This window comes from Silurus meridionalis, chromosome 6 (assembly GCF_014805685.1).
Source record: "Silurus meridionalis isolate SWU-2019-XX chromosome 6, ASM1480568v1, whole genome shotgun sequence".
Classification (NCBI taxonomy): domain Eukaryota; kingdom Metazoa; phylum Chordata; class Actinopteri; order Siluriformes; family Siluridae; genus Silurus; species Silurus meridionalis.
Window position 1 is genome coordinate 14,898,253 of NC_060889.1, and position 144,179 is coordinate 15,042,431.

At 37.6% G+C, this 144,179-nt stretch overlaps 2 protein-coding genes and 1 long non-coding RNA gene across 5 annotated transcripts in view; 1 reads left to right on the plus strand and 2 right to left on the minus strand.

Moving 5' to 3' along the window:
- Positions 1–21,227: 21,227 nt before the first annotated feature.
- Positions 21,228–97,442, minus strand: dysf (dysferlin, limb girdle muscular dystrophy 2B (autosomal recessive)). Its single transcript, XM_046850951.1, has 58 exons — positions 97,106–97,442; positions 93,934–93,989; positions 93,691–93,782; positions 88,372–88,477; positions 86,486–86,600; positions 84,785–85,002; positions 83,364–83,492; positions 83,119–83,181; positions 81,229–81,279; positions 80,999–81,029; positions 80,705–80,820; positions 80,487–80,610; positions 80,279–80,382; positions 79,644–79,712; positions 79,508–79,551; positions 79,348–79,430; positions 77,963–77,995; positions 77,628–77,743; positions 77,238–77,351; positions 76,905–77,082; positions 72,866–72,990; positions 72,034–72,140; positions 71,253–71,448; positions 70,325–70,471; positions 70,101–70,232; positions 68,729–68,895; positions 68,360–68,474; positions 68,076–68,181; positions 67,744–67,886; positions 66,739–66,912; positions 64,365–64,455; positions 64,204–64,281; positions 59,081–59,262; positions 58,189–58,329; positions 56,650–56,679; positions 55,290–55,325; positions 55,092–55,133; positions 53,607–53,708; positions 53,367–53,528; positions 52,293–52,458; positions 52,128–52,201; positions 45,663–45,722; positions 39,800–39,811; positions 39,593–39,691; positions 37,660–37,791; positions 37,240–37,395; positions 34,575–34,666; positions 33,981–34,151; positions 32,240–32,382; positions 30,653–30,795; positions 29,788–29,876; positions 29,601–29,696; positions 29,200–29,341; positions 26,110–26,209; positions 25,286–25,458; positions 23,823–23,932; positions 23,488–23,635; positions 21,228–22,957 (listed from the first exon to the last, which is right to left on the minus strand). The coding sequence occupies exons 1-58, from the start codon at positions 97,197–97,199 to the stop codon at positions 22,898–22,900; spliced, it is 6,378 nt and encodes a 2,125-aa protein (XP_046706907.1). The 5' UTR covers positions 97,200–97,442; the 3' UTR covers positions 21,228–22,897.
- Positions 97,443–128,085: 30,643 nt separating this feature from the next.
- LOC124387298 lies at positions 128,086–135,674 on the minus strand. Of its 3 annotated transcripts, none has more exons than XR_006926135.1 (4): positions 130,162–130,717; positions 128,708–128,751; positions 128,499–128,569; positions 128,086–128,416 (listed from the first exon to the last, which is right to left on the minus strand). It is a non-coding gene; the product is annotated as an uncharacterized LOC124387298 (long non-coding RNA). The 3 variants fall into 3 exon arrangements; XR_006926134.1 differs by lacking the exon at positions 130,162–130,717 and adding an exon at positions 129,229–129,260; XR_006926136.1 differs by lacking the exons at positions 128,708–128,751; positions 130,162–130,717 and adding an exon at positions 135,515–135,674.
- Positions 129,384–144,179, plus strand: part of si:ch73-211e3.1 (mastermind-like domain-containing protein 1) — a 71,510-nt gene continuing 56,714 nt past the window's right edge. The window contains exon 1 of the mRNA XM_046851545.1: positions 129,384–129,778. Within this exon, the coding sequence (XP_046707501.1) occupies positions 129,731–129,778 (48 nt within the window). The 5' untranslated portion in view covers positions 129,384–129,730. The remainder of the gene's footprint in view (positions 129,779–144,179) is intronic.

Consider the following 144,179-nt stretch of genomic DNA (forward strand, 5'->3'; position numbering starts at 1 on the left):
TGTGGTGTCCTATTAGTTTTGTGTTTTTGAATCATGTTCATTTATGTTCATTTATTTAGCGCATTATTCCACCTTGTTTTTTTTTTTCACTGTGTGCTGTACTGTATATCCCTGTAATGACAATAAAAGCCATTTGACCTGACGACTTGGTCAGATTGTCCAATTGTCCAACCTGTCTATGATAATTACCTACTACAGCTGGTCAGGCCCACACAAATAAACTTGCTTAAGGTGCATAGGCACACTCTTAATTTGTAAGTATTATTGTATGTGTACATCAGTACTTCTTATTTGCTGATTTATTTTCTTTGGTAATAAGAAAATAATCTAATGAACAAGCAGAGATTTATGGCATTTTCAAAGGGAAGTTGGGGACAAAGCCACCCAGACCAAAATCACCAGACCAAGGGGTTCTATTGCAGAAGCACGCAATGTCACAGAACATTTACAGAGGCAGCAAGAAATGAAAGCCACATCTGAAGCTTTTTGTAGGGTCTTTTGGAGGATTCTGGACTCACACCACTACGTGGTCTGGAAAAGTAACCAGCGCAAACCATAGCTCGTCGAAGCAGTGGAAGAAAGAGGGATGGAGGGAAAGAAAGAGAGAGAAAAGGAAAAGTAATAAATTGCCCTCACTGGGGCAGAGTCTGCGGTTCAAAAGTGACAGGAGGCAGTAATTTATCAGACATTTTATAGCAAGATGATGGACTGGTGGAGAGTGAAAAGTTTTAATGGAGGATTTTGCTTTGGATACACTCTGGTTGCAGTTTCAACCTGTACACATGGCACAGTCAAACAGACTGTACTCTTCAGCACAAAAGAGGTCATTACAGTAAGTCTACACAAAACTGTTTTTTTTTTCTTTTTATAAGAAGTGATTTTTTTTATTCACTAGATTCCCAGCCCTTTAAAGTGACACATGAATAGAGAATGAAAGAAATCTTAACCATTTTATGATTTACGGAATTTTGCTCGGTAGGCTCTTAAACAGACAGCAACATTTTCCAATTCAGATGTTCAGTGAGCTAATGACTCTTTAAAACACACACACACACACACACACACACACACACACACACACACACACACACACACACACACACAGCATGCCAGCACAATCAACTAATTATCTTAAACACACTGTTTAAGTTACATTGTGTCTAGTGTTGAAGGCTCTGTAAATTTTATATATTTTGAATAGTGTACATCTCTGTTTCTCTCTCTCTCTCTCTCTCTCTCTCTCTCTTTCTCACTCATACATGAACAAACACTACATAAAACAAGCTCTTTATTTGGTGTCAACTCTGCTTGACAGAATAAAAGAGTGACATTGTTAAAACAGGGTGGATCCTCTTTTGCTCTTGTTTATGAATGAAAAGAAAGAGACACACTTGACACATTTAATGGTAATAATAAATCAAAAAAGAAAGTAATGGCTGGAGACAGTGCTGTTTGTGGGTGATGCTTGTCATTGGTCTGGTAATCCAGCCAGGCGTGTCTTGGGAACATAAAAAGAGAACAGAGTTAATGATGATGTAAGACTGGTGACCTATGGAAAGCATGCCATGTGTGGGTGATAATGCTGTTTGGAACTTAATCACTTACCGCACTGGAGGGTGGGAAAGCAAAAATGTTTATTCCAACAACTTGTGTGTTTGTGTATGCATATATATGTGGATGACAAATAGAAATCAAAGGAAGACAAAAACCAATAATCAAGACACTTTGACAACCCTTTGCCTCATGCTCCTTCTCCTCTATTACCAAAATAAAGTGGCACTCATATAACATAACCTAAGAGTCAAAGTTAGAGGGAAATGGGGCAGCGGTGGCAGTAGAATCAGCAGGCACACATGGAGGAAAATAAGTGTTGATTAGAATCATTCCCTTATAAGCCACTACATTCAGCTTATAACCCAAAGTTCCAAAAGGGAACAGAATACCAAAGAAAACAGTAAAAAAGAAATAACACTGAGAATAATTGTGCCCTTTGGGCAGTCGAGCCACACAGTCAGAGTGTGGGAGAATGATTACAACAGCTATTGGTTTGGTATGGAAAAGGTCAATTTATACTACCAAGCCACTGTTCATGGAGTCTTCTGGAAAAATCTAGTGGCAAACCTGGAGATTACCTTTTGAACTTTTCCATTCTGGTCCTAACCATGCATAATAGGCCTTAAAGTCAGTATAATACTGATTCACACATGGAAGACAAAGCAATCCTAAAAATTCTCATTCTGAAATGTTGACACAGACCTGGTTTATAGAGTCTAATCATACATTTGAAATAATGTTGAATCCCCCGCTTCACCGCGGTTCGTATCTTGTGCCCCCGGTTTATCACGGAATTGCATTTGCAACATAACAAATTTATTTTGCTGATTTACCCGGTCTCTCACGGACAGCACCATAGACCAAAAAACTTATCGGAATTGTTTTTATGGAGTTTTATGTTGAAATAATGCAATTTAGAAAAAAATATATAATCATTAATTATAAAATGATGTAAAATGTTAATACTTTTCAGTACTGTATACATAAAACTGCACTTTTGAGGTGGCGTCCGTCTATCGCGTTTTTAAACATAACCACAGTGATAAACGGGGGATTATTGTATAATGATGATATTGTTTTATTAGTTCGTTTTTACTTCTCCTTTCCTATATGATTAAAGATCAAAATGATCTTTCAGTTGCACAAGTGAAAATGAAATTGTTATGCATGACCAAAAAAAAGGCTTTTCTGTGTGCTAGTCCTGCCTTTGATTCTTTCCACTTGGTCCTCTGTAAAGCAAACAGTCTGCAGCCTGAAGAAAGAGGGACTTGTTCTACAGAGCGTGGGTGGCTAACATTTACTCCCACACCCCACTTGCCATTGCTCCATCACAAAATATAAAAAATAATAAGAATCATTTTGGGCTTTGGAGAAATGCTTAAAAGTAAGCATGTCTGGAGTATGTGTGTGTGTCAGAGAGGCAGGAGACACTGTAAGTTACAGCATCAGGAGGAGTTTGGGCTCCACACCTAAGCAAACTAGCAAGGAAAGGGCATGTTTTCTTCACCTTTATGCTCCATTTCTAAAAAGAGAATGAAAGCATGTCTGAAAAACAGAGTGCAAGAATTCTAGTGAGTGACTCGTACGTTAATGAATGAAACCTACATTGATTAATTGAGCTTGTGCTAATGTGATCATTAAAACAAATCTTTTTAAACACATTATCCCACTTTGCAGCATGTCATGTTTTCACTGTTGAAATGGCTCCTTTTTAAAAAAATAAAAACAACAACAAAAAAAAGTATTATTCACATAAAATAGTTCTGTATTAATAAAAAAGAAATAACCTTTTCTTTGAGGTTTTCTAAACAGGCTATATTTGCTGCATTAGTTTACAAACCACGCACTTCTGTATTACTGTCTAATATTTATTTTAACCACAAAAAGAAGTAGACTGCATTTAAATTTATTTAACTGGGTGTCACATACTTAAATGCTTGTTCATATTGTCACCGTGGGCATAATGTGATTTAAAAGCTCACAATCAAGTGATAAATTAGGAGTTATTAGTAGCATGTGGAGTGGTTCCATCTTTGAGTTCCAGGTTCCCCATTTTAATCCTATGCACAAATTACTGTCTGAAAACTCTCCCCATGGATCTGCTACCAGGAACAAATATGTTTGTGAATGTATGCGTGCAAGGAGCTCTTAGTCGTTAGGACTGGCATCCCACCCAGAATGTATTCCTGCCTCACATCCAGTGTTCCTGGGAAGGGTTCCAGATCCATGGCCAATTTTACCAGGATAACTCTCTTACTGGGAAAATAAATTGATAAAAAAAAAAAGAATAATACTAATGTTAGTTAATTTGTTAATGTTAACTTATTTGTGGTGTATTTAAGCTGAAGTTCATGATTTGTTTATTTAATATAATGTGTTTAGGGAAAATGAGAGGTAAAGCGTAACCATAATAAGATTAAAAAATACTGAATATAAACTATTTTTTATGAATATGGTGAGTAATGTCTTGCACTTGTTCTGACCTCAGAAAGCCAAGGCCAAACACACAGTAAGGAAAATAGTACTTCATTTCCCAGACTCTATCCTAAGAGTCGCATCGCTCACTGCAGGTTCAATCAATCTCCTGAGTTTTTGGCAAGAGACGCTTTCTCACTACACACTGACAAGACACACGCATGCAAACATGCATGACCACACACACTGTACTCACATAATGTCTACGCATATGGTTACTGATGTTTTCCATACAAATCCCTGCTATCTTTTTTACACATATGTACAGTGAGAGAGAGAGAGAGAGAGAGAGAGAGAGAGAGAGAGAGAGTAATGCCTCAGCACTGATTACTCTCCTGAGACCCAACCTTTATAAGTGGAATAGAAAACAAAGACCGTGCTTATGTGCACACTCTTGTCCAAGTTTCACATGTGATTTATTGTGATAACAGCAAAAACGGCTCCACTGGCAGACACCCTTTACTTTTTTACAAAGATGATTTTTTCTTCTGCTGTTTGTGTTGGTCGCAAGCTAATAGAAGGGCCTCTGACAAGGGTGCTTTGAATTTCCAGCTACTGAGAACATTTGTGTATTCAGGTATTTTTCTACTAGTACTGCATTATATCATATAAATTATTATTTTTATGGGCATTGTAAGCATTTAATCACATATTTTAACTTCGCTTGGCATGACTTTTTACACACTTTTTAAGTATTTATCAAAGATGCAAAATACCCTTAAATCTTCAAGATCAAACAAAGCCAAGTTTTCTACTGCCATAATTGTTGGACTTGAGGTTAGAGCAAAAAATAGTTTGGTGACTTTTTGCTGATATCTATGTAGAAATTATAGCATGCTTTGAAATGTGAGCACCATGAATGTTGACAACATTACAACATGTAGTAGGAATTCCGGAAAGTTTTGTGGTGTCATTATAAAATATTTCAGGCTTGCTATTATTTCAGAAATTCAAAGAAATATGCGAGGGATGACAAAATGTGTGAGGTCCTGAACATCACTTTTCTTTTTATGATGAATGAGATGGCAGAGATGGGGTAGTTAATTTGTTTAATTGAGAAAATGGGCAAATCCAACATAAGTATGCAGGGATATCAAATTGCCAACTTCCATGTCCACCCAATGCCAGGCTGGTGTGTTTTTTATTGATATAAACCCACTTAATAATTCTCAGAGATAGTTATAATAACTAATAAAATAAATTACAGTAACATGTTACCATTTTAAGACAACCTGTAGAAATCAAAAAAGTTCTGGGAAAAGAATCATATATACAGCCTTCCAACAACATATATTTGACAAGATTTTTTAAGTACTGTACACTCATGCTTGCTGGATGTTTATTATGCAGAGTCACCTACAATCAGTCAGTCATAACTGTTAGCTACAGTAACACTGCACGTTCCCTAAACATTCTTTTCAACAGCAAAGCTAATTTGAATTTTTGTAAATGAACTTGTACTTTGGAATTAAACATGTATTGTTCAAAATGGTATGAGATGTCTAAATGTAGGCAGCTTACAAATAAAAGGAAAAAGCAGCATACATTGTCTTAAAAAGTGTTGGAACAGATCAGCTGCCAGAAGTGTTTCGGCTGTGCCTTGGCATGGAGGCTGTACGTTTCTAGGTTTTCTTTAAACATTTCTGAAAAACGTTTATTCTGGATTGTTTTCTTAAAAATATTAAAATGCATTTCCTTAATTTGTGTTTTGCTGTGGCTGGTGGAGAGTGCTCTCTAACACATTACTTAAAAATATCCTGCAGGTGCTCAATTGTGTTGTGAACTAGTGATTGTGAAGGCCAAAGCATATTATTTTCAAACCTTTGCAAGTCAATAAATGTTTAAAAGTCGACTGATTTGTGGCTTTAAATGCAAAGCTTAGGAGAGAAAAAACCTTTAGTTGTAGACTTTTCACCACAAGAGAAGATAGATCACTAGTTTTAGGGCACTATGAGTACATATTCATACTGTATGGCCTGGATAATGTCCCTTCCATGTTTTAGTTCTTTATATATGATTTACTCAGAGATATGGCATTTTATTTACATTCCCTTTACATTTCTGAGGCCAAAGCGAAAATGTTTTCCTGCATTTGAAAACTTGATGAGAAACCAGCCTATGAAACAAGTAGGCTTCCTACATAGTATACATAGTAGCCCTGAAAAACTTTTTATTTGGTCCATACTAGCTTTTGTGGACTTTCCTAGTCAAGTACTTAGATTATCTCAACTCTCTGCTATTTTCCCACTGGGTTTCTAAACCCTACTCTCCCATTCCACAAAGCACTAAAGTGCAGTCTCATATTTTGTTGCATTATGATCATCAGGCAATCTTCTCAGACTTGTTCCCCTGTGCAAGTTTTATATGGAAACAGCAGAACATTTTTTTTATTGAGGTGTTCAGACAGTTTGGCCTGCCTGGGGATATCTGATCAAAGTGTAGTTCACATGACATTTGGATGACATTTGGACACATCAGAGTCTCTCTTCATGTTATTACCTACAGTCCAAAAGTCAGTTTGACTACCTCAAACACAAAAAAACAGGCCCCTTAAGAGCTTATTGTGCTCAAATCCAGAATAAGTGGAGTGCTGCCATGGGAGAATATGTTTCCAACTCCTGCATTCAAATGATGAGTTTGTCCCTGTCCCAGTGCATGCTGGCTTAACAGCTCCTACCTCCCAGGCATATCTACTATCTTCTGCAAATTGACCAATTTAAATTAATGATACAAATAATACATGTTTTATGTTACTTGCAGTTATATTAGTCATGTGTTAAAGCATACATTAGATATATTTTCATGTCTTTTCTCTTGCTTGGCACACTATCCTTGGAACCTCCTTTTGTTGCTAGCTGTTTAAGATAAACTTAACCATAGTGTCCAGGATCTGCTTGACACAACACATCTGGCCATATGGATATTTTGTATGATTGGCTGAGAGCAGTTATGTAAAAGCATTAAAACCGTAATTACATTTTTGTGACACTTATTATTAAATAAGGGATTATTTAAAAAAAAAAAAAACATTTTAATAATGTTAATCTTACAAGGATTACTTTGAAATCTTGCTTCTGAAAACATTGTATGGCCATGTAAAGTATTTATCATACTTTGTAATTGAGTTTGTTAAAATGTTAACATTTTTACCAAACTAATGTTTTACATAACCAGGAAATTGCATTGTATTATAAAATCATTATACTTTCCTAACATAATAAATGTCATTGTTCTGACATCGACAAATGGTGGCTGAATCAAGAACTAGCAAATTGTAAATCATTAAAGAATCCCTAAATCTTGCATTGCAACCTAGCAGGAAAAAATTTCTGGCTTTGAACATAATGTTCAACTTCCATCGGTTGACCTCTGAACTCTACCTCTAAAACGACAATTTCTGCATGTTAAGCCCCTTTTTTTTCATTTCTGTCTGTAAGAAAAGCTTTGGGAGATACAGAAAAAAACTGTTGAAAGGCTATTAGGCCCACTTTGCAACTGGGTGGTGCTAACCATGCAAAGGCTTCCTGAAAACAGAAAAGCAGATAATGCAGTGGAATAATTTCACTGGTGTTATTCAGAGACATTTTCCACCCCTGAGAGGACTAATCTTAATACTCTATTACTGAATCTCATTTCTTGGTTGAAAGAGTGTCCAGCATTTACTCATTGGCTCTAGAAGCTAGTTTCACCCCTTATTTTCCAGCAGTCATGTATAAGAGTATGCAAATGGTGTCACTGTAATCACATAGAAAAATGAAAGGGAATACTAGTATGTTGTAGTGACTTTTAGAATATGAACAAGACAGTTGAGCAGTGCTGAGCTCAGATATGAGAATGTGGCATCAGCCTGGGAGAGGAGCATGCATATTAAAGATGCCTGAGTTTTTACAGATGAGTAGACTTCAGATGAACAAAAAACACTTTCTACTGCATGCCGTCATTCATCTCTGGGATTATACATCAACAGATTTTGTTCAATGTCCAAATTTCCCATGTGTCTCTATTTTGAATTTTAGGAAGTCAATGTTAAATCTCTAAAAATCTACTTTTGTGTGAATACATTTTTTTTTGTAGTCTCAAAATGTAATACGGTCAATCAGAGGTAGGGACACTATCTCAGAGATCTGAACCTAGTTTAATCATAGCAAACATTAAAACCACACTAACTGTCTAATACCTGGTTGCATCTGCATGCCATATTAAATATTGCTGTTCAAAAGCTTGCAAAATTTTGCAAGCAAAATATAACTTCTTCATACAGTGAATATCATGCTTTGATCAAGTCTTTGGATAGCCATATGCCATCAATTCAGCAGTGAAAAAAGTGTTTATACATTTTGTAGCTTATATATTGTTTTAATTCAAAATGTAATTATACTCTTTAATATTGTTTTACCAATAAGTTTGTTTGCCTATAAATATTTCCTGCTTTGAATGTGGAAGTGCATGTTCTTGCTGCAGTCTGTCGCCTAAGGATTGTACAAAACCAGGTTTCTTTATTTACTTTAGTGATTAACTTTCAGAGAAGGCCTTTCTGTAAAATAGTGGGTACTTTTTAATTTAATTTAATTAAATCAATCAATTTTGTTTACATTTGATATGAAATAACTGATGGTTGTTTACCATGGAATGAATGCAGTCTGGAGGTTATCGAATAAATGATTATATGAAGTCATAAATTTTTTTTTATAATTTAAATTAATTGTTTTATTTCATATTAAATGTAAATGAAGACATTAAAAATTACTTAGATTTGACAACCTACTGGTTGTCAACTTAACTGGTGTTAACATTTGTATAAAGACTCCTCTGGCACCACACCCAGTGCATGCTTTATGTTTTAAATTTCAGGTTAGAGTGATTGTGTTATGCACCATTTGCATGTTGTTTAGGTGGGATTTGTGTGTGTGTGTGTGTGTGTGTGTGTGTGTGTGTGTGTGTGTGTGTGTGTGTTTTTTAACATTTTTCACTTCAAATTAAAATATGCACTTGTATCTGTCTACACTGTATTATATAATTGTTGCCTTTCAGTGGAGTTGTTATGGACTGTTTGGGTGCAGTTTTTCCTAATGTCACTTCTGGAAGATATAAATATACATATATAAATATATCTTCCAGAAGTGCTAATAAATGTTTGTTTAGCTAAAATACATTCAGGAGTAAATTACTTCAGTTTGCTTTATATAAAAAAATAGATGATTTGAGTAGAATTTTGAAACAAAAAAAAAATTCAGTATTTGAAAGATTAGCCCAGGCCACCACACAGTATGGTTAAGATTTCCATCATAGTTTCAGGTGAGCCATTGCACTTGAAAAAAAATGGTTTACATCTATTATGTGGCCATTCTGATGGCACAAAGCAGGGCAAAACACAGTGCTTGAAGTGGCACTGTAATTGCTCCTAAGTTGTCTTTTTTTAGGTATAATAGACATGGCCAATTACAAGGTGCTTTATTAATTTTTAAAGCATATATGACTTAGCATACATTAAACAAGCAGCTGCATGTGGTAATTATAACATGGAAACCTATGCTACAAAAAGCCAATTAATGTTTGACAATTGAGCTGAACTGAGAGGCAATAAAATATCTTGGAACACACAGAGACTGTGGTGTAGTTTAGTGTTGTACACACATTCCATTTGTTGCAGTCCAGAGGGGGTCTCACAGAATCTGTGTGGCACCATTATCCAAACAATTCACTGCAGACTCCAGGAAGAAAATGTAGAATGAAATGTGGGATCATATATAGTTCTATTCTATAGCGTGTTGTGTTTCCACATGACATTGGTCCATGGAGCATACAGTATGGTTTCATGTGCTGTGATGTTTTTGGTTACTAATAATGCTGGATAAAGATGTTGGATGAATTCATGAGTGGTGCAGGGCAAACAGGGCTCCAGGTTGAAAATTAGTCATTATATTATGGTCTAAGCAGAAAACAATTAGTACTCAACAGAATTATTAATAGTCAGCTACTACAATAGGGCAAAACAAAGACCATTTAGATCAAAAACACCCAGATGGTTTTTGACCTGCATGAACCAGGTATAAAAAAACATTACCTAGAAATGATATCATTAGGTTTTATTAGGGACAAAAACAGAATGTTTCACATGTATGAAACAGTTGGAGGATTGGCAGGAACTGGACCCAAACATTAAAGCATTAGAACTGCACAGTGACTTGCAGTTTTCAGGGTACAATATCGAAATTTTATAACAAGCAGCTGGGCATTGCAAGAAAGAAGCCATTTCTGAGAGCATATTACAATATGCAACATCTGTATGTCACACACTATCATTAAAATTGCCACTGGGGTCATGTATGTTGTGGTCAAATGAGACTACAATGAAACATCATGGTCATGCAGAACTTCAGCATGTTTCAGCACCATTTAAAAGCAACAAACAAACTGGCAAATATTTATTGGTGGATCAGTGATGTTTTGTGGCTGATGATTCAGGGTGATTAAAATGTGACTATTTTAAGTAAGATAAGCCAACGCTACTTAGTGTTAAATAAAAACAACTGAAAAAACAAATAAAAACAAAAGCTTGTTTTATGATGAATATATCAGTCTCTCAATTTGAACCATAACTTATATAGTTATTCATTCTCTCATGAGTAGGCATCACAAGATATTAATTGTAAAGATCGTTATCATAACCAGTGTATTTTAAATTAATAGTGTATTGTAAGTGTGCTGTACAGTGCAACTCTTGTATGCTTGAGTTTTTTTCCAAATCTATTTTTTGTCACAATCACAACCATAGAGTACAACGTACAGTGAAAGGAATTTTGTATTGCACTGTATAAAAAAGTAATTTTTTTAAGATACTGTTGGCAAAATATTATATTTATAATCCATGCAGAGAAATTTTTCAACACATGGAAAATGAGAGTTTCATATAATGCATATATTATTTAGGTGGAAAGACAAAAATAACTTAAGTCTGTGATTTAATGCGTTTTGACAGAGTAGGTGTTGCTCTCCTCATTATGGAAATTTCTGTTCAGGGAAAATTCGTTGTTCATGTTTCAAAAGAATTGTGAGTAGCTCAACAATTCTGACAGATTTTTTTTACTTTTATTATGAAATATACACATTCATTTCAATCATCCATTTCCTGTTCCATGGCTTGAATATGTTCTTTGAAAGGTAACAAAAACAAAAAGTCACTTTGCAATCTCACAAGTCATCATTGAATGGGGGCTACTAAATGTATTTTGAAAACACTATAGTACAGTATAAAGTAATACACAAGAAAGTCCTTCTGCAAAAGAAGAGGTGAGAAGTAACAAAGTATTAAAGTTATTGTACTTAAGTAGATGTTTACTTCACTATTTATTTTTCGCACAACTTTTTACTTTCATTCGTTATATTATTTACACAAATATCTTTACTTCTTAGATTTTCAAACCAGGCTTGTTACTTTAGTTTTAATAAATTGGGTGAAATGTCAATATCTTTTCTTCTCATTGCAGACATTTTCAGGCCATCAACCTATTTATTGTCATTGTGCAGCTTTTTCAATCTGCCACTGGTGTATAATTTCCTGCCTCTCATACACCACTAGATTACAAAGCTAACAACGAATAAGGCAGAAGGCAACAAAAAGTATGGGGTTAACGTGGATGAGACAGATGGAGTTAGCGATGTAAACATGACTGAGACATTCCTGATCACCTGATTATTATCATTATCATCATTGTCATCATCATCTTTTCTCTGCTTGTGTTATATACGGTGGTTGTTCATCCTTTGGGTAGAAATGATTTAAATTAATTTTGTTTTAGTATATTAGTATGATGTGAGGTCTGGTTACCAGTGACACTAAAACAGCTAGTAGTAATGGATACTTTGACTTAAGTACCTGTCAGAGCCCAAATTTCTTTACTTTACCTTGAGTGAAAAAGTATAAGTTGCATAGGTCGTAAGTCGACGACTACCTGTAGGTGAAATGTTGCCATTTTTATTATATGCAAAAGAGAATTTTATATTACAGTTCCAACAGTAATATGCCAAACAAAAAATGGCAACATTTCACCTACAGGTAGTCGTCGACTTACGACTTATGCAACTTACGGACATTTCGACTTTACGACCACAATCGCTAGCCGCGGCATACGACAGTGCATACCAGCTTCCGGCATAATTTCACAGTACTGTACATATAGCCTACTCTACTTATGACTAAATCGTTTTACGACAGTGCGTACTAGCTTCCGGCATCATTTCACAGTACTGTACATATAGCCTACTCTACTTATGACCGTGGACGTAAGTCGATGACTACCTGTACTGTACTGTACATCACACATACATTGGTATTTCTTTTAATCGATAATTTTATTGGTAATTGGTAACACTATTACACCTTCATAGAAACAGAGAGCATTGTTTTTATTATTATTTTAGCACGATGTTAACCTCAGTTTCCTGGAAACTTCCTCATTTCTCACACTTTTGTGTATGATCAAAACAATTATTGATAATATAAATAGCCAAAAGTTTTGATAGGAATTCAATGGAACAAGATGTGAGTTTTTAAAGGGCAAGAGACCTGCTTAATCCAGTGAGGAATGAAAATGAGAAAGTGAGAAAGAATTTATACTGAAAGTTGCCTCTCTATCTCCAATACAATGTGAAGAGTGTTGTTTTTTTCTTTGATAAATATTAAGGGTAGCTTTAAACTTTAGTGGATAAAATTTTTCCATTTTCCCAAAGAGTCCAATCAAGCAATTGCAAGTCAGTGGTCATATATAAAACTTATGGGGGTCAGATAGGTTTCACAGATAAGGTTTAGTTTTAGTACTGAGTGGGTTGAATAAAATTGCTTTGGTTTAAGAGGGATTCTTGACCTTGAATATGATAAGGGCTTTAATGTTTAGTATGTTTTTAAATTTTGCATCTAGATTTAGCACTTCTATGGCAAAATGCCTTACTGGTAACAGAAAGCAGGTAAATGTGTTTAAAGGTACATGAAACTAAACTAGAGTTCTAGGATCTTTGTCCTCTGTTGGTGTAGTTGTGAGGATCTGGTGTGACAGGAGTGTTTTCAATAAAGTTTTGGGAATTCAATTCATTACAGCTAAGAAGCGTATGTTCACTTGCCGTACACAAAATAGCCTAAACCTAGATATGTTCTTTTCCCTCTCTTGTAATGTAGAACCCATCAGTTAATAGATTTCCCTATCAGAGGAAGTTCCAAAATGCCAACCTTTAGCTGTAACTCAATTTTTTATGAAGTTCAAGTGCACATTTTGTGCAATTAAAAATGTGATGGTATCATGTTAATATTTAACTGACATATAAAAGTTTTGTATGTCTAGACCTAATTCCGCTGAACTCTAATATTTCTGTGAAAGGTAGAGAAGACGGTGACCACCTTACTGCTTGATGAAAATATTTTTCATTTATTGTTCCAAGTCTGGCATCTATGGTTCAACAGATTAGTAAAAAGAATGACTGAAATGTCTTCCATATGACTGGGAAAAACATCACTACTAAGCACCACTCAAGTCCCGAATGGCTTTCTTTTGGAATAAAACCTGGGGTTTGGTTTTCCTTTGCTGAAGGACAATTCCTGGGAACATGCTGTACTGGCTGTGGTGAAATTACAGTGACCAAATCGACCTCAGGCCAGGTGTAATAAGCCAAAGCCTCATCATAGCAGTCAAAACATTCCTGGAATTCATATTGAGACACATGTCTTCCTCATCATGGAGAGAACTTTGACGGTAAATATAATAAAATCATGTGATCTTGTTATTTTTAGTAGCAGAACTGGCATACCACAATGAGATTCAAATTGTGGTGATATCTCACCAGATTGTAAGCTTGAAAATTCCTTCATGAACAGTACATTGTTGACTTTTACTGCTCATTGAGAACTGATAATAAGTAATGTGTCTGCCATTCAGGCATTTTCTTGATTGCAATGAAAAATGTCATTCATGTAATGGAAATGTATCTGATTTAATTGCCCATGCAAATGAGAACCTCTTTTTTTTAGCTTGGCATATTTCAGCATCCTGCTTTGCAATGGCCTTTAGGGTAAAGGAAAAGGCTGTGGGCACAATAGAGGAGGCCAAAAGAATGAAGTGGTAAAACTGAATGCCACTGGGGATGACAATGTAGCCGCCCACAACAAAAGGACATATTGTGCAAACCCAGTTCTTGGGCTAAAAAAATAATGAGTTGAAAGAGGCAATGCCCAAAAAGGAAGGGCAACACTTAAGATCCCACAATGTCAGATCAAAGAATTGGGCATTTTGTCAGTTCCTACAAGTTGACCTCTAATGTTTCCTCTTGATGTAATGAGAGGAAATAGATGGTGTCTGAGTAAAGTTTAGTTCCCAGACCTCCCCACATGAGCCTTATACCTCAACTGAGAAACCACAGGTCAAACACTTGTCTTCCATAACAGAAGGTCCTGTAGGGTCATGTTTCCAATGATCACCTTTTTTATTAGCTTGATCTTTTTCAGTCAACAAATGGAACCTAATTCAAAATTTAAATATTAATATGATCTTATTATTATTTTATTGAGATATTACCACTTTTATTAACATACTAATAAATTCTTACACCTGTATTTTTTCCTCAAATAAATGTTCTTTCTCCTATAACTCTAAAACACCACATATCTTACTTGTTTTACTTTTCAGGCTCTATTTGTCTCCCAGGCTCTGTGGTAGGTCGAAGTACCAGACAGAGCCTTAGCAGGAGCGTCTTACTGTCAGGGTGGCAAACTCAGGAGACCACAAAACCACGGCATTCACAAAAGTATGCTTAGAGTTTTTTTGTGTGATGGATTTTATGTGGTGTGTGTGCATGTGTGTGTTTGTGTGTGGATGCCACCCCACTGCTTGCAGAATGCATAAAACAGGCAAACAATTACATTCACAGTGCCATAAAACCACTCCTTGGGTAGCATTCTCATAATGGGCTTTTAGAGAGCATCGCATGGACCAGAACAGCATTTAAAGAGCAATGCAGGGCGACCTGTTCTTTTAAAAGCAAAACGATCTTGGATTTAATCCAAGATATGGCTTTTCCTTTGCACAGGGACCTCACAATTTCAGTTTCAGTACCTAAGATCTATTAAAATCACAGATCAATACTATTGCGAAACAGTATTTTAGTGTAAAATGAAGTACATTTATACACTTTTCATTGTTATCTGTGTCTAGATAATAAAAAATACTTTATCAGAACAAGCCAATTTATTTTAGAAAACAAAATGTCTAAACACATGAAAAAAACATGGTTGTGTGGCTCATAAAATTATATAGCTTTTTCCATTTCAGAGTGAAAAATTCCTCCTTGTTCTTTTATAAATCTCTCTGTTCTCTTTCTGTTGATAATTATGTGTAAAAAAAAAAAAAAAAAAAAAAAGTTAATACGTATGTATATGATTGCTAAATTGACTTTAAAAGGCCACTTATTGAAGCTATTAAGCAGTTAGCTGCAAAACCAGAGATGGTTAATGGATGGTCTGTGTATATATATCCCAAATCACCCACTTCTCTGTTGACATCTCTGTTGTTTTGAGAACTATTAATCTGTTAATTCAATTTGCCTGATAATGGTCTTTTTAGTCTACAACGACTGGGGGTTGATTGCCCAAGGATTGGAATTGCCAAGTTAGCAGTCAATGCAGATGTTGTTTAATAGGAAAAACTATTTGATGTCTGAATTTTTCCATGATCTCATTTTAGAGACAGTAAAACATTTTTAAACGTTGAGAATCAAAAATGCCTCACCTTTGTAATTACAAGATGAGCAATAGGCCAGCTACATAGGTAATACAATTTAAGCATAGCTTAAAAAAAACCTCAGCAAAGCATGATAATATGAACCCCAGGAAGTAATTTAAATGTGCAGAGTAGAGCTCAACATCTCCAGTTTGGTAAATGTATAGTCAAATCTATTCGTCTACTTACTAACTAACTCGTTTTTCTTGTATATTGTTAGAATTATAAGAGTTGAGGTTAGAAATGGCTCTTGCCTCCCACCCACATACTCAGTGGACAATGGTCAAGGAGCACAGGAAGTTCACCAAGGCTGAAATAACATAGCCAAGCTTTAACACAAGGAACACACACACACACATTACCTACACAAACTAAAAAATAGGGAGAGAAAAGCTTAAAGCATGAGAGAGAGAGAGAAAGAGAGAAAAAGAGACGGAAAGGTAGCAATTAAGGAAAACTCAAAGGCCATCAAAATACAATTATATAGAGACATATGCTGACTGGAGAAGTTCTAAAATTTAAAATAGTTTAGTGCATGAGGCCATCTCTCATTCTCGATTTCTTTTTAAATACAGCCTCCTATGGCTGAGCTAGCTCTGACCAATCCAAATCAATTTTCCATTGAAAATGCATCCTTTGATAAAATTGTACCATAAGGAATCATTCCTTCTGAGGGATCATTTTTTTATTAAAACCTTTTCACCAGGAAATTATTCCTCCAAGAATGCCCTATAAGACTGGTGAAAAGATCTGAGAGTTTTTAAACCCATGGAAACACAAAGCTGAGTTTTGGCCAAGCAAATCAGTTTGGAATTGATTTAAGATGACTCTTTAAAATTTCATGCTTTCTATCATGCATTCTGTGTTGTACAGTAGTTGGACAGAGTGTTCTGAGAATCGCAAAGAACATGATGCCCTCAAAACACTGGATAATCCTAATACAATTTAAACAGAAATATTTGGTATGCTTTTTTTTTATTTTGCAGAATGTCATTGTAGTTTGTACAGATGATTAATCTTAAGCATACTCTAATCTTTCAATTCATTGTGGAAAAATAGCCAGTTACATCATAAAACGTGCATACATATACTGTACACCCCACCTTTCTACATATAGCACTTTTCCACTGTATATATCAAATCATCCAAACAGGGTTTCATTTCACGGACAGTAAACCCACAATTATGACTTTTTAGTGCAGACCGGTGGGCTATATTTGAATTGTTGGACAGCAGTAACTTTGTATAACAGGCTGCCAAAATGTGGTGCAATCTAAGCAAAGGCTAGTAGGTGCAGATTATATCACTGTGTTACTGGGTGCACTGGGAGCTGTAATATGAACGTTTCCCTCCATTGTAACCAGGTTACAGTGAGTCAGAGACTGAGTGTTGTGGCCTGCCGGTATTGAGTCACATTCAGCACCATGATTTATTATGTAGTAATATTTCCTCCACAAACTACAAAGACATATTTACAAGAGTCATATTGAAGCACACACCAGTCTATGTAACACCAGTGTAATTAAGGCTTTCAACAAGTTTTGTGTTAAAATCATTGTAAATAACAGAGTGCTTTATCTGTTTTGATAAACATTAAGTTGTAAAAGTAAATGACTAACAAGGAGTTATTATTACTGCATTACATTTTGATCTTCCATAAAGGATCATGGATCAAGGTCATGGTGTATCTGGAACCTTTCTCAGGAGCACTAAGCAAGAGGCAGGATACACCTGTGATGTTCATGACAGAAACAAATGCACACAAACAGTCATACATTCAATTTACAACCCCTTTACAAATATGTGGTTTTAAGTTGTGAAGAAACTGGAGAACTTAGAGGAACCCCAGATACAGACACAGAGAAGTCTATGCAGACAGTAACATGAGCTCTGGATTGAACCAAAAACAAAGATACCCACTGCACTACCTTACCAAATATCATTCCACCAAATTTTAGATATTGTAAATTAGTTATTGGCTCAGATGTTTTAGTTTCCTCTTCTAGGTCCTACTAGGTATATTTGGTTTAATAATGAATGTAAGTAGACAATCATGATAATGAAGCTACTTATTCACTGTTAATCACAAATACTTCAAAATACACTGGATGTTGATAGGAATTCCAGGATACGCCCCCTTATTGCAAATAACCTAATTTATAGAAGATGCAGATTAACTTGCTAACATATTTCTTTAAAATAACAGATGTTTAATCACCTGGAGGCCAAAGGTCAGTGCTAACACTCAGCAATAGTCCTGGTCACCCACTCTTCACTTTTATATAACTTTTACATTCACACTCTGGGCTTTGTTTCATGATAATTGTAGAAGTGCAAAAAAGGAATAGGAGTGTTATTTATTCCTACTTTTCATTGTGTTGATCTTTGTCAAGTCTGGCAAAGAGTGGAACAATTATAAAAAGACAACAAATTTTGGAGAATCATTTAGAGATTTTACATGGTGTTGTGACGTTCAACATACACATTTCCTTGAAAAACTGAATCTGCAGGTTTTTCCCTGCTGCGTCAATGATTAATGCTTGCATCACTTACAGCAGCTTTGTTGTATATTTTCTTGTGCACTTATGTGCCGACACGTCTAAATCCTCTCCTCTAAAATATAACGTTTATATCCACTAAATCCCATAAGCCAGACATTTGCTAAGTGTATAATTTATGTTTTTTTATGTTATGTTATGTTTTGTTTTGTTTTGTTTTTTTGTTACATTTTGTAAATGTATTATTTAATTATTTATTGTTGCCTTATCATGATTATTTACAGTACTCATTTTTATTTTTTCAACCACAACTGAGCTGCTTCTTTTTATGTTATGGATCAGCAGTAGTTTGGTTTAAGTATTGAGCTCGCGTTACTGAACATTAATAAAATACATCAAATCTATGTAAAAGACGTGTAATTAACAATGTAATTAACAATTAACAATGTCCTGAATTGCTTTTGTCTAACGTTAGAAAATAAACAAATAAACTACCTGCATCATACCAGCTCATTTTGCATAATTTCTCAGTTAACTTGTCATTTACCCAAGGTGCTTAAGATAATTCTTAAGATAAGTTTTTCCAATGTAGAAATAGATCACATGTTAATAAGAATAAGCTTTCATTTTATTTTTTCAATCTTGATCTCTCTCTCTCTCTCTCTCTCTTCTCTCAGTTTTACAGGGCAATGATTCACACTTGATTAAATTCCTGTTTTATTTCAAGGCAGGCCAGCTCATTTAAAGCGTCAGCAAGGCGACGGCAGTGAGACGAGGTCTGGTGGAGGTCCATTCCACATGGCAAACACTGAAACACTCAAACACTGTGTTCATGTGCCATAGCTTTTCAAAGTTCCTGTTGGTTAATGTGTTTTTATAAGGCTAACACCAACTACACACTCCAGGACTACACTACTTAGTGAGATAATAGGACTAGGTAACTGTGATGTGGCTCAGTTGCTACTAGCTGGGCAAACTACAATGTCTCTTGTCTGTTATCTTATGAAAGAATTAAAACCTATGAATCGAATTTAAATTCACCGTTTATATAAAATAACACAGATGTGCCCATAAAAGAATCTTTGATTATATGCAGTGCATTCTGAAAGAACTCAAGGCCCTCTTCTCTTTTTACAATTTTGTTATGTTGCAGCCTAATAATACAATAATTCTAATTAATTTTTTTTCCTCATTAATCTACACACAGTACCCAATAATGACAACGTGAAAACAAATTTATAGAAATGTCTTTAAATTATATATTATATATATATAAAACCCTGAAATATCACATAAGAATTCAGACCCTTTACATCAACACTTGTAAATGAGCTCATGTGCCTTCCTATTTTCATGACTGTTGCTGAGATGTTTCTACACCTTGATTAGAGATCACCTGTGAAACGGTTTATTGAATGGACATGATTTGTAAAGACACACACCTCTCTATAGAAGGTCTTGGAAAAAAACAAGCCATGAGGTCAAAGGAACTGCCTGCAGAGCTCAGAGACAGGATTGTTGCAAGGCACAGACCTGAGGATGACTACAAAAAAACATTGTGCTGCACTAAAGATTCCCAAAAACAGTGGGCTCCATAATTATCAAATAGAAAAAGTGTGGCACAACCAGGACTCTTTCAAGAGCTGTTTGTATAGTCAAACTTCAAATTGTGGACAAAAAGCCTAAGTAAGAAAAGTGACCAACAAACCGATGGTCACTCAGACTGAGCTCCGAAGGTTCTGTGTGGAGATGGGACAAAGTTGGTCAGGGTTAAGGGGAAGCTGAATGGAGCAAGCGATATCCTCAAAAAACATCTCTGTAGAGATCTGTGTGTCTGTGGACCGAAGGTCCCTATCCAGGTGTGCAAAGCTTGTGTCATACCCAAAATGACTCAAGGCTGTACTTGCTGCCAAAGGTCTGAATAAAGGGTCTGGTAAAGGGTCTAAATACTTATGCACCTGTAGTATTTCAGTTGACTTTATTTGAAAACATTTACAGATATTTCCAGAATTCTGTTTTTACCTTGTAATTATTGGGTTCTGAGTGTAGATTAATGAGAAATAAAATCAATTTGAACAATTGTAGTATCAGGCTGCAACAAAATAAAAGTGAAGGGGATCTTAATCTCTCTCTCTTATATGTATGTGTATATATATATATATATATATATATATATATATATATATATATATATATATATATATATATATATACAGTACAGACCAAAAGTTTGGACACACCTTCTCATTCAAAGAGTTTTCTTTATTTTTATGACTATGAAAATTGTAGAGTCACACTGAAGGCATCAAGGGCTATTTGACCAAGAAGGAGAGTGATGGGGTGCTGCGCCAGATGACCTGGCCTCCACAGTCACCGGACCTGAACCCAATCGAGATGGTTTAGGGGTGAGCTGGACCACAGAGTGAAGGCAAAAGGCCAACAAGTGCCAAGCATCTCTCGGGGAACTCCTTCAAGACTGTTGGAAGACCATTTCAGGTGACTACCTCTTTCAAACTTTTGGTCTGTACTGTATATATATAATATATATATATATATATATATATATATATATATATATATATATATATATATATATATATATATATATATATACACACACACACACACACACTCATGAAGCACTCAGCACTGAAGGATGATCACATAAACTCGAACCCACAGTCATGCTACATCAATGCAGCTTGGTTTAGAAAACCCTGAATATGCAGAATGTGTTTCATGCATACACCATTTTAAAATAAAATGTAATGTTGGTCTTGATGCAACAAAAGACAATACTACTGTTCAAGGCATATATTTTGTTGCTGGAATATTGCTATGTTCTAACCATTTATTGTCTGAAAATGGATGCTCATACAATTTTAAGCACAGTGAATTAAAGCCAACATATTTCCAACACACAAAGTACTCGATTAAAGATAGTGCAGCATGTTTTATTCAAAGTAACAGCAGTGTTGTATTCACAGAAATAGTAACAGGCAGGATTGTCATGTTTGTAACTTTAACAAGGCATATCGTTGACATAATAGCTAGTCAAAGTTGGAGTGAAATGTAAATCCTCAATTACTTTGGATGAACAGGCTCAGCCTATGTATATCAACAAAATGCAAAATAGAGCTATTTCAAATATTTTGTGACAGACTGTCCAGCATTAGTACAAGTAAACAATAGATTTACTCAATTTGATTACAGTGCAAAATCATACAAACCAAAAAAATAAAATAATCAAACACCTCAATCGTTTTTTAATTCTTGATATTCTTCCTCAAATTCTATTCTTTCTTAGTTTATAATTTTAAAAACAGTCTCACATTGAAATCATTAGAACAAATCAAGGGTTTTTTCTACACTTTTGGGCCAATACATGCACACTCCAGGAAATCAGAGAACAATTGCTCAGATTAACCTAGTCCTCTTGATCTGTGCTGTTCAGGATGGCACGCTGTAGCCCAAGATGTAAGATAAGCACACTGCTAAGACTTAAAAGCACACAAAGGTCAGTCTTATGTAATAGATGTAGCATTGTGAAGTAGTTATACACTTACATCCGTCTGACCATATATTAGTGGCTGTGCTTTAACCCCTGAGCTTGTGTTTCACTCAACACAGTAGGGAACATAACACATAACCTACTTCTGTCAGTATGTTTTATCATGCTGATTGCATTTTTATGAGTCGCTTTAAGTAGCCCTGACCTTTACCAGATGCATGATTCTAAACTCATTCAAATCACAACCTCCACATTATTTTACTGTTTAACATCCTTTACACACCCGCTCACACTCCTTTTTCTCAATACAGTCTGTCTTCATGCACACAAATATTAAAACACACACATAACTAGCACATAGCTGACAACAGGGACTTTTAGTGAGGGACTTCTATGGAGGCTTTGATAGTTAGACAAACATTGGGCCACTGACAGCTGGAGCTTTCCTAACAAGCAGGTTGCCTCAGACCATACAAGTTCACAGGATAAATCCAAGGCTTAACCTAAAGCATTAATGCACACTGAAAGCAAAAGGGGTCGGTTTTGAGGAATGAAGGCACAGGAGGAGGCAAAAGGCAATTCTGTCACTTTTTCTCTATGTTAAGGCATAAAAAAGGCCCTGGCTGACTTTAAGAAGGGCAGAGTTTTACAGAGAGCATGAAGAAGGGTTTAAATCAAAAAGAAAGATAAAAGTATATGTAGGGAGCCAAACAGAATTCAGAGGGAGCAATGAGTTCAGCATTAGGTCATAAACGAGGCCAATGGGCTCAAAGTTAACAAGCAAGACACAGGTCATTTGTACATGCATAGTTGTCAATCAGAGGCCCATACACATATCATTGTACAAGCTTATCTCTGTGTAACATCAGTTTAGACTTCAGTCCTTAAGAAGCTTGTTTTCTATTCAAGAAATTAGTAGGAGCAGCATGGATTTCTGTGTACACATACACAATAGCCCAGGTGCTATGGCTTGATTATACCACAGGAACCCAGTAACAGAGATGGAGGTGTTTGGCATGTAGTCGGCATAACAGTAGAAGGTGCTCTGATGAATGCTGAGCCCATCCTTCATTCTGAGTCTTCTGGAATTCCTCTGCTTATTGTTTCCCATTTCCTATTCCACTGAAGGGGCCCACGAGCCTCATAGCAAAATAGTTCTGCACGAATGGAAAAATTACATCAGGTCATTCAAATCGAAGCTCTGAAAAATGATGCAAATTCAAATGAGCGTGGTTATGTGCTTATGTGAATTTCACCTAGTGCTTTTCGAATTAATACTGTAAGGAAATTTATGAATACGTACCCTGTCTATGATCTTAACCCCAACATTCGTAACTTTTCATATAAACTGAGTCATGTGAATACTTTACGAGTTTCCAGGCATCAGACCATGTTGGGTGATTCACAAGAAAGAGACATAACCTAATTCTAATGGTAAAATCAGTAATTGAAACATTTTCCAGAACTGCCTAAGGAATAAATAAAATCAGGGCTTTCTAACTGAATCAATGTGTGACTATAGTGCACTTATCATCATTGAGCATGTGTGTGTGAGCAAGAGAAATATTTGATCCAGGTGCAATATTAAATAATGGTCCCCACATTCTTGAAATATGATCAGAGCGATACAAGCATTTCACACTCTACATCTATCCTTTGATCTATAAAATTACCATCCAGAACTTACAGGGAAAGCATACAGAAAGACTCCCAGGAAGAGCAGGATGAAGAAAAGAATGATCAGTAACAGTATGAGCCATTTAAATCTCCTCCATACTATGAACCTTAGAGTTTTATACGGAGAGGAGAACCACAGGAAGGAGGTTTCTGGACGTCTGCACAGAGATAACGAGAATTGTCAATGTCATAAATGTCAGTTATAAGCCTGTATTCACTTGTCTTCAGATTTCAACAAAAAAGAATGAATAAACACAACAATCTATGGTAATTCAGTTTAAATGTTCTTAATGGTTTATATTGTGTTTGGGGAAGTAACAAGAAAGGTTAAAAGAATTGACTCACTGTGGCTCTTCCAACCGAGGGTTCATGTTAGGCTCTTCTCTGCCCAGACCCGCAGGCCTTTCTTCCTGTTCCTGCTCTGACACAATCTCCAGTGTCATCTCAACCTTACCCTGAGGGACAAATTTCACACATTTACACATTTCCTGTACTAAGAAAGGAACAAAACTCAAAACATAGTCTAAAAAAAGGAAATTTGTTGATTTAAAAAAAAAAAATAAAAAGCAAGGCAGCAAGTGTTTCCTTGGGGACAAATGCCATGTATTTATGTTTTGGTTTCTGTTTTGATCCAGTCTCTGCCTTTCCATCCTGTTATTGGTTTGTTACCTGATTGTGTGCACCTGTTCTGTGTTACATCTTGATTTGTTTGTCTTTTTTTTATCCTCTTCTGTTTATTTGTAGTGTTGTAGAAGTTTCATTGCGCTATTAGTAAGTTAATATCTTAATATCTTAGCCCTGCATCTAAGTTCTGTGTTTCATTGTACTTCCTGCTTTTGACCCTTGCTGCTTTCCCTTGTTTCTGATTATGGATCTTTATTTATATTTACCTGACTGTGTTTACCTCCATGCTATTGACATGAGATCACATTCCTTGCATTTGCTAAATGAAGCTCAAATACACTTTAAACACGTGTATACTCATTCACCATATTACATGAGATTCAAATGTAAATTAAAGTCTTTCCTTCTGCTATCCAACTGTTAAACACTAGAGCAATACAGGAAATGGTATATATTGTGTTATTTACACTTTCTTAAAGGGTTTGTGATTTAAATGCCCAATCAAAAAGAGACTACTTTGCTAACAGATATACAGAATAAGAACTGAAAATAGTACCTATATAGAAATGATGAACAATACATATTTAAACAAACAAAAAAAAATCATACATTTTACAAACATATAAAACTTTCTTTCGGCTTCTCCCATTAGGCGTCGCCACAGCTGATCATCTGCATGTTTGATTTGGCACGTTTTTACGCTGGATGCCCTTCCTAACGCAACCCCCCCCATTTATCCGAGCTTGGGACCTGGACTAAGAGTGGCTGGGGTTGGTTCCCTTACCGGGGGTCAAACCCGGGCTGCAGCGGTGAGAGCGCCGCATCCTAACCACTAGACCACCAGGGACCCTCATTTTACAAACATATATTGCTTATAAATATATTCCAATAAAGGTGGAGCAGATGGTACAGCTGATTCAGCTCTGTGCTCAGGCTTAGATACTAAACAACCCTGAGTTTTTACTAAAAATGAATGAATAAATGAAAATAAATGTTTACTGCACCCCAACCACTGCCCATAGATGTCCATTGTGACTGAGTTTTGAGTAAACAGGCTTTCTTCTGTTCAAAGGAAGGATGTTGGAAGCCCTGTTCATGGTAATTTGTCATACACAACAAACACAGTACATGTGCATATTTTGTGTATAGCTACAAGATGTTTGTGTGTATTAGATGTCACTCACTGCTAAGATCTTCTCTCCTTGTCTGTCACACACACAAGGCCACCAGCCCTTGACGGTCTTTTGTTCAAAGAGAGACACCAGCTTGTCCTGGGGCTGAGAGAGCAGCTCTAGACCACATTTCTCAGGAGACTTCGCTGGCTTCAGCATGTGATTCAAATCCATTTCCAAACAACCTGACAGATTCAAAGACCAAAAGAAAAAATGCTATTTTTCTGTTTATCATTTATTTTTTTCTTGTCATTCTCTATTTAGGAAATGTTTTTGGCAGTTTTATACTTTGCCACCCAAAGTCTGTGTGAATGTAAATTTAACACAGTGACTGTATGATATATTGTTTAAACATACATGTACAGTACATACTCCATAACTCAATGTACATCATTCTTTTGGGAGTCATGTTCCTAAGACTATAACTCTTATCGTCCCTGAATGTGCTGATTTGCTGGAAATAAGTTTAATAAATGCAATAATAACAGTGGTCATGAAAAAGAATGATGGATTTTTGTACGGGTCCACTGTGTGTGGTGTAGCTTCAGGGACAAAGGCTACAAGTTACATAGGTTCAACCTGAGGACCAGACATAAGTAACAAACTAATAAAGAAATGTATACAGACATATGCACCGCAATACACACGTGCATATAGAATATGCTTAAACATAAGGATTCTATCAACATGGTCCTATTTCATGCAGTGTTTTCACTTCTTGTACTGCTGTCATGTCAAGGCTGAGAAATGGGGCAGTCAAACAGTTTTGTGGTTTGGGAAAGTTTAACACCACTGAACTTGCTGAGTTGGAGGTCTGGCTACTTGTGTGTTCGTACCAAGGTAATCGTCAAAGGAGAACTTGTCATTGTCCCAGATCTGAATGGTGAGTTTAGGAGGAATCTTTGTTTCAGCCTTATCCAAACTCCAGAAATGCTCCTGCAGACAAAGAGAATATTTTTACAGTAAAAATATGTATGAATAATGCTTAATTATTACAGTAATCAATGTGCTTACATGCATTTAATAATTAAAATTTTAATATTAATCTACATGAGTCAATCAATAATTAGATTTCTTTTAGTTGCAATACTGCAAGTAGTAAAATTATAATTAAAGCTTCTGGGATAAGGGGAAATTGTTGTTCTTAAAGAAAGAATAAATGATTAGTATTGACCATTTTTAATAAATAAAAACTATTAAAAAAAAAGTCTTAACCAAGAAAATAATGACAGGCTCTCCAGAATGGAAAAAGCCATGCATTTAATAGGACATTTTTCTTTACATGCTTTACATACAACACGTTTAAAAGAACAAGCAGCAAATAATAAGACAATAACAAGCAGTAAATATTATGTGCAAAAAGATAATAGTAACTTAAGATAATAAAGGCAGAGCTGTAAAATCAAACACACTAAGGTTCTGATCTATAAATGTTTAATCACCTACAAGGTCTATGACAAATTGCATGTTTTACATAAGCAAAATAGCAAGTTTCCCTCAATAAATATAAGGTGATTAATATTTACAATTTATTACACTTACATAATTTTAGTAATTCATTCATTTTACATTCTTAAAATACAATTAAATGTAATTAATAAATTTACATAAATTAATGAAGAATGAAATCTATGGATTTTGAGACAATAAATCAAGATTGTATTAGAATCTAAAAGTGAATTAATACTACTTTAGTATTATAGATTTATAGTCAAAAATCTTCTCGTATTTGCACCTTATATAATAATCATTATGCAATCAATATTACCCAAAGTATTTAAAGTTCTTATGTATTCCTACATATACAGTACACTGTATGGAAAAAGTATTGGGACACCTGATTTCTCCAGCCATATATGATCCTCAAACAGTTATAACAAAAATTGAGTCATATGATTACATATAATGTCTTTGGATGTAGTGGTATTACATTTTTCTTTGAACTAAAAGACCAAACACAGGTTTAGCATGGCAATGCCCCTGTGCACTCTATGAAGGTGCTGTTTGGTTCACATGGTTTGGAGCAGAAAATCTTAAGTAGTCTGCTATAGAGTTTTGCCCTCAACCCTACTGAACACCTTGAACTCTGACAACCCCCCAAACCTCATCACCCTACATCACTGCTTGATTTTACTAACACTCTTGCAGCTGAATGAACACAAATTTCCACAACCACACTTCAAAATCTAGTAAAACATCTTCCCAGAATAGTGGAGGTTATTATAACAGCAAATCGGGTCCACAAACTGTCCATATAGTGCATTTTGTTAACAAAATAAACGTTCATGACTGCAGTATTTTTAATCATTTGAACAGTGGTTCATTACATCCTGTGCATTTTACTTGGTAAGCAATTATGCATATGTAATGGAAAATTCAGTTTACTCTCCTGGGCAATCTTTTTGAAACCATCAGCTTTCACTGAACACTGATCATTTGCAAAAGCCTCATTTACATACATGTGATGTCATTTAAACAACTCTGCATACAAATCTGTGCTCTTTATTTAAATCTTAAAAATCTTTAAAATAATTAAATGTGTTTTGGCATGACCTGAATTAATATATTCTTATTATGTTGACATGAAATATAAAACCTCTCTAATTAACCTACTCAATGTGAACATCTTGTCATCCTGTTTCTCAGCATTTTAATCACTTTACCTATTAAACATTTAATTAGTAGATTAATGGGAGATTTGTAGAGACATTTTACTTTTTTTTCTGATTGTTATGTTATTTTTTCCATCCAAATACATGGGATAGGGTTGTTTTTTTTTTATTCTTGGGCACAAGTGCAGAAAAAAGTAATTATGTAATGAATAACCTTATCATGGGGCTTAAGGGGCAGGTGTCTTTAAATAAATAAGTGTAATTGTAGTGAGAAAGGAAAATTATTTAAGTAAAAATACCAATGAGAGGCAGATGTAAACTGATAGACCTTGAGAGTGACTGAGAAAGCCTGAGTGAGAAAATGATGGAGAGAATGTGAGGGGGAAAGAATTAGACAGTAAGTGAGAGACAGAGTTAGAGTGTGAGCAGAAGAGAATATAACATGACAAGCTTTGCTAGGAGAGAGTGTCACTACAACCCCACTTCTACACCTGGCAGCCAGACAGGATGCCATCAGCGTGACAGCACAAGCGTCGTACAGTAGCAGTAGTTGATGTGAGCAGCAGCACTGTAGGGATAATGAAGTCACGCCCTGAACCCGTAAACAAGACTTGTCTGTCTGCCTGACAACCATGCAATGCTCCAACCAAAACAAACTCTCACACCGAATCTATCACTCTCCTTTTAATGCACACAAATGTCTTCGTAATGTATCGCTTCAATTGGAGCATACTCCAGAAAACCCTGAGCCAAAAGTGGATCTATCTACTGACAGCTGACATAATTGCCCACTCTGGGTGTAATGGGTGCAACCGCTATCTTAAATCTTACCATAACTGATCTCTTGCTTGCCAAAACCTCATGCTAAGTACCCTGTCCATCACAGCTGTTTTCCCTGAACCAGGTTTGGCTGGGATGAAGGGTAAACATGCTTTGACGAGATTTCTTGTACCTTGTTACGGTATGAACAAAGCAGCCGGCCAATTTCTTCAATCGGAGACGATTTGTTCTCTTGTATGTCTCTGCTCTGAGAATTTCCATAACAAGAGCTTTCTGCGGCAGCTCTAAAGATCACTTAGGCCTTGTGCATTTACCCAGAGAGCCTCGACTAAAACTGTATGACCTGATCAGGCCTTTAGATTACCTTTGAGTACTACTTTCACCACAGGCTGATTTAAACAATTATTTTTGCCTGTATCATGATGGCCATTTAGCGCTAAAAATCTTGTGCCAAATGTAACACAAGAAATAATGATGAATTTGAGCTTGTTTTGTACTGTAGTATATTTTCACCTTCATACAGGCGGAAATTACCTTTTTGTCAATAGTGCAGAGTTGTTCAGCAGGTAAGTAATGGAAGGGAAAGAGGAGCCTCCAGTTAAAGTTACCCTCACCACCCAGCGAGCGATAATGTACATCAGTTTTCTGCTTGTTCCCATCATGTCCATGCATCCATCTGAAAGTGCAAAACAAAATCTAGTTACCCAACATGACATCTTCACTAAGACAATGGCAGCGGGTTTGACAGATTGCTCCTGTTGCCCTGCAACTGTGTTTGTTTACACGGTTCACTCTCTTTTAGCATCTTACTGCTACTATTAGTCACATAGGCAACAGACAAACAAGGAAATGTGTGACAAAGGAAACAATAACCAAGCAAAATCACACATCTTCACAGGCTTAACAACTTCATTAGAACATCATGCTGGACATACCCTTTTACATAAATGTCACTCATCCTCTCGCCTGTAACACTGACATCATCGAGTATCACATCGCTTGTGTTCCATATTATGCAGCGTAGAAAGAACCTGTAAAAGAATACGGTGCAAAAATGTTGAAAAGAAAAAAAACATTTATTTTGTACTGTAAAAAAGTGTAAGTTATTTTTGAAAATCCTACTTCTTTGCTTTGCGTGGGGTGATGTTGAAAGGTGGTCCTGGAGGACCCATAGATTTAGGGAAGAGATCCACCCATAACTGTAACCGCCCCTGAATACAAGCATTAAAAAGTGTTAGTCAGAAGATAATATACAAATACACAATGTTCCAAAATGAGAGGTACATATACTCTGATCAGGTATAATATTATGACATTATAACATCATTAACAGTGGGTGAATAAGACTGATTATCTCTTCATCATGGCACCTGTTAGTGGGTGGGATATATTAGGCAGCAAAGGAATGTTTTATCCTCAAAGTTGATGTGTTAAAAGCAGGAAAAATGGGCAAGCATAAGGATTTGAGCTGAGTTTGACAATGGCCAAATTGTGAACTGGATCATCTCCAAAACTGCAGTTCTTGTGGTCTGTTCCTGGTCTGCAGTGGTCACTATCTATCAAAAGTGGTCCAAGGAAGGAACAGTGGTGAACCGGCGACAGGGTCATGGGCAACCAATGTTCATAGACGCACATGGGGAGCGAAGGCTGACCTGTGTGGTCCGATCCAAAAGACCAACTATTTAGGACAGTCAGGACTGTTTTGGCAGCAAAAGTGGGACCAACACAATATTATGCAGGTGGTCATAATGTTCTAATGCCATTAAGGCCATAAAGTTATACCTGGTCAGTGTATATGAAAATAAATAACTCTCCATATTTGTATTTTTTATACCTTTAAGCAAACCTAGTTGTAAAATGTTAATTTTACATTTATTCATTCATGTTTGCTACAAAAATAAAAATCACATGGGCCTTTATTGTTTACTATTTTCAGGTGCTGCACTGCTGCCCTAGTATTTCACAAAGAAAACAAAACAAGTGTGACCTGTTCTATGTCGGGTTGCATTGGGCTGTATAGAGCCCTAGTCTCCACGTGTTCAGGCACAAGGCCTTGTCTCCTCAGCACCAGCAGAGCCAGCCGCTCCTGCAGTGGCCCGAGGTGAGGATTTGCTGGCTTTGCCTCATCTACTGAAGAAATGAAGTGACAGACAGATCAATCATCATTGCATTAATATTATGGTGTATATGTGTAATGAACGCATGCATGTAAGTGATTTCCGGAATGTTCACTATGTGTATTTGTTCAGCATACCAGGAAATAGCTTCAGCCAAATGTCTTTTTCTTTTTTCTTTTAACTTAATATTGTAAAAGTGATGTGCAGTAAGCATAATATTCACCGCAATATTGTTTTTGTGTAAAAAATATCAGGACTTGACCCTCCAATTCAAGCTGAAGTAGGCAATTGAAACACATCTTTATAAAGTCATCAATGAAATGTTGGGAGAAAGGGGTGGGGTGTGTGTGGGGGTGGACGGACTGTAAAGTAAATTCATGAAGCATTCCATTTCTATGGTCTGAAGAGTTCATCCTTCTCAGTTCTCTGGATGACCCAATGATTACTGTGTTGCTCTAAGAGAAACTTTTTCCTCTTCCAAGACAGAGAGAGAGAGAGAGAGAGAGAGAGAGAGAGAGAGAGAGAGAGAGAGAGAGAGAGAGAGAGAGAAACAGAGAAACAGAGAACGCAGTTTCCTCTTTTGAGTTAATGGACTCAAACCCTGTGTCACATCCCTGAGGGAAACATGGTCAGGGTGTAGAGAGGATAAAAACATGAGAGTAATAGAAGCACACAGTCAACCATGAAAAAGGTGGAAGCCCAAAAAGGCCACCTGACAATCACTTTAGCATGGGTCACTATGGTTACGTGGAGGGGAAACAAAGCGGGTTAGTATTCCTTGGTGGTGAGACGAGAACTGGAGGATGGAGAGAGCTGGAGAAGCCCACCGCAGTGTTGACCTTGGCTAGGTTAAATGAGCGCACTAGCGCATTGTAAATTTGGAGCTGACCTTGGAACGATGGCTGCTTAGTCTCCCTTGCTGTGTGCAGTGCCTCAATAGTAAAATGGAGAAAACCTTTGTTTGGCTTTATTTGTCAGTTATCATGCTTGGAGTTTTGAACAGAGGAAACGAGACAAGTCGGGACACAGTAGGGGATAGTAAGTAGGGGAAATAAGCAGAACACTAATTGCAACCTTTTCTGAGGAGTGTTTCAGCAATGAGGGATATGGGATAACTATGCCACTGGTGTTGAATGTTTACATGGGATTTAGCAATGCTATGTGCATAATGTGCAAGCATTTATTCTGCTGATATAGGCCAAGCAGGGAAGTGTGTCTTTATCTCCTCTGCAATGCCACACACACACACACACACACACACACACACACACACACACAGATACATGGCACAAATAATGATGATTGCATGCATGCTTTTTGTCATATTTAGAACATATTTAGAAGCTGCAAAGAAAATACTTACACCTTCATTTCTCACTCTCCTACTATGTACACGATAAATAACATTTACATTAAACACGTGATACAGACATATTATGGTACGAGGCATGACTGACCCAAGTCCGCAGTGGTATACTCGTGGCCTCTAAAAATCACTCTGTCGTGCATGTAGACAGGCAGCTTGTAGTTTCTCCTCTGACTAAAACGATGGAGCAGCTGAGTGGGTTTCATTTGATCTCTCCACTGGTTCACTCCAGACCTGTGTTGAGTGTCAGGGACAGGAACATTACACTGATTAGATGTTACATTAATAGATAAACATATACTAAAATTATACCTTTGTACATATGTACATGCTACATGTTTTATGTTTCTATATACACAGTACATGCCTCACATTTCAGCTACCACTTAAATATATAGAAATACTAATATTACTATAGAAATTAAACTTGGATATATTTTAAGGTGTTAATGTGCAGTTTGTATATCAGTACAGATTTACTGTCCACTGTAAACAACTCAACATACACATCCATTATTGTCTAAATAACTGGCAACAAAAGTAAGTACACCCTAAGTGATAACAGCTGTACGTCATGTAACCATGCAAAGCCACATGTCCTATTCATTATGTTCACGTTTTTGTCTGTGTATCTTGTATTAGAGTAGTTAAAAAGTGGTGCTTTGAGAACAATTCTCTCTTACTGACCACTGGATGTTGCAACATGGCACCTCATGGCAAACCACTCTCTGAGGATTTGAGAATCAGAATTGTTGCTCCCCACAAAGATGGCCGAGGCTATAAGAAGATCGGTAACACCCTAAAACCGAGTTACAGTACAGTGACCAGGGTCATGCAGAGATTTTCCAAGACAGGTTCAGGTACAGAAGCTGGCTTCAAAAAACAGACGATGGGTGCTGCCAGCATTGCTTTAGAGGTTGCAGAAGAGAAAGGTCCACTTGTCAGTGCTCAGACCATACACCACACACTGCAACAAGTCTGAAGTTTGCTCACAAGAAAGTCCGGCAACAATTTGCTGAAGAAAAACCTGTCCAAGAGCATGAATTACTGAAGCCATGTCCTGTGGTCTGATGAGATTAAGATAAACTTGTTTGACTTAGATGTTGTCCAGCATGTGGCTGTGCCCTGGTGAGGAGTAGCACAAAAATTGTCTCTTGCCTACAGTCAAGCATAGTGGTAGTACCATCATGGTCTGGGGCTGCGAGTGCTGCTGGTACTGGGGAGCTGCGGTTCATTGAGGAAAATATGGATTCCAACATGTACTGTGACATTCTGAAGCAGAACATTATGCACTCTGTTCAGAAACTGGGAGGAACATCAGTTTTCCAACATTAAAATGATACCAAACACACCACCAAGATGACAACTGCCTTGCTTAAGCTGAAGGTTATGGTGATGGGGTGGCCAATTATGTCTCCAGACCTGACCCCTATTGAATAGTGGGCTATCCTCAAGTGGAAGGTGGAGAAGCGCCATGTGTCTAACATCCAACAGCTCTGTGATGTCATTATGGAGGAGTAGAAGAGGATCCCAGAACAAACTGTGCAGTTTTGATGAATTTCATGCACAGAAGGATTAAGGCAGTGCTAAATGGTGCTCACAGAAAATATTGGGGCAATACTAATACATAGCATTGTCAAGAGACAATACTATAGAAATAAACTTATATATTTTAGTCTTCAATATGCAGCATTGTGAAAAACCAAAAGTGTTCCTTCTGAGTATGGTGTTTAGGGTAGCATAGTATCCAGTAGCGGTATAAAAAAAATCTGTGTGTGTGTGTATGTGTGTGTGTGTGTGTGTGTGTGTGTGTGTGTGTGTATACTCCTTACACACAATAGGACTCGGGAAGGCCACAGCGGGCACTGTAACGGGACAGGAAGCGGTTCTCCAGGTCAATAACGGTCTCGCCAATCTTTTCATCTTTAGACATCATGTCATAATCATACAGTGTGATCCTAAGGTCTTTCTCCAAAGGCAGGGAGCATGTCAGTTCATACATCCTGAGAAAAAATATGTGTAAAATTGTGAGAAAAAAGGTAAAAAGCTAATTATGTTATGATGCATTTTTTAGGTTAAGAATACCCTTGTGTTGACCATTTTCTGGTTTGTATCAATATGGGAATTAAATTATCAAAGAGTAATGAATCACGTATTCTTGAAATAGTGAAGTGACTATTGGTAAGAGTATAGCGACTCCTGCTGGTGCACTATTTCAGTCCCATCTGATATTACAGATAATTTGCCTGCATGTACATGATGAGAGGCAAAAAGAGAATAGAAAAAAGGGAGAAAGTGTGTGTGTGTGTGTGTGTGTGTGTGTGTGTGTGTGTGTGTGTGTGTGTGTGTGTGTGTGTGTGAGTGAGAGAAAGAGAGAGAGAGAGAGAGAGAGAGAGAGAAAGAGAGTGAGAGTGAGAGTCACTTACTTTCCAAAAACTGGGTCCAAGGTACAGGGTATGTAGTTATCATGATCGTTTACTGATTTCTTTCCTAATGTAATCTTGACGTATGGGTCACACTGTGTGTAGAGAGAGTAAGATAAAGAAAAGTGATCTATTAAATCATTTGCAATAATGCGCACACAGACACACACATTTAGGCACACCGCAGCATATCCATCAGTGTCCAGCAAATGCAGCAGCAAAACCTCTCTAGACTCAGACCAACCCCACTCTCACTAGTAGTGTGGGGAAAAAACATCCAAACTTGACGATAATTATAGGGTTCAGTGGAGGCTAGTGTGTGTGAAATGTTCCATATCATAACTCTTGACCTGAGTAGGTAATGACAAAAAAATCATCAGAGTGTGTACAAAGCTAATAACTCACAGGAGAGAGCATCTGTGGCCCATCAATAAAAAGAGTGCATTCTTCTTGCTTTTTCTTCTAGGAAAAGCTGGCTTTTTTTTGTATACCTCACTAGTCTTCTTGTGATTTTATTCACCATGATGATCCTTACACACTGCTATAAATTTACAGAGGAACCTAAAAAATATTTAACCTGTTACATTACATGCAATCTTTTTTTAAATAACATTCTACTCTTAAACCACCAGATTTTTCAGCACGTATTACCCAAATGTATAATTGGAAGAAGAATTTGATCGAAATTTCACACAAGATGAATCATTTAGCATCCCGCAGACTGATTAATTTGGCAAGTGGCAGTTTTTCTTTAATTAATCATTTATGGAAAAGTCTATTACTGATGTTTCCAGCTGTTTTAAAGTACAGTAAATAATATTGATGCATGTGTATAAAACACTGTGCAGCTTCATATCCAGAATACATTTGATCAGACAATGCCAAGAACCACAGTGCCTGTCAAAAGTTTGGAAACACCTACAGTAGCTTTTTATTGCTTTTGAGACACATGCATGTTCTTTTTGTTTATGTGCAACAAACTAGGTAAAAGGCAAAAACTGTGAAGAATTGGACAGTGAATGACTGGAAGAAAGTTTTGTGGACAGATAATTCCCAATTTGACATTTTGCAGCAGGGAAGTTTGGAGACTTATTCTGGGTGAAAGGAATAGGGCTATGATTGAATAATTCAACACTTTGTAATTTCGCCTGGACTGCAGGTAAAATTTAAACATACAACAAGACAATTACCTAAAGCAAACATCTAAGCTCAATAAGCGTAAATTAGACAGCAAACATTTGGCTTGAGTGTAATCTATCATGAAATGGCCTGCCCAGTCACTGGACCTAAATCCTATTGAACTGCTTTGATCACAAGGTCAGAAAGCAATATCAAACTAGCAAAGGACACCTTTCAGAAGTCTCACAAGATGCATGACAAAGTATATCAGCAAAATGTTTGAAGAAACTAACTCTCCATGTTCTATGAGTGGGAAAAGCAGTTATTCATTATGAGCGAGGATCTTTAAATTAAATTAAAGTTTAACAATAGTTCATTTCTACATTTGTTTCATCATATCTTCATACTGTTAAATTACCAAGTTTGTTTAATATAAATAAAAGAAACATACAGTACATTTGTCTCTTAAAATCCATTAAAGACTAGCTGTTTCTGAACTATACAATGAACTGAAAAATGTAAATATTTATAGTTTACAGTTTATACAGTTTACTGTATACAGTTTATAACTGTAAGGGTGTTTAGAACTGTACAGATGATCTGTGTTTTGTGCTAGGTTATTGTGGTGCTATGTTTCCAAGATGGATTTTTGAAAATGTATTGTTCACAGAGCCTCATGTGGAATGTTTTTAAATCTGGACATGACAACTAATTTAAGGGCTAAGTTTGGTTAGCCGAAAACCTATTTAAATATCCTCTTTAAGAAGATAACAAAAGACCAAAAAATGAACATAACTACTGAGTCATATATTTTTTTAATGTTCGCATAAACTGTGTCAAAATTTATCCAAGTGGTCCGTGCTGCCCAATGTGACATTGTCTGTAGGCAATGTGTTACTGCTACTGAATATACACAGAGAAACAAGAACTTTTCTTCTATTCATGTATAAATGTTCTAACACTGATAACGCAAATAAAAGCAAACTTACATGTTTTAGAAATGTATGGTAAATGGAAAAATATGGTAAATGGATAAAAAAATTAGTTTTTTAATGAATAATAATCATAATTACGGTTAAACTGCTTGTGAGTACTGTTAAGGTGTCCTGTTGTAGAAAAATATTCATCTTCAGACTAGTAATCACCCTCCACTTCAGGTGGTGCCTTCCTTATTTATATTACTATGCTCTTATAGCGTAGTATTAACAACATATATCATCCTTATATAATATATAACAAATTCTTATATATTATAATAAAACATCCTTATAAAACTGTTAGGAAACACTACATGCTGTATACCTTTTCTAACATTACTTGAAACCCATATGTCAGCTTAATGAATGGGAGTCAAAATTACTACACACAGGAAAAAAATTTTGAATATTCAGAATAACAATTTAGAAAATATGTATGCAATGTTTAGGAATGTGTTATGATTCAGCTAATGTAGGAAACCTTCAAATAACAAGGTGTACTCGTAATGGGTACATGTATATGTATAGTAGGTAAATTGCAAGTAACATGCCAGTGACAGTGTAGCACCCACCTTGCCATTGGGATCTTTGGGCTGCAGACCATAAGCCTGAATAATATATACCCGGACTAAGCAATCTTCTATGCCGTTAGGAGGAAGAAGACAGAACTGGCGTGGGGGCAAAGAGGCAGATGGGCTTTCAGGTAATGGGTAGATCTTGAACATTCCCTGTATGACAAAATAATAGAGGTTTGATTAAAGCATATTCTACATATAAAAAAGAATCATTTTACATACTGTACTGTACGAGGTCTTGTAGAAAGCCTGATCATCCCTCACACTACACATTTGGCTCTATGTTAGAGTTATTAGATTTTTTTACTCACTCTAAAAGCAGGAAAGGATACAAGCAAAAGCAATTATAGCATTTGGGAAGCATTAGGTCAATGCTTGACAAGGAGTAATGACATAGATAGGTATTTAGGGATTCACCTTGAACTCTCCGACTATAGAAGGATCATCATTTTTACTCTCCTGTGTGCGTCCGCGATAAAGCTTGAACGTCTGACAGAAATCTGCCAGCCCCTCAAAGCCGTCAATTTTTTCCAGTTCAGTGTCATACACCTGCAGAGACAATAAAATTAAGTGAGTAAGAGAAAGGGAGCAAAATGTGACCAATAGAAAGAAAAGTTGAAGATGGAATTCACAAAAGTCCAGTCTGCTTGATTTAACAGTTGGAGGCTTTCGAAATGACCTAAATGAATATAAACTCTCACAAAAATTGAGAGAGTAGTTATAAATGAAGATATCAGTCATGGAAAGCATTGCAAATACACTTACATAATGGTTATGGTCCATTGAGGCAATACACCACATGTTATTGTATCTATTGCCAAGATCGCTTTTAGGCCATGGACCTTAAATGTGGGACTAAAACTTCAAACTGTATGAAACACCCTTAAATGTGGTTATAATTATAAATGCAATTGTATTAAAGAATTAGCTTTTAACAAGGACATGACTGATGCACTGAAGAGACAGTGTTCACTACTGTAATATCAACATGCCACAAATTCAGCTACCTAAAAAGGAATTGAAAAGGCCACCCAGGAGACAATTTATTGATGAGAGCAGGAGTGAATATCTATAAATAGCCTATGTTGTTTCAAATGAGTCACTCTGTGTCCTGGTCTCATCCCTACAACCAGTGTGTGACATTGCACGCATCACACAAAGTTGCTCTCCTTCTCCGTCTCACTCTCTCTCCCTGAGGCGCCATTCGTTTAAAATAACAGCTGATCACAGCAGTTCTTAGAGAAAGTCAGTGTCAGTGTGACTCCTCCCTGCTTAGAAGTAAAGCCCAACCTCACTTTAGTGTTTCCACCAAACTTTCCACACAGGAGCAAGGTAAACCCTGAGAAACAAAGGATGACTGGAGGCCGGTCAGACTCCGCTTCTGGGACTAGAAAGGATGGAAAACCTGGCTATGACAGAGAGATTGTGGTGGCAGGGAGAATGTGGTGTGGAACAAGTGGGAATGAATTGATGATGTCAGTAGCTGAGCCCCTGTCTGCTCCCAGTTATCCCCCTGCGGCATCCCCGACATGAATTCATCGGAAAAGTTGTCAGCTGAGGGCTGCTTTCTAAACAGACAAGCTCGTGGGAAGTGGGCTGGAGTGGACTAGAGGGAAGCGAGCACTTGAAAGACGGCACGTGCTGTCCCCAATGGCTCAAACATTTGAAGTCATGCTGCAAAGCTAATGTTTCTGCGCCATTAGACAATGTTCCCATTGCTCTTTTTTCTGTTTTCTTTGGTTTTGCTTGGCAGTTAATAAAACCGATGTGATTTCAGTTGAGCAGTCTATTAAAATGATTTAATATTAAAAGCCATTCAATGATGATGTTTTCTTTATTTCTCAGGTTCTTATTGTCATCAGGTTGTTAGAATCCGAACACCAGTGGTCCAAAGTGCTTTCAAATACTACACTATAATACAATTTATATTATACACTATGTACTTAAATACTGTATGGAGTGCCTAATTTTTCTAGGGTAATACATTAAAAATTAAACAGCAATGATTTCAATAAATCCACAAAAACCTATAAGACCTTAATGAATTTAATAGCGTGAACATGATAGTCAGGCTAGAAGAACGTGAAGCTGAAATTTGCAATGCAACTGACTTGTCATTGCATTCTAGGTTGAAGGAAAGGCCTTCTATAAAGTGATGCTACACACATGCATCTGTTCTGTAATGCATACTGAAGTCTAAGAAATATGTCACGTTACATGATTTAAAAAGTTTTGGAACTTAGCATTCACTGTCTCAGGTTGATAGCAGTCATGCCACGTGGCAAATCAGAAAAACCGGTAAGGATTAAATCCTGAGTATTCCCACCTGCTGTTAGTTAGCAATAGGTACCTGTAGCATGTCAAGGCCTTTCTCCAGATAGGTTCCACACTTCTTTCTCTCTCCTGTCGAGGCATAGAACTTACTCCACCAATCCATAAATTCATCCTCCTAGAACAAGAAAAGAAAAAGAAAAGAACAAAAAAAGACACTTAAAGTAAGATGATGATTGATTGTGTATATTTGATTATGGCTGTCTTTGTAATAAACCTCACTTACCCAAAGCATCATCTAAGTCCAGCAGGGAAAAAAGATTCAAATTAAGTAAAAAATGTATGAAAAAAAAAAAAAGATTTAAGGAACTGTGCCTTACACAACTAGACTTTTCATGCACATGCAAGACTGACTGTGGCAATGTCCACAAAAGGCCTCAAGGGTGGAGAAGTAATGAGTGGAAAGAACTTTTCCCAAACTTTCCGTTCTTTCCACAGTAAACTAAACCGAATGACAAATCCCTTACAGGTGATGAAACTAGGCTTTTAGGATGTAATCTAAAATCTTTCAGTAAACAAGATCTTGGCCTGTAAGGTCTGTAATAGGAATTCACTGTGATTTGTGCCAATGTTAAATTTGTTCATTTCCACTGATAAAAGTGGCCACCTCAAGGCCTTGATTGTGTGATGTGAGGGATGTGGAAAGAGTTTGGTGGGAAACTTTCAAAAGGTGGCAAGAAACGGGCATGTTACATTTGGGCCAGCAACACGTTTCCCACCAAACAGAGGACAAAGCAGTGCTTTTTACACAAGGCTACGCCCTCTGCCAGTGTCACTGCCACTAAACAAGAAACAAAAAGTGGAGTTCAACTTCAAAGTTAGCAAGGGGACTCATTGTCCAGCGCTATGGGCTCTAGTTAACTCAGCACATTATCCAATTGCTGTTGACTTTCAACAGAGACAGTGCTGAAATAAACATACTGTGTGTGTGTGTGTGTGTGTGTGTGTGTGTGTGTGTGTGTGTGTGTGTATGACTGACAAGCCAGCAGTATATATGGTGTGTGTTTATGCACATTTCCAGTTTAGAGAAAGATTCAGTGTATGTGAGATCTCAGCTCTTGCTCAGCTCTCACACACTGTGTCCACCCACACACAGACACACAGACACACACACACACACACACACACACACACACACACACTCACACTCACACTCACACTCACACACACACTCTGTCTGTTCCAGAAGCATGACTCTGGCGTATACTGCAGTGGGTCGCTGAATCCAACATTCTTTTCCCTGCTATTTTTCAACTGCGTCAAGGGAGTGAAAAAGCAGTAGTGGGAGAGGAATGACAATTTACTTCTTTTTTCCCTCTCAGTGCGGTCGGGGCACATGTCAGCACAGCATGTTTCATGGTGGCCCGGCACGACGTGTCTAAGTGGTGCCAGTGAGTGTGTGTTTGTGTGTACACGCGTGCCTGGGTGTGTGAAAAGAGGCCTAGCATTATGGATTGTAAACGCACTCTGTTTTTAAGTGTGTGTATAAGTATGTATGTGCCTATAAAACTGTGATCTAGAACATGTCTACATGTTTATTTTAAAGTAACTAAGAGGCTACAACTCATGTCAAGGTTAATAAATTGTTAGGACAGGAAACATTTGATGCCACTGATAGCAGATTTCAGAACTGGAGCACAGTGAACTGGACATCTGCGACAGACAGACAGACAGACAGACAGACAGACAGACAGACAGACAGACAGACAGACAGACAGACAGACAGACAGACAGACAGACAGATAGATAGATAGATAGATAGATAGATAGATATAGTTATCACTGGCGAAAACCACAAAAACTGACAGCACAGTAATAGGGGCTCTTCAGGGCGAGATATTTTTGGGGATTCCCGTGTCAGGCAGCACATTTACGCAGAAGGGACATGAATAAGGCGGGTGATTAAGATTGGCTGTGTGGTGCACAATTGCCATTGGAGCCAGTTTGGCTATAGAGCAAGCTCTCTAGAGACTAAATAGTGCCTTTCATAATGTGTGTGTGTGTGTGTGTGTGTGTGTGTGTGTGTGTGTGTGTGTGAGAGAGAGATGTTTCCTTTACATTAACCTACATTTACCATTGGAATATTACTTAGTGCAGGCAGTCATGCTTCCATCATTGTGTGTGTGTGTGTGTGTGTGTGTGTGTGTGTGTAAGTACTTTAAGCACTTTTATGATTGTATAGGTGTAGATGTGTATAATGAGGGGCCATGTGTCTGGGGCTTAGTGCTTTTATTATGAATGTTATTGCACCACAGAGGAGAAGACGGGTGTGTATGTGGTGCACTTAATAAAACCTATCAACGAGCCCTTCCGCTGAGGGCTTCACTGTAGCTATGGCTAAATGCCACAATCATTTTACGCCAGCTTGCCAGAAATTGTAAAGGAATAATACAAAACAGGACAGCAGAGCCAGGCTTTGTGTGCTAGCCGCACGTTGCCAAGGTCCCTTCATAAGTGGGCATGCTGCCTAATGTTGATACAAGGTGGTCGAAACAGTCAGAGTGGAAACAGGGCACTCTGTCACCTTTCCAAAAATTAATTCGTGTAAAACTTGTAAGTGGCTGAAACTATTCTCCATTCCAGAGTTAAAGGTTATAGCTAGTTAAAAAAAAAAAAAAGAGCAGAAGGAGCATGTAGGTTAGCAGTAAATGGATTTAAGGTAAATCCTCAGATTTGAATGTGTAGAATGTTTTGAATATACTGTACTGGAAATCCAGATGTTTGGCCTGAAAGGTTAGATATTTTGACTGAGAAAAAAGTACATTTACAAAAATGGCCTTAAGAATTTGCCACAGGGCTCGGTGAAAAATTAGTCAGAGCTCTGGTGCAGGTTGAATTCCAGACATGAAACTTTACCTTTCTGCCTCTTTTTAAATGCAACCTGATATTTTTTATTTAAGAGCATAGGAGACGGTACAGGAATTTTTAAACCTGTATATATTTTTAGGCCTAAGATTAAAAAAAAATTGGAGGGCAAGTATAAAAAAGTAAAGAAAGGCATAAAAAAAATATACTCTGACCCAGGTTACAACTCAACACTAGAAGCACTTTTCATCAGCATCAAGGGGACCCTTTAAATAACCTTTAATATATTTGGACACACAAAAGAAAAATTTGCAATGAACTGACATTCAGTTTTTATGAGTGACCATAATTTTGGCTTACCCCCCTCTTCCCCTAAAACTTCTAAAGTTGTTTTGGATGTCAACTATAAAAAAATGGAAAAATCATCAAAATGCTTTTAACACTTTGGAATGTCTGGAGGCTTTGGCATGTGACGTGTCAGCAGCGTTCCATGTTCACAATGACTGCATCTTGGTGAAGCTGGCCTCTGTTTGACAGTCATCATAAAAAGTAACAAGTGATTGTGATGTCTGTTGACATTGGAAGTAAGGAAGTTCAATTAGCCAGTCAGATATAAAGAACAGGCTTATTTTGTGACTGTTACCGCACTGCTTAGTCATTTAGGGTCAGTATATTTTGGAAAATTCGGTATTCCACAAACATGCAAGATATGTTTAAAAGCGTCACAATTATTAAATATTGTGAAATGCTTTAATATAAAAAGACAACAATGCAAACTTTGTCGGATATTTGTACACCTAATTGTCATATTAAACATTACTAAAATTAAATCACTAAAAAGGCAAGAATTTATGCATTTTCTTATTAAACTACATATTAATTTAATTCCATTGTGTCTAAATGAGCAGGTAGTAAGTGACCTTCAAGAAAAAAACATATTGCACAGTTTATAGACAGTATTTACTACTCATACATGACTGAAATAGTCCCAATTTATTTGAGCTTTATTTAACTGCTTTTGCTAAGTAGCAACATTATGCAGTGCTCGTTTTGTGGTTAAGACCTTGAACTTCTCATCAGAAGGTTGCAATTTCTAATCTTAGCACCACAAAGCTGCCACTGCTGAACTCTCAAGCATGGCATTTTAACTCTCAACTGCCCAGTTGTATACATCGTATAATTGTGAGTCGCTCTGGATAATGACGTCAGCCAAATGACATAACTGTAAATGTAATATTGCATTGCTTCTCTCTCTGCAGGTAAGCTAACTGCATTCCTGACAAATTAACAAGCATTTTAATAACTTTGCAGTCAGGATAAGGTTTTTTTTTGTTTAAATAGACACTAAATATTTTAAACACATAAGCTCAGTAGCTATAGTGTAGCTAATTCTTTTTTGTGATAAAGCTTCATATTTACGACTCCAGAATTCCACTAAATTGTTGCAGATTTAGGAGCTGTTTCAGCTTTAAATCGTCTTTGGGAAAAGTTCTGACTGGAAAAAACTAAAGTCTTGACATTAAGATATGCTAGCAAACGAAGAGTTACCCCACAATCATGCACTTAGCAGGCTCAAGTTTGTCTTTTTTGTGAATGTGGCACAAGTTGTTAAATTTAATAATTTAAAATCAGCCTCAAGTTCTATCTTATACAAGGTTTCTTTTTGTTTTTAACGTGAGATTGTACATAAATTTTAACACAATGCTAAAGCACAGAACAACTGCTGTATCATAAGCCACTAGGTTTACCCAGGTTTAGGCCAACAAGGCACAGCAAGAGTGGTGTCCTTGGTCTCATGTAAAGTCTACATGCAAATTTCATTAGTGGAAAAGTGACTGAAAAGCACCCCTGCCCCTTTATCTGCTTTGGCTTTTGGGGGACATGCTTTGGGAATCTTTTAACAGCTCTATTTACGTTGGCTCTACCAAGAGAGAAATTTCAGGTTTTTGATCATCTGGTTTGAATGTTTTCTAATAAAATAAATATCTTTGCAGAAAGAGAAACCTCTATGTCTTGGCTTGCATAGTCAGTGAGTGCTACATTTGGTGTGTGATATAAACATGCATTTGTATGGAAAAGGTCTGTGTAATGTAGGACTGCCTGACTCACAAAACAGTTCTGAACACTAACCAAACCTCCAATGATATTGAAACTGGGTCATATATCGGCAATATCTTTTACCATACCATCAGGCCATCTTTTGCTTGCACATAATCTTTTTTCGTCACATACAGATATACGCTGTCTTATATGCACATAATCCATAGCTCTTTCATACAAAATAGAGAGAAAAATTTTGTCCAGTGTTGAAATCTTTTGGCTTCCTCTGCCTCCAGTTGAATGTATCAACAAATTGTGATTACTAAGGGTATAATGTAACCAATCAGGGACATCTGCAGCTGTGAGTTTGCCCCTAAACAAATGTATTAAAAACTACTTTACACTACAGGCTCTTTAAGCGGTAAAAGAGTAGTCATTTATCTTTATATGCGACGCTTAATGCTCACCTATTGCTAATTTGATATAGTGAGGAGTTTGATAAAGTTACATTTTGAACTTTTGCTGTTTTTGTCTGACAAATGATAAGGAGTCATCTTTCTAACCTCATGAATCTCTGAATTGCTGCCTTTTATGAATAACACCCACATACTGTAAATGCATCAATACAGCATACAGGAAACACCCCAAAACAACCTTTAAACTTTAGACATTGGATTAAAAAGAAAATTATAAAAAAAAAAAAAAAAAAAAACTTTTTTACATAATTAGTACAATTTATGACTGGTGGAGACAGCAGTACTTGGGGCACTATTTTTTAGACATATTTATTTAGCTATATTTATGATTATGTGGCCACAGCTACCTTGAAGTGGTATAGTAATTGGGAAAATGTTTCTGTTTTTCATACTCCCCTCCACAAACAAATAATCAGCTCAAACCAAAGTATTTCATTATTGTCCCACATAAAAATTACACAGCCTAAGAGCAGGGTTTTTATTCTTTTAACATTGTTTAAAATTATTCGATTAAAGCTGTTTTTTTACTTTTGCATGCATTGTTCGTGATTATATGACCAAATCAAAACTATATACTCAATAAAATAAGTGCATATATTGTAAATTGATTTTTTTAAATATCAGCCTCAAATAAAGAACTTAACTAAAGAGTAAATTACAGACAAGCACATCATTGAACATGCACATCCATGCAAGGTCCAGCAGTAACAAACATTTACACAAGACATTGAGAGGTGTGGCCACAACATTTAGATTATACATACGTACATGGAGGCTGGAGCGAGAAGGCGAAATGTTAATGATAGCAGAACTGGTGCCATCTGCAAGCTACAAACCAGAAGCATGGTAGTTAGCAGGTTAAAACAATGCACATTGTTAAAGTTGCAAGGAAAAGCACAGTTCCTTGCATTATAAACTAGAAAATAAAAATTATATAGTTAAGAATAAAATCAAAAAATCATTTTACACAAAAACACACACACATACAGTGTATGCGCATACATGTGTGTGTGTGTGTGTGTGTGTGTGTGTGTGTGTGTGTGTGTGTCAGATATGGTAAGATAATAGATACATTTTGTTAAATGCTTTCACATTCACATACTATATTGTATATATAGAGCTATTTTCTCTCACAAATGTAAATATATACATAGCTGGGGTGTAACAATACACGTATCCGTACCGAAATATTTTGAACCTAGATAAAACTTAAATATACAGCGAGAACATGCACAATTGTGAGACTGCAACACTAGCCACTGTAGTCACCATTAGTTGTTTATAAAATTAAGTTTGGAATTCCAATTCATAATCTCACTTTCTCTGCTTTAAATAAATGTATTTCTGGCATATAAAGTTTTAGTATTTCAGACAACATTCAGTTTTTACCATATGCAAGTCATTACGAATGCTGGACCTTTAATTGATGAAGAAAGACGCAAGTCATTTTTCCATGATAGAGCTTAAGAATCCGGGTTCCCCAGTAATAACTCCAGCAGACTGTGCAGACTCCAGGAGCAAAAATGTGCAAATCTAATGTGCAAATTTGACAGATGATATCACATCATAATACCCTTTAGCACTTAATCACGCTATTGTTGTCTTTGGGAGTGCATTTATGTAAAAGTACTAAGCTCATGATAAAGTAGCAGATATCCATCTTCTGAAATAAACAGTGGGTGAATAATGAGCTCCTGAAAAGCATAGGGAATCATAGAAATCAGTAGTGGAAATTACAACAGTAGGGTTGCGCATGACAAGATTTAAAAGCAAATTATTAATTTCAAGTTATATAATCTGCATAATCTTAACAAACAACTTGCCAAAGTTATACAATACAGAATACAATACAATTCAGGACCGTAAAAAATTTAGGTGTATGTGCAATTAAATATCAAAATTTGGGACTTGGGTGAAGGTTTATATAATTTGACATTTAGGTCATGAGAGAGATACTGTAGCTCCAAATGATCCTCAGGGATGTATATGTGCCAATAAACACCAGCCAAGCATAACCATTCCAGATCAATTAGACTGCTTGATATGCCCTGGAAGCTAACCAGGCTGACAGAAATATTTGCTCATACACTCATTCAAAACCATCATCATAACCATTTCAGACTTAAAACCAGATGGGTGTGGAGGGGGGAAAAACATCGTTACAACTGTGGAGTTTTGCCAAAAGACGTGTCATTTCATGTGCCAACAGAGAATGTTGAAAACAGAAACTTTGTCAAATTAAGCTACCCTTATATCACAAAAGTTAAACATGAGGTTTGTGTGCTGACATCAAGAAGTGTCTAAAGGGACTGATCTTACACATACGTCAGAACCCACATTTAAGTTTAAACAAGCAACGACTTCTTAGATCACACAGAGACAACCCAGCACTTGACTCTGCATTAAGATTCTAAATCAGCAACAAGCTACTCAGGTAGTCAAGCCAAACCAAGTTCATCCTTCACCAAGGTTTCAGCCTTGTTCTTGTGTGGTGCTTCAGACAAGACCCTGGTTACAGAGGTCTGTCAGCAAGTGCTCCCTTTTCCTTAGAAGCGACCCTAAGCAATAGGCTTTAGGAGGAGGACAGAGGCCGGGCGAGGAGGGACGTTCCTGTGGCGCCTGTGGTGAGCAGGCAGGAGCGGGAGAACGCAGTTGCCTACGACAACGACTCACCACATCAGAGGCAGGCCTGAACCCTAGCAGCGCCTTCTGAAGCCTAGTGCCAGGACATTATGTATACAATAACAGAGGCAGCTTTACAAGGTACTCAAAGGAACAGCTAATTAGGAACAGGGCCATTCGTTTGCTGTTGTCCTCTAATGTGAGGCAGTTGCATTACAGCACATTACAAAAGTACACTTGGAAAGCATCAGTAGACTGAACAGGCTAAATCAACTCTCCCCAGGCACCCTCTCTAGCTGTAACCATTGCAGCAAATCCACCAACCTATGGCAAAGCTGACTACTAGAATGTCCTGTAGAGTGAGTTTAGTAAGTCCCATTCCAAAAACCTCCTCAAAGCCTCTCTACATTGGGAATCCAATTTTAGCATCATCTTTCCACAGTTTGTTCTTTAACCTAAGAGTAAGGAGCCAAAAAGCATCTAAAGCCACTAAGGGTGTGTTAATTTTCACTAAAAGACGTTGCCTTTGTCCTTTATCAAAACCTGCACTAAGTGACAAACATGTTTCTTTTTTACCAGAGAGCATTTTTTAAGGAATACAAGCTCCTAGTTCAGGGTACTATCTGGAGCCAAAGTGTCTTTGGGGAAATGATGGGAGCTCAAGTTTCACTTAATGCACTGGGGAGTGTAGCCCAGCTTTCTTCCCCCACAGCATAAAACACAAGGAATTCACAGATGTGGAAATAATTCAGAGCACCGAGAGTTTTTGGACCACTGTAATGGTGTATGCCTGGTATAACTTTGTACATCTAAATTGGTTATATACATGGACTTGGACATGACCCACTAGTCATCAAGATCAACAAAATAGTCTACTTTTTAATATATTGTGACAGGCTCGAGGGCCCAACTATTTCATGAAATGTCAATACAAAGATAAAAATAAAAATGCCCAAAACCTAAATCAAATATAGAGCTAGCAAACAAGTACTACTCATCTAAAATATATGACAAAGTACAGGCTATGAGATGAGAAGTGGATATAGGTACTAACAAAGCCAAATAGCAAGATCTTTACCTTCCTTTGAAGCCTTACAAAGACTGCAGAGTGGCACAAGATCGGATCATAATTTCGTTTTGTAACTTCCTCTGTGTTTCTGTGGTGCTTGCATTCAGGTCTAGAATCCCATTAAGGCGCCAAGTGTCAAGTCAACTAAATAAATATCCTAGGATTTATTATTATGTTTGCTTAGGGTCATTTATTGGACTGACCTGTTGAAAGGAAAAGCCCAGCTGCTGTGTGAAAACTTTAGTTCAAAACACAAATAGTGAGAGACTCTGGATTGACATGCATATAGCCACATATAAACTAGCAGTCACATGTATACAACAATGCACATACTGTAATAATAATCATCAAAATATTATTATTATTACTATGATGATGATTATAAATTGCGTAAAAGACCAGGAGCTGTCTTATGAAGCACCGCAAGTAATGGCTTAAGATATAGCATGTATCATTAAGCTAAATCTGCAGAACATGCATCGTAAAGAACACCCCCAACCCCAGCATCTGTCTCTTTACTGCTCCCAGAACTTTTCTGATGGACAGAGATCAGAATCATGAGGGTATTTTCACATGGATAGCTGTGGTTGTGGTTCCCGTTTTATTTATTCTGACCCGAACAAGCCATTTGATGGCGGTCCTTTGACAAGCTAAGCCAGAAAACAAATGAGAGAAAAATGTTCCCTTGTACAAATGCAAAGATCTAAATAACCCATTGTGCTGTCATTGCAAGACAGCTAAATTCATAGGGGTATATAGAAGTATTTACTCTAAACTTACCAAAACGCTTACATAGTCAAAATTATGTCTATTTTATATTTAGAAGACTATATTTCAATAAGAAACTGGTGTCTCAAATGATTGCGATATTATACCAGAAAAAAAACCAAGCAAGAAGATCAATAATGTAAATAAACTGCAGTCTATAACTGCAAAACATTGCGAGGAGGAACAAGTCATCCAATCAGTCCAAAATTCATTTTTTATTCACTTATTCATTCCACTGTCTAAACAAGCAAAAGGTTGAAAGGTCAGAACCGAAAAATGGAAACTATTTTCCAATTTTCATAACTTCTCTTGATCATTTTTATGATGTTATGTTTTGGTGTATGGGGGGATGTTTTCACTCTACAATCATGGCAGACAGTTTAAAAAACATTATAGGAGACTTTATTAAAAGCATATCTCTCTTTGAATAATCTGGTAGAGGCTCTAATAAAAGTTGTGGATCTGGATTCTACAAAGCATTTTTGGTTATCAATAAGCAATCATCCCCTATTAAACATTAATAAGGGCACCACAATAAAAAATATTATCTCTGTAGTACCACTGGTCTCCACCACAAAGGAGTTATTTGGGGCAAAGGTAAAGGGGTAAGGACAAATAGGGCACACCTGAGCCCTGTTGTCCCATGTATAGTTATTTAATTTTTTTTTCTTTCTCTTTCTCTCTCTCATTCTCTCCCTCCCTCCTTCTGAGCAGTGAACCGAGTGTGTTTGTGTGTGGCCATGAGCAGAGCAAAGTTTTATGTTACCGTCTGACTGCGGTGCCAAGGCACGAACCCAAATTAAGAAAAGCTTACATGTGCTCTAAGACCCCTGGTCTGATTTATTTTCTGAGTGGCATGCTGCTGCGATTGTTAGACTAGTGCCAAAACCCAGGAGCTGTTCCCAGACTGAGACAGAGAGTCTCTTCACCCTAGTGGCCCAGGAGGATGCAGGAGTGGTGCCTGTGTAGCAACATCAGGTTTTCCTTTATGTGGAACTGCAGCATCAAGAGATTTTCCACCAAATCCTCTAAATAGATTCACACCTTCATCCAGATGTTTCTCAGCTCAGTGAGACCTGATTTACAGCAGCCAGAGAAGATAGGCAAAAGTTTGGTTTTGGGGCAGTTTGTCATTTGACTTCCAGAAGTTACCTCTGAGAAGAGAAAGTGTCACAGATCAAACACACTAGCTGAAACCATTAAACTGCTTCTACCACAGCATTGCACTGGACCCTACAGAGCACGTCATTTTTGGAAAGTGACAAAGAATACTTAAGGAGGCATAAACCTGGTCTAATAGACCAAAGCCATTATTCAAAACAAGACATCAAAAAGTAGCTGGAAACTGAAGCTAAATTAAATTCACCATGATCTGTGCACAGATCAATTTATGACACTGAATGCATAGAATACAGAGGCCATAAACATACTGCAAAGGTGGCAGTTAGTCCCCACCTTTTCCACTCAGACTTACACTACTGCTACTCAGCAGTTTTTCTAAATTGTGGAGAGGGGTATTCCTTGTTGCTGTGGTTACAGAGAGAGATGAGTTGTGGCAATGGTGTTCAAAAACACAAATCCCACTCCAATCCCTCTTGGAGACAATCTCTCATAGTTCCACCTGCATATGTTGCCAAGCTTCAAGCAGAATTTTCTGTCTAGGCCTTATTGTTTGCCTAAAGAAAAATATTTAAGGATAATTTGAAGTGGATGCTATAGTTGAGAGTAGTAAAAGAGTCGCACAGTGACTGGAACTATTCCAATGTGCTTGTGCGAAAAGTGTATAGGGTGATCAGTATTAAGCGCAATACACATTAAAAATGTAATTGTCATTGCACACAAAGTAAATTGTTTTTTTTTTTTTTTTTTTTTACAAAAAGTAATACCTATAGCTTTTCAAAATCCATGTGTACAGTTTCAACTGTCATACTTCAACTTGAATGTAAAACAAAAAAGAATGTTCTATAAATAATTAATTTTAGAAACTACAACTATTCTAACAGTAATATTATGTTTATATGCTAGATTTTTATTAGATGTTCCATTGAATACTTGCCATCCTATCATGTATATATGATCATATACATTTTTAACTCCTTTGATTTTAACTTGGTGTTAAATTTTTTTATGTAACATTACATTACAATTGAAGGAACACACACAGTCTGCATCTTCTGTTCATTTTTTTAACTGTGAATCTGCCACCCTGAAAATGAACTTAAGCACCTGTATAATGTGACTGAAAATGAAATGTTGCTCATGTCAATGAAATGCTTAAACTTAAGTCACCAACTTCATTTGCAAACTCTAAATACTTCCTTTTCTCAGTCATGCCAGGGTAAAAGACTGGCCAGTGATCAAAACACGTTTCTTTTTTAGGCAGGGTGCGGCCAATGTTAGCAATGAGGCATAGGTTCCGTTGTTAAGAAATTACCCCTAGACTCTGTGTTTAAGGGTGTGTTCTGTATATAACATCTCATAAGATCATACCTCACTTACTGTAAGTGTCCAAAGGGAACCTAGAGTAACCCAAGCTATATGACCCCAGAACCACCAAATAGCAGCCAAAGAAATTACACTCATAAAAAAGACTTACGTAATCAAACAAATCATATATGATTCTGTCACACTTATGTAAGCCTTAAGGTTAATGCTTTCTTTAGAATAACGCAAGACCGAATAAGCGATATGACGGTTTTAGCCATACACCCAGGACTTGTTTATGGTAAGATATGTTATTGAAAATGCAAACAGACATATATGAAAAAAAATACCTGTCCAGGAATAAGAGGTTCATTGTCATCAATGTCAATCAGTATGTCATCTCTTGGTGTGTGAGGAATGGGTTCTGAAAATCAGAAAATTGGTAGGGTAATTTTCCATTAAATTATGCTAACTTTATGTATCCTTTAGAATAAAATGTTTCTTTCTGTCCTCACCCAGCTCATCTTCTGTAGGTTCTTCATCCTGGTTCTTAGGCAGGCAGCGGAAATCCTCCAGAGAACGAATGGTACATTGTCCCACCACGGGCTTCCTCCCAAACTGCCGATTGTCAATCACCTTGATCACCAGTGGAGGCATGTAGAGTTCCTCTCTGGGCAGCCGCTAGGTATGCAAAAGGTCACAGAATGTAACATGGCAAGACAAAGCTCAAGTAGTAAGTCCTTTATAATCTGCCTTACAGCTAACTGGATTCATTAGTTCTGAAACCCATTGGACAGACTGACATGTGAAATAAAAGGTGGGAAAAAGGCCATCAAGCGTTTGACAAAGAAAAAAAAAAGATAAATGCCTCTGCCAGTCCTGACTGCGGTGAACTGCATGTTCTTTTGAGTATAGTATTGTTGTTTTCTCCATTTCACATGTGATTAAAGAAAGGCTCATCTCAATGCCACAACACTTGGTGGAACTAACCAAAGGAATGATGACATGGTGAGCGTCTGTCTCATGCTTGGCATAGAGCTGTCTCTAGCTGACAGTGAACTGTCAACATTTCCAGCCAGCATTCGTTCCACACAAAGCCTTTCACCGTAAGATGAGACTCTAGGCAAGCTCCAGACCGTTTAGAGTTAGGTAATTACAGGTTGGATTTGCCCGATGCAGTGGATTGTTGCTATGGCAGTCATTGCAGCAATGAGGTCCAAAAAATAATGCGTGCAGACTGAACCCATGTCAAGGCTAATGATATTGCTGATCCATACTGCCAAAGCTGCACATTTAAAAAATAGACAAGCAGAGTTTCAAAGTTTCTGCCAAAATAATGACAAGGAATTAAAGTGCTTTTTAGTTATTTTTGTTTAGTTATTAGGACTGTAATATAGTGTTATTACTATACAATTAAATCATGCAATTTTATTTTTTTTGGAATCCAAAATGAATAAAGTCTCATAACAGTATTATGGCAAAGTCCCGAAGGGAGTTGGTTACAAATGAAATAGATTAAAAGGACTACTGGATGTGCAAGAACGAGTTCATTCAACTGAGTTGCGAATAAGCTTAAGCCTAATATGTACCATGTCAACAAAGAGTGTGTTAACTTCAAAGTTGGGATTCTTCTTAGTGTTGCGAATGACACAGGACTGCACCATACAACCTCCACACTCGACCTGCAAGCTAGGGGAGGTCACACTGGACAGCTGGAAGCTCTTCAGGTTACGTAATCCCCATGCCAGGATCTAAAATCATACACAGAAAGTAAGATTTTTTGTGATGGTGCTATGCTGGTCAGTCTTTAATGCCTGTATTGGATTTACCTCAATAGCGGTCCGCTCTAGAACAGGTTTGATGCCATGTGGCACCATGAAGATATTTTGCTCTCTCTGGGGAGGCGGCAATGGCAAATCTGAGTCTTCTGGCTACCAATCGGAAGACAAAAACAGGTCTTAATAGACATTATACTGACATGATGTCTGTGAACCTTAATATTGCACCTTATTCATATATGATATCATATAAGAAACAATGTAGCTATGTGATTTACTTACAGTGACTAAAACTACACCATGCATGCACATTTGGAGATGGGTGTCAGAATACACATGTTTTAGCTCCAGATTGCAGGGGAATTTGGTCAAACACTGTTATGTTAAATATTAGTTGTGGTTAGCCAACATGGCAAAAAAAAAAAAAAAAAAACGAAACCTTGATTGCTAGCAGAATTGCATTTCTGCCTTTGGGAGCAATGTTACATCCAATGTCACTCTTAAATAAAATGGCATGCCATTTTAAAACACTGCTATATTTATCACGTCTTTTAATAGTATATCATGTAATGTTTATGTCATTATTTCTGAAGTTCAAAGGGCTGCCCTTTTAATTTTTTCCCAACTATTAAAAAGAAAAATGGCTTTCCAGCACAGATACTAAATTCCTTCCAAGAACAGAACAGAGGCTTTAGTTAGTTAACTTAGAAGTATGTTGTAAGCAAGTGTCATAGTAGATGACGGATCTCAAAATGGTAAGGAACCTAATCATTGTCTAGAAACTAATTTAAATTGTTAACAATCCCATGGCTTGTTCCGATGTTAAACCAAGTAAACTCCTATTTAAATGAAGAGACAAAAATGTTGTAGCAGCATAGATTATTATAAAAAAAATAATAAAAAAAAATATATAGTATAGAGTATACTGCCCTAATCCACTATAAAACCACATTTGTGAAAATTGTGTATATATATATATATATATATATATATATATATATATATATATATATATATATACACACACACACACACACACACACTACATCTAGTGTATATCTTCTACACTATTTTAACACAATTTTTATAAATTTGGTTTTATAGTGAATTGGATACTACCTGCACAACAGTGCTTTTGGCCTATGGTACCTATTTGTCCCCTAGCTAATAAAAAAGTTTCCACAGGTTTAGAATTCAGAGTCACTTTGTAAATCGCTCTAAATGAAGGTGTCTACCAAATATCATAAATTTCAATGTAAAATTGAAACCCAAAAATTAGCAGAGAACACGCTGCATTTTTGTTTAACTCCAATATAATCAGTTTAGAACTTTTGCACTTCAAACTGAACATCTTTCCCTCATGGTTGGAGTGCTTTGCCATTGTGGTTTGAGGCAATGAGCTTAAGAACAAAATTCAAGAAGAATGTACTGCATGATCTCTGCTGTATGAATGTTGTAAAATCCATTGTACTAAAAGTTTGTGGTGGTTTACCAACAATTCTGTGTGAGTTTTATGAATGTGTATAAATACTTTACCCATTGCTGCAAAGTCTCAGGGAAGGCCGCCGAAAAAATAAGCTTGATGACAAAGCAAAACAAGAGAAGGAACAGAAAAATATAAAAAAAAAAGAAAAGAAGGAATGAGATACATTTAAAAATTTAAAAACAATATTAAAAGTGAACTAGCAAACCATCTATTGGTCACTTTTTATATTCAGATTGAACATAGCCTACCTCATCCATGATATGAGAATGGTATAGAATTTCAGCCTGGGAATAAAAAAAAATAAAAAAAATTAATTATACAATCATTTCAAATAAATTATACAAAAAACGGTGTTGAAAGAATCAACTGCCTGTGTGTACACGGATATATTTTAAACCGAGCTGTTTCTTTATATGAATGCTACAGTAAATTGATTAGGCCCCTTAGACCACCAATAGATTTATAAAAAAAAATTAAAAATACACTTCATTGAACAAAACATCATTGTGCAAAAATTTATCACTTTATGTATTGGGCAGTCTCTGGGCCCCTCTTGTGGTATAAAAATAGTAGAAAAGTCAATTTACATAATTATAGTAATTAATAATAATAATACAGTATTAGCGGTAATGATACTATAATAACTATTGTCAGAAAATCACGGAAAAGCAGTAATGACATCTTTTAGGCATGGAAAAAACGAAAAGAAATAGCAGTGTAGGGAAGTAAACCCAACACCCAGGTTAAAAAAGTTAATATATTTGTTTATATATTTGTATATTTTCTCTTTTTTTCTTAGTTTTATGCATATAATGCATTTGCTTAGAAATGTCATATTGTTTTTTTATATGCTCAACACTTTGGAAAAATAGGAAAGAATTGCCCAAAGTGCTTTTTGTTATATTATTAAAATAGTCCTTCTGTCCTACATGATAATTCTGTTCCTTTATACACCCAATGTACAAGTATGTTTAATGTCCCCTTGTATAGACATTAGACTTACAAAAAATCGTTTAATACAAAAGCTGAAAGAGCCAAATAATTTTATTTTGATCACTGAGATTAATGTTACAGTAAGACTTAAGTGCAAACACAACATTAATTGGTGGCATTAATAAATATGTCAATGGACGTATTGTGTATGTGTGTGTGCGTGCTTGGGTGGCCTGGCCTTTAAGCATGCATAGTAATTCAATTTCCCTCTGATTATGCTGTCGTAACTGGTGCCAGGTGGGCATGCTGGGTGGAGCCTCTGGCACACTTAACCACACAATAGTATCTATAGTCATTCTCATGGCAATCTACATTACACAGACATGGTCCTTTGGCTGATCCAGGAGCAAAGGAAAAAAAAACACAAATCTATGACAGTCTGTTAAACACATCCAAGACTGATACAAGGCCAAATAAATGGGTCCAGGTACAGTGGTGTTCTTACCACTTAGGAGCAGCCCTATCCAATTATTCTGTCATGCTTGCCCTTAAGAACAGTCAGGGTCTGTGTTCAAGAATAGAGATGAAATGGTTGTAGTGTGTGTGTGTGTGTGTGTGTGTGTGTGTGTGTGTGTGTGTGTGACCATGTGCAGAAAATGACTAAACAAAACTAACCTCTTGACCAGGGATATGATGAACTGCAGGCTGCAAATAGATAGATAGATAGATAGATAGATAGATAGATAGATAGATAGATAGATAGATAGATAGATAGATAGATAGATAGATAGATAGATAGATAGATAGACAGACAGACAGACAGACAGACAGACAGACAGACAGACAAAGACAGAATTAACAGCAGACCACACATTTAATAATTCTCAAATGAAAGAGTGACATCATGGGACATTATTAAATTAGCCTGTGGCTATTGGGAATGCAGCCTGTTCACATGTGAACAAGCACTCATCAAAACGAACACAATATTCTCCTGGGATCCAGTCGCCCTCGTTACACACTCGCACGCACACACACACTAACACACACACACATACACACACACACACACACACTCACACACACACACACACACACACACACACACACACAGATATATACAAACAATTCCCTAACGTGGACACAATGCAGTATTCAGAGCAAAACCACAATGTAAAAAAAAAAGACTTCCCCTAAATGAATTGAAGGTTAATGTCCAGAGCAATATTAAAACACAAAACAGTACACATATGAACAAGTGCTTATACTGTATTTATAGTCCCACTTTTGCTCCTCCTGTTTTTTTTATTGACATTTTTGTGGGTTTGTTTTTGTTTTTTTCTTTCTTTTTGGTGAGTAGAATTTGTTCTTTGACTTACAGTTTGAGCACATTTTATAATACTTTTTTTGTATTACACATCACATGACAGACGACTCTATGCTCCAAACTGTCTCCACCTCACAGGTGAAGTGTTTAAATCAAATCATACAGCACTTGAAATGCAACTGCATTTCCTAGCCAAACATTAGAAAGGTTGCCCAAATCCAAGAAAATATCTACATCAAACCTGAACGATTCTGAACTTTTCAACTTAAGAGTGGGTAGTCATGCATATTACTGAGGTTTTTGTACTAACTAATACTAAATGCTATGCCGAGTAAAAAAAAAAAAGATGCTGGAAGTTAACAAATGAATTCTGTGCATTTTGTAAAGTAATGCTTCCTAGCAAATGTAACAGATAAACCTAACTGCTAAACCACTAAAAAGAGCAGCACTGCATGTTTCATAATTAGGATATTCAACTTAATCTCTACAACTCAAAGACCTCTAGTCCATTCAAATCCCTGATAAGTAATTTTTAATGAATGACTTACATTTTCTAATAATATGCATAATGTAAGTGATTTTTCTTCATAGCAAAGTTGCAATACTGTTAATGTGACTGCTACTGATTTGCTATCCCTCCATCCCAGAAAGTACCAACAATTTTACTCGCTTTTTAATTGTCTCACCATAAAGATTTATCCTGAATGTAAACCTACATGAAAAAATTTACACTCATCTAACAACTAAAGCACCACCACTTTTCTGTTGTTCCACTTTGAAATCAAGCTTGTAAGACTATTTTGAAGTTCTATTTTGGTCTATGGCACACTAATTATCAATAATGAAGACTGAACATGAAAAATATAGAAAAACATGGTAGGGTTTACCTTATCTCTGCGGATCAGCTCAAATGCAGCAAGTAGTTCACCAGCTGCTTTGTCACCTTTTAGGATGGGATACCATGCCAGACGTGGAGAGGAGACCACAGAGGGCTGGCATATACTGCGCCCCATAAACTCATCTGCCCCTGTATAAAAAAGTCAAAGGTAAACTGGTATCATAATAAAAATTATTATTTCTTGTTATTATCTGTCCTATATTACAAATAAACCATAGGGTTCTTCATCTAGTAATTAGGATCCTTAACCATTCTCATACCATCAATCACATGATATTGGTTGAACTCTACAGTGTAGCACCTGTTAATCCATCAGGTGCTAATATAGTTTTGAAATATATATCCAGAAATGTGAACTGACTATTTAATTCAATTCAATTCATTTTCATTTATATAGCGCTTTTAACAATGAACATTGTCTTAAAGCAGCTTTACACAGATAATGTTGTGATAAAGAATGAATAAGATGTTCTTTAAGATTGTAAGTCTGTCCCTAATAAGCGGCTGTGGCGGCTCTGGCAAGGAAAAACATCCCGAGACGGCATAAGGAAGAAAACATAAGAGGAACCAGACTCAAGAGGGAACCCGTCCTCATTTGGATTGCACTGAATGTTCATTTATTACAGATAAACAATGTTGAGGTGTGCAGTGATGGTGATCAGGTGCAAACTGTAGTCCTGAGTCAGTGTAGCAGACTGTTGACATTAACTACAGTCAAAATCCAAATCCTCACAGTTCCTGTACTGTCTCCGTAATTTCATGGACTATGTAAACAATGGTTTAATTTCTGAAGCATCCATTTGCACCAATATGCATTAATACATTTACAGGAATATTGTCGTTTGCACAAACTTATTTGCACACAAAAATTGTAAACTCACATAAGTGTCTTGATCGTAGAGCTCCACCACAATGTTTGGTGGACTTTTATCTGTCACGTTAGGATCTCCGAAGATCTCCACCTCATAGAAGATAAGAGTCTGATCCCAAGTGGGGTTAAGTGTGTTCCTCAAGGTCACTGTCTTCTGGCTCTGGTGCAGGAATGACACAATGGCGAAGGGATCTGCCAAGAAATGTCAAATTCAGCATCAGAGCAGAACAAAGCAGAACATTCAGGCAAAGATATTGCGCTTCGTAGTAACACGTAGTGAAATATGTCCTTGAATCCTGGAGAGGTTAAGATGAGAACCTATGATCTCTGAAAACAAAGCATTGCAAATCAGATTAAACTGTCAAATTATACCATAACAACCTTTCGGCAGTAAATTCCATTACGTTGTAATAACATCCAATGGATTCCTTTTGTAATTTAATAATGGTGATTTTGCTATGTGCCACAGTGATAGACAAATAAAATGGAAAGAAACAGTTGCCAGTATTAGGATGTGCAACCGCAAAAAAACGAGAGGCCTGGTTGTCATTAAAACTGAGGCAGTGATTTAGTAGTTAATGAAAGTTCTTCTTTCAAGGCCTCTAATGCATCACTGAGCGTAATAAACTGTGGTGTTTCTGTCTTTGATAATATAATAAGGGCAATGAAGTCAGGAATACAGTGCCAACTGAAGTGGTGAAAATAGCCAGATAGACCCAGAGATCTGCTGCAACGAAACTGTTTAAACAATGGTCAACCAAATACAAGACTATTCAAGCGTGCATGTGAGTGTAAGTGTGCGTGTGCGTGTGGTGTGCGCGCCTGTGTGCACCAAAGAGTACCAAAGAGTGACCCACAATAAAACTGAATGACATAACTTGCTTAGGAATGTCGGAAAGTGAAGGGACAGTCTCAGTTTATTATTACAATCCACCTAATCCATTCTCAATGAGACAATTTCACTCGAGAGGGAAAACGGACCTGCTTTTTCCCAGCTCCGATTAACACATACACACAAACTTATACCCCTTCCCACAAAACATTATGGCTCAAATAAACAGAGGCATAAGTAATTCAAGCATGCACCATCACCCAGGAGTCAATGGGAAATAAATACAGGCAAGGGCTAATCGGGTTGCACAGAGTAAATAAACACTCCTCCTAAGGGGATTGTGGGACTGGACAGCGGCGCAGAAATGGCCGCCCACGTGTATGACTCAACCATGCAAGCCTCTAAAGAGTACTGCTGTGCAGTCAGACAACCGAGGAGGCACTGCCAATATGCATTGTTTGCAATCTGTCAACAGTATAGTGTTGGCTTGGTCAAGTGCAGTGTATCATTTTTATATTCTTAAAAATGTATCAGGATGCCTGGAAAAAATAAAAACAGCACCCACAAGCAGGTCATAAATAAATGCATTTTGTAGCTGACCACAAGACACCATGTTGAATATTGGGTGGAATCGCTCATAGTTGGCACATTTTTATGGCATTATCGAGACCAAATATTTAAGAGCAGATATTGTTCTTCAATATTGTATCCTAGAGTCAAAGTCTGTGGGTTATAATTATATTATTATATGAATTTATTTATTTTCCAATTTTAATTCCATTTCAAATAGTCAAGGTCAGATTCCACAGCAGGGGCCCAAACACTGGCAGATGTGGTCACTGCAAGAAAATCCACAGACTCATAGAAAATCATATTCATTTAGTAAAACTAAAACGATATTTGGTTGGATGGAGCCCCTACAGGTTCCACATAGAATCTTACAATAGTGGGTATCTCTTTTAGAAAAGGTTCCAAATAAATAACCCTGAAAAGACTTTTACAATGAGGTGTGAGTTTTTGTTGTCAGATTTTCTCAGCAAAATGCATTATTATGGTATGTGTTGTGTATCTTGCAAGAATATATTTCCCTTATACCACAGCACTGTTGAATTTTCAAATCTGAATGCTCAATAGTGGTTGGTTAATAGTAAACATTGATAATATTGTAGAATGAAGTTGCTTTTTTTGTTTTTATTTAACAGAAAATGACTATAGTCATCCTGGATACAATTAATGTTCCAGTAATGGTAGTGCAGTGTCGCTTGGTAATGCAACATGGTGGAACAGAAAAAAGGATTGCTCCCTTGCAACTTTGAGATTCAATTCTGAGCTTTACCTTATTGTCTATGTGGAGCTTCTGGCAATGCTCTCCACATGTGAGTGTTTCCTTCATTTCCCAAACATGACAGAGGATACACTGATTAACACTCATTGTATGACTATGTGTATGCACAGTGCCTTCGAAAGACTGACATCCCATCCAGGGTGTATTCTTGTTTCCTGCTCTGTATTCCTGAGAAAAGCTACAGATCCACTGTCACCACACCCAGGAAAGAATAGTTACTGAAAGTGAGTGAATAATTGAGTTTGGACATGGAATGTCTACCCATGGCTTTCTGCAGTTTGGTCACTATAACAGAGGATAAAATTTTGGCTGGAGGTCATATTTACATCATTTTATTTTATACAGATCCATCTCAGCCACCCAGGACAAGTGATTCGAGTCCTGCCCTGAGTTATACCTTTTTTTTTTCCAGATTTCTGAAAATGTACTACTATTCTGGTAACTGACCCTAAAGTTTCCTAAAGGTTTGTAGTCAGAACGGCAGGTAATTTATGCTGGCTTCATATTTTCTTAAAAGATCTGCCTTTTTTTCATCATGGTCTGTGGGCTTGAAATGAAGTCCCAAGCACACAAGCTGTCTAACTCAATTTCCATTATCCCATCAAAAACTAACAGAAAAATAATACATGCAATATCCACACCTCTCTAATGCACCAATTTATCTGTTTTTAAAGAACAGTTAAGTGTTTTTTCCCTCAAATCATAGGAGATTTAAGATGGATTTATAGCTCTATAGTGAGTGATAACCATGGACTATGAAAAGTGATAACAGTGCTTTAATGACACAGCACACACAGTGGCTTATGGATCCTTCTGTGACAGATTTATGCACAATAAATACTTTAAGGTTAAATCACATCGGTTTATTTGGTGTTGGTCTGTTCTAGCCTTGTCTCACTTATGGCTAGAAGTGGGGCAAAGACTTCTGCATACTGTATGTATTACCTAAAAACTATTTGATTAGCTTTATTATTAGTCTAGAATATAATAACAGGGCCAGCCTTATCAAACCAATTAGTAGTAGTTTACATATGTTATATTTTTCTGCCTTGACTTTACTGGCAGTGTGTTAAACGTTGACAGACAAATGTTGTTTTTACTGATTAAGACTCCTTTAAAACCCATTTATTTATTAGCAGTATTGGAGTAGGGGAGTGGTAGCTCAGTGGTTAAGGTGCTGGGTGTCTGATCGGAAGTTTGGGTGTTCAAGGTATCGCCAAGCTGTGCCCATGAGCAGGGTACTTAACCCTCTGTGCTCCAGGGGTGCTGCATCATGGATGACCCTGCACTCTGACCCCAGCTTCCAAGTAAGCTGGGATATACGTAGAAAGAATTTCACTGTGCTGTAGTGTATATTTGACAAATAATGTCTATTTAAGCTATTGCCAATTCTACCATTCTTTAGTGGTCAAGAAAAATTATTATGTCTTTTCTTATTTCATCGCTTTCATAGAACCCACATGAAAAAATTTAAAAAATACATAAACGCAGCAAAGTCTTTGTTCATTAGGTAGCCAAAATGATTACAGTAAAACAGTAGCTCTGACTGCTCTCTCTCAACATCTGGAGCCCCACTCATGGATCGCAGACAAGAATTTTCCTCATGATAAGCATGGTTTGAGTGTTTATATCAACGCTAGTATCTAGTGAGCTAACCACAGTCATAATGCCAAATCCCTTTTCACCAAAACACGAATATACGTCATGGTATGAGGGTAATCCTCATGTCTGTGCACATGTACTTGCACACAAGTAAAGACACACACACACACACACACACACGCTTTAGTATCACTTGCTTTGGTACTCGTTTCCAAGGATACAAGGTATGACAAGCCAAACCACGACACCGCTAAAATGAGACGTTTGCACCGCTGTTAGCTATCTTCAATAACCCATAACTACATGACCTCATAGGAGCTTGCCTGTACCTAATGAACAACAAATTTGAAATATTTACTTCTAGGTTCTTTGAAATAAATGTTGATGTTTACTTGCTGTCACTTGTTGGTGTTACTTTTACGGTATTAGTCCACAAATGACTCCGATATTTGCACTGATTCAGTTTCCGTTCATCTTAAAGCAGAAAAATCAGATCTGAAGCAGAATATGTCTTCTATTAAGTGCATCATGGCTAGATCAAAAAACAAAAAGGCTATTCAAGAGCAACATTTTGTTTCATTACTACAATGCATTCTGTTGTGTCCACAGCAGTAAATCATCTGTGCTTCTCTACACTCAGGGCTAAGCTCTACCAAAACTGCTTTATCCTCGTCTTTGCCAAGCAGCATATTTCACTCTCTCTGACGTAAACTCAGCCATGGGTACGGTAACTTTGAGTCTCACAAGACTTCACTTTTATGATTTTGTTATTTATAAAACCCTTCTATTATACTGAGCAATGTTGACCTTTTTGTTTTTTAAAACACTATTACATACCGCCTTCAATGTGCATCATATTAGGCTTACCAGTGGATCCCATCTATGTAGCAGTATGAGCATGCTTGGTAAGCAAATGCAAACCATAGCCTACATTTAACCTGGCATCACAACCTAGCACAGAGCTCATGTGGTACAGCATTATTAGCCAATGGTCTGGATATTTGGTACAGTGCAACAGTGGCTCACATTAACAAAGTGTTATTTAGCCACCCTGGAGACTAAGAAATAACAAAGGGATACAGGGTTAAAAGGTCAGAGCCGGGGTGTGGCACAGCCTACACTCATGGCATTTTGACAAACAAATACAGATGCTTATAATAAATGGCAGACTTGCACAAGAGCAGCTCCTGCAAAACACATCTGCACTTGGCTCCCACAAAGCACATCTGCTTCAAAACTAAAAGCTCTTTTTTAACACTAAAAATCAATGTTTTTCGGGTTTTTTTTTTAAAATACCAAGTTTTTAGAGGTAATTTTCGTACATAACTTACAGTGACGTATGATTTTGACCCACCTGAGAAACTGTCTTTATCCATAGCCAGCAGGTCTCTAGCCTGATACAGATAGCAGCGCAAATGGTAGCGTGTTCCACCTGGAACACAATGCAGGAATGAGTGCTTTACTAAGTGTTGTATTTCAATACTTAAGGATTGTTAAAAAAAACTGGCTACTTACTATCAAAGAAGCATGAGATATTGGGACGATTGACACCAAAGGTTGCTGTGAGAGACTTATCATCGTTTTTGTCATCAGTCACGTTGCTCTGCTAATGGACAGAAAAAGAAATGTTAGACTGAAACACTGAGCCAATTATCCAGTCATATGTTCCCTGAATGTAAACAAGACTTGCATGTTTTGGCTGTTTGAGCAGAACAAAGAGTTATTATGCTGGATCAGATATCTCACAATTCCAACCATGAGTGTAATGGAGAATGTGTTAATGATCTGCATGCTGCCAGTTAGTAAGAGGGCAACTCCATCTGCACCACAAACCACTGGCACTAAACAATCATACGTCACCACCTCGTGGTGCTGGAATTTCAAATAAAGTAGCCAGAGAGAAAAATCATTAAAAGAAGAAAGGCGTCTAATTGTGTGTCTAATTTAAGGGGGAAAGTGCTGTGTCATCTGAGGTGCTGCTGACTTGCATGACTTATTGCCTTATTTGTAAGGGGAATAAAAGGTTGTTCCTTAAAACAATAAACTGAGTTTAAACCAGTCACGGCTAAAAAAAAGGATATGACAAATAAAATACACAAAACTACAGCAGACCAAATTGCATCAAAGCCAGTTTAATGCTGGAATCCACCAAATTCATCTGTGGAATTGGCTCATATAACAGCATCATTCCAGTGGTCACAGAAACAGTCCAGTTTTATGTGCCATCCACAGCTCGAAAATCATGGAACAGTAACAGATCTTATATGCTTCAAATGCCTATAGTAGATAAGAATTTGTACTGTAGGCAGCAAGAGTGGTACTGCCACATGCAGAGAGAAATGACAAAACTGGTTGAAATAACGGAAACAAGGCTGTGCCACAGTGAGGAACCAGCTCTCCAAGCTCTAAACCACTGCTTAACCACTAGCGTGTGCCCAGCATCAGCTCATGCCAATCCAACATAGTTTGCTTGTTGGCTTCAGAGCATAGAGACATCAGAAGTAAATAGAGCACTGATGCTTAAGAGTTTTGCCATGTTAATCATAATCTAGAAAATTCCACCTAACAACACAACAGAAAAATGCAACACAGAATCCTTTGACCTTTAAACTTTCAAAAGAGTTTAATCCAGACTTTCAGTCCGTACTCTTATAATGCATAGATCTGCTAAATTATGAACAGAAAGATCTGAAAGATTAAGGAGGTGCAATTTGACTTCCTCTAACCTGATTACCAAAGTACAATATATATACTGAATAAAAAATGCAGCATTATAATGTTTTAATAATATATATGGTAACATACTCTACAGAACATACTTCCTAAGGCTCAAGGTTCTCTAGATTTCCTGTTTGTGTGCACACAAAAGTGAGTGTAAATAAAATCGGCAAATGTAGCACAGAGTCAATGAACTTTTTTTCGGTTTCATATTACAAACACAATTTTCCTCCCACTTTCATTTCACCACGTGAGCCACAGCGCCATTTCTAAATGGGTTTTCCTGATTAAAGAAAGTCATCCAAGTACATGAATTTTCAAGTATTCTTCCATCTTGAAATGTTTCATTTGGAAAAATATTTTTCCAATTTCAGTTGGAATTTCAAAAAGATCATTTGAACCCTCAAAAAAGAAAAACATAAGTGACTATGATCATCACTTGGGTGGGCAATGACCTTGAAACCAGACTCTTAACGTAATTATTAGTGCCCAATGTACAGAGAGATGATGAGTACAGGAGCTGCCGGGGGATCCCCCGACCCACAGCTGGTTGCATTAACAGGGACTTTCAATAACCGACCCGACTCCTTTCAGAGTGATCGGATCCAGCCAAGCCCACATCACAGCCCACGCCAGAGCAGCCTGGAATGAATGTGACACAACGGACCCAGTAGAATGGGAGCCTGAGAAACAAGTGAACATACTGTACTGTACACACACATTTTCCGTTGCACACACATACACATACACAGATCTGTCTTTATTTAGTGGTAATTAGTCTCCCATAGTGGCCTTATTTCACCATTGGTTGCCCTGTCACTCTCAGCAGTTCAGGACCATCCAATCCCAAAGTAATTTATGCCCATTTTTTTCTCAACGTCTCCAAATCAAACTTTAACCTTAACGTTCCTGCTTCAGACCGGAGAATGTTAGTGCAAAATTCTAGATGTTGATGATTCAAATAAGTGTTTATTTTCTCTTATAAGCACACAAACCTTTCATCCCATTCATGCATTTGCCAGACCTTTGTAAAAAATCTTGCAACTTACAAGAATCTATTCAATGTCAACATTCTTGTTCTTTTTTTTTTATTGTCTATGAACTACTTCTGGTCAGTTTGGCTTTGTCCAACTTTTTGCTGTGTGAATTGCAAATCGTTCACTCTCATTACCAGTGAGCACTCTAGGGCAAAGATGGCCGCAGGTCCAGTCTTCTCCAGAGGCTCCATGCGGCAACGCCAGCGGCGACGGCGGAACGAATCTGTCTTCCTTTGCTTAAGGTGGAACTTCCAGCCAAAGAGAGAGGCATACTCCCAACCCTCCCGTTCAGACTCATCTGGACACTGCTGTTAGAGGTCACACACACACACACGTATTGAGCAGCATTAAACCAACAGCTCTGGGATTAAAAAGATTCTTTAGATCTGTGCTCTCAGAGCACCACCATGAGGAGAGCATAGGAAATGTAATGAATAAAGACTATATTCATTATTTTTCTCTCTCTCTCTCTCTCTCAGCCTGACTCATCCTGTAGCGGTTTCCAGTGTACCTCTTTATCCCTCAGCTTCTTTGTCTCATCCATCATCGAAAAGATAATCTCAACAATACAACATTGTTAAAAATACACGTGTGCTTTAGCTATGGGGGTTTCAGGATACACACAGATTTTTGAAAAGAGAATCTCTTTCTCTGTCCTTTGCATGTGCACACACACACACACACACACACACACACACTCACTTACTTTTCCACAGATGATTAACATTAGGCATATTTGTGGTAAGATGCTAAATTTGGATGAGCCGCAGATTTCTTGCCAAAGCAGAATAAGACTCATAGATTAGAGACATGGGATCGATTTCAGATTAGTGTCAGATGGTGTGATTGATTAGGTGTCCTCTCAACCTCCATCTACAACCCAGCAGAACCCCACTTTCATCTGCCAAATTCTCTACAGAACTCCACTCACCATCCCACCACACTGACATTTCCCAGAATCCCCCTGAACTTAGACAGCATGTATGGAGCATCAAACTGAGAGTAAAGAGCAGTGATGAAGTGTTTTTTTTTTTTTTAAATCTAGCTCCCTAAATAAGTGAGGAAAAGTTATTTTATTGCACTTATGAAATCCATATGACCAGGATTCTACCAAGAATGGAAATATAGCAATGTGGTACCTTTCTGAGTGCTTCCATTTTCTGCAGGTCTCGGCGACGAAGGCGGATCCAGCGACGCCGGCGATTGGTGTGGTACATTTTCTCAGCCGGAACCCAAGATTTAGGTCGACGGTCAGGAGGGATGGTAATGCCATACTCCCATCCTTAGGATAATGGTAATTAGGAAAAGCAATTTGAATTATTTTAGATAAAACTGTTCTTATAAACAAATATTACTTAGTACACTTTATTATAACTTAGTAACAGTGTCTATGATGTCTATCCCTTAATGTTATTTCAATATCATATAGTCCAACATTTATAAATAATACAATATTATACAGTTTCTATACCTTGATCATCTACAGCCCGTTTTAAATCTTTGCTCCATTCCACGTCTTCCCACACCCAGCCAAGAGGGCACTCAATATCATCTCTTGGCACTGCTTTCTCACCATTCTGGTCCCCGGTGGACAAACACAAAACAGTATTTTAATCTTTAATCTTTAGTGTTTTCAGGGCTACTTTGGGTCAGGATTAGTTCTTTCATTTCAGTTTGGAAAACCAAATTGTGGACATCCATAAACTTTATATGAAGACGAATCCTGTTCAACTGTATAAAATTTTATATGCTCACCACATCTGTGTAACCTTCTGGCATGCCGATCCATTGTCCTCCCGGCAGCCGCATCTGATTCTCAAACACTTCCTCCATAAAAGTCATGTGTCCAGCATCCACATCATATAACAAGCTGGGTGACATAAAAATAAGGGGAAAAACAACATCTGGTCAATAAAGCTTAATTAGGATACACTGGATTATTCAATTAAGACCACGCTTAGTATCTGTTTATATAGTAAGTACACTCAGTACTTACTCTAAAAAGCTTAGAGCTCTAATGACTGGCCAACATCTTAAGCATGCTAGGTCCAAATGCAAAGTGATCCTTTTTGTCCAAAAGAGCATGAATGAGAGCAAGCCAATAGAGTTTAGTGTGGTATTTACGTTTTCTCTGGGTTGATGTACCAGTCTCCAGCCCATGACCAGCCTGGCGAGGGTTTAAAACTCTCCTTGGGCAGCTTTATTCTCCCGGTAATGTCACTGAACTTGGGGTAAGTGAGCCCTGTAGTGCCCCAGTTTCCCACCAGGGCTAATTTAGTCTGGTTCTCATACTAGAGAAACAAAAAAATTAGTAACAGTAATTCCGAAGCATTGTGTTACTGACTGGCTTTGGATAGCCAGATAAGTTAGCAAAGAGCTTGCTAACAAAGAATTTAATACAGTAGTCTATTTCAAGTGACTACATACATGTTTTTGTTTGTTTCACATTCAGTTATATACAGTATGTGCAATTACAGTTACTATTTGCCTAACAAGCAGATGAACTCAAGCACCTAGTTTATGGAGTAAATAATATTTGCTACACAGCTGGATAAAGAGTAAATCGTATGTGAAAGCTATGTATTAGTTCAAAAGTGTTAATTAAGATGTGGATGGTCAAGGAAAATTAAAGTAATCAGGCATTTTTTTAAATAAAGAACATTTATTTTGCTAGTCAAAAGGTTTTAATATAATCAATAAGAAACTGTTTAATTTCTGTGATAATATTGAAAATTACATTGTAACAGACATTTAAAAGAAATGTTGGTGTTTTGAATACACTTTTTCATTCAAGTTAAAGTAAAGAAGTTTGGGCTACTACCTGTTTTAGTGAACCTCACATCATATTAATATATTAATACTAAATAATTTGTAGTTTTCATCCACATTAGCTAAACTTCTTGTTGCCTTCTGACTGCTCATTGTTGTATAGCCAGAGTGTGAGAGCCAGGAAATGATACACAGGGTTCATTGAAAAAGCCACGCAATGACTGGAAGAATGTAAAAGTTGTCCGAATATATAGAGAATGAGTATAGTATAAATAAATAGAGAAGTAAAGTTCTGATACCAGAAAAATCTACTTGAGCACAGTAACAAAGTACTGTACCTACTGTACCTGTACCTCTGACTATAAGACACAAAAACTGGGATGTAGTAAATCTTTGTTATTTGTCCATTTCACTAAGTAGCAGTAGCTGCTCCTTTTGACACTCAATAATCAACAGCATCAGCAAGATTTATGAAGATTTAAAAAAGTTTTATGTTTTTGAAAACCCTTCTGATGGTGTACCTGTGTACCTGGGTGTGAGCGAAGACTTTAAATAGATCTTGTTGAGAGAGCAATATATGAGGAGACAGACAGACAGACAGACAGACAGACAGACAGACAGACAGACAGACAGACAGACAGACAGATAGATAGATAGATAGATAGATAGATAGATAGATAGATAGATAGATAGATAGATAGATAGATAGATTTAAGAAACTGCTTACTGTCTCTGCAAACACAGACAGTTTCCCCTCTGAAAACTGGTTGAAATGCTTGACATCAGCAGTTAAACCGAACCAGACCTTCACTCGAAGCTGTGCTGGGATCTTACTGTCTTTGCTACCACCCTGTGGGAACTAAAACATACAAGCCATAAGTAGATGTAAACAGTTTTTAATACCAAACATAAAAGTTTTAAAGCAAAATCATTGCTCAGTAGCATGCACACCTTCATGAAGACAGTTTGTAGCTGACCACAGTGTTTGCCACAGTAACCCTGAGAGAAGAGCACCTCATGGGCTGGGATTCTGTGGTAAGCCACCCTTTTGTCCCCCTGAAGCATCCAGATCAATATGTCTGGCAGACTGTTTTGGGGCTAAAAAACATAGTAAAATAATTATGACAGACAGACAGACAGACAGACAGACAGACAGACAGAAAGAAAGAAAGAAAGAAAGAAAGAAAGAAAGAAAGAAAGAAAGAAAGAAAGAAAGAAAGAAAGAAAGAAAGAAAGAAAACTTAGGTTATCGGTAATGTATAGCACCATCTGCTGTTTACATAAAAACATGTCAATTAAAAAAAATATTCATTATAATTCGATTTTTACCATAATATTGGTAAAACGGTTTTAACTATGCTCAAGATTCTCAGTTTCATAGAATGACTTTTTAAAAAAAGCTGAATGTCAGTAGCATTCACTGTTATAATTTGAGACATCATACTGATAAAGAAATCAAATAAAATGTTTTAGTACTTAAAGGTAGAGCCAAATATTTTTACTGGGCTAGCAACATGAACATCATTCTGTTTTAATTTAGTTCTGGCTGTGTGAGTGATGCAATTGAATTAAATATAAATATTGAATGACAGAAGATAGAGAGCCAAAGAACAAATATAAAAAAAAAAAACAGTTGGGCAGAAAACAATAAATATTCAAATAATATTCAAACTTTGCTGAAGCAGGTACATTGTGTACCCTGCTCTCTGGAATCTGATTTTCTGCAAAACAATAATGCCAGAATAACAAAAGAGACTAAATCAAAGAGCAAAAGAAAAGAAAAAAGAAGGAAATAGCACTTAAAATTGAGTCAATCAAAAACAGACAGTGTTGTTTTAGTTTTTGGACTCATGCACAGGTTCCATCTGGGGATTCTCACCTCTTCAGTGAGTGAGTACAGTCTCATGGCCCAGTCCTCAGCCTGCTCCAGCACTGTGCTTAGCTCTGTCTCCTGGCCATGTTTTAACGCTAATGCGGCCTGCTCAATCTGCCTCAGGTTCACCTTACGCAAACGCCTCAGAGCTTTGTCCAGAGGGGTCACACATGGCCATTCATCCAGCTCAGGCAGCTCTTCCTGAACCACACCAACATGGTAATTACTTTAATAAAATACTCCCACAGCAACCAAGTACAGAAAAGCCACAAAAATGCTCATAAATATTAAGGAAAAAAGTTATTTTTAATTTTTAATTTTTAAATTTTATTTGGTGACTTGAACAAAAATCTAATATTCATTAATTCATCTTCAGTAACTGCTTCATTCTGGTAAGGGTCATGGTGCAGCTGGACATGCACAATGCTGGAGAATTCACTCCACATAAAATGGCACACACAGAAAGTACGTGTAAAACAAGACAGTGGACGATAGACAGTGTGCCAAGTTGTGGATTAAACATAGGATCCTAGTGAGGCTTTAATGTTAAACTTATTGAGGCTTTAATGTTACACAATGCACCACCATTATGCCTTAAAAAAGTAACAGTACATTCTAATATAATGTACTAATATAATAAAAGCTAAGCGCATATTGATGTTTGGCATAATATAAGGCCTTTCTTATATTACTTTGAGTTCATTTTCCAAACATGATAAAAAAGAATCTTCTTTTTTTTTTTAATCAGTCTTTTTAGTCCTCCTCTTATACATGTAAGAAGCTTTACCTGCAGTCTGCAATGAGATCATCAAGTAATTTAACCACCCTCTGCTCCAGTCGGTCCTGGTCACCACCTGCTTGAAGCTCCAACTGTACAAGATTCAGGTTTGTTTCCTAACACAAATGAAGTCAAATATAGAAATGACCATCCTGCACCAAACAATGTTTTCTTTTTAATGTCACCCATTATATATATCTATATGATTATGATCTTCTTTCGGCTTCTCCCATTAGGGGTCGCCACAGCGGATCATCCGCATGTTTGATTTGGCATATGTTTTTTACGCTGGATGCCCTTCCTAACGCAACCCTCTCCATTTATCCTGTGGCTTCTCCCGTTAGGGGTCGCCACAGCGGATCATCCGCATGTTTGATTTGGCACATGTTTTTATGCTGGATGCCCTTTCTAACGCAACCCTCCCCATTTATCCGGGCTTGGGACCAGCACTAAGAGTGGCTGGGGTTGGTTCCCTGACCGGGATCGAACCCAGGCCGCAGCAGTGAGAGCGCCGCATCCTAACCACTAGACCACCAGGGAAAACTTTCTTTGGCTTCTCCCATTAGGGGTCACCACAGCGGATAATCCGCACGTTTGATTTGGCACATGTTTTTACGCTGGATGCCCTTCCTAACGCAACCCTCCTTATTTATCCGGGCTTGGGACCGGCACTAAGAGTGGCTGGGGTTGGTTCCCTGACCGGGGATCGAACCCGGGCTGCAGCGGTGAGAGCGCCACATCCTAACCACTAGACCACTAGGGACCATCTTTATATATATTTATATAACAATTTAAATTTGATACAACATTTAGATGCATATTCTCATTCTATTGCTCTTACCAGATGTTCTGTGATACTCAGCATCATGTTAAGAGCCTCCATGCGGGGGCTGATATCTTCCCACTCTGATGACAATACCACCACAGGCTTCACATTTCCCCAGGGCAGGTAATAGTAGTGACAACCTACAGTCATTTGGAGAGTTGTAGCATTAGGTTTGACACCAATTGGAGAAAAATATATTGGTCTATCATTGGAGGATCAAACTGGAACCATTTAAGTGTTATGGCTTTCCAACTGCTTGCTAAATCTAGAACTGTTTTATGTATCTGAGTAATGCTTTTTAGTGTTTAACAAGTTCCCTTTCAGGAACTCGAGCTGCGTCCAAACGCTTTGGGAACGTGCCCAAATGTTCACGCTCTGAAATAATGTGTGTAATCAGTCAAATACTGGATGCTGGCCGTCACCGGTGGGTTGACGTTACGACCAAGAAATATAAAGCACATATGGAGTGAGGCAGTGCCAGCTTCTGTTTGTTCACAAAGTGCTCTGTGTGTTGTGTTGTTTGTCGAAATGTTTGTCAAAAAAAATGAAATAAATAATATATATAATAATGAAAGCAAGCAAAAAAGTGAACCACACTTCCCGGCTGTGCGCTCCTCCTTGCCCCCGCTATATTACGGGGGTGATACACACAGCTTGTGTGTCCCTTGCTTGGGAGCAGAGAATGCTAAGTCAGTTCTCCAGGAAGCTGACTTTGTTCACTGTGCTCGCATGTCTTTGCGCTTGCTCCGCTCCCGCTGGGCACTCTTCGAGGAGGGTGCCCGGGCTCCTTGCGGATCTGGCCCCGCTTTTGCCGAGGCAGAGGGGTGTTGCCAGCTCTTGGGGTTAACAGCTGGACCTTGCAGAGGGTTTGAAGACTTACAGAGGTTGGGACACGTGCCATTGCCAAGGTTGATATAACTTGGCCGGCTAATGAGCAGAAAGTGCTTTCATCTAGTAAATTATATTCTTTCTGATGCCCGTGTCACAACTTTCATTTTGGGGTCTTCCTTTCTTTCCCGACCTGCACACCTAGGTGCCCAGTTCATGCATTAAGCCTTTTTCGGGCTGCCCTTTTACCGCAGTTCCACTGTGTATTCCCACATTGGGGTGGAAAGAACATGGTTATGAGGCAATGCCACAGGTTGAAGAGACGCTTGCCAACTATTTCTTTCATGGGATCGTATCCTGGGAGGTGCAGAGATGCAGCGTCGCGAATCGCTCTCCTCCTGTGAGGGTTTCTGTGCAGCACTCTGCGTTTAGCCATCTTGAGGTGACAGATCTGAGGTCTGTCATTTTCAACAGGAAGGCTTAGACGAAAAAATCCTGACACGGGACTTAGAGCCTCTAACCGAGGCATCTTGGAGGCACTTTTCCATCAAGACCGCAGTCTTGTTGGCCAACTGCTTTAACAAGAGAGTAGGGGACTTGCAGGCCCTTTCTGTGCCCCTCTCCTTCCTGGAGTTTACCCCAGGTATGACTAGTGCCTTCCTGTACCCCCATACGGGTTACATTCCCAAGGTGCCCTTGGTCGTTCAACGAACCGTAAGATTACAGGCATGTCCGGCTCTGTCCGGTTCGCGCACTGGACACCTAGGTCCACAGGACGAGTCCTTGAAGGAAGCCGGATCAGCTGCTCATCTGCTACAGCCCTCTCAAGAGAAGCATCCCTGCTAATAAGCAGACTCTGAGAAGGTGGATTGCATCATCTTTTGAGTCCTCTGGTTTTCCCGCTTCTTTCAGGGTCAGAGCTCACTCCACTCGAAGTGTGGCTGCCTCAAAATCTTAGCCCTCTGGAGTTCCCCTTTAAGACATATGTAACGCTGTGGGTTGGTCCACCCCGCTGACCTTTGTGTGGTTTCATAACCTGGAACGCAATGCCACTCCTGGCACCTCAGTCCTACTCTAGTTGTGTTGACAGATACACACTAGGCAGGGACTGGTCATTCTGGTGTGATTGACACTCATTCCCAAAGCATTTCGATGCAGCTCAAGTAACTGAAAGGGAACGTCTCTAGGTTACGTAGGTAACCCTAGTCCCCTGAGGGAAAGAGATGCTGTGTCTCTATGCCATCCCTGCAGTGCTTCCTTCTCCCTTACAGAAGCTGGCGCTGCCTCATTCCATAAGCGCTTTATACTTCCTGGTCGTGACGTCACCCCATGTGACTGATTACACACATTATTTCAGAACGTGAACACTCGGTAATGAACTCGTGTTCCCAAAGTGTTTCGATGCAGCGTCTTGTTCCCTCAGGGAACTAGGGTTTCATACGTAACCTAGAGACGTTCCTTATTAACCACAATGCTGTTTGATGAAAGAGGCCAATAAGAAGCTGATGGAGCTTTTAAACTGCATCTGTGTCATTTTTATTACATTGTGCTACTGCCAAATAATTGGCAGATAAGCTGACTACATGAGTGTACAGGAGTTCCTAATACAAGTGATCTGTAAGTGTATATACAGTGAGGAAAATAAGTATTTGAACACCCTGCTATTTTGCAAGTTCTCCCACTTAGAAATCATGGAGGGGTCTGAAATTGTCATCGTAGGTGCATGTCCACTGTGAAAGACATAATCTAAAAAAAAATCCAGAAATCACAATGTATTATTTTTTAACTATTTGTATGATACAGCTGCAAATAAGTATTTGAACACCTGAGAAAGTCAATGTTAATATTTGGTACAGTAGCCTTTGTTTGCAATTACAGAGGTCAAACGTTTCCTGTAGTTTTTCACCAGGTTTGGAGCTCCCTCCAAAGATTCTCTATTGGGTTTAGGTCTGGAGACTGGCTAGGCCACGCCAGAACCTTGATATGCTTCTTACAGAGCCACTCCTTGGTTATCCTGGCTGTGTGCTTCGGGTCATTGTCATGTTGGAAGACCCAGCCTCGACCCATCTGCAATGCTCTAACTGAGGAAAGGAGGTTGTTCACCCAAAATCTCGCAATACATGGCCCTGGTCATCCTCTCCTTAATACAGTGCAGTCGCCCTGTCCCATGTGCAGAAAAACACCCCCAAAGCATGATGCTACCACCCCCATGCTTCACAGTAGGGATGGTGTTCTTGGGATGGTACTCATCATTCTTCTTCCTCCAAACACATTTAGTGGAATTATGACCCAAAAGTTCTATTTTGGTCTCATCTGACCACATGACTTTCTACCATGACTCCTCTGGATCATCCAAAAGGTAATTAGCAAACTTAAGACGTGCCTGGACATGTGCTGGTTTAAGCATGGGAACCTTCCGTGCCATGCATGATTTCAAACCATGACGTCTTAGTGTATTACCAACAGTAACCTTGGAAACGGTGGTCCCAGCTCTTTTCAGGTCATTGACCAGCTCCTCCCGTGTAGTTCTGGGCTGATTTCTCACCTTCCTTAGGATCATTGAGACCCCACGAGGTGAGATCTTGCATGGAGCCCCAGTCCGAGGGAGATTGACAGTCATGTTTAGCTTCTTCCATTTTCTAATGATTGCTCCAACAGTGGACCTTTTTTCACCAAGCTGCTTGGCAATTTCCCGTAGCCCTTTCCAGCCTTGTGGAGGTGTACAATTTTGTCTCTAGTGTCTTTGGACAGCTCTTTGGTCTTGGCCATGTTAGTAGTTGGATTCTTACTGATTGTATGGGGTGAACAGGTGTCTTTATGCAGCTAACGACCTCAAACAGGTGCATCTAATTTAGGATAATAAATGTAGTGGAGGTGGACATTTTAAAGGCAGACTAACAGGTATTTGAGGGTCAGAATTCTAGCTGATAGACAGGTGTTCAAATACTTATTTGCAGCTGTTTCATACAAATAAATAGTTTAAAAATCATATATTGTGATTTCTGGATTTTTTTTTTTTAGATTATGTCTCTCACAGTGGACATGCACCTACAATTACAATTTCAGACCCCTCTATGATTTCTAAGTTGGAGAACTTGCAAAATAGCAGGGTGTTCAAATTTACTTATTTTCCTCACTGTTATGTGTTCAAGGGTTTTCTTTAACAATCAATGGGCCAATAGTGAACTCTTGTTTGTTAAGACTATGAATTAAAATGATTTCTTACCATCAAACACAGCTCGGCTAAACTGTGTTGTGGAGGCCAGAGGCAGGCAGGTGTAGTCAAACTTGTTGCCATAGTTACCGATGCTGACCTCAAACTGGATTGCATCATCCACATCCTGAAGAAGTGTGGCCGAGTAAAAAGCAGCAAACAGAGAGTACTTTCTCTTCCGCATAAATTTCTACAAGGATAGCCAACCAGAAGAAGAATTGTAATACCAAGCATCTATGTGAAGCAACAGTAAATGCATTTAAAGAACTAATCTGTCCAAATGGAAGCATGTTTGTGGGTTCTTTAGCAAGTCAAATGTTTCTTTTAAATGGTGAAATTTATTACCTCTACCACCAGAAGGTCATCGGGGTAAATGTCTTCCACTTTTTGCTCCACTCGTTCACTAAGTTTAGTGGTGAGCTCCAAGAGCAAACGACCACGATACGCTACACCTTCACCCTAAACCACACAATGCACACCATCACAAAAGTTTTCATTACTCTTAACAAAAATGGAGATATCCATCACAGCTTACTTCAGTTAACTTTAATGGATGTCAGTGTAAGCTAGATTCATCCCACTCTGGATTCACTCTAGTTTTAGATCCATTTTGGTAATAGACTTTAATGTCAAGCAAGACTGTGTCATTATGGAGGCTTTTAGTATCTCAATATCTTAGACAGCTATGCTTAGCTATAGTATAATGACATTCAAGTGAAACTTGATCTACTTTACCTTTCCAAGGTTAAGAGCTTCATAGGGGTCGGAGAAGGCACTGAACTCTCTTGGACTTCCATACATATTCACATAACAGGGGCCAAACGTTGGCAGGAAGCCCAGGCTATCATCAACTAAGACAGAAATGTTGGGGTTAAATGGTAAGAGCAGTAAATTTTTACGCTAAACATGCTAAAAATTACATTAAAACAATCTTGCCATGGATTTCACAAGCTAAAAGTACTGCACACAAACTGTTATGTTGTGGTTTTCAGGAGAAAATAAAGTGCCTGAAATTTGGTGCATGTAAAGTTTTTTGTATCACACAGATACAGTAGGAAAGAAAGACATACTGGCAATTTGGACGGTCCTGGGGGGCAAGTCATCTGAATGCATAGAGAAATAAAGGATACTTTAAGTACAACTGTAAACTAGCTAAACACTCACTCTTGCTACTAACTCATGCTGCTATAAAATAGTTAGAGCTCCATGCGTTTGCATGAAGGTGTTTTACTAGCCAATTAGTTAACCAAAAATAAGGCCAATTCAAGCATCGCTATGTGTACAATGCAATACGATAAACATACCACATCTAGATATTAAAATGCTGGAACAGCTGGGGTTACATCCACTGGGACCAAAGTGGAAATTTAAATAAAAGTGTTTGTGGATATAAAAACAAACAGATCAGTTTTAAAAATTAGTTTTTGTTCATGCCACAGACCAGGACAATGCAACCACAGGCCTTTAACCTGCATGCACACATATCACAGAAAGTTATTTTTTTCCTCAAAACATTCTTTGGACATAAATGAAAAACTAACTATCCTCAAAATTCAATACTGATGCTGTAGTACATTGGTTGGAAGATGTTGATTAATATCCTATCACAGCACAGGTCGGACAGTAGTTTCAGGGTAGCAAGGTTTATATTAATGCACTCATTCTAATACATTCCACTACGCTTAGTAGAACAAAGACAGGGACATCATATGTTTGGAGATGGGTGTAATTGTTTATATGGTGGCACAATAGTGAAGGAGATGTCTATTAAACATCCGCAGCAGCAATTCATATTCTAGTTTTACAATAAGCATTCCGTGCCACGCCAGTGAGGTCTCAGTGAGGTCTCAGTGAGGTTTGTAGTCATAAATGTTTCATAATGCATTGTGCAATGCATGACATAAGTGACTTACAAATATATTTTAATGCAAGTTTATTAAGATGCAGAATAATAATACCTTAAAACTATGTTGGGGGTAAGTTAGAAAAAAGAAGATCCTTTCAAAGAGGTACGTCTTTAGACTTAGTTTGAAGACTGCTAAAGACTTGGTTTTCTGGAAATCAAGTGAAAGTTCATTCCACCAGGTTTGTGCCAAAACAGAGAAAAGTCTTGAAGCATGCCTTGTACCCTGAGAGATGTTGGGACTAGTGGAGCAGTGGTTGAGGATCAGAGGGAGCATTGGACATGTACAATATAGTTGTTGACTCTAAAGTTGTTTGACCATTCTGCATCCTGTACACTGTATTTCATTAGTGCCGCTGCAAACTTCAGAAATATTGGAAGCCCTCCAGAAATATGGGCAGTTAAAGGTATTCAACTCAACCATAACCAAAGACACAGTAACATGATTTTTTAAAGATAAAAGATAAAATTATATTGAAGAGGTGAAACTGGAAGCAAAGAAAAAAAGCAATGAAACATTTTGCTGCACTTCATATGAAATGTACTGATTACCTTCTATTTCCCCTCCTGGAGCAGAAATCTTTGACATACTCAGGTATGCAGTGCCAATGACATCATTGTGGCTTGCTCGATCCCTAATAGAAATTAAATAATGATTAACGCAAGATGAATCAAAGTCTTGTGCAGTGACATTTTTTCAAGCTGGACTTACCAATCTAAAATGCGTATCCTCATCTTCTCACACATAGATGGAAACTGTAGAGAAAAGCAATAATAGGCATTGGCTAGGAACATGAAGTTATTTAACCAGTAACCTCTAATATGTACAGTTATGTAGTTCATCTTACTCTGATAGGTAGCATAAGGCTTTGGTTCCACTGTGGGTTGGCGTTCTTCTCCAATATTTTACTGCACATCTGTAAATACACATATACTGACTCTCAAAATCAAATGTTTTAGTGAGAAAGAACTCAATCATGTCCATCGTTATGATTAATATGACATGGAGCAACTGTTTATTTTTATTTTTTTACATTTTTCAATCATCTTTACTCAGGGTTAATTAAAAATAATGATCATCAACTTAGCATGGCTGTAATATGTTTGATTTGCTTTTATAAGAACTCTGAAATGCTGAGAGGTCATTGGTTGTACAGTATATGAGCCTGCTTGGCCTATTCTACATCATCACTGGCCAGCCTCATGACTCAAAAGCATTTTTATTAGGACCTGGTCAAATGTGGCTGAAACCTGGTTGGAACATTTCAGTCAGCCAGCTATAATTTCTGTCATGGGTTGGAGTGTCTTAAAAATAAAGCAGAAGCAAATATACTTTAGAAAAAAAGAAGAAAAATCCAAGCTGTAGATCGATAGAACGTTCAGTCATAAAAACCCAGATGAATCTAGTGGGCTGTGGTGTAGACTGCCTGAACATGGCTAATGCAGATCAAAGGCGTTTTCGCATCATATGTGACGTTTGTACCGTTTTGCCAGCGAAGTTGACTTCCACTAATGGATCCACCAGGTTTTTTCGGTTTGACTCAAAACCCAAAAATTGCTTCATGCCATCCATAAATGCATCATCCACTAGCAAGGAGAATGAAGTGAGAGAAAAAAACATGACATATGTATTTAAAAAAAACTCACTCAATAATGTTGAAATTTGTGAAAAAATAAACAGTAATACCCACTCTGAGGCAGGTCCTCTGCACGAAACACTTTTAGAGTGAAGGTGGCTCCTCTTAATGTGAGCCCTGCTGGTCTCAGCAGGTTCGACTCAATGTCCTCCCTCTCCTGAACACCATCTTTTTCAGTCTGACATAGATTTTATTGATTTACATTTCTTTGTATAAAGCATAAATTCTTCAAATGGAAATACAATTCAAACCTGATGTAGTTTCTGACTCACCGGTGCTTCATCACCTGCAGCCAGAACTATAAGGCTGACCTTCAGATACCCTCTGGCTCCAGCACAAAGATCATCAGGGTCAGCCAGCAACAGCCACTTCCTGAGAATAGCATGTTCTGCCACAAGAATAAACATAAGCAATCCTAATCAGCATGTTACTAAAGTCAATCTCTCATTCCCTTAGTGTAATACTGGTATGGCATTGAAACAAATGCACTTTTGAACCACAAATAAATTTTGAACTATAATACAGTGTGCATGCAGCCAAGTGTCACAGGAGTCTGCAGTACTCACTGTGTTCGTTATACACCATGCCAACATCCAGCTGAGAGAGGAAGACAACAAAAGAAAAAGTCATAACCATTATCAGCTGTGCATGAGAGAACAGATCTGTGTGTCCCACAAACAAGAGATAAAAAGGAGACACAGATGTCGTCGGAAGAGACACAAAAATAAAATTTTCATTCATGGCAATTGAAAGTTATAATAAAACGTAGATAAAGAAAAGAAGAAGAGAATACTACCTTAAATTCTCCAATAACAGAGTCTGTTCGAAGAGACTTGGAGTCAAAGACCTTGAACAGGACACAGTGGTAAATATTATTAACTAATAATGATGAAAATAAAAGGACACCAGATGTCCAGCCACTTCAGATTTGACACATTCTGTACCTTACACACTGTTTATTGTTGCATCAGCCCTACTGTACACACTTTTTTTGCACTTAGCCTGTTTTCTTTTTATTTTCTTATGCACAGTCTAAAGAGCAGTAAGCAAGGTTTCCATTTCACTACTTGTAATGTGTAAATAACTGTGTATGTAACCAACAAAATAATGAATCTTGAATACGTCTCGAGCCTCTACATCCTTCCCATTAGACTTTAGACGTTTTATTTTCTGGAAATTTGTGTGCAAGCTCGTTTGAACATCAGTTAGTTGGTACAATTCTTTAACCCACTAACAACCCTACATGTACATATCTATCTATCTATCTATCTATCTATCTATCTATCTATCTATCTATCTATCTATCTATCTATCTATCTATCTATCTATCTATTTATCTATCTATCTATCTATCTATCTATCTATCTATCTATCTATCTATCTATCTATCTATCTATCTACGCACCAGAACCAGCAGGTTCAGGGACAGCTTTTTTCCATCCACCATCACACTACTGAACTCAACACTACACCGCTAAATCACTACAAAACAAACATAAACAAAAGACTGTATATAACCTCTGTACAATACATGTACATACTACATATTATATCTTTTAAACTCCTCAGTACATCTGCACTTTTTATATCTGTATGTATCTTCATCATTACTGTACATTCTGCCCAACATTTCACATTCATCTGTGTATATAATGTATGTGTATATATTTATATATATATTTTTTTTATATATATAGTAGACTGTTTATTCAGCTTGCTACTCCTTAATGCCATAATCCTGTGATCTTGTAACCTTCATAGCCTTTATATTTATTCACTGTATATACTTCATATATATACCACTGCTGTAAATATGCCAGATAGTTATCTGCACTGTAAATATGCTAGATATTTATCTGCACTGCTACATTTTGCACTTCTGGTAGATGCCAAACTGCATTTCGTTGCTGTGTACCTGTACAATGCAATGACAATAAAGTTGTATCTATCTATCTATCTATCTATCTATCTATCTATCTATCTATCTATCTATCTATCTATCTATCTATCTATCTATCTATCTAGTTAAACGCCCCCTGTTGGCCTAATGATGGTATACTGCTCCACAGAAAAATGACTGCCATTCTCTGGATACGGATGGTTCAGCACTTTCAGAGTTTGAATGGAACTCTCAACATTAACAATTTAAATTGCACCTTAAATTACGAATACATTTTTTATTAAACCAAATAAGATTCGATTGAACCAACCATCATCAAATCTCGCTATCAACCAGTATGTCCTACTAATGTCAACCCCCTAATGTCAAAATCCTAATGTCCTAATTAATCTAGATGTTGGAGTTAACTGGCAAAAATCATTAGTGTTAAATGGTGTGTGCCAGTATTTAGACCCACTAAGAAATGCATGAGCATTTGCTAACAGACATTTATTCATTTACACTTTGCTAAGTGCAATTGATAAAAACGTTTTTTTTTACTGGTGTGTTTACTCAGCATTTACATAGACTTCAATAAACACATATTAATTAAAGTCTGCATTGCTTTGGTTTGGTTTAGTTTGGCAGTATTACGGTAAATAATACTCCACAGAGACCTTAAATCTCCTTAACATCAAAATTGGTAGCAAAAATAGTAGCTAGAAACATTCAAATTCCACAGATAAAAATTCTATTAAATTTCATTCAGTTTTGCTAACAAATGAATATAAAGAATGATCTGCTTACTGTGATAAATATAGGTTCATCAAACAGATCTTTTGGTGTCTCGAAGAAGTTTAGAAAGAAAGTCTGTGCAAAATCAAAGAAAAAGTACAAGCATGATTTTGATGACTGATTGTTCAGTAACATTCTACTTCCAACGTAATTAAAATATAAGCCAAGTAGAGACAGTATAGTGAATGTAAAGCCTTTAAAAAATTTATATTAAGTGTAGTATTCATTTAACTAATTAATTATTCATAATTTATTACCTCATCAAAAAACGGATTGTTGCCTTTCTTGATGCATGTTCTTTTTGTCTGGCCCCCCACAGTTACTTTGACAACAGGCTTAATATTAATGCCGGGCAGTTGCCTTCCCTCGATGATCCGCACCCGTACCTGAACATTTAATCATATGGTGTTTTAAAATCTTTAATTCAAGCATATGCTTGTTGATGTCAGTCATTTTTTCAACATTATCAAAATATAATGCAGACATTTATTAATGAACAATTCTAAAATGCATAATATACTGTGTGTTTTATCCTCACATTTCAGTTCTAGAGGAACCAGCTTGTATTTGTGCTTAATTCTGTTTCTTTAATGCTTATCACCTAGTATGTTAACCTTTAATAAGGTTTCCTCTTCACATTAAAAAAGGCTTAAGATGAGACAGTCAAATAACACATAAATAATTAAGTGATTATTTGCTCTTAGGTTTCAGCTGCTTTTCCAGCATTAATCCCAAAGTCACTGAGGAAATGTATGAACCATGTTGCCACATGAGGGCGCTGTTTCTGATAAACACTGACAAAGCACACTCATGCATATTAAAGCAGTTTTCTAATCATCAAGAAGAAAAAAGTCAATACAAATCAATAAATAAATAAATGCTAGTGTTCAATTTGCACCCCTGTACCCATGATATTCTCTGGCTGGCAGAAGAGGAATCTAACATAGCTTTCTGCTGTTGTAGAATATATAACTTACATTTTTACTATGTGGTGCCTTCAAAGATGCTTTTTGCCTCACTGCAGTTGATTATTTGAATGACTATATTCTTCCTAAAATCAATCTGGTCATTTCACTCTGACCCCTTTTATCAACAAAACATTTCCACACACAAGCTGTCTATCTTTTTTGTATGTTTTAGCATTTTGCAACATTCTATGTAAACTCTAGACACTGGTGTTTGTGAAATCCTGGGAGATCAGCAATTTCAGAAATACTCAGACCCTCCCATCTGGCATTAACAATCATGCCATGGCTAAAGTCACTGAGATCACACTTTTTTCCCGCAATAATGCCTGGGCTGAATGGTAAATAAAGCTGCATTTTTGCATTGCACTGCTCCTACATGAGTGGCTGATTAGATAACTGTACAAGTGTAAATTTGTTCCAAATAAATAAATGGTAAATGTATATTTAAGATTAATACACACCTAATGTAATTCCAAGCATCATGCTGAGGCTAATCTGTGCTTTAGAGCATTACGAAGCTGCCATATGAATAGTAAAACTGGATATTAACACTAACAGAGAGTATATGCTTCATTAAATATTTAGCTCAATATTTTTAATGCATTATGTTACAGCAGAACCAATAAGACAACAGCTACTGTGATTTGTGTTTAAATCTCCATGATCTATAAACTCAAAATATTTGGATCTATACTAGCACATACACACACCTGGAGGTCCTGGGGTTTGTTGGAAAGTGGGGCTTTGTTGCTTTGCTGTTTTTTTTTCTTCATGCCATGTGTAAATGCTGGAGGAGCTCTTTTCGGTGGTGTATGAGGATCCCCATTCTCCTGGCCTTGTGGTCCTGGAACAGGTTCGGGCTCCTCTGCAACCTCAACCATGAGCATGCTCTCTGTGTCTTCATCTCCCATAGTGTCCAATGAGAACACTGCATTCATAAGCATTATGCAAAAAAAACCTTTTGTTCATAACTTCTGTTTATAGCATCAGTACAGTTATCATTTTTTTTTTGCTAAAGTTTAACTTTAAATGAATACACGATTATAAATGTCTGCTAATAATGCTACTTTGTTGTCATTACTAATGCTTTCTTCATGCTAACGTTTACAGTTTTATTATGTTAAATACTGGAAATACCCATGGAATAAATGCAGTGGGCAACAAATCATTAGTCTGGAATAATAGCAAGAATTAAAAAATTAATCAAAGTAATTTAGTATGGGATAGTGGTCATGTAATACAAGCAGAGACAAATGCAAGTGCAGATATTTTTAATAGAGTGCAAACATGCTAATGGGAACCAAACACTAAATATAAATAGGAAACAGTAACCTGAGCAAGAGACATGAAAGAAAATAAGCAAGGCAAACAAAAGTAACACAGAGAGCACTGTGGGGGTGAGGCTATACACAAGTGCTAATTAAGAATAACAAGAAAGAGGTGTGAGTAATAAGTGATGTGACTAGGTTGTGCGATATGCAGTGGCCAAGGGGAGCGTACTCCTGTTGCTATGGGCACAATCCTAACAATAGTTTAACCCTTTGGCTTCTTTAATGGTTTAATTTTAAGGGTAAACCTTTTACCGCACAGAAAGTTTGTTCTGAGAAGAACTATTGATGAGAAGTTTATAAAATATGTGAACCCAGATTATTTTTTTTACTATAAAAATTTTAAGGAGAGAATGGTAGCTCAGTGGTTATTGCCAAGCTGCCACTCTTGGGCGCTTGAGCAAGGCCCATAACCTTATTTGCTCCGCTGTATCATGGATGACCCTGCGCACTGACCCCTGCTGACCCCAGCAAATTTCTGTGCTGTAATCAGTGGTGGACAGTAACAAAGTAAATGTAATTCATTACTGTATTTCTACTTTTACTCAAGTACATGCTTTATGTACTTTTTTCACCCCTGACTGTAATGTATATGTGACAAATGAAGGTTATTCTATTTAATCACTACCTTTTTTTTGTATAAAAGAAGACAATAAGTGAATTTTCTTGTTTGTAGCCTCTCAATAAACAGCTCACTGCAGCAAACGTTAATGAGCAAATGGTGACACTGAAGCACTCGGGGGAGCATTTGTTTCATTCTTGTTAATTTCCTGATTCCTAATTTGTTGTTGTGACCATTTAAACGTTAATTCATTAAAAGTTAATTAAACATAAAAAGCTTAATATTTTATCATTTCTGGTTGTCCCCTTATTTTACCCATGAGTATAGTTAAGGAAATTACTTTAAACACAAAATAAATGTTTTCCTTGTCCAGCAATTGGTGGTAATCAGATAAAAGGGCTTGAACATTTAATTTCATATTGCACAGCATGTGTGTTTGTGTGTGTGTGCGTGTGCGTGCGTTTGTGTGTGTGTGTGTGTGTGTGTGTGTGTGTGTGTGTGTGTGTGTGTGCAGACTTTACCTGTGACAGTGTCCAGCTCCACAGTATTATGCGGAGTCTCTGGCAATGATGGGTGTTGAAAAATGGGAGCCATTCCTGGAGGAGGGATGTAGGAAACCTGCAGAGTCACTGTGGCCTGGTAGGACAGAGTCGTTATAACTGGCTATTATTAGAATGTGCTGCACTCTACAGATAATGAAAAAACATTCTGCTTGAAAAAACCTTTTCCATGAAATAGCCCCCGACTTACCATACTAATTGTGGACTAAATCAGATATAATGTACAGTGTTTCTATTAAACATAAATGTGGCTTAAATGTGAAATTCAATCCACTGATCTTGTTTTGAACAACACAGATCTATTGCATGAGCCCAGGACACAAATTAAAGTACAAAAGTATGTGGACACTTGACCATTAGTTATGTAGCTTGTTCTTCCCCAAACCTTTTTCACAAAATTGGACGTGCAAATTGATATTTATATGCTGTATTATTGCGGTTCCCCATCACACAATCTAAGATGCACTTTTAATAAAACTACAGCGTCACTAACAGAGACTAGGATTTCATTCTAGCTACTGTTTTTCTGTTAATCATTGTTTTCCCATGCTACCACAATTCTTTTTTTTTTTTTCCATTTTACAATCAGCAAATTATATTTAAATAATCAGACATTAACAAAGAATGTACAGTAACTACAATGTCAAAATTATAATGAAGATTGTGTATATTGTGTTCTTAGTACTAAGCATATTCTGGTATCTACACATTTGATCCAGTATCTGATATCCATTATTATATTGGGTGAAACAAATATACTTGTATGTTCCAGCAGGAAAATGATTACACTCTTTATTTTTAAATGTAGAGTTTATTTCTATATTCAGAGATTGGTTGAAATGTAGAGATAACACTGTTTTTAAACACAAATACCTAGCCAAACTTTCCTGAAGTTATTTCCTATAACTGAGCTATTCTAGAGAACACGGATACAAAACAGTTTAAAGGGACAACTCCACCTTCTCCTGTCTATCCAATTCCGTCCAAAAGTAAGACACACACACACACACACACACACACACACACACACACACACACACACACAATGCCAGGAAGTAGGGTTTAGATGCCAGGAGCAAAGTCCCACATTTGGACGTGGTGTGTGAGAACAGTAGAAAGAGACTGTTTAATGTCATCAGGTTGAAGTGGGTGGAGATGGAAAACTCTGCCTCTTGAAGAGACCACTGGTGGCATCTAAAGTCAACCCACATTAGAGGTCTAAACAAAACTAATTGCTCCCTTGCAGCCTTCAGGAAAGAGTTATTTAGAGTTAAACAATCAAGCTGGCATGTGTGCACAATTGTGTGTGTGTGTGTGTGTGTGTGTGTGTGTGTGTGTGTGTGTGTGTGTGTGTGTGCTATCTCCTCTGGTCCACTTTGACCTATGGTCAGGCTGAGGAGAAAATTGACAAATTTCACAATGTATTATAGCTGTTGCTGAAATCCACAGCTGTGCTCCTCAATACTGACATAGTAGAATGGAGAATGCTTATAGAAAAAAAAAACAGGCAGCTATTTTTGATTCACATAGAGGATATTAAGAACAATCTGTTATAGGCTGCTTGCTAGTGTACACTTGACACTTGACATCCTTTCTAATGGGTGTGCCATAGATTCCATTACCCTCAGCTAGTAGTTGGCCATCAGAACAGTAAATATTCTCTCACACTTCTCCAATTTTAGCTCTCCATGTTAAACCATTTTATAATTTACTGCGGATTTAATATAAATTCAGTTTTCACTATTGTGTTTGATTTAATGAGGGCTTTGATATTACAGATATACCCACATGCCCTTTCAAAAATAAGTTAACAAATCAAAGAGAGACAGAAAATGTGAGTGTCCTACCCCGGTGTTGTTTCTCTTGTTGTCCACTAAGGATACAGTGAAGGTAGCTGTTAGGCTTGGGGAGTTGAGTAAATCCCTTAAAGAAATCCGACATTCCCCCAGAAATCTGCAGGATAACACACAATACAAACGGCTTGTAGGTATTGTGTATCAGACACTTTATTGCAGATACACAACACGGACAAAAGTATTGACTTTTTCAACCATATGTGGTTCTTCTCCAAACTGTTCCCACAAATCTGTAGTCAGAAAGTTGTATAGGGTGTCTTTGGATGTGGTAGTGTTAATTTGATCCCTTCATTTGAACTAGTAGACCCAGTAGGCCGGCTTTGTGGCTTTGACTTATTTAACACCTTTGGGATGAATTGAAACACTGACTGCACACCAGACCTCCTCAACCTACATCTGTACCTTTACTAACACCCTTGTTTTGAATAGCACAGATCTCCACAACCATACTCTTCGCAATGTGGAGAGATGTGGAGGTTGGAGGTTGTTATAAATGTGGAATAGGATGTTCAAAAAAGCACATACAAATCTTATAGTGAGGTGTAAGGCACTTTTGTACATCGCTCTGGATAAGGGCGTCTGCTAAATGCCGCAAATGTAAATGTAAATGTAAATGTGTGCACAAACCTATAGAGTGTACTTGAGTCTCTGTTAACAGTCTTGTGTTTTTATTACCATATCATGATTGAAACAACACCAAACAGCACGGGTTTCTGTCATTTGCTTTCTTGGCTCTTTCTTTGTAAATATGCTGTTCAAGTTTACTTGCTAAAAAAAAGTAATGCAAGAGAAGATCTTGAATTTTGCTTTCTTATTTAGATCCTTTCTCTCTTTGACTGTTATCAAGAGGTTTCTTGAACATGTATGTTAGTATTCAAAATAATAACAAATTCAACCCTTTTTTAAGGAGGATTATATTCCTGGTTGAGATGATAAGACATGGCACATTGCTGGGAGTCACATCCTGTGGGCATTCCCATCCATTTTTGCCACTCATCCTTCCTTTTTATGAATCTCTACTTACCCACCAAAATACATCCTGTATGACATTGAACCGACCAGAAAATTACCACTCCCTATTCTCCAGTGTGTTTCATGATTATTATGGATGCTGTGTAAGAATTTACATAATTTAAATGCTTAAGCACTAACTTAACTATGCTTTCAAAATGGCTTTCAAATGTTGTAACTGATATAAAATAATGTCTGATGGAAAAGTTGATTATTGATATTCTACATTCATTTAAATTCTTTTTTCTCTCATTAATCTACACTCAATACCTAATAATAAAAAAGTGAAAACATAAAACATGTACGTAAGTATTCAGACTGTTTGCAACAACACTTGAAATTTAGCTCCCGTGCTTCCCTATTCTCTTGATCATTGCTGAGATGTCTCTGCACCTTGATTAGAGTCCACCTGTGGACAAGTTTTTTGATTGAACACAATTTGAAAATGCACACACCTCTCTGTAAAGACCTCACAGCTGACATCAGAGCAAAAACTAAGCCATGAGCTTAAAGGAACTGCCTGCAGAGCTCAGAGACGAGATTGTTGCAAGGTGCAGATCCGGGGAAGGATACAAAAAAATTCTGATGCACTGAAGTTTCCCAAAAGCACAGTGGCCATAATTCTCAAATGGATGAAGTGTGGCACAACCAGGACTCTTCCAAGAGGTAATGTATGGTAATGGGACAAAGTTCCGGAAGGACAATCATCACTGCTGCCCTCCACCAATCTGGACTTTATGGCAGAGTGGCTAGATGGAAGCATCTCCTCAGTACAAAACCCATAGAAGCCTGCTTGGAGTTTTCCAAAAGGTACCTGAAGGACTCTCATATTGTTTGAAAAAAGATTGATGAAGATGAAACCAAGATTAAACAGTTTGTCCTTAATTCTAAACATTACGTCTTGGAGGAAATCAAGCAACATACAACATACAAAAGTGATACTTTTGGGATGGTTTTGGCCAGGTAATAACGGCTCAGGGCCCAAGGGAGTCTGCTAACTGCTGTAAATGTAAATATAAGTGAAGTTAGATGGTGGCAGAATCATGATGTGGGGGTGTTTTTTCTGCAGCAGGCACTGAGAGACTGGTCAGGGTTGAGGGAAAGCTAAATGGAGCAAAGTACAGATATCTTCTATAAAAACCTGTTCCACAGCACTCAGGACCTCAGTCTGTGCTGAAGGTTCACTTTCATACATAACAATAACCCCAAGCACACAGCCAAGGCAACATAGGAGTAGCTTAGATACAACTCTATAAATGTCCCAGCCAGAGCCCCGACATGAACCTTAAATATCTCTGGAGAGATCTGAAAGTGGCTGTCCACCAACGGTCCTCATCCAATGTTATCCAGCATGAGTAGATTTGCCATGAAGAATGGCAGAAAATCCCCCAATCCAAGTATACGAAGCTTGTTGCTTCATACCCAGAAACACTCAACTTTGGCCCATGATTGAGGCCAAAGGTGCTTTAACTAGTTACTGAGTAAAAGGGTCTGAATACTTATGAATGTGCGATATTTCAGTTTTTTTTAAATACTTATTCTGAGGTACTAAATGAAGATTAATTTGAAAACAAAATTATATATTTTAAACTATTGTAGTATCAGGCTGCAATATAACAAACTTGATGAAAGTGAAGTGGGTCTAAATACTTTCCAAATGCACTGTGTATAAAAATGTGAAGTTAAAAATCTAAATGCCATTGGTCTGAGCTCACACTATCAAATAAATAAACTTTAGTAGAGAGAATGTTTTCATTGAACAGTTACGCAAAATAAAAATAATATGTGAAAGAATGGTTGTCATTAAGCCTGGAACATGATATATTGAACTCCAGGACCCAAATTTTAATATGTACAGCATACTATATTTTAATAAATTTGCCATGCTTCTATTTAAGAATTATGGAGGCCAATGTACTCTTGGGAATCTTCAGTGCAGCAGCATTTATTTTGCATTACTAGCATGACATCAATAAACATCTAATATTATTTTACCAGATTTTCTTATTTATTTATTATTTGGGTTTGTTACATTACAGAATGGTAACATATTCACTGGACATGCTATCAGAATTTGTATGACGCTTTCAACAGCCATAGAGAACAATAACTGGATTGAATAAAACAGGGGTGGCCAACCCGCGGCTCGCAAGCCGCATGCGGCTCTTACGTTCATATCGAAGTTCGTGTGTGTTTGATTTTTCATGTGCGTGTTCGCTTCGCTTGAGTTCAATACGGTATTTTTAAGACTTAAGTGAGCTTGCCCCCACTGGGAAACTTTGCGGTATATCAGAATTGAGCAAACTACGGCCCGCGGGCCACATCCGGCCCTTTGTACGTCCCTGTCTGGCCCGCGTGAGGCCAATCATAAATTACAGGGATGCACCAAAAATTTTCGGCCGAAATACCTAAATCACCGAAACAACACGGCAGAAACACAATTGTAATGACGCAATAAAAAAGCGCAGCAGCACACGGTTATCTGGATAAGAGCAACATGTCTGCGGTGTGCGGATAGCGATTTGCAAAACATGTAGTGCTGAAATTTTAAGAGGGGGTGTATCTGCAAAGAGTTTCTCCAAGTCGGGTTTAATTTATCACCTGATATCCAAACATCCCAATTGCCATTCTAAATTTGAGAAGAATGCGGCGCAGAAAAGTAGTCAATCCGAGCATGCGCACTCCGTCTGTAGAGGACGTTTGTGAATAGGCAGGAAAGTTTTCCAGTGATGGTGCCAAGGCAAAAGGTATAACACAAAAAATTATGGAATTCATTGACTTTTGAATTGAATTTTCATTTCGGTGCATCCCTAAAATATTATCGTTGGTGTGGCCCTCTGACACAATTCAGGTTTCTCATGTGGCCCCTTGTAAAAAATTAATTGCCCACCCCTGCGGTATATTCATCTCACGCACATGCACATTTGACGAAAATACCGTATTGAACTTAAGCGAAGTGAATACGCACATAAAAAAATAAAAAAGACAAAGTCTGTGTTTTCTACCCCGAAACACATGAAATCAAAGCATCGGTCTGTTCTGACTGACACACGTGAAATAATTGCTTCGAGTGGCAACAACGTAATACGAGGCAGATTTGAAGGGGATTGTTCAAGGCAAGGAATGCCAAAAGTCCCACTAAGTAACATGCATAGTAAAAGAAAAATGCTATTGTAAATTATTATATATTTTTGTTTGTGGACTTGGTTAAACAGAGTTTGTATGTGTGAGACAGTGCACACAATGTTCATTGTTGAAAATGACTGTCCTGTGGTCTTAGAACTGTAGGAGTCAATTTCTGTCATTATGTTGGTGTGTGACATTTACAATAAATCTGGCTTAGCAGAGGTGTGTGTGTGTGTGTGTGTGTGTGTGTGTGTGTGTGTGTGTGTGTGTGTGTGTGTGTGTAAGAGGAAGAGATGGGTGATGTTCATGTGTGCCCATGTGTATGATGTGGCTCTTTGCGGTAACACAGTAAAAAATGTGGCTCTCGGTCTCTAACTGGTTGGCCACCCCTGGAATAAAAACATGTGCAATGTACAATTCTTTTTCATAATAATTAATAAAAGAAATATATATTTTTATAATTAATTAAATTATTAGTACTTTTGGAAAATCCAGCAAAGTCATGCTACAATGTTAAGTCTATTGGTTAAAATATGGGTTTATTTTGGAGCTCAGTCAGCCAGTGCAAAGCAAACACTTTATTGCATGTCATATAAAATTCCATGTTAATGAACTTCGGGGTTTGCTAGCTTTACTATATAAAGTATATAAAGTATATATAATATTATATTGGCAATATATACTGTAAATCAGAAATGCTCATCATGGTTAAGCACCATGGTGCATGGAAATACTACAGGAGCTCCAACTGGATATGTGTTAATTCAGTAGATAAACTGAACAGTAATGCTTTACGAAACAGCAACCCTTGTGCTGTAAGATTTCTATTAATACAGCCATACAGTGAGGGAACCCTTACACTTACAAGAACTGTAAGGTTAAAATTGTCGACGATCTGCAGGTTCTCATTTACCGCAATTTATTTATTCACTTCAAATTAGCGAAGAACAGCATGTTATTCTGAAATATAATTGAGTTAAAAATTCAGTATTAAAGAGTTTTATTTAAGTTTACTTTTACAGAATTTACTTAAGTGCAGTAACCAATGAAAAAATTATTAAAAAAGAAAGTGTCAGTGTGATAAAAGTGCAGGCTTTAAGGCAGATTATAGTGTTTAGGGTGTAGTTTGGAACAGTGCTTTAACTTCCACATACTGCAGATGTACAAACATACCGGTTCCTTCCCATTTTTTCATGGTCCTTCACAACCACATGCAGCTCTGCTGTTGAGTCTAGGGGTACTCCTTTTAGGTCCCACTCAAAACCCTGACATATTCAAGAAAACAAGAAAAGAAGTTAGATGAGACAAAAGAAGAAAAAAATAATTCTTAGCCGGTATTAAAGTATTAAAGCTTAGTCATTTTGCATTATTAAGTACTCATATTTCAAATACCATAATACAAAGTGGTTAACTAACCTCATTCCAGACTGGGTTGACATTGTTTTTAACAACTTTGGTCTTCTTTTTAGTCCCTGAAAAAAGGGAAAAAAACTAATTATTTTACATAGCACTGACTGTGATATTGAAAAGAAATGTTTACATGCGACCTATTATGATATATTACATTTTAAATGTTAACCACAAACATTTAGTGTGAGATCCGGTAGCTGTTTTTGCCACCATCATTTCTACATGGGATAAGAATGAAGGGTCAGATTGTTCATATATAATAGAAGGAAACTGATTCCTTAAACCAGGAGGAGAAGGAAGGCTGCATTGACTTCCAGTGTATACAGGAAGTGGTGTGCTAACTATAAACAGATCTAATCAAAGTAAACATCTCAATCATCTCTATAAACCATAGAAATTGATATACCTTAGAGTAGAAATAAAATAAATAAAAATTCAATTCAATTAATAAGTGAAGATTGAGTCAATTGAATCAAACCCAATTAAATTGACATTTGCACTAAATCAAAACCATGATACAGACCAAATATTTGTTTAGTGAGAGCAAGATAGATTAAAAAAGCTACTTAAAAATATTTTTAAATGTACTTCCAGAAGTTTCTGCTACAGATCTAACTGTTCATTCTTCATTCTGACTGATTGTAATGCCAGGAGTAGTTACATAAAACCAATTCAAAAATCTGTCAAAACAACTGGATTCAGGAAAGTTTGTTCCTGTTGTGCCATGGATAACAGGTATTAAAAGAATGAATCTGGCATTCATGCATCAGCGGGTATTTTTGGAAACGTATCCACACAAGCAAATGGGTACCTAAAATAGTAACACAATTTTGAAATATTGTCTCAACAGGAAAGCCGGTCTCACTAAAGACTTTAGGTTGGTCTGGGCTGGTACAAATTCTAACCACAATCAAATGTCTCTGTTTCTGTAATGTAACAAAAAACAAAAAAACAGGTTAAAGTAAGTCACATAATACTCTGCATCACAGTCATTTGGAAAATAATCTCAATCATGACAAATGGAGAAGTATGTTCATCCCCCACTGCTGAGTGTTGGTTTGGTCATGAACTTAAAATTCACACTGCATATGATCCCTGTACTCTTCTAATCAACAGAGTTCAAAAACAAGTTCTATATTTGCTTTCAGTCTCCTTTTTATGCAACTATCCACTTCTTCCCCCGTCCCCCGTCCCCCGTCCTCCAGGCTTCTCTCATAACTTGTTGCTTACTCAGAGCTTCCTTTGTGCAGAATAATTTGCGCCCATGATGTCTATAAATGGAGATGGCATTCAATATCATAAGGAGGGAAATGCTTTGGTTACTGCAAGGTTTCCACCATTCTTCTAATATACACTTAAACAGCTTAGAGCTTTTTTGGCTTTTTTTTCTGAAGGTGCCACTTTAACTGTAAAATTATTTTCAGCCTGTTTAAGTCTAATGCAAATGTACGGTTAACTACAGTAGTAGTACAGAGCCTTAGGCATTGTAGAAACTAGTGTACACACTAGCAGTACACGGCTGCACAAGATTTACAAGTCATTTACAACAAATCAGGAAAGTGTTCAAGAAATGAGTAATAATTAAACAAATGCACTCCTAAGACCTCCTGCAACCATTTGCTGGTTTACTTTGCTGCAGTCAACTTGTTAGGAGAAAAACAAAAAACAGAGAAATTCACTTACATAATCGTTTTTGTTATGTGCAAAGGTTAATCATTTTTATGAATAGATTTTTTTATGTAAACACAAAATTATGTACTATTATTTACTATTTATCTATCCATCCAATTAACTTTTCATCAACTGTATGAAACTATTCACATTTAATGGAACAACATTAAATATCCTTTCTGTTGACAAGTTTACCATTTAAAGGAATCAAAGAGAAAGCTTTTCCATTCTATGTTACTTTATCTATTAATTTAATCTTTGCTCATTTCCCGACCAATGATTTGACCAATAAAAGCTTCATATCCATGTGACAACCTGGGAAAAACATAATTCTTTTTCTAGTTTGTGTATATAGTTACTATAATTTGAATTAAATCAATTTTGCACATTGAATCATGAAAAGTAAAGTTGTACCATTTTTAGTTTCACCTCATTTAATTGTTTATATTAAGGTATTTTAATGTACTAAATATTACTAAAAACAAACAAAAAGTTAAAAAACAAAAAGCAAAACCAGCTGTGTTCTATTTTAACTTTTGTAAAACATTTATGGTACATGATTACCAAATCGCATGAACAAAATTACGCATTCAACTGCTCCAATGAAACGGGTCAACAGAGGAGGATTAAGAACAATAAAAATTGCATTGTTGCTCTGCATTTTCCATTTAACTTTACATCTCAATAAAATCCCACACCTACAGCACAGACTGCAACCACAGAGAACCAAATGAAAAAGCCAATCTGAATTTAATTATGCCATGATTCCAAAGGGAAAGCTGTTGTTCAATTTCAGAGATGAAAACACCCTGTTCTACACTCTCATGCATACACATAAGAACAGGAAGTGCAACACAATGACAGGAACTACCAATCATCTTATAGTGTAAAATTAAAGTGGCTAACTGAAGCCTATGTTACTCATTCATTCCACTGGAAACAACCCAAGAGACACTCTGCTGTTAATCTTGATTGTGTTATAGAAAAACATCTCATTGGTATTGGTATTGTACGGCATAAGAAGAGGTAGGTTGTCAGTTCTACTCCTTATCAGTGATACAGCTGTAGCGTTCCTGACACACCAATGAACATCATAGTTATAAACGGTTCATGACAGTCATAACTGATATCACAAAACCATGTATTAGACTGTAACATACATTAGTCACAACATACACTGGTTTTGCTTTCTGTTTCCTGATTCTAAAATAAATTAATATTTATTTATTTATTTATTTATTTATTTATTTATGTTCTAAACCTATTCTGAGAACATTAGGGATTAAGCAAGGGTACACCCTGGAAAATACACCAATCAATTACACTGCACCCTAAGGACATTCATTGACATCTAGGGGTCACTCCTAACCCTAGATTAATCTATCAAAATGATTTTCGGGAGGTGGGAGGAAACTGAAGAAACCAAGACACAAGTGAGTTCTTCCCTCATATGCCAACACCACCTACCATGCCACAAATTAAAATATTTACACACTATATATCTTACCTCTGAATGTGATGCTGGCTAGCGGGTCACTTTGCCGCTCCCCTTTCTCCACATTCTTCAGGTGAGTCGCTCTCTGGAGCACACACCTCAACATGCTGCCACAATAACTGTACAACTCAACGTTCCAACAGACTGAGTGATACTCCACACATCACAGTAAACATACACATACAGCACGTATATGCGCACATTCACTTCTTCTCACAGCAAATGTCCAGAATGTAAATCCTTTACATGCACCAACCGTCCAGCTGCTCTCAAACTAACTCCTTAGATATGATGAAAAGGTCCGTGGAAGCTTGCTGAGACATATACAGCTAACTCACTTCAGACCAGACGCCCCACTCTGGTAACCCAGCCCATGTGTTAAGAGGAAATCTTAACATTTCCTGCTGCTTTGTCCTGTCTCTATCTCTTTCCCCCTCTCCCTGTTTTTTTGGTTTCATACAGGACTAACATGGACCACTTAATAATAGCAATAATAATGCAAGTTCAGAAAATAAGGAAACATTACATGCGCAAATGACACAGAATATCGTTTCAAATTCTTTAAGATTCTTGATCAATAAAACTGTTGTTGCTGATGATGATGAAAATAAGTATGAGGAAACTGAACTCAGTATTTTAGAATAGTTTTGGAATGCTGTTGAAATTAAATGATAACTGTATATCATGTATTTGTCCATTGAGGTCCAGGTCCTACATGGGAGAATGGATTTGTTTAGATAAGGAGCACCACCTGGTGCAGCAAAAGAAAAGCCCTCAAGACTGATGGCTCTATCGGGGGGGGGGGGGGTTCACTGCCCCAGGATTTTCTCAGAATTTTCAGCAAAATTTAGTGTAAAAATGTAATAGAATCTGTGAGAACTAACTCATTGTTTCAGTTTACATAAACATATATGAGTTTCTGACTACAATGATGTGAAACTACCTGAAATTATAAAAAATTACCACCTAGAATGATATGACTTCCACATGAAACAGACATTTCTCCAACAAGGTAAATTCCATCAGCAGGTTTTTACATATCCCTTACTAATTAAATTAATGCTAGTCAATACACTTTCAAATACAAAGAGAGATCGGGTTTTAGTTACATATCGAGGGCGAGAAGGGGACACATGAAGAAATCTCTTCAGTGGTCTTTTAAAAACAAATGACTGTTTTCATTAGCAAATACTGCTAGAGGGGGTTTTTGCTTGAAATTGCATATGCCAGCTCAGAAAATGGCCTGTTTCAATATAACAGCCTTCTATCTGATGAATAAATACTAGGAATGTCAAAGAGAGGGCAAAAGAATATTCTTCACATATTTGACCTGCAGCGTTCTTAACATTACCAAATAAACATAAAGAGAATTTTAAAAAATATATGAACGTAATACTGATTTTGAACAAACAGAGACATTGTTGTGTGCAGATTTTCTGGTTCAGCACACAGAAGTAAATTCTTATTACTGACACAGCACCCTGAGAAGAGTAACTACCACAGAGGCCCCAAACTCTAATGACAGAGCCGTCCTTATAAACTAAGGCCATGCTGAACTAAACAGACACATGCGCACAGCTACAGTGTAACAGGACTCCACTGCATGGCCCAGATGCAGAGAGGAGAGAGAGAGAGAGAGAGAGAGAGAGAGAGAGAGAGAGAGAGAGAGAGAGTATGTATGTTTTTCCAATAATAACCTCAGCTGCTGAAGTGTTACCACATGAACACAGAGACAGTGACCAAGACAGAGACAGAAATGTCACTGGAGGACAGAATGAAGAGAGCAGAATACTAGAAACTGGTGGTGGCAGCTACTTGTCAGCTTTTCCCTACCTTCATATGTGACACAGCAGTAGGCATCTGTGATGTCCTCATCGTGCGTCAGCACATTCTGGGCACAAAGGATAAATACACGCAGCATGAGGAGACAGCAGATCCAGTCCTGTCCACATCCACCACTCAACTACAAGTCAAACACACCCCAGAGCTGAGAACACTATGCGTCTGAATACAGAGCAGCCTAAATGATTCCTTAAGTAGACAGCAGGAGGAGTGGAGGAACAGAAGAACAGAAAGTGAGAGGGAAGAGAGGAGCTTGTGGCAGACTGCTGCTAGTGCAGATATATACACACACACACAGGAGAGCCTGACTCATGCCTACAGACACTGGCACACACACACACACACACACACACACACACTCATACACATGCTGACCAATCAATCATAGACAGTATTCACCTTAAAGGCAAAGAACAGTATTTTAATGTCACAAAAAAAAAATAAAAGAATAAAGTGCTGAGATAAAGTGTTAAAAAAAATAAAAGAATAAAGTGCTGTTTAAATGTACAGTGGATATAATGAGTCTACAATTGCTAATTTTTCTGATGTGAAAAAATAATAAACTACGATCCACTAAGAAGAACATAGAAAAACATCCAAAAGGAAAAATAAAATAAATAAATTCAAACAATATACTTGTTACATGCACACCCTGTTACAATGGGGCATGTAATTGTACTCTATATCACCTCAAACCTATGTCACAATGTGATACTTTAAACAATTTGATACATCTGGAGCATTTTTACTATAAAGAGTGAAATAAAAGTGCCACATTAACATATGCAAAGCAAGACAGCAAATTTTTCTTTTGCAAACATTCTTGCCTTGTGCCTTAAAGGTCTCTATGTTGTCTTTTATAAAATATTTTCCCTTGTAAGCTCTTTCAGTCGATGTTATCAGTTGCCTAATGATTTCGTTAAATACATCACAATGCAAGCCTCATGTACATTATCAGGAAACCATTGATCAGCCTGCTGCTAGATTAAATTAAGATTGACTTCTTTACTTGTTCATTGTACAACATTCAAACATGTAATTAAAGTTGAACATTGTAGTATGAGCTGTACCTAAATATAGGCGGTTGGTGCCCATGTAAAATCTTAAGTATGCTTCATAAAAGTCAGACATATATGATTTAGACTTAGCAGAGTTGATTAAATACAACCATTACATTTCAAAAATTAGCTTTTGTACCTTGTCAGCAAGGAAGGTATCTTTATCTTTATCATGAAGAGAGCTAATGATTAACTATTAAGCTAGTCAGTGCAATTGGATCATTTTAAAGCAACAGATATAACAACCATTTTGTCAATAGATTGTTCAAGAGATTTTTGGCTCTGAACAAAGAAAAAAGTAATATATAAAAGAAATTAATCATAATTCCATGTACTTCCACAATAGCAATTATAGTTTATGAGGTTCATAATAAACTGTGTATATTAAAGCATATACACCGATTAGCCATAAGATTAAAACCACTGACAGGTGACTAAAACTGATTATTTTGTAAGAGAGGCTCCTGTCAAAATAGTGAGATATTTTAGGTAGCAGTGATCATACAGTTCAGGAAGCAGGGAATAAGACAAGTGCAAGGGTCTAAATGACTAAGACAAGGGCCAAATTGTGATGGTGGACAACAATGCAAGAAACCAGACTAAAAAACATCCTCCTCTTCTGTGGGACACTGAATAGACAACTGTTAAAAATCATTATAGTATACAGGGTAAAAGAGTGTGCTGAAAGGATACTCTTTATGAGTATTAGGATCTTTATGACTACAGGAGCAGGACACTAATTTAAAACAGCACCTGACACCTGAGTTGATTTTATAATGAACAACCTACTGATTAATTAATTAACTTACTAAATAATTCAAAATTTTGAACTATGTATAGTTAGTATTACGACACCTGACTTTTCCAGCCACATGTGGTTCCTCCCATCTGTTACCACAGTGTCAGAGGCACACAATTGTATAGGATACTTTAGGATGTGTTAGCATTTTCTCTTCACTTGAACTAGGAGAACTAAACCTGGGTACATGGGTTGGAGTGTAAATTGGCATGCTATAGAGCTCTGACCTTAACTTTATAGAACACCTATGGGATTAACCTGAATGCTGACTGCACCCAAGACATCCTTTCCCTACATTAGTACCTGACTTCACTAATAGTTTTATATTTTTGTTTCTTCAAAGAAACCACCTTTTGCTTTGATAAAAGCTTTACACACTCTTGGCATTCTCTCAGTCAGCCTTACGATCTTTTAACCTGGAATGGCTTTCCAACAATCCATAAGGTTTTTCCAGATTTGTTTAGTGCTTGTTTTCTGCTTTTCCTTCTCTTTCCAGTTCAACTCATCCCAAACCATTGTAATTGGATTTCGATGGGGTGGTTGTACCCCAAACACACCTCTAGTTTATGTAAGACCTATTTTTTTCTGTTGGAAAACAAATTACAGTCCCACTAAGTGCAAACCAGATGGGATGGCATGTTGCTCTAAAATGCTGAGGTGGCCATGCTAGTTAAGTGTGTCCTCCATTTTGACTAAATCACCAACAGTGTCACCAGCAAAGCACACCTCACACCTCCTCCATACTTCACAATGGGAACCACACACTCAGAAACTGTCTGTTCTCCCTCTGTACATCCAAGACCCTCGAAGACCATTGCCGCACGCTTCAACCAGAAGCCATGGATGACCGCAAAGGTGCGTGCGCTACTAAAAGCTGTCAAAGGGCTGTAAAAATGAACTCGTTAATAACATGTTAACGCAGATTTATTTTAACGGCACGATTTTTATAAACGTGATGAATGCAGCGTGACAATTCTGACAATTTTTATTAAATATAATAAAAAGTGCATAATAAAAGTGCATTTTTTGGCATTTTTTCCTCATAACAACGGAATATAATTTAAATAACTGTTTATTTTGACCGTACAGATAAGAGCAATACATAATTCGGATCTGTAAAGGGTCTCCTTTTATTTGTATTCACTCATAATAACAACAAAATGCTTGTTTTTTTGTAAAATAAAGAAACATACAGGGGCCCTCTCTGCCGTCTCCTTTATCTCTCTTTATAGATAGATAAATATAACTTGAATATCAGTGAATACTTGCCTCACACATATAATAAATAAATGAATAGAAAGCTTGAAATGTCTACTTTCAAATAAACCAATTGACATCAAACAAATGGTGCTACACTGAAACTAATGAACTTTACACAGGCTTTAATGAAAGACTGTGACTGTAACATGGCTTGTATCTAAACAGTAGCCTACCAAGAAAGTCATTGTTCACTCTCTTCCTCCTTCACAACAATTTCTCTCGGGAGTTTTTCTTTTGGCATCGTCATGCATTTAAAAATTAAAAAATTTAAATTAAAAATTTCTCCCGATGCCGTGCAGCTCAGATCACAGGTGAAGTGCGTTTTTTCATGCCCGGTTGTTTTCAGCGTGACGAATGATTTGCATTTCCTGTTGACAGTCCGAGTGAGCGGCAGGCCAAACTTCAGAGGAACCTCATCCATATTTATGATGTGGTGCGGCCCGATTCAGTGGGAGCGCATCTGATTTAATATAAAGAGTTTCATTGGTTCACCTGAACCTGTTCCGCAATTTCATTGGTCTAATGTTATGGGTCTCAGTTTTTTGGTGGCGGGAAGTTTGTGAAACCGGGAAAAACCCAGGAAAAATCCATATATTATCCGCTTTGTTGTTTAAGCCGCGGGGTTCAACGTGTGGGAAAAAAGTAGCGGCTTATAGTCCGGAAAATACGGTATTCATTTTAGGTACATTTAGAACAGATTAAAATGTGCGATTGAGTTGCGATTAATTGTGAGCTAACTTGTGAAGTCATGCGATTAATCACGAATAAATATTTTAATCAATTGACGGCCCTAATACTAATATGACATGACGTCTAATATCCAGTATATATTATCTAGTATTCAGCGTGACACTAAAACAGGTAGAAGTAATGGCTACTTTTTACTTAGTACATATCAAAGCCCAAACATTGTTACTTTAACTTGAGTAAAAAAGTATAATCAGTAGTTCACCTTTTACCAGAGTCTTTTAAAACATGAGTATCTGTACTTCTACTTAAGTGAAGGATGTGTGTACTTTTGCTCATCATGAGGCATATCAAGACCCAGATACCACCCTCACTGGACCCCATGCAGTTTGCGTATCGTCCAAACCATTCCACAGACAATGCCATCGCCACTGTCTCTAAACCATACAACATCGCAGGTCTCACCACAGTCCTATAAACTTTCCCTTTCACTTTTGCAGATATCACAAATCACTTCTGTCACTCCTTTCCACCCACTTCACCCTTCCTGCATTCTTTTTCTTCACTTCTCTAACACACTCTCCATTACTTTGCACTGTTGACCCCAGGTACCTGAACTCCTCCACCTTCTCCAACTTTTCTCTCTGCTCTTTCTCTGCATAAATCCATACTGTTGCTCACAGATGGTCACCTCTTCTCTCAGCCTGGCTTCCACTACTCGTTCCTATAACTTTATGGTGTGACTGATCAACTTTATTTCCCTGTAGTTACTGCAGGTCTGCACATCTCCCTTATTTTGAAAGATTGGTACCAGCACACTCCTTCTCCATTCCTCAGGCATCCTCTCAACTTTCAAAATCCTGTTAAACAATCTGGTTAAAAACTCCACTGCCATCTCTCATAAACATCTCCATGCTCCACGTCATCTGGTCCAACCGACTTTCCACTCTTCATCCTCCTAATTGCTGCTCTCACTTCCTCCTTACTAATCCTATTCACTTCCTGCCTCACCATCTCCACACCATCCAACCTTCTCTCTCTCCCATTTTCCTGGTTCATCAGCTGCTCAAAATACTCCCGCCATCTTCTCAACACACTCTCCTCACTAGTCCCTTCCATCCGCATCCTTCATTGCTCCAACTTGCAGCCCATCCTTCCCAGCTCGGTCCCTCTGCCAGCCAATCTGTATAAATCCTTTTCTCCTTATTTAGTGTCCAACTTCTCACACAGCTCCTCATATGCCTTTTCCTTAGCTTTCGCCACATCCCTCTTTACCTGCTGCTCTTTACTTTTCTCATCACTTTGTTGATCTTAATTTTGTTTTGCCAACCTTTTTCTCCCTTTGCTCTCTTGCCCTTTCTCATTCCACCACCATGTCTCTTTTTCTTCCTTTCTATTTCCAGATGTCACATCAAGTTCCTTTCTAGCTGTCTCCCTTATCACTCCTGCAGTAGGTGTCCAATCACCCAGCACCTCTTCACCACCACGAGCCCCTGTCTGACCTCTTCCCTGAACCTCACACTAAAGTCTTCCTCCTTTAGTTTCCACCATCTTATTCTTTTTTCAGTCCTTACTCTCCTCCTCTTCTTCTTCACCTCCAAAACCATCCTACAGACCACCATCCAATGCTATCTATGCCAGTCACCATCTAGCTACACTGTCCCCTGCCAAAACCTTACAGTCTTCAATCTCTTTCAGGTTGCATCTCCTACATAGAAGGCCATACCTACCCATCACCCCCACATCACCTCTGTTCCCTTTACCTACATGCCCATTTAACTCTGCCCCAATCACCAATTGTTCATTCCTAGTCACACCTTCTTCCACTTCATCCAACTCACTCCAGAATTATTCCTTCTCCTCCATCTCACAGCCCACTTGTGGAGCATAGGCACTAATGACATTTATCATCACTTGTTCAACTTCCAGCTTAACATTCATCACCCTATCAGAAACTCTTTTCACCTCCACTTCACTCTTACTGTACTCTTCCTTCAAGATCACCACTACATGAAAGTACAGTTTAAACTTCAATTTTCCTGGCCTTACTCCCTTTCCACTTGGTCTCCTGAACACACAACATATCTACAGATCTCCTCTCCATAATTTCAGCAAGCCACTAATCAGAGTAGAGCATTTGCTTTGTTTTAAACTTGTTTTAATAGTCGCTTGGTGTATCTGTTTAGCAAGAACATATGGTTCAGCATCAGCTAAACCGCAAGCCAAATATTTTGAGAGAAATAAATGATGAAAGAAACTCCAGACTCTAACTTGACACAACACTCGAAGTAGGTAATTGAAAAGTATGTTTTCTGCTTTTGATCATTTTAATAGATATCAATCAGTGTTTGACTTATTAATATCATTCTATTAATAGATTGGTCTGCTAAGTGTAACATTCGAGTCTTCAAAAAACTCAGTTGATTAAGAGTTTTGTGACTAAAATGATAATAGGAACATTATAGCCATAATAAATTATAGTACATTGGATACCTGTGTACATGTGTACTTTTACTCAAGTGGAAGTTTAAAGGGCTCACTTTTACTTTTTACTGGAGTAATACTTTACCTAGTGTATCTCTACCTTTGCTAAAGTACTTGGTTTGTGTACTTTGTCCACCACTGAATGTAAGTCGTTCTGGATAGGGGCATCGACCAAATGCCATAAAGGTAAATATATTTATATTTATATTAATTTATATTAATTATCTTAATGTAATAATTTTATGTATTAGAAAACAATAAAATCACCTGTTTCTCATCAGGATTTATAATTAGCAAATACTGTACAACTTCAGATAAACAGTAGCAAATTACATATTACAAAGTGTCATTTTATTTTTTATAAAAATCAAGTAGAGACTCTAGAATAATTTGGTATACAGAGGAGTTCATGGCCAACTGTAAAAAAGGCTAAATCACCCATCTAACACCCTGTTTAAACGTTGATATAAGATATTTTGCTGATATGCTGTGTTTGGTTTTTGCCAAAAGTGGTGCTGTGCATTACGGCTAAACATTTCCACTTTGGTCTCATCTGTCAAAAGGACATTGTTTCAGAAGTCAATCTGCAACTATGTAAACCTAAGCCGTGTACATGTACCTTTTAGAGAAAAAGAAAAAAAGGCTTTCTCCTGGAAACCCTTCCAAACAAATCATACATGTTCAGTCTTTTTCTAATTGTACTTTTATGAACTTAACATTTAATATGATAACCGAGACCTGTGTAGTCTGAGATGTAACTCTGTCACTGAGCACCGCATGGTCTAACCTTGGGGTGAATTTGGGGCAAATCCACTCCTAGGAAGCTTGGCAAATGCCTTACCTGTAGATGATGTTACTGCAGCACTTCCCAGCAGAGGGCGCTGTTGGAGAAATTTTGCTGAATTCATAAGAAAACTACCCCATATATATATATATATATATATATATATATATATATATATATATATATATATATATATATATATATATATATATATATATATATATATATATATATATATATATATATATATATATATATATATATATATGGGGTGATTGACAGGTTGATGACGTGCACAGACAGGAGTCTCTATGAACTATGATGTTTGCAGATGTTTGTGGTGAGAGTAGACTGCGGTCCAGCCAGCCGCATGTTTATTTATTTTTTTTTTTTTCGTGTTTATTCTTGAATTACGTTATGGGTGCTGGGAGAGGTCAAAATAGATGTAAAGAGGAGAAGAGGTGGTGACGTTGGAGGAGTTCAGGTACCTGGGGGTCAACAGTGCAAAGTAATGGAGAGTGTGTTAGAGAAGTGAAGAAAAGAGTGCAGGCAGGGTGGAGTGGGTGGAGAAGAGTGACAGGAGTGATTTGTGATCGAAGGTTATCTACAAGAGTGATAGGACTGTAGTGAGACCTGCGATGTTGTATGTTGTATGTTTAGAGACAGTGGCATTGAGTAAAAGACAGGAAGTTTTCATTGGGAGTGATAAGGATGGACAGGATTAGAAATGAGTTTATTAGAGGGACAGCACATGTAGGACGTTTTGGAGACAAGGTGAGGGAGGCGAGATTGAGATGGTTTGGACATGTGCAGAGGAGGGACATGGGGTATATCAGTAGGAGAATGCTGAGGATGGACCCACCAGGAAGGAGGAAAAGAGGAAGGCCAAGGAGGAGGTTTTTGGATGTGGTGAGGGAAGACATGCAGGTAGTTGGGTTGAAAGAGGCAGATGTAGCAGACAGGGGGTATGGAGACAGATAATCCGCTGTGGCAAAGCCTAATGGTAGCATATATATATATATATATATATATATATATATATATATATATATATATATATATATATATATATATATATATATATATTAGTCGTGTTTGTTTATGTTGAAGTTTGTCTAGTCAAAGTCAAAGATATACATACAGGGGAGTATTCAAGAAATGTTGGACATCGTAAAGAAAGGTCTACAGAAAAACAGTTCAAAATATTTGTTAAACTTTGTCAAGGACCATTTATACTGGCTGTGATGCAGCGCTGTTATATTGTGTTTCTCTATAATACTGATGATTTGTAAGTATTGGAAGCAGCTTGAAAGTGAATGGAAGTTAATATTCAGTATTAATTGGCTGTGTTTCATTAACTCATTAAGGTACAGGAGACTATAGATAGAAATTAAACCTGGTTTATTTTGAATTAGACCAGTTAAATTAAGCACAAGAAGAAGGAGCGAAACAAGCAGATGGAAAGAGTTGACAATAGGGCAGAATGCAAATAATATGCGATAAAGTAATTAATTTGCAAATGAGCGTAGAATGTTAACCTTTAACATTTGGAGCAAGCAGCAGTGTTGAGAGCAAAGCTTTTACATGTCTCATTTCTCATCCTCATAAGTTTTCTCCTTTATTAGCAATGGCTGCCTCAAAAGACTTTCTGTCTAAAGAGCAGTTGCAGTGCTCAATCTGTCTGGAAATATTCACTAAGCCTGTCTCTACTCCATTGGCCACAATTACTGCATGGTGTGCATCAACAAATACTGGGAGAACAGTTTAAAGTACAATTGTACATTCTGTAAGAAAACGTACACCATAAGACCAGAACCTTGTGTGAATACATTCATATCTGATCTGGCTGCCAAATTCAAAGAGTTAACGAAGGTACAATGCAGCACTCGCACAAAGAAGCCTGGTACTGCAGAGGGAAATGTGCCATGCGATGTCTGTACTGATGCCACACAAAAGGCCCTAAAGTCCTGTTTGGATTGTGGTATGTTTTTTTGTGATACACATCTGGAGCATTATAAAATCGCAGCAAAACTTAAGCAACACAAATTAATTGATGCCTTGAAAAACCTGGAGGACTACATATGCCAGAGGCACCAGAAACCTTTGGAGTTGTACTGCAGGAATGATCGGAGGTGTGTTTGTGTGTTCTGCATCGAGGGAGATCATAAGAGGCACAACACCATTCCAATAGAGGAGGAGAGTGCAGATGTGAAGGCGAGACACACCAGTAATCTATTGTAAATATGGTTGGCTAATAATTGTATGAAAGAACAGGTGTTACTATTAAAGTGACCATTGAGTGTATACAAGATAAAAATTATGCATGTTCAAACGCCATTGTTGCCAAGGTGAATTTTTTATTTCGCTTTTTTTTATCTAATGGTTTGTTTACTTTGTTACATTAAACTGTAAATCTATTTGTTAATTAAAGAGACCTGTTTTAAAGATTGCTCTATTTCTTTGTCTTTCTTGAAGACTTGTTTGGCCTACTTTTAATGTTACATAGTGTTGAAGGATGGAAAAGAAGCCATGTTGGTTCATTAGGCTTATTGACTCCACATGCTAGTAGGAATGTATAGCTCAATGGGTAAGTTGTTGGTTTACAAATCAGCAGGTCCTCAGAAGGTTGTGGGTTCAAATCCTGGTGTTACCAAGGTGAATTTTTTATTTTGCTTTTTTTATCTAATAGATTGTTTACTTTGTTACATTAAACTGTAAATCTATTTGTTAATTAAAGAGACCTGTTTTAAAGATTGCTCTATTTCTTTGTCTTTTTTGAAGACTTGTCTGGCCTACTTTTAATGTTACATAGTGTTGAAGGATGGAAAAGAAGCCATGTTGGTTCATTACACTTATTGACTCCTTACACTAGTTGGAAGGGATAGCTCAGTGGGTAGGGTGTTGGTTTACCGATCAGCAGGTCCCCGCAAGGTTGTGGGTTCTAACCCCATTGTTGCCAAGGTGAATTTTTTATTTTGCTTTTTTTATCTAATGGTTTGTTTACTTTGTTACATTAAACTGTAAATCTATTTGTTAATTTAAAAAAAACCTGTTATAAAGATTGCTCTATTTCTTTGTCTTTCTTGAAGACTTGTTTGGCCTACTTTTAATGTTACATAGTGTTGAAGGATGGAAAAGAAGCCATGTTGGTTCATTAGGCTTATTGACTCCTTGCACTAGTAGGAATGGATAGCTCAATGGGTAAGGTGTTGGTTTACAGATCAGCAGGTCCTCATAAGGTTGTGGGTTCAAATCCTGGTGTTACCAAGGTGAATTTTTTATTTTGCTTTTTTTATCTAATAGTTTGTTTACTTTGTTACATTAAACTGTAAATCTATTTGTTAATTAAAGAGACCTGTTTTAAAGATTGCTCTATTTCTTTGTCTTCCTTGAAGACTTGTTTGGCCTACTTTTAATGTTACATAGTGTTGAAGGATGGAAATAAAGCCATGTTGGTTCATTAGGCTTATTGACTCCTTGCACTAGTAGAAAGGGAGAGCTCATTGGGTAAGGTGTTGGTTTACAGATCAGCAGGTTCTCACAAGGTTGTGGGTTCAAACCCCATTGTTGCCAAGGTGAATATTTTATTTTGCTTTTTTATCTAATGGTTTGTTTACTTTGTAACATTAAACTGTAAATCTAATTGTTAATTAAAAAAACTGTTATAAAGATTGCTCTATTTCTTTGTCTTTCTTAAAGACTTGTTTGGCCTACTTTTAATGTTACATAGTGTTGAAGGATGGAAAAGAAGCCATGTTGGTTCATTAGGCTTATTAACTCGTGCACTGGTAGGGTGGGATAGCTCAATGGGGAAGGTGTTGGTTTACAGATCAGCAGGTCCTTACAAGGTTGTGGGTTCAAATTCTGCTGTTACCAAGGGGAATTTTCTATTTTGCTTTTTTTATCTAATAGTTTGTTTACTTTGTTACATTAAACTGTAAATCTATTTGTTAATTAAAGAGACCTGTTTTAAAGATTGCTCTATTTGTCTTTTTTGAAGACTTGTTTGGCCTACTTTTAATGTTACATAGTGTTGAAGGATGGAAACGAAGCCATGTTGGTTCATTAGGCTTATTGACTACTTGCACTAGTAGGAAGGATAGCTCAATGGGTAGGTGTTGGTTTACTGATCAGCAGGTCCCCACAAGGTTGTGGGTTCAAACCCCATTGTTGCCAAGGTGAATTTTTATTTTGCTTTTTTATCTAATGGTTTGTTTACTTTGTTACATTAAACTGTAAATCTATTTGTTAATTAAAGAGACCTGTTTAAAGATTGCTTATTTCTTTGTCTTTTTGAAGACTTGTTTGGCCTACTTTTAATGTTACATGGTGTTGAAGGATGGAAAAGAAGCCATGTTGGTTCATTAGGCTTATTGACTCCTTGCACTATTAGCAATGGATAGCTCAATGGGTAAGTTGTTGGTATACAAATCAGCAGGTCTTTACAAGGTTGTGGGTTCAAACCCCAGTGTTACCAAGGTGAATTTTTTATTTCGCTTTTTTTATCTAATAGTTTGTTTACTTTGTTACATTAAACTGTAAATCTATTTGTTAATTAAAGAGACCTGTTTTAAAGATTGCTCTATTTCTTTGTCTTTCTTGAAGACTTGTTTGGCCTACTTTTAATGTTACATAGTGTTGAAGGATGGAAAAAAAGCCATGTTGGTTTATTAGGCTTTTTGACTCCTTGCACTAGTAGGAAGGGATAGCTCAATGGGTAAAGTGTTTTTTTACCAGTCAGTGGGTCCCCACAAGGTTGTGGGTTCAAACCCCAGGGTTGCCAGAGCAAAAAGCAATTTATTTGCTTTTTTTATCTAATAGTTTGTTTACTTTGTTACATTAAACTGTAAATCTATTTGTTAATTAAAGAGACCTGTTTTAAAGATTGCTCTATTTCTTTGTCTTTCTTGAAGACTTGTTTGGCCTACTTTTAATGTTACATAGTGTTGAAGGATGGAAAAGAAGCCATGTTGGTTCATTAGGCTTATTGACTCCTTTCCCTAGCGGGAAGAGCTAGCTCAGTGGGTAAGGTGTTGGTTAACTGGTCAGTTAGTCCCCACAAAGTTGTGGGTTCAAACGCCTCATTTGAGAAGGTGAAGTTTTATTTCACTTTTTTTATCTAATAGTTTGTTTACTTTGTGACATTGAACTGTAAATCTATTGGTAAATAAAGAGACCTGTTTAAAAGATTGCTTAATTTTTTTGTCTTTTTTGAAGACTTGTTCGGCCTACTTTTAATTAGTTACATGGTGTTGAAGTATGGAAAAGAAGCCATGTTGGTTCATTAGGCTTATTGAATGCGTGCCCATGGCAGATCAGATAGCTCAATGGGTAAGGTGTAGGTTTATAGATTAGCAGGTCCCCACAAGGTTGTTGGATCAAACCCTGGTATGGCCAATGTAAACTTTTTATTTTGCTTTTTTAATCTAATAGTTTGTTTATTTTGTTACATTAAACTGTAAATCTATTTGTTAATTGAAGAGACCTGTTTATAAGATTGCTTTATTTCTTTGTCTTTTTTGAAAGACTTGTTTGGCCTACTTTTAATGAGTTCCATGGTGTTGAAGTATGGAAAAGAAGCCATGTTGGTTCATTAGGCTTATTGACTGCTTGCACAAGTCACATCTGATAGCTCAGTGGGTAAGGTGTAGCTTTACCCTTCAGAAAGGCCCCACTTGTTTGCGGGTTCAAGTTATCCACAATTAATACATTATTTTAAACCTATTTATTCAATATATAGAATTTAAAACAAGGGATATACATTCAGCACCCACTTTATTAGGAACACCTATACAGATGCTGATGTGTTCAAGCTCTTTAGTTAATTAAACATTAAAATTTAATAAATGTGTGACTGTTGTGGCATGTTTTTAATGCCAGATGAGCTGGTGTGAGTATTTAAGAAAAAAAATTATTTTAATTTTTACAAATCAACCTCTAGAGCAGAGGTGCCCAAACTTTTCATGGGCCTAAAAATATATGTTAAATGATACCAAGCATTTTATTAGAATTAAAGTTGTCATGGTTCCTCTGATTTATGATTTAATATATCTTTTTTAAAATAAATAAACATTACTACATACGCTTAACTAATACAGTCAAATTAATGCACAGATTTGCATCAATTATTTTCTTCATCATAAATAGACTAAGATGCAGGAAACACGGACAGATGTCCAGAAGATGATCCATTTCAGACTTAAAAAGGTTGCAGAAATAATGCATTGCTTGGACCTCAAAAAGTCAGTTTCAATTAAAACAAACTACCAAACACACCCCATTTTTACTCCTATAATATAGCTGTGATTATTATTTTGCATACATATGTTAGAAAAATATAGATAGTGAGAAAGAGGACAGTGCTGAAATCTTTAGGTCTCTCATGACTCCATTGAGAGAAAACAGGCTAATCTGCTTATGGTGTTGTTAAGGAGACCGAGAAGCACATAAAAAGGCAAGCTAATGAATTTGTTAAAGCACTAGAAGAGGAAATTGCTAAGTTGGAAAAATGTAACGCTGAGTTGGAAAAGCTCTTACAATCTGAGGACCACTTCCATCTTCTCCAGGTGTGTGTCCTGGTCTGCTCAGATAATTTTTTTTTTAAGAATTGCTATTGATTTCTTTTGTCATTTACTGTAGGTTTACTCAACATTATCCACCCCCATGACCACCAATAACTGGGATAAAATTCAAATTATCACCAGTGTGAGCGTGGAGGGTCTGAAGAGACAATGGAACTAAGATGATGTCTGGGCTATGTGAGTAATTATGCAGTGTTACTTTTAAATTTTGTTTTTGCAGTAGTGTGGTTTTTACAGTATGAGTACTTGTTTGTATCGCACAGTTTCCCTTGATTATCAGAAACAAGAGATATCAAGGCTGCTGAAAAACAAGTTACAAAAAGGTGACACATGTACCTAGTTGACACTCATTGGTTCAGTAAATGGAAGAAATATGTGGGATTCGATAACTGGCACACAGCCTATTTGAGAGACCAGACATTTGACCCTGGACCAGTGAACAACTCAGGACTCTTAAAAGAATCAAACTCTATCAAGGAGCATCTAATTGAGGATATGGACTACATCCTTGTGCCAGAAGAGGTGTGGAGTAAACTGATAAACTGGTACGGACCGACTGATCACCAGAAACCTATTCCGCGAAAAGTGATTTTGCAAGGTATATTTGTGAGGCACTGTAAGGTGGAGGTCTATCTGACTGAACTGATGTTGTGTCAATTCAGCAAGATGGACCAAAGTGTATATCGGCACTTCAGCAAAGCAGACACAATCTCATGAAGATGAAGATAGAACATGGCTACGAGATCCAATTCCAGCATCATGCCAAAAATCTCAAAAGAGAAATACCTGAATGATGTATTATGAAAGTAAAAAATATATATTTTTTGTATGTAGAATTTGTTCTTTGCACTAAAATGTTTATATTCTTACCTTATTGAATGAAAATATCATTGGCATTATTAAGACTATGAATAGAAAAATGGTATTTGTATTCTGTTTTTTTTTTCTTAATGAAAATCTGATTAAATTTTTGTCCATAATAAATATATCACCACAAGAGATGAGTCTTCTTTCAAATGCAATAACACTTAATGCCATATCAAGCTAAGCAGTAATTAAGGGTTTAAAGTTCAAGTTCATGAGCAGAATTAAACAAATTCTCTTTATAGATTTCACTGCCTATTAAAACCAGGATTCAGGGTTGTTTTATGATGTTTTATCCTGACTTAATGATTCTCAGGAACTGGCTGTGACATTTTATTCTTTGAAAGGAAACAATATTTTTGTCTATTGTAAGTAATGTGCTCTGTGTTGCAGCCTAATTCAGCAGTGTTCCTCTTCCTCACACAACACTGAGAATTCTCACACTGTGCTGTTATTGATCAGTCTGACACACACTGCCCTAAGTCAGTGAATATAACATGGAGGGTGGGAGGCTATTGATCACACACTAAGAAAGGAGCCATTCATTCATTATTCCAGGCCATTATTTTTATTAAAAAGCTTGCTTTGCCTGCTTAGACATCAGTCATCATGACTCAAGGGTAAAATAATACATCCATTATAATATTAGATTCCAGTGTGCAGTAATGATGAACCACTGCAAAACAGAGCAGCTTGTGTTGTGGATGACGTACAATAAATGTATGTAATGAGGCTTTATTCTAGGATGTGATTCATGATTGTCATAATTGGGTATTAATGTGAGGGTAACACAGACTGCCGTGATAGCAAGTGTCTGAAGTATGTTAGTGAAAGGAGAAAAGAAAATACTTTTGTTTTAGAGCACAAAATCACACCAAAGGTTCATCACAGTTCTGGTGATCATAAAGGATTATCAGGACTTATCACATGTTGCCTAACCCTTTTATTTAGGGATTTTAGTGTTACGGTGTACTGTAGAGCACCAGACGGCTCTAAGCACTTTCTCATTTAAGCGTCATCTAAGCTGAGTATATGTAATGCAGGGGTGGCTCAAGCTTCAGCACTACTGCTACTGTCAGAACACAGGATCTTAACCCACTGCTCCATATTTCACTGTCTGAGCTGTTTTATTATCAGATGATGTATTTAAAAAGATGATATTTTAATCATAAATAATGGATCAATGTTACAAGTATATATTTACTGATTTTTTTTCCATATAAAAAATATTCTTTGTAAACATTACATAGTGTCATCAAACAGGGTTTTTTTTAAAGCTATTTTGTTGCTGAGACTTTGTTAGCAAACTTACACTATGTGGCTGAAAGTGTGTGAACATCTGACCAGCACATACATTTGTGCTTGTCGGACACGCCATAGAAGATTACATTCCCTAGTAAAACCCCACACTCTCCTGGGGAGGTTTTCCACTACATTTTGGAGTGTGGATGAGTGGATTTGTGCTTATTCAGCTAGAGATGTAAGAGTTCTGAGGTGCAGTGTTGAAATCAAGGCTCTTTGCTGGATGCTCGTGTTTTCCACAGCCACCCTGACAAACCATATCTTGATGTATACAGGACATTGTAACGCTGGAACAGGTTTGGGCCTCTTAATTCTAGTGAAAATCTTGGAAACCTTTATTTCACAGCACATAAAGTCATTCTATATAATTCTATGCTTCCAGATTTGTGGCAAGGTTTAAGAAGGCTCACATGAACACATTCTCTTGATAACCAGAAGATAACCAAATCTTGTATGATTGAAATATTGAGATATTTTATTTTTGGCATATCACACACCCCAAGGTGTAATGCATGATGAGACTAATTAGAATCCCTCACAGACTCAAATGAGTGTGAAAGTCATACAACAGTTTTTTTTTCTCCCCTGGATCCTTGATTGTAAGCTAGTGTTTTGTGGGAAGATCAATTAAGTCTTCAGATCTGGCGTCTGAAATCAGGTGTCATTGCATTTAATGTCAGTACAGGAAGTGACCGGTTTTCCTTTCCAGCCTGTAATGGTTTAGGTCATATAAGGACTCTGGACCTGTTCTTCTTTTCACAAGAAAAAAAAGAAAAACCTGGCTCAAAGCTGAACTTAATATGACCACTAGATGGAGCAATATCTCTGAGGATTTTCTACCTCCTTTCTGATTAAATAGGCTGGTCTTTATCTCTAAATCAGGTTTTAAGCTGCAAATCAAAAACCATCCCTTTGTGAACTGCAGATAATCAGCTTGTAACTGGGAATAATAAACACAAATGATGCATTACTATGTGAGATTTTAAGTGGTCCAAGTGTTCCTCAGATTAGCTCATAATATTTCCTAATATGCATTTAATGCACTGCCTTCTGTCCTATTGCCTTTTAAGGAAATCTTTAATCTATAGATAGCCCCGAATACGTTTGTGCATTCCTGAACATCGTCCAAATGGCAATTTTACAACATGTCAGATCTTTGCGATAACCCTTCTCCTTTCCCATTTTTTCCACTCCTGTATTTCCCTCCCATTTCGCTCCTTTCCTTCCCCTTTCTTAGGCTGGATGAATGGAAGCTCCCCTGCAGCACAATAGAAGCAGCTCACCGAGGAATGCCAGAAATGTCTGGAGTCAGCAGGAGACTGGTGGCCACAAGCAATGCATTGCACACGCCCCTCGCATCCATTACATCACCTTATACATTGTCCTCTCAAACAGTACTCCACCATGCAATTCCTTACTTTTTAACAGCATAGTGTCAGAAAAAATCATCATGAAACTGCTTAAAGATGATCAAATATACAAACATATCTTGGTCATCTAGTAAGTAACCTCTAGTGGCCTTGAATATAAATTTGCCTTTAATGTGATTGTTGTAATGCATGTATATTGGCCTGCTAAGGTGAATTGCACAGCTGGCCCCCTCAGTTGCATGGGGCTTCTGGATGTTATCTGTGTTGACTGAAGAAATCATCATGCAGGCTGGACCTCAGAACAGATCAATACCCACCACCTTAGCCATCATTGTGCTCCAAATCAGATCTTCTTAAATGGAATAGCACGGCTACAATCATTGCTGTTTGATATATGTGGTATTGGTTTTCTCTGTTGGTTTTGTGTGGATAGCGGGTAATTATTTCTATACCTTTCTCACTCTGCTTCCCTCCCTTTTTCTCTCTCCTCTCTCTCTCTCTCTCTCTCTCTCTCTCTCGCTTACACTCTGCCTCTGTTTCGCTCGCTCCTTTCTGGCCGACGTTCAATTTCACACTTGGGGGAGCGGAATGAGGGGAAGGTCAGGGCTGTGTCAACAGCAACCAGCATTTTTTTCCCTCCTTCTTTTTCTGCTGATATCAGGAGGATGGAGAAAGAGAGGGAGAGGGGCCAGCTGTTGTCTTCAATCTCCTTCACATATTCACTTTCCCCTTTTGCTCCTTTATCTTTCTCCACACAGTGCTTTTACCTCTGCTGCTTTTTCTGGTCTCTGAGATGTGTGTTGGTGTGGCTGTTCATGTGTTTGTGTGAGTCTGTTGTAATACTTAACTCGGACACACCCTGTCGGGTGACTAAGGACGACTGTGGTACACATAAACACCAACAAAGTGAGGTTGGGAGACATATTTAGTTGCATACCTCATCTCCCTCTCGCTTGTCTTTCAATTAATCTTCTCTCTCTCTCTCTCTCTCTCTCTCTCTCTCTCTCTCTCTCTCTCTCTGTCTTTCTTTCTTTCTCATTTACTTCTTTTGCATTGTATTTCTACTTTCTTGCCATGTCAGCCATCTCGATTACACACTTGTTAGTGACTGTGTTCAGAGTAGTGTGGCCATGCCAGCTTTGCCAACAGAGCAGCAGAGCACAAGGGCTTTATTGACCTATTGCTAACCCTGGGTGATTCCTTTTGTGAGCTCAACATATACTTACACGCAGACAAGACACACCCTTCAGCCCCATTACCAAGCATCTGACACCACTCTGTCTAAATTTAACAATATTGTGCTTACTTCACCACCAACACTTAAAATTTATATTATTACAATGTGACAGAAGGTTGTCGTATTGAGTAATGCAGCAGCATAACATCATCCTACTGGAATCTCTACACACACACACACTTTTAAATCTTCCAGATATACATAAGTTATGCAGGCAAGTGTGTGAACAATGCTGCTCGTGTTACTGCTGCTTCTGCCCGTGCATGTAAAGTCATGCACCAAGTACAAACCAGGCTCCTCTGCTGCACATTGTGCTGTATCACACTATCCTGGCACAAAGTTTATTTTTTTATTTATAATAACACATCCCCCTCCCTCAAGGCTGGTAAGTCAGTGCAAGCAATATATATATATTTTTTTAAATTCCATAATTATTTATTTTTTTAAGTCACTAACATCACAGAAAACTTGACAATATAATACAACAGTACTAAATTACAAAATCTGGACTTGTATAATATGTAGGGTGGTCACACTTTGGGGGATGCAGAAAAATTACATTGCCCAAGGTATTGTCCAGTTGTCCCCATTTGCTCTTATAATAACCACCCTTAAAACATACAGACAAGCAGACAGCCTACTATAAATTGTCCCTAGGTGGGGTGTGTTTGTGTGTGGTTTTTAATCTAGAAAATATTCTCACTTCACACTCAGTGTGATAAACTTCAGATTTGCTTGGATGACCCTGCGTAAAGGAAAGCAGTTCCGGAAGATGAATGAATCAAGTTTTACTATTTATTTAAAGCCATTTTGTCAGTGTCACAGAAGGCTCAGCTAAAAGTGTGGGAGACGTGAGGGAGGGAGTCAAGTGCAAGCCTTCAAAGTGCGACATAAATTAGAGTAGTGCATTCAGTTTGTAGTTGCAAAGATGAAAATGTTCTCAATAGCCTGTTTTACTGCTAGTATAAACCTGGGATACATTCAGTAAGTACCTATTTGCATGAAACAATGCAAATTAAAGCTTAAAGAATTGTTTGCACACCACGCTATTAAGACAAGAACATGAAATTCGGAACAATGGATTCTTGTCAACTTTTATCTAAATATTAAGAAAAAAAACAATTACATTCTAGAACAGTGACATTTTTTATGAAACAACAATAGGCCTAGCTTTTATTATGATCACTTAAAATGATACATTTATGTTTTAAGATGCTGCAACTTGTCAACCTGGGGTGCAGGGATTTGGGTAGAAAGGCAGTAGATATTAAATGTCGAGATGGTTAAGATTTAAGAGGCTTTAAGATTTGCATGTTTTTTGGAATAACTGTCGGCTCCTTTTACATCCTCTACAACTACCATACTGTGAATTTCATATGCTCACTGTTGTTTTATTTCACTGCTATTTTCCCGATATAGACAAATACATAGGGAAAGCTGACTTCCAGCCATATGTGGTTCTTCTCAAACCGCTAACTGCACCCCAGGCCTCCTCACTCTACATCAGAACCTGACTTTACTAACACCCTTGTGGCTGAATGAGCACAAATCTCCACATGCACAATCCAACATCTAGTGGAACATCTTCCCAGAAGAGTGGGGGTTATTATAACAGCAAATAGCAACTAAATGTGGAATGGGATGTTTTAAAAGAGCTTATGAATATTATGGTCAGGGTCCAAAACATTTTTTTCATATAGTGTTTATCTGATTATAAATATTTACTAATGTAAATTGTAGATGTGATCTAAAGACAGACACTGAATTAAATAAGACAATACATTTGTCTGAGTATGAATATGCTGAGTTCTTGGGGGTGTTTGTTTGTTTTTAGTTTGTTTGTTTTAGCATTGCTTGTCAGATTAAATTTATTCAAAAATTTTGATGAAGAGATTTTGGGATTTTGATATAGGATCATTGCTGAAAGTGTAAGATGATGACTATGCTTTGTAAAATCCTATGGCAAACATGCACGCGCACGCGCACACACACACACACACACACACACACACACACACACACACACACACAGTTACTTTCTCCTAGAAACGAGCATGTGTGAATTGTTTAGTGCATATAGTTTTGTTTTAACATTAATATCTACTTCTGCTAAAAAGTATTTGACTAATTATCACTCAAAGTGAAATCATGCCAATTAACTTTTTCCACACAATTTCGAATCACATTACTATGTATTTCCATCTGTCATTCTGTCACATTATACACTTTTTTAGTTCACACTGAATCTTTTTTTAGCTCTTGTTTTAGAAAGTGCAGCGAAAAATAAGCACATAGTAATAGTGTTGGATCTTCGTTGCATGGACTCGTCATAAATCAAGATAACTAAGTGGCTTATGAAGGAAAAACACAAAACCAAATCAGACATGCACTTGGTTTGCAAAATTTCCTCGTTCCTTTGTGCCTCATGTTCTGTTTAGCATTCGGTCCTTTTTCACACACTGCATTTATTTCACTTTAAGATCTGCCTCCTAGCAGGGGGTCTTTATGTTCACTAATCTCTTAATGGTTAAAGAGAGTGGCTTCTTGTGTGTGTGTGTGTGTGTGTGTGTGTGTGTGTGTGTGTGTGTGTGTGTGTGTGTGTGTGTGAGTGTGAATGGCAGGTCTAGTAGATGCATGAATGCAATGTTGGGCTGGTGGCTTGGAGAAGTTGGGATCTTGTTCTTTTTTCAGTCCTTTTTGGTTCTGGGTTTCGAGGGGTCTCCTACCCCGTTGTTCCTAAACAAAATACTGGTTGAAGGGGAGCGAGCACTGACCTCGGGAGACAAGAGGTGGGCAAATAGATTTAACTGAGGTTACCTTGACAACTGTCCATGCTGATTTTGACTCTTTTTGGATTAAGGGAAAAGGAGAGAAAGAGGGAGAGAGAGAGAGAGAGAGAGAGAGAGAGAGAGAGAGAGAGAAAGAGAGGGAGGATGGTGGAGAGACTTTCAGGGTTTTGGTGTGTGTCTGTATGAGATTTTGTTTGGGGGGGAGTAAGGAGAAACGGAGTGAAGGGGGGGCTGAGTTGCTGAGAAGCTGCCAGGCACGGAATTCTTCTGACTTCATATTAATCATTAACACAATGTTCCCGAGCAGTCCTGCCAAACTACCTCGGAAGAAATTTATGATGCGTTTTTTCCTTTCCTCTTTGTCCGTTTGTCTGTCTGTCTGTCTGCCTTTTGTCTCTCTTATTTACTCTGCTCTTGATACTACAAGAGGATCCTTTTGGTGGTGATGGTGGGTGCTTGAGGGCTTAACACTCCATTTCACTGCCTTAACCAGAGGGGAAATGGAAAGCCAAAACTCTAGCCAACGCATTAATTATTTAGCCCTTGACACATATAAACATGCGTACCCAAACCCAAACACATGGTCTTCAGTGAATGCGTATAAGCAGACATGCTAAATTAAATATATCATTCATTTCAGGGAGAGATTTTGTTTGTGTTTTTATTGCTTCATTTACCCAATGTTGAGGGTCAGAAATCACACGGAAACCAAGCATCAGCACTTTTGTATTATTAGATTCGACCATATTTAAAATTTGTATCAATTCTATGCAAACAGAGGCCTTAGATCCTGGATCGTTCCTGTCGTATATATCTTCTGCTATGACATTTAAAGTAATTCCAAATTGTTCTGTCTTACAGAAAACATTAGCTATGTGCCTACTTCAATGAACTTGTCATCTTTGCGCTTGCTAAATAAATCAAACCTGTCTTCACACACTGGGGCTGTTATTGTATGGAAAGATGTTTTTTATTGAATTTGATAGAAATGTTCCCTCGTTGTTGGCTCCTATGAGAGAAATCATTCCCTAAATGGCAATTTAACATACCCGGCGTGTGTGCGTGCATATGTGCGTTTACATGTGTTCGTGTGTGTGTGCATGTGTGCACATGCCAGCCAGCCAAAACTAACCGTGCAAAAGATATAGGCTACATAAACTAAGCAAGACACTGATTAAATCAGTATGTGAGCATTTTGTCTCTGAAGTATGTTACCAGTGTGTGCTTATACAGTAAGTATAGTAAAGTATGTCTGGGTTAGTATCTGTGTCATAACCAAACTTTTCAAATCCAATTCTTCACTGGATTGCTGCAAATCTCACCCTTTTGGTGTAATGAGAAACAAATATGAAACATTTGAAAGAGGTGGACAGTAAATGCATGTTAACCTCTCTGGTATGAGTGACATCACTGTATAAACACTATGTGAGTAGAGTAAGGGCTTTGTTTTGACTTTGCTTTTCTGGAGTCTTTCTCTCTCTCTCACGTTCTTTTTCTCTCACACTCTCAGTCTTTCCGCTGGACTGGGGTACTTGTCAAGGTTCATACTGCGGCAACATTGCTGTAACATCCCTTTAAGCAAATACTTGAGTATCTGTTTCTCTGTCTTTGCTTGCCCACTCCTGTTTGTCATTATTTCTGTTTCTTCTGCTTGGTTTCTTATTTGCACTCTGTTTTTTTTGTTTTGTTTTTTACAGTTGTAACATTGTTCTGTTTAAGTTCATAAACACCAAGCTATCTTACTATAAGAGAGAGAGAGAGAGAGAGAGAGAGAGAGAGAGAGATTGAGATTCCTTTATGCAACTCCACTTCTAAACGGTTTTGCATATGTAACCTGATGCATGTGGAGGAGTAGCTGGGAGTGTCTGAATGCTTGAGATTGTTATCAGTGTGAGATTACAGTTTGTGTGCATGTGTCCATTAGATAGTCCAGCACAAATGTTTTTGTAGTTAGGTAAATGTGAGACTCAAAAGCTCCTGGAATTATAAGGTTCAGTTTGAAAACACTGTTTTTAAGAAAGTAACATAAAAATCTCACATTTATACTATTACATCTGTGTTTGAGTTTATACGTAATAAAGAAAACACTTATCTTCTGTCAGTCTCCTGTACCGGTTTATGTGCACTTTCTGCTTTGTGTGTGTGTGTGTGTGTGTGTGTGTGTGTGTGTGTGTGTGTGTGTGTTAGTGTGTGAGAAAGAGAGAGAGAGCATTGTGCTGTGTAACCTAAACTCTTCTGACTCCAGGTGCAGTAAAGGATCATTGCTCCTTCTCTCTATCTCTGTCTTTGTGTTCATGCCAGAGCTGCAGCACGCTCTCTCCACAGGGCTTTCACTCTACCATTCTTACTCATTCCCATCCACTTCTTGTGCCAGCTAAAAAAAAACACTGTATGTATGTGTGTGTGTTGATGAGGAAAAGCACCAACATGGGAAAAGCATCCCACATACAGAATCCTGCATCTAGAATTCTGCAGAAATAAACCATTCAGTGCATGCAGGGGCAGAATCCTTTTTTGTTGTTTGTGAAATAATTCCTATTGATTATTCAATCGTTCTTTTATTTATTGGCATGAAATGCTTTATCATGGTCAGGGTCATGGTGGATCCATAGCCTGTCTCAGGAGCCATGTGGGCAAGATAAGAATACACCCAGGACAGGGTGTCAGTACAGCACAAAACGTACATGTACATTCTTGATTAGATCTTATACCTAGGAGCAATCTACGTGCTGTTTTGGGAAGTTGGGAAACATCACTGATAGAAGCAACACAGATATTGGGGGAGGATGGAAAACTCTAAATTCAAACCCTGGAGATTGGTGCCTGAGGCACCAATGCTACCTGCTATAGCCATATGCCACCTCCTATACAAGTATCCTAAAATTAGGAATGGACCACACTGAATTAAACCCCACTGCAGTATGAGGCCCTTAAAAACACTAAGCCATAAAGCCAATCCCCTATGGTCCCGAGACTCATTAACCCATTAACCTTTAACCTACAGCTGCCTCGGGCCATAAGTGCTCACCAAAGTCTAATCAAAGTAAACCAAATCAGAAAACAGACAAATGCCTACTTGAAAACTTGAGACACACAAACCAAACATAGTTACATTTGTTCATTTGGATGACACTGTCATCTAAAACAACTTGCAATTCAGACAAGCTACAACCAAGTACAAACCCGATTCCAAAAAAGTTGGATACAAATTGTGAATAAAAACAGAATGCAATTATGTTTCAAATTTCAATATTTTATTCAGAATACAACATAGATGACATTTCAAATGTTTAAACTCAGAAAATGTATAATTTTAAGGAAAAAAATAAGTTGATTTGTAATTTCATGGCATCAACACATGTCAAAAAAGTTGGGACAAGGCCATGTTACCACTGTGTGGCATCCCCTCTTCTTTTATAACAGTCTGCAAACATCTGGGGACTGAGGAGACAAGTTGCTCAAGTTTAGGAATAGGAATGTTGTCCCATTCTTGTCTAATACAGGCTTCTAGTTGCTCAACTGTCTTAGGGCTTCTTTCTCGCATCTTCCTGCGCCAAATGTTTTCTATGGGTGAAAGATCTGGACTGCAGGCTGGCCATTTCAGTACCCGGATCCTTCTTCTAAGCAGCCATGATGTTTTAATTGATGCAGTATGTGGTCTGGCATTGTCATGTTGGAAAATGCAAGGTGGTCCCTGAAAGAGACGACGTCTGGACAGGAGCATATGTTGTTCTAGAACTTGGATATACCTTTTAGCATTGATGTTAGCATTGGGGAAATTGGTGATCCTCTGCCCATCTTGACTTCTGAGAGACACTGTCACTCTGAGAGGCTTTTTTTTATACCCAATAATGTTGCTAATTGACCTAATAATTTTTCCAACCTCTTATTGCTATCTGTCCCAACTTTTTTGAAATGTGTAGCTCTCATAAAATCCAAAATGAGCCAATATCTGGCATGACATTTCAAAATGTCTCACTTTCAACATTTGATATTTTATCTATATTCTATTGTGAATAAAATATAAGTTTTTCGAGATTTGTAAATTATTGCATTTTTTTTATTTACAATTTGTACAGTGCCCCAACTTTTTTGGAATCAGGTTTGTAGTTGAAGGTCAAGATTCTTGGTCAAGGACTTAACAAAGCGAGCTTATGCAGTGCCAGGTTTGAAAACTTTTTGATCAGCCATAACCACTGGCCTGCTCTATTCTAAAAAGAAAGGGTGAATTGGCAGTGCATCTCTTCATTCTCAAAAATAGACTTTAAAGCAGGTCTTGGCACAGAAGGTCCTGGCTGGCAGGAGATGAAAGACTGTGTACGCTGTACGGCAAGAGAAAGTTTGTCATCTGACTGCTTTCACATGGCACAGCTCGATCCCTCGTCGCAATGCCAGAATTGACATCACAAAAGTGCTCACGCTGTACGTTGCCTCAAGATGCAGACATGCAAACTGCACAACTGTCACAATGTCATCAGTCTTCTCCGTGTGAAAATCTTGACAGTCAGGCAGCACTCAGATTTTTTTTGCTCACTTTAATGTGCTGACATTTCAACAGAAAGCAAAGGCCAAAGAATATAGGTGCATAGCACGCTGTTTTTACTCAACAGTTTCAGTGTCACTTCCATCACCAAACTGTTCTTGTGATCTTTTTTCCTCTAAGTAACACATTTGCCAGTGGATTTGTGAAATTTGTGAAACAAGCTGGAAAGTCACCATTTGCTTCCTCAGCATGTGAATATTGTGAAGGTCTATTACAGTTTTCAGGGGACCTCCAACAGTTTTATTGAATACATTTATTAGCCAGCTTTCACTCCATGTGTAAAAGGATGTTTCAATCGGATTGGGGGGCAATTCAGCCAACTTTAGGCCACAACCCCACTCTACAAAAAATGGCTTTGCATGGATTTCATAGACAAATATCATGAAATAACAACAAAGACAGCCAACAACAAAGTGTCAGAAATCTCAGTGTGTGTGACTGCTGCTAGGAAGATCATCGTAAAACCACAAACAGGCAGCTGGCATAGAATTATGAGAAACTCATAGGACAGCTACCAATTCAGTAGTGCAAATAGCCAAACATAAATGATTGGGGTTTATAAGATTTGTTAAAGTTTGGGGGCAGAGAGAATGTTTTGTTTATGTTTCATCACATTTCTGTCATGACAGGACTAAACTATAAACAAATGACACATAGGTTGGAATGATACAGAGCATCAATTGCAGCTTATCTAGTTAATTAGAAAAAATAGCAGATGCTTTGCTCAAATGCAGCATTAGTTTATTTACAAGCATGAAATTATTTTATACTTCCTAGATAAACAGCTGCAAGCCAATGCATTGTGCTGATTCATGTTGTAAGCAGAACATGCAGTTGTTTTTTTTAATTGCAGGTCTATCTTTAGAGAATAGGGCATGTTATTGCATACTCTCTTATAAAATTCCATCAGGATGTTATTTGGATCATCAAATAATGTGTGACAAGTAATAATCCTTAAAGACTATATTTGCATAGTCTAAACTCAGCTTCATGAGACAGACACCCTGCAGTCTTTATATCCAAATTTTTTTATAAATATCATAGCCTAAGACCCGCTAATGGACCAAATGTCCTGTGAATGCTCACTGTGTATATGAGCTCTTCCTATTAGACTTTTGCTGTTTGGTATATTTCTCTTAGGTCTTTGTTATGTATGCAAGTGTATATCAAGTTTGTGTATGTGTATAGAGTTTATGTGTGCTGTATGTGCACAATTCTAGAATTGGAACAATTGACTCACCTACACATCACACTGCAAACAAGCCAAGTGTCTCTAAATCAATGTGAACAGATGAGTGGTAATATGGAAATGTATTCATATTTATGTAAACATTTCGACTGTCATCTAACTCCCATATCAAGTTGTGCTATTTTAAACACAACACTACAAATGCTGTGCATCTAAAGAAAACGAAACATTAAGTTACCAACAAAAAAAGTTTAAATATATATCAATATATATTATATATATTATATATATTTTATATATTTAGGCACCAAATAGTGAGTAAAAGAGTCTTATGAGTCTTATGACATGCTTTGGTCAGACTCAGCAAAAGGCTTTTATAGGTTTCAAAATCAGAATGCTTTATTGATCCCATAGGGAACTTGTTTGGTTGCAGTTGCTCACAGTAAAAGAAAAGATCAAGTAAAGATTGAGGTGAGAATAAAAATAGGAAATATAATTAAATTATACATATTAAGGTATTTATTAAGAGAAGTGATTGTGTAGCAGCATTAAATGGAATTTGTAGCAGCAGTAAAAATAAACAGATGGCAGAAAAAAGTACATTTATTGCAGACTAAAATAAAAATTACTGCTACATGTAACTAATTATTATTAGTATTGCACAGAGATTATTGCACATAATTGCACATCATTGCACAAGGTATCAACAATATATAAGTGTGTCATGTAAATCTATAAATATAACATATACATATAACTATATCTATGTTATCTATAATGTTTAACATCAATATGGTGGAGCATGTCACAGCATACAGGACAGCACTGGCCACAACAGTCTCATAAAGCATCCTCAGCATTGTCCTGCAGATATTGACGAACCTCAGTCTCTTAAAAAAAATTAGAGGCGGCTCTGGCCCTTCCTGTGAAGTCCCTCTGTGCTCTTGGTCCATTCTAGTTTATTGTCTATGTAAAACCCCAGGTATTTGTAAATCTCCACTATCTCCACACCGACAACTCGAATTAAGACAGGAGTCACAGGTGACTTCGTTCTCAGGTCTACAACCAACTCATTTGTCTTGGCCAAATTTAGTTGCATTTGGTCTAAGTTTGGTCACGGTTTAAACCAGTGCTCAAATTGGATTTAAAAGCTGTCCTGCACACAATTCCATGTTTGAATATAATTTTTACGTGATCAGACAAGGAAAAGAAGCTATAAGCATTCAAAAACACAATCCTAGCTACATATTAGTATTAAGTATGTAAATGCTTTAGGATTGTTGCACACTGATTTGAATAAGTACATGATGGCTGGCCACCAGCAAGCATACATGTGTAGCTTATTCTTATTTACATATTACAATCACATATTAAACAGATGGAGTGCTTGTAGTTATCCATGTAGATGCAGGGTAGCTTCCTTTTCATGTTTCCCATCAACATGCAGCACTTTATACCAATATACCCAGGTCCTAGTCATAAAATTATAGTTATAGTGAATTAGTTAAACATTTAATATCTTAATAAATGTACACTAATTACACTCCAACAATTGTAGCAGTTATAATTGTTATGTTGATATGGCCATTGATGAGATATTAATCATTCATTTATTTAAATTCAATTACCCAGTGACTTGATTCATGGATCCCACTTGGAACCATTAGCATAATTGACAAATTAATAACTTATAAAATGTATTTATACATTTTATGCATGGCACATCTGAGTCTGCAACAGTCAAAAAATGTGTTTTATTGCATAGTAATCAAAAGTACATCTAGGGTTAGGGTTGGGGCTAAAGTCACCTAATATAATGAATAATGTAAAAAAAAAAAAAACAGTATGCAAGTATATCTATTGAACTGTCAACATATTCTGCCTGACTGGCTGCTGGCTGTTTGATATATAAAATATAATATTATAATAGAAATTTATTTGTTTACATTCCTTCTGTTGTCATATCCCAAATATATGTTTTAAAGACACTTCAATAAGTGCCAGCATTAATTATTAAGGCCGACATTCTTATTCCTGGAAATGAATTGATCTTTGTTTGAAAAGGTCCTGCAAAAACTATTAGGTTTTGTCCCACTACATTTTCACATCAATCTGACCTGGTTTGCATTTACTGATAATCTGATTAACTGCAAAACAGGAGAAAACTGTAAGATAAACATTTAATGGGGAAAAGAACAAAAACTGCAGAAGGCATTGGCACCTCACAGGTGGTTCCACAGTCCCTGGTTCAATCCTGAGATCAGGTTATTATCTGAGTGGAGTTTCACATGTTCTCCCAATTGTCTGCATGGGTTTCCTCTAGTTTTTCAGGTTTCCTCCCTTCCTTTTAAAAGACATACTGGTAGGTATATTGGTTAGTCAAAATATGGGCAAATGTGTGTACTCCGGTGTGTGTGGGGTACAAAGTGAGGAACTGGTATCCCAGCCATGGTGTATGTCTGCCTCTTGCGCAGTGTTCCCAGGATAGGCTCCAGGTCCACGGCAACTCTGACCAGAATAAGTGGTCTTATCATCTGGTAAAAGCAAGGACTGAGGAAAATTTAGCCATGTACATTTTTTTAATCTGACTATTTTCTTATTCAGATTCAAAAACACCTTGTGCTGTGGTCTCTGCTTTTCTCTGGTGTCAAAAGATGGTCTGCTTTTGCTCAGGAGTATTGTTCAGCCTATGTAAATGCACATGTAAACAAACATAGTACATATTAACAGTAATTTTAGAATTTAGAGTGATTCAGAGTGAATTCAGTATGATTGACAAAATGGGCACTTGTAAACAAAACCTACTGATACTGTATGTCACTTACTGTATAGCTCGGTCTCCAAACATCAGGTTGTGAATCTTTTGGTACTGGGCAGTACACAAAGAATAAAAACTTTGACATTTTCATTTTATCTCTATGTTATTTACTTTAAAGGGTGTTTTATGAAAAAGAAATATACCACTACTGCCTGTGCCAATGTCCAGCACTAATTTCAGTCACAGTTTTATTCTATGCATCGATAAATGAAGCGCCCACTGATTCTACATTATGGTGAGTTACATTTTCATTATCTATGTAATTAAATTCATGATTAAGTCATATAATATGTATAATAGTACTATAATATGCACGTTATTGCGCGCCACAATATACGGACCCTCGAGAGCTCCCATGGACCACAGACCCAGCCCTGGTCCATGGAAAAATTGTCTTGTGTGAAACTGGTTTGTGGTGCCAAAAAGGTTTGGGACCTCTGACTTAGAGCAATAGGCCTCTTCCTACTTTGGAACAAAGTCTATGAGTAGGAATGATGTTATACAATATGACCACTAGGGCCAGCTCACTCTGTCTCTAGCTCCTATCTCCAGCATCTCTGCAGGACATGTTCCTTAGGAAAAGGAGGCCTGTCTTTTTAAGAGACGGAGCGCGTGTGAATTCGGTGTCTCCGCCTCTATTGCTATGTGGGCGTGGTTATCCCTGGTTTCACCTCCCCGATTGAGGAAGCCGGTGAGAGCAGTGCTGTGAGAGTGAGAAAGACTACACACGCATCTCACACACACACATACACGCTCGAGCTTTTCCAGTCTGCCGCTGCCGTTCAGTCTGATGAACTTGTCTGATACCTGGACGAAATGTCAGAATTAGCTCGTCTTTTGGACTAAATGTCTTTTTGTTTTTCCACGCAGACACCCAGGCACTCATTTTAATCCAAATACAAGACTGAAACCTATGTTCCATTGATCTCGATCTCTAATATGTTGAGTGTTTTTTTTTGCATTGTGACGTTTGACACATTGAAACAAAAGTGGATTTAATCGTGGCCGCGCTGTGTCCCATCGCTCCAAGATGCTCCTGGTCTCCCAGCGGCTAGATTCACCTCGCATGGACCCATTAGTAAGTGGATGAGTTTGCAATTGATGTAATTGTGCACCAGCTTTCTTGTGATGGGATGGGATGGGATGTGTTTGTATGGTGTGAACCCGAGTAATGACAATCGAGAAGGCTGATTCAAGAAATTGAAACTTCACCGTGCTGATGCGATTCACTTTGTCCTTACAGCCTGGGTTTTTAACACAACTGGATGTGGAATTAAAGTTTATGGTGAAGACGATCGTTTACCTTTTGTTGTCATATATATATATATATATATATATATATATATATATATATATATATATATATATATATATATATATATATATAGTGTGTGTGTGTGTGTGTGCACCAGATAAGGCTGGGACGGTGCATTAAAGATTAACCCGCGCCATCTCACGCACCTTCCGTGATAAGGCTATTTAACACCCGGCGTGGAATCAAAGCCTCTCGGGTTCAGAGCCGCAGCGTTCTGATCCTTTGTAGGAGCTGTCATTTAGATGCCACACAATCAATCAGAGAGACACCTGTGTTGTAGATCAGTAATGTAATGGACTTCGGCGGTTGATTGCGGGACTCTAAACCCTGGTTAAATAGAGGTGCGATCTGCTGGTGGGAATCAAACCTGGATTGGGGGTGGGGGGGATTAGAGAAATATGAGGAATGGGCGCTCAGCGGGGACGCGCATGCGAACAAAAGCGCGCCCGCGCTCTGGGGTCAGTGCGAAAATCGGCTCACTATGAGCACCAACGCGAGCCTGGTACTGTCACAACCGGTGGCCAGAACCCTTACCAGGTTATGTGGATTGGGGAGAGATAAGAAGAAAGAGGCTGAAACAGGTTACAGCCACACGCCTCTAGGTTGTGTCCGGGATTATTAAACCAAGATATGCCAAATAAAATGGGATTAAATCATACAAAAACAAGCCTGTGCATCTCGATATGCCAGGCTATTTTATACACACACACACACACACACACACACACACAAAAGCTGCCGTTTAAATGGGTTAAACGTACGTGTGTAGAAAGAGAGAGAGAGAGAGAGAGAGAGAGAGGGGGATGAGGTGGAGGTGGGGGCTGCGTCTGTCGCTCAATAATATCAGCCAATTAACTAAAGAGGAATGCCGAGCGTCAGGAGCGTTGTAGGCCACGCCCCCTCTTGCATTGTTACTCCGACTTTTCTGTAGCGCGCCTCTGAGATCATTTGAGGTTCATGAACGGTGACAGTAGATCACAGAGTTTGCTCTATAATCCAATGAATCCCCCCCACACACACACACACTTTTGGAGTTTGTGCAACCAAAACAACTTCCAGCTCACTCGTCATTTTAGCACGTGGTGGTAGAAAAGACCGGACAGGATGTGACTACTGGAGATGAATGAAGTTCCACAAACGTTTTTACTAATAACTGAGTGAGTGGGAATGGGATCACGAGGGGTGTGTCCTTTTGTGTGATTTTTAAACCAATCAACCTAATTTGTAATTGTTTTTTAAATAGGCATGATAGTTAGATGTTTCAGTAGTAGCCTAAAGCTCGCGCTTTATTCATGTTCATGAATATTCAAAAGATCGATGACCCTTCACCACCCCGGTTTACGGTGTTTAATGAGCGATGGAGCGCTCTCCGGTCATTAAGCTCAGCACAGAGCACTGGAGTAGACTGTGTACAAGCACTCTCTCTGCCGCAAAGGCATGAAACCAACATCCGGTATAGCTTTTTTTCCCGTAACTATAATGTATCTGTGTATTGCCCCAGAAATATTCTTTCAAAGCGATGACTGTTTGCATGTCTCCTTTCTGATAAAAAAAAAAAAAAAAAAAACGCTTGCAGCGGTTATTGAAGGGGAATTCCAATTTTTTTCTTTTTTTTCCCCCCAAAATGGAAGAATAATTGCTTTGTCAGAAAGTCAACAGTCATGCATATTTTCTTTAAGAAGAACGAGTTTGCTGTGTTTGTGAAAGCAACCCTGGGCAACACTGTCTACACTACACATATATCAAAAGTTGATTTTGTGTGTGTGTGTGTTTAAAGTGGGGTGCTTTTTACTTGTCACATGTACATTATAGTTCAATGAAATTCTTTTTGAAAATCCCACATATCAGAGTGCAGGATCAGCCATGATACAGCACCCCTGGAGCACAGAGGGTTAGGGGCCTTACTCAAGGGCCCAATAGTGGTCACAATACTGTTGCTTGAATTCCTGACCTAATGATGAATAACCCAGAGCCTTAACCCAAGATACTGCACCAAGATGCACTGCAGGCGTCTTGTGTTTAACAATGTTAAAATTGGTTACGCCGCCAATTACCGACAATCTCTACATCACTCAGTGATTTCAGTGTATTCATAAGCATTCTGCATAATAACCATCTGTTCTGTTGGGGCTTGGAGACTAAAGCCTGTGAAAGCACATTTTAAAGCACACTTTGGCTCATGGCTGATAGCTATCACTAAATAGAGCTGCTCTCTGTCCTGAAATCAGTAAAAACATATCAAGTTATCTTTGAAAGTTATGATTAAAATTGTTAACAAAACCCAAAGGGCTTTAAGGCACTAATCACATTCATTGTGTGCTCTAGTCAGTAAAAAAAATAGTCCTATTACATCTGTAATTAAAAAAGGGAAAAGTTAATAATACTAATTAAACTCAGTCACCACCAGCTGCTAACAGTCTTTAAGGCACGAGTCAATGTACTCATGGCTACTCTATTTTGTGTTAAAGTTCTCTGCGGATTAAGGAAGAGCTTGGAGCCTTCAAACATGCTGTAAGCAATTTTAGAGCATGTTGCTTAAAGTATTTTCACATCCTATCATGAAAAGAGATCTCTTGTCTTCTGTGAAAGCTACTAATAATTCAACACAATCTGGTTATATTAACAAATCTATTAAATTGTCCAGTATAATTTATGGTATAGTTGACAATTGCTTAGATTTACAAACCACCTTTGATAAAGTTTTGGCTGGAGGGTCTGGGATTTAAGTGTTATAAGGCTTATATAATGACTAAGTCTGGAATAAGTTAAAATTAAGAACTACATCACTTACATCTCAAATGGCTGGTTACCTTCTCTGCCAACTTTTCCATGCATGACTTTATCTGATTATCTTTCAGTTAAAAGTTGTTTAAAAAGTAAAGTTTGCCAAAAAGTTTGAGCTGCATATTAATCGTCATTATAGTATCCAACCATTTTAAGTAAGCTTTTATAAAGCTAGAATTATGTTGCGATTGCGATCAGAAATGGTTTTCAACGCAGGAGGCAACATCTGTGTGTAAAATCTCATAGATTAAGTGCTAAATTAATTAGGCTGCAAACAGCAGGTATTTTGGGCTAGGATTTTTTAAAGAGAGAAAAAACCAGCACTTCAGACAGAAGCAAAAATCATCGCCAAGGAAAAGGAAGCAATTACACCTGCTCTTCAGTTTAACAAAATGTCTGAAAGGGCTTGGAGCTGAAGGATGTGTGGTGCAGGTAAAACATTATAGTGGGGTTGCTGTAAATTAATTAACCTTTTGGGCTGATCTAAGCTTTGCTGTGGTTTCTGAGAGTTGGAGATGCCCGTTTTCTACCTTGCATTACTGTTTAATTATTTGGCAGGCACTTTTATATACCTACAAAAGCATGCAAACCCCTGAAAGCCAGCAAATTAAGGAAGGTAATGATTCATAATTGGAGAGACTAGAAAGCTAGCTCATAGAAGTAAATAATAAAAAGTTGATTGCACTTGCAAGGCAGACGAGACACCACATAATTAACTTATTATTGTTGCTGTTGTCATTATTATTACTATTAGTGCTGGCATGGGTTTAATCCAGAGCGCCTTCAATCTTATGCACTTGAGGTGTTAACGTGGGTTTTGTCTGAGTTCTTCAGTTTACTGCTACAGTTAAAAAAAATGTGATTTGTTGGTGTGAATAAGTGTGTGAGTTAAGAAAAAGAAGATGAAGCCTGTATTTGTCATGTAAATGTCAAATGTATGTCACTACAGCACAGTGAAATTCTTTACTTCACATATCCCAATTTGTTAGGACGTTCCGGGTACCCCTTGGGGCAGATAGGGTTAAGGGCCTTAAGTGTGTGTGTGTGTGTGTGTGTGTGTGTGTGTGTGTGTGTGTGTGTGTGTGTGTGTATGGTGCGTTGTGCTGGAGTAACAGCCTTGCACCCAGTGTTCCCAGGATAGGCTACAGATCCACTCTGACCCTATGATAAAGTGGTTACTGAAGATGATAAATTATTTATTAGGAGGCCAAGCACCTAAGGTGCAGATGCATCCTACTGTTATTCTACCTTTTCTTCTTTCTCTTCTTCATCCTAAAACTTCTCCAGACTTTAGAACTGTCTGGTAAAAAATTTGCTAAAAACATTCTTACTAAATTAGCAAAAATTTGAACTAAGTGCCAATGATCCACTACCACTATCATGTTTTATATCGTGTGTGTATGGTCATAACCTTCGGGTCAAGATGCCAATGACATGTATCAGTTAGCTTATCTGCCATATTGGATTATTGTCAAAAACTAGATTTTGTGCAAGAAATCGTCATCTTCCAACTAAGCCTCACCGAGGATATCAAAAGAAGTATGAGTAGTATTCCAAATGCATAAAATAAAGCAGTGTCTTGGGAATGACCGCACACTGACACAAAACTTGGTGACATCTTCAGGATCTTAAAGCTATGTAACCAAGTTCGGTGACAGTGCCACCTACTGTTTAATAACCTAAAAATGCTTACTTCTAACTGCAGTTTTCGCACATTTCACAAATCTTGTCTGTCTTTCATCATACAGACAAAATGACATGTACATTTATGCCATTTGGCAGACATCCTTATCCAGAGCGACTTACATTTATCTCATGTATACACCTGAACAGCATGTAAGGGCCTTGCTCAGGGGCCCAACTTTTGATGTGGCTGGAATTAAAACTCACAAGCTTCAGATGTTTAACCACTAAGTTACCACCTTCCCTACTTATTCCACTATTGTCTGTGGTCAGACTATAAAATATGTAAACTATAAATCCCTCTTGAATCCCTTTGAGGGAAGTCATAGCAGTACTTTTTTGTGATACGCTTGAGCAGTACTTGAATGTGTGGGTCACACAGAGTGTGTGCTTGGGCCTTAAAAACAATGTTTGCAACTTCTACTACTACTACCACTACTACTACTTATACTAATAATTATTATTATTATTAGTTCAAGTTATCCAAAGCCAGTTAGAATAGAGTTTGAAAGTTTGAATAAACACAATGTAGAGTCTGTTTTCTGTTGAACTACACCCTTGGTGAGTTTTTCTTTTTCTCCCTGCACCGGATCTTTCTGCTCATGTCGATTTGAACTGATCTCCGGCCAAATGAGTCGCGAGCGCTTTGAAGTCGCAGATGAAGTGGTGGAGGGAAAAACACGCGCTGGACTTGTCGGCGGTGAGGCGCTCAGATCCCTTTTCGAGCTCTGTGCCACCGGCAGCACAACCGCCACCATAACGGGAGAGCGGCCCGACTAAACGCCGACTAATGCGCGTGCACTTTGGATCCACCTCAAAGTTGCGTTCGGAATTCGAAAACATCGCCACCCAAAAAAAAAGACAAAAAACAAAATACTTTGGTCTCGCCGGCGGTCTTCGAGCATGAGATCAGCGCGAGGTTAGGAATGCGACGCTTTGCTTTCAAAGAAGCCGCCAAGAAACCCGAATCAAACGGCGGCACCATCTTCAAAGCCCTGAGCATCAGAAACTCAAACCAGCTCGCGCTCCTACCTCCGTCCTCCAGTTTAACACTGTCAGCCAGAGTGACGGCTTTCTTCACTTTCTCTCTTTACTTTTTGTCTTCCTCCTCCTCGTCCTCTTTTTTTTTTGGTTCCAAGATTTTGCTGATGCGCAGTAGATAACCATATGCTGCATGTTGGGGAGAGGGAGAAAGAAGGATAGCAGGGGAGATGATGGGAAAGAGACACACATGAAAGTCAGAGAGAGAGAGAGAGAGAGAGAGAGAGAGAGAGAAGACAATGGCTTTGAGAAATGATGGTACTTTGAGGTGATAGAACGTCCTAGTCATTTTGCACAAGCCGTCCAGGAAAATTATACTTAGTTTTAATTTTTTTTTGCTTTTTTAACCTTCTCATGGTCTATTTCCTGTTTACTATTTCATATTCAGGCTACGTATTCAAGCATGTTCATATTTAAGCATGTAGTCTAATGGTCCACATTGTGTTCCAGGTCTCGACTGACCTATAATCATCTATCTATCTATCTATCTATCTATCTATCTATCTATCTATCTATCTATCTATCTATCTATCTATCTATCTATCTATCTATCTATCTATCTATTTTTAATCACTATAAGAGTGAATGATTTCTTTTTTCCATTGAAGAGCGGCGGATTTCATGTCAATGAAACTCTCTTTGTTAGATGTGAGCGGACATACCGAGAAGGAGCTCACCTACATTTAGAGCTCTTGAACCCAATGGAATAATAATCGAATGTTTTGACAACAGCAGTTACATTTTGAAAGTCTAGTGCGTTCACCTCATCCAGCTGGAGAAGCAATTTGCATTCACTTCTGTCCAAAATGTTTCCTTGTGTCTCTGGAATTTTTTTTTCTTCTCTAATACTGAAGTAGACTGCAAGGACTTCCTGGTTTTAACATATATGTAAAAACATAGTAATCTTCCAAAGAAAAGCCAACATGATCGTGTGTGATAAAATTGCTGTCTGAGACATTACACTTTATTACATGACATTAAACACTTTTGAATGCAGGAACAGAAAGACTCATCAGCAAAGGGGGTTTTGTAGACTAGAAAGAAGTAGTTCAGTCTTCAGATTGAAAGAGACAAAAGGGAAATAGGGGAGTGAAAAGGAAAAGAAAATAGCTGTTAGCCTATGGAGTAAGATGCTCATGTTTTCCTGTTATCATACTGGATTGCGGACCCAACTTTCCATCAGAGGAGACGCATGTACGAGTGAGTAAGGGGGAAAGAGAGATGGAGAGAACATATGAGCATGAAAAAAGAAAGAGACTCAGAGTGAGTGGACGTGTGCATGTGCGTCAGTGTGACTATCAGGCAACCCTCACCAGGAAATAACAGTGTTGCCTAGGGATGAAAAACAAACAGGAGTCACATACCAAATCTAAGATTGTGTGTTTTCCTTTCCTGACTTTGACTTTGCCCAAAAACCCGGGAACCAAAAAGAGCGGCGTCTAAACCAAAACCCACCCTCGCTGACTCTAAGCTGAACCCAACTTCAATGCTGACTCGGATACAGACCTGCCCCCTTACTACTGACTCTCAGCATGCATTCAGTCTTGTCGCTAGCTGCTCAGGAGGTATCTTATCAGCTCGAAAAGCTTGCTTTAGATAAGTAGGAGAGAAGGCAAAACAAAGATAGTACAGCGAACAGCCTTGTATCTCTGTTTCATCAATCTGTTCACATGAAACCTGGTACTTTTCTTCTGGGGAAGAAAAATGGAGGAAATAACACTGGCTTCATCTATTTTGTGCATCCACCTGTATCAACTCACATTGAAGAATGGCAGGCTGTTTGGTTTTCTTTCTTGCTTTCCTTTTTTTTGTACCTAATATAAAGTGGTATCACAGAAGCATGGTGTGATTAGATGTGGATTAGATATGATGAGATTAGTTTGGAGAGAGTATCAGAACAGGAATTATTCCTTTGTTGCTGATCTTTAGTCTCCAATCATCCATCGACTACGGAGCGCCATATGAGTCGAACATCTGCTGTGCCTTATTGCCTAAAGGAACATTCTACATCAGAAACATCACCCACATATTAATTTCACAGATTCATTTAATTCCAGTGGAGGGTGTAATCCACTGGATCTTTAGGCAGTCTGAATGTGATCCATAATTCCTCTTATCTAATGATTAAAAAATTCTTATAAAATCAAGTCTCAGATTTGATACAAAGTAGGTTATCATATCATGTTATCTCCTGTCTAGATCTTTGCATGTGTTTTTGAGACTGCACACAGGAAGCCAGTCTTAATTTACAGTTTCTCTATCAGAACGATTCTCCTCAAGTGCCAGTTTACATTTGGATTTAAAAGCAGCTGCGAATGAACATAATTGTAATGTTGGCATACAATGTTTAATGTTAATTCGTCCAGTCTGAAAAGAGTGAACTGTCTTAGAAGTTCTTAACATTTACTAACAGGCATTTATCTGATCAGTATGCCAGAATGTCAAATCGAGTTCTACTGGCAAGACTGTAGAAGTGCATTGCCGTTTGCCCTATGTACTTTATACTGTCTAATGAAAGAAGTCTGCTTGATATTCAGCCAAATGAGTTCAATTTGTTACATGGATCTGAATGTAAAATCTTGAGAAAGGATGAAAAAAACATGGCACATTCATGCTTTATACGTTCACACAGGAGTTGTGTTGTTGCTAATCGTTGTTCACTGTTGCTGTATAACCCGTTAACATGAAATACGTGTGTCCTTCGTACTGTGGTAAAACCATCAGTCATCAAGTAAACCCTGTTACAATTTGGGTCACATGCTGGGGCTAAATCTCTCCCGCCCCTCTTCCCACCCCTTTTTCCATCCTTTTCTTTCGCCTCCTCAATAAAGATGTGTTGCATCATTGTCATGCAACATGTACTGCAGACCTTTGTTGTGGTTTCCACCTTGCATCATCATACACACACATACACACACACACACACACACACACACACACACATACAGGCGAATTGGGTGGCAAGACGCTAGGTAGCACAGAACTTTGTGTAATTTTGCACTGGGTGAGAGGGAGACAGATATTGTGATGAAATTGAGTGTAACCGAGGGGAAAGGGATACAGAATGGCTTTCCTCTATGTGTGTATGTGTGTGTGTGTGTGTGTGTGTGTGTGTGTGTGTGTGTGTGTGTGTGTAAGAGAGAGGGAAAAAGACCCATAGATATACATGTATATTTCTCCTATATATTTATCATTAAGAAGAATGGTTTGTGGCCCTTGCGAAGCAAACAGTACCTAATCTCTATTGTTTACAATTTATTTCCAAAATAAAGAATTCCAAACAGTAGATTTCTAGATGCATCATGAAGCCAGACAGCCCACAACATAAACAAGAGAAATAAGTTTTATTCAAGCTAGATATATATATTTTTTCGCGACGCAATTTCTCAGCGTGAGGCGAGAGATGTGAGGAACAATGAGCAGGGTGAACATGAGAACTGCGAGAAACTAAAAGCTAAGAGGATTCGAGGAAGTTACAAAGGTCATACATGCAAGCTATTTGATAAAATGTACTATATTACATTCACAAAGGGAAACGAACAGATATTTCAGACATTTTGTTTCTTTTATTACTGCTAACATATACCGTATTTTTTTAACAAAGTAACATTTGTGAAACCAAAAACACACTTTTTCTATATATTATTATAGGAGCTTTTTTTTTTTTACTGCGCTTTTTCTAAATATATTTCGACTTTTGGGATTCTTATTCCATGATCTTATTAATCAGTATCAGGATGTAAATTTCTTGATAAAGACTTTAAAACACTTCTATAAGTCACTCTGGATAAGAAAATCTGGAATTTAACTAAACCAGCAAACTTAAAACCTTTTCTGATGCACCAACATCAGAAGCTCTAAAGTCAGCTCTGAGTTTAGTTCTATAAACACCTTTCTGTTAGATGATCTTGCTGGACAGTGAATTCTTCTAAAGCACGCAAAATCACATAGCCTCACACACACATACACATACATACACACAGACAACTCTACTTTCATCTGTGGTCCAAAGTAGCATTACCCAGAATTCCTGGCCCAACATAATGCACTGATTCCCAGAAGCAGCTGTCGTAGTAACCTTGGCAGCTTTTCGCAAGTTGTGATCTTTTTTCCCCCTCTTCTGCTTTCTGAGTGATACAAATGGAATTGAATGTAAATTATTCATTAGCAGAAATGGTAGGGGAACGTGTTTATTTATTCATACACAAAGACAGACATTTTGTCTATAAGTTTATTTCGTTGCAGAAGAAAAAAAAAGTAGAGTGTCTAATCTTGAATTTCTGTGTGAAATTTGAATGTGTGAGTGTGAAAAAGATCCATCTGCTAATGCTCTTGTATTAGGAGAAATTACAGATCTGACTTTTTTTCTTGTTGTCTTTGGTGACTGTGGTATTCTAGGTCATCCTCCACCTCCCAAGTTCCCTTGTGTCATCCATTAACTGCATGTGTGTGAATGTGTGTGTGTGTATGTGTGTGTGTGTATGTGGGTAAGGCACAAACTGCAAAATCAGACACCAACATTTATCATTTGTTTTGTACCTAAAGCCTCCCATGAAGTCTTCTTGTCTATCTGTGAATATTTTGTGCGGGATGCATGTGTAGCCATGTTTTACCCCAAACCTGACTCTGTTTCACCAGACTGCACTTTATAGAGGTTTTTCCATTGAACTTTTCCATTGTTTCTCAATCACTCACCAGCTACACATGTGTGCACATTTTCCTCTCTCAATTTTTTTTCTCTCCTCTTTCCCTTCCTTCCTTCCTTCCTCCCTTCCTTCCACCCACCCTGCTATTTTTTGCATATGATCCCTATCATTTATCCCTCATTCTCCCACTGTCTTGTTTATTCACACACTTACTCATGCTCTCAGTTATTTTGCTGCGTTCTTATTTTATTTATTTATTTTTACTTGTGGTTGCATGTGTTTGAGGTCATCTAGAGTATTGCTATGGTAATCATGTGCTTATTGGAACAGGGTGTCTGTTTGCACATCCATACTAACAGATTGTGGCACAGGGTTCTCTGAGTAATCCGATAGCGCCCTAATGTTGTGCTCGGTGTGCCATGGTTAGAGACTCTGGTTACAGTCGCACACATACGGCCTTCCTACATCCGACACCGTTCGCTGAGAACTGGCCATCTGACCCGTCAGGACCCCCAGGTCACTAGATGGGTGGAGTCGATGTAATTGCTATAACTGATTAATAGATGTTCAGCTCTAATAGCATTTTCATTTGGGCATCGACTCGGGGAGCGTCTCAGATAAATAACCGTAATTACTGACTCATCCTGTTGCCGTGTTGCGCTGCATCGTTGGGTATCGCTGTAATTGGGTAAAAACATCTTTGTGATGTGACTGTTTCTGAGGCAAACACGTGGAATGAGCATACTGAAGTGCTCATACCAAATGAGACATTGTGGGAAATATTCACTGTTTCCTGTCTGGCTGTGGAGGTGTTCACAAATGAGAGTGCAATGTTCACAAATGGCTTTGACCATAGAAAATAAATAGAATACAGTGCCCTCCACAATTATTGGCACCCCTGTTTAAGATGTGGTCGTGGACTTCAAAAAATTCTCCTTTTTTTTAAAACAACATAGAACCCAAATGCAAAAAAATAGAAAAATCCAACCTTTTATTTAAGTACATTACTTTGGTGGTAAAAAAATCACACATTTAGGAAAAAAAAACAACTTGAAATCATGTGTGCCACAATTATTGGCACCCCTGATGTTAATACTTTGTACAACCTCCTTTTGCCAACAAGACAGCACTTAATCTCCTCCTATAACATTTCACAAGATTGGAGAACACAGAGAGGATTTTGACCATTCTTCTTTGCACAATCTTTCTAGATCATCCAGTGTCCTGGGTCCTCTTATGCACTCTTCTCTTTAGCTCGCCCCACAGGTTTTCGATTGGGTTGAGGTCTGGGGACTGAGATGGCCATGGGAGGACCTTGAGTTTGTGACTGCTGAACCACTTTTGTGTAGATTTTGCCACATGTTTTGGATCATTATCCTGCTGAAAGACCCAATGACGACCCATCTTCAGCTTTCTGGCAGAGGCCATCAGGTTTTTATTTAAAATATCCTGGTACTTCAAAGCGTTCATAATGCCATGCACCCTAACAAGGTTCCCAGGGCCTTTGGAAGAGAAACAGGCCCACAGCATCACAGATCCTCCACCATACTTCACGGTGGGCATGAGGTGCTTTTCGGCATACTCATCTTTTGTTTTACGCCAGACCCACTTAGAGTGTTTGTTGCCAAAAAGCTCAATCTTAGTCTCATCTGACCAAAGCACACGATCCCAGTTGAAGTCCCAGTACCGCTTAGCAAACTCCAGGCGTTTACATTTGTGAGTGTTAGTGAGAAAAGGCTTTTTCCTTGCATGCCTCCCAAACAGCTTGTTGGCATGTAGAGAGCGTCTGATGGTTGTTTTGGAGACTCTGTGACCCCAAGATGCCACTCTTTGATGCAATTCTGTGACGGTGAGCTTGGGAAATTTTTTTACTTCTCTTACCATCCTCCTCACTGTGCGTTGTGGCAAGATAAACTTGGGACCTCTTCCAGCCTTGTTTGTCACTGTTCCAGTTGTTTTAAACTTCTTAATGATTCCTCTGACTGTAGATACCGGCAAGTTAAGGCGAGTGGCTAATTTCTTGTAGCCATTGCCTGACTTATGAAGGTCGACACACATCTGCCTTACTTGAATGGTGTGTTCTCTTGTCTTTGCCATGTTGACAAATGGGTAAGAGAATTAGGCCTCTGTGTCACGTCATATTTATACCCCAGGAAACAGGAAATCATGAATTACTAATTAAAAGTCCCTAGATACCCTGACCAACCTTAGCAACTACAGAAAAATATATATAAAAAAAAAAACATTTAAATTTTTCAGAGGAATTGTTAGGGGTGCCAATAATTGTGGGACACATGATTTCAAGTTTTTTTTTTTTTCTAAATGTATGATTTTTTTTACCACCAAAGTTATGTACTTAAATGAAAGGTTGGATTTTTCTCTTTTTTTGCATTTGGGTTCTATGTTGTTTTAAAAAAAAGGAGAATTTTTAGAAGTCCACGACCACATCTTAAACAGGGGTGCCAATAATTGTGGAGGGCACTGTAGCAGATGGAAACAAGTTTTTGTCTGAAGCAAGAAAACATATTTTGACTGCTAGAAGTCTGACTAGGCTGCTTAAAACTCAGTGCTTCTTTCAGGTTGAACGGCTGTAATGTTTACACAGACTTAACTTCTTTCTGTTAAGCATGCACTCCTTAAAGCCTATAGAATTAGTGTACAGTCTTTACTGTTACACACCTACTTTAGTCTACTACTGCTGTTACTGGTTTCAATTTATCTGCACTGTTTGAACATTTGCACACACTCCTGCAAAATGCCTGACACAGTTTGCACCCTCTGAGTCACCAAAGTCAATCTTCGCTATGTTTTACTTAAAACCCTTGTACAGCAGACTTGCAGCTTGTAGCTGTTGTAGTGTTCTGTGCTTTGATGCTAAGGTTACTGGTTGGTGACTTTTTTATAGCTCAAACCACTGCTCACATAAAAACAAATATATCTATCAGTTGTCCCATTGGGCAAAACCTCTACCCCATCTCTTGTTATGTCTCAAGTTAACTAGTGGCAACCAAAAATTTAATCAAATTCAGGAGTGTTTTCATGTGCCATCTAAGGAAATACAGAATAAGTAAAAATATAATTGAGTCCCTAAATCCCTGAGATTGACTTCATACATTTTTTTAAAACCATCATTTATAATGTCTTTTTCTAATGAATCAAGTTTGTGCCTTTGACCAAAAGCTGTGATGTTTTCTCGATACATGTAGACTGTATCTAAATGTAGAAATGAGGTGACTGTGTTTTGTTTGCACTTGAACTAAACATTACATACATGTGTGACACCATGTTGTATTTTGCTCACCTATAGACACACCTTTGTGTTTCTGATATAAAAAAAAAAAATGCTAAGTAAAATCATAAGTGTAGTAAAATCCTACGAGCAGAAAAGGACGTTGTCAGTTAATGTGTGTCATACAGCAGGTGGTGAGATTCGGCCATCACAGTGCCAAGGCGCTTTGCACTAGCAAGAAGTATATGAACCAGTCAGCATGAAATGTTTAAACAGATATATCAAATGATGGTGTTTTCGTTCGTAAAAGTCAATAGGAAGTACAGTTTATCTTTCAATGATGAATGAGTGACATTAAAATAATACACTTGTTACCATTATATCAACAGCCACTGGGCAACTGTGAATGAAAAACTGCTAGCCTGGATACACAGTCTGCTTTCCCAGGTGGCCAAGATGGTAATTTGTTCACCTCTGGATGGAGACAGTTCTCGGGCAATTCTTCTCTTTTTGTCAAGCAAGCTTTGATAACACAACAGACAAATCAGCCAATTAGAGCTAATATAGAAACACACAGAGGCTATTTAGTGAATACAAAACATTCACTGCTACCGAATTAAGCTACAGTTAACAAAGCATTGTGCTGACCAGATATCTCCACATTAGGATAATTGCAGCTCTTTTTTCTTTTTTTTTTCCTTTTTTTTTTTTTTTTTTGCTGCACTGTTTTATTTTTAGAGAACATGGGAATGGAGAGAGCTGAACGCTAATTTTGGCAAAG

Coding starts and splice junctions, on each gene's coding strand:
- dysf (XM_046850951.1), bottom strand. CDS start 97,199: ATGTTGAGGTGTGTGCTCCAGAGAGCGACTCACCTGAAGAATGTGGAG. Junction 52,202..52,292: donor ACCTACAGAAGATGAGCTGG/GTGAGGACAGAA, acceptor TCTGATTTTCAG/AACCCATTCCTCACACACCA. Junction 26,210..29,199: donor TCTGCACTATTGACAAAAAG/GTAATTTCCGCC, acceptor CTTTGTCTGCAG/GAGCATTTCTGGAGTTTGGA.